Source organism: Eretmochelys imbricata, chromosome 19 (assembly GCF_965152235.1).
Source record: "Eretmochelys imbricata isolate rEreImb1 chromosome 19, rEreImb1.hap1, whole genome shotgun sequence".
NCBI classification, from domain to species: domain Eukaryota; kingdom Metazoa; phylum Chordata; order Testudines; family Cheloniidae; genus Eretmochelys; species Eretmochelys imbricata.
In genome coordinates this window covers 9,661,866-9,787,294 of record NC_135590.1, presented here as the reverse complement: position 1 = coordinate 9,787,294, position 125,429 = coordinate 9,661,866, and the positions used below count along the sequence as shown (strand labels likewise).

The 125,429-nt window shown below is 51.1% G+C and overlaps 7 protein-coding genes across 7 annotated transcripts; 3 read left to right on the top strand and 4 right to left on the bottom strand.

Moving 5' to 3' along the window:
- The first annotated feature begins 7,454 nt into the window (after positions 1–7,454).
- Positions 7,455–29,927, top strand: UBXN11 (UBX domain protein 11). Its single transcript, XM_077837892.1, has 13 exons — positions 7,455–7,525; positions 8,252–8,362; positions 8,790–8,890; positions 9,782–9,836; positions 11,425–11,501; positions 12,993–13,107; positions 16,082–16,299; positions 16,593–16,670; positions 24,231–24,351; positions 25,405–25,508; positions 26,567–26,637; positions 27,852–27,998; positions 28,832–29,927. The coding sequence occupies exons 1-13, from the start codon at positions 7,480–7,482 to the stop codon at positions 28,989–28,991; spliced, it is 1,404 nt and encodes a 467-aa protein (XP_077694018.1). The 5' UTR covers positions 7,455–7,479; the 3' UTR covers positions 28,992–29,927.
- Positions 29,928–31,917: 1,990 nt separating this feature from the next.
- On the bottom strand, positions 31,918–36,263 carry SH3BGRL3 (SH3 domain binding glutamate rich protein like 3). Its single transcript, XM_077838075.1, has 3 exons — positions 36,108–36,263; positions 33,621–33,788; positions 31,918–32,865 (listed from the first exon to the last, which is right to left on the bottom strand). The coding sequence occupies exons 1-3, from the start codon at positions 36,153–36,155 to the stop codon at positions 32,800–32,802; spliced, it is 282 nt and encodes a 93-aa protein (XP_077694201.1). The 5' UTR covers positions 36,156–36,263; the 3' UTR covers positions 31,918–32,799.
- A 5,401-nt stretch (positions 36,264–41,664) lies between these two features.
- On the bottom strand, positions 41,665–60,975 carry CEP85 (centrosomal protein 85). The gene is made up of 14 exons (XM_077838008.1): positions 60,894–60,975; positions 58,849–58,921; positions 57,218–57,370; positions 53,458–54,185; positions 51,755–51,888; positions 50,782–50,899; positions 50,168–50,353; positions 48,615–48,767; positions 48,205–48,359; positions 47,461–47,581; positions 46,928–46,978; positions 46,730–46,837; positions 45,170–45,395; positions 41,665–44,566 (listed from the first exon to the last, which is right to left on the bottom strand). The coding sequence occupies exons 2-14, from the start codon at positions 58,901–58,903 to the stop codon at positions 44,403–44,405; spliced, it is 2,352 nt and encodes a 783-aa protein (XP_077694134.1). The 5' UTR covers positions 58,904–58,921; positions 60,894–60,975; the 3' UTR covers positions 41,665–44,402.
- A 3,668-nt stretch (positions 60,976–64,643) lies between these two features.
- Positions 64,644–65,243, top strand: LOC144277397 (claudin-7-like). The gene has a single exon (XM_077838157.1). It carries the CDS (start codon positions 64,644–64,646, stop codon positions 65,241–65,243), a length of 600 nt encoding a protein of 199 aa, XP_077694283.1.
- Positions 65,244–68,360: 3,117 nt separating this feature from the next.
- CNKSR1 (connector enhancer of kinase suppressor of Ras 1) lies at positions 68,361–89,844 on the bottom strand. Its single transcript, XM_077837943.1, has 21 exons — positions 89,793–89,844; positions 88,573–88,730; positions 88,087–88,289; positions 87,201–87,285; positions 83,146–83,187; positions 82,890–83,009; positions 82,752–82,811; positions 82,126–82,194; positions 79,943–80,071; positions 79,411–79,496; positions 77,149–77,276; positions 75,790–75,971; positions 75,085–75,115; positions 73,200–73,372; positions 72,349–72,422; positions 71,666–71,737; positions 71,061–71,134; positions 69,765–69,829; positions 69,400–69,529; positions 68,659–68,840; positions 68,361–68,570 (listed from the first exon to the last, which is right to left on the bottom strand). Exons 1-21 carry the CDS (start codon positions 89,842–89,844, stop codon positions 68,361–68,363), a joined length of 2,325 nt encoding a protein of 774 aa, XP_077694069.1.
- Positions 89,845–104,379: 14,535 nt separating this feature from the next.
- ZNF593 (zinc finger protein 593) lies at positions 104,380–106,209 on the bottom strand. The gene is made up of 3 exons (XM_077837913.1): positions 105,951–106,209; positions 105,400–105,462; positions 104,380–104,940 (listed from the first exon to the last, which is right to left on the bottom strand). The coding sequence occupies exons 1-3, from the start codon at positions 106,145–106,147 to the stop codon at positions 104,811–104,813; spliced, it is 390 nt and encodes a 129-aa protein (XP_077694039.1). The 5' UTR covers positions 106,148–106,209; the 3' UTR covers positions 104,380–104,810.
- A 6,888-nt stretch (positions 106,210–113,097) lies between these two features.
- On the top strand, positions 113,098–119,565 carry C19H1orf232 (chromosome 19 C1orf232 homolog). Its single transcript, XM_077838156.1, has 4 exons — positions 113,098–113,184; positions 115,399–115,590; positions 117,746–117,843; positions 119,265–119,565. Exons 1-4 carry the CDS (start codon positions 113,098–113,100, stop codon positions 119,563–119,565), a joined length of 678 nt encoding a protein of 225 aa, XP_077694282.1.
- Positions 119,566–125,429: the final 5,864 nt, after the last annotated feature.

Below are 125,429 nucleotides of genomic sequence, written 5' to 3'. Positions count from 1 at the left end.
GAACTTGCACATCTGGATTTGGAGAGGCGACTGGCAGCTAGTTGGGTTTGTTTCTGTGGAGCATGGTGGTGGTGCTTATCAGGGGGCTGGTTAAGAGGCTTTGGGCATCTGGAGGGCTTGGGTTGACTCTCTTGCAGATATGCCAAACCCTTGAAAAAACGGCAGAAATTGGGCTTGTTTTTGGCTTAATTGGCTTGTGAGTTGCTTGTTGGCTAGTTTTCGGCTTGTAGCTTTTTGCTTGTTTGGCCTGTAGCTTGTTGTAGCATGTTGTAGCTTGTTGCTTCTTTTTTCTGATCGGCTCCCAGCAAGCAGAGGCAAGGGACGGCAAGCCAGGGATAAGGGGGGAAGAGAGTTGGGGTGCACAGTGGGCCCACCACAGTCCCAGATTGCACGCTGCGGGGATCTAGACACATAGAGTGTTGGGGTTCTTAGGGATTGGCTTGTTTTGGCCTTGTTTTGAAATGGGATTAGCTTGATTTTTGGCTTATTATGAAAGTCAGGGTGCTTATTTACTGCATGAAAGTTGGTAACTGTGTTCTCTTGATACTGCAAGAAGGAGCAACAGAAGAGTTTCGCATCTGGGACGGGGGTTCTGCAGGAATCCCAGATCACAAGGCTCTTCAGGCCAGTTTGTCAGTCTTTTCTTTTCCCTACATTTCAGGAAGTGCATGGCTCCCAAAGCACAGGGCCACACGGGGCTGACAATGGCTTGGAGAGGATGGGGGTGAATCTATACTTAAGTGTTGATTCCCCCACTCTCATGCTCAAATTTTTCTAGAAACCTCAAAACATTCAAAACTGCCACCTATCTCCTAGGCCTCAGGTGACAAAATCAGAGTTTTGCCGTTTTCTCCTAAAATCATAAATCAGCTCAGGCTCACTGGGATGTTTGCAAACATCAGCCAAACTTTCAGCTAAACTGGCCTGAATTTCCGGTTTGTTAACTAAGCCTCTTATTCTTCAACTGAAAAGTAGAAATAGATTCAACTGGAAAATTCAGATCTAAACTGCGAGCCCACAACGTTCAGTGGTGCTTTGATCTGGGGTGAGGGATAGTTCAGCCCCATCTCTCTTAAAAACATTTAAAAGTATATTTTGAAGCTTGCTCATGATGAAAAGCATTTCCTAACTCATGAATTTGGACTGTTGTACTGAGCTACAGATACCACGGGAAGGAGCATCATTATCTAGAAAGATGATAGATGAGATTAGACAGAGCATAATAACATTTCCTTTTAAATGTCAGTAATATCTATTCAAAGCCAATAAGCTTCATCCTGAGTTTACACCAGTTTCACCAGTTTTACACCAGGGTAACTCCACTGACTTAGATGGATTTACTCCCAATTCACACTTGTCCAAGAAAGAAGAATTAGGCCCAGCCTGTTTTGTGCCTTTTTAAGGCAGCTTGAAAAAAGTAATTGACCAAAATATTTCAGATAAAACGCACCCACTGGATTTCTTTGTGCGTATGAAATGTATCAGATTCTGGAAAGGGAAAGATTTAACATACAATATCTGAAAGAAACAGAAAATGCAGAAGCTTGTGCTTTAGCTCTTTTAGATCTTTGTTGACGGTTTCCGTCAGCAGAAGAGTTGAAATGAAAGTCTGTTGGTGGAGGTTACCAGACCGTGAAAGGGTAATTCTCAGCACATGTTTCAAATTCAGCAGGCCAGATCCTGAGCTGTTGTCAATTGTTGGCATAGCTTCAATGGAAGATCTTTTCCCAAAAAATACGTCAGAGAAGTGTTCCCCAGAAATGGCATGATGACAACCAAACAGCTGTCTTGGATATTTCAAAGATTTTGTTTATAGAAAAAAGAAAAGGAGCACTTGTGGCACCTTAGAGACTAACAAATTTATTTGAGCATAAGCTTTCGTGAGCTACAGCTCACTTCATCGGATGCATCCCTTTTCTTTTTGTGAATACAGACGAACACGGCTGCTACTCCGAAACCTTTGTTTATAGAGTTTTTCAAATGTTACACAGACAAAACAAGCTGTGTGGATCAGAGAAGGAACACAGGAAGAAAGAAACAGTCAAAAAAAAAAAGTGAGAGGGAGAAAAAACTATGAAAATACAACTAAAAAGGTATCTTCATGACCCCCACGGATCTGTTTGTGGATAAGGGAGGGAGTGCAAATCCATTGACATAAACCTTGAATGATCAGTTCATAAAGTTGAAAACTGTCAGCAGTGGGGTTTTTTTTAACAGATTCTAAAAAAGAATAATTTCTAAGTTAAAGCTCATGAGTAAAATCTGACACTTACTGGTGGGAGATGTGGGGAAATGGAACAATAGCAACAAAAAAGCATTGCCAACCCCTACATTCATAAATCATGAGTCAGGCCACCCAAAATCATGAGACTGACTTAAAAATCATGGGAGTTTTAGAACAATAAATTTTGCATCCTTTTTATTTGCATTCTGGTTTTGTAGCTTTTTAGGGTTCATCTTTTCTCCACAATCACGAGGGCTGGAATCTCTGTATTTTGTTTAAAAAAAATACCGAAATTGTGAGACTTTCAAGAACACTGCAAGAGTTGGCAATTCTTAATGCTTAAAGCACAGGACCAGACCAGAGGTGATCTGGGTTCTGGTGTGCGGCATGACCTTGGGCAAGTTGCTTTCCCTCTGTGTGCCTCAGTGTTATCATCTGTACAGTGGGGAAAGTATTGCTTCCCTGGGGTGGGTTGTGAAGATTAACCCTCTGACATACCTGAGGCTCAGAAAAGCCTATACACAGAACAGCATGCAGCTGTCCCATGAGCCATCCTGTGGGCACAGGGTGAGTGTCGAGCTGGGGAGGAATGCCTGCTGGAGCAGTGCATCTCCTAGGATGGCACACAGACTCATAGGACCTCAGGGTTGGAAGAGACCTCAGGAGGTCATCTCGTCCAACCCCCTGCTCAAAGCAGGGCCAATCCCCAATTTTTGCCCCCGATCCCTAAACGGCCCCCTCAAGGACTGAGCTCACAACCCTGGGTTTAGCAGGCCAATGCTCAAACCCCTGAGCTATCCCTCCCCCCCTGCTGCAGTACACAGGGCGACGAGGGAATTAGCCAGGAGCCCTGGCCAGCTGTGGGGGGTCACAGCAGGCTCACAAGTGGGGGCCCTGCCACAGTCCTTGGGCATGGGGATCCCTGGGCTTGGCCCCATTAACATGGGCGGGGGGGGGTTAATGCCTCCTCCATGCCCCTATATCCCATCAGGGGGAGGCGTCAATGCCCTGCCCCTCTCCCCAGCTCCTGCTCAGACCCATGAGCATGGGGGGGGGATTTGCAGGACACCCGAGCGTTGCATGCTGGGACTAGTGGTCGACCCACGGGACCTTCGCGGAGCCAATCATCTGGCCCGGCCGTAACCGGGGCAACCGCGGCAAACAAGATGGCGTCGCGTGGGCCGAGCCCGACGTGGGGAGAGTGAGTCCGTTAAAAGCCCGCGCCCCTCGGGGCTGGGAGCCGCGGGAGGAGGCTCCTCGGGCCGGGCTGGGCCGACCACGGCGGCTCCGCGGGGCCCTCAGTGCGGGGGGGCCGCGACGACGGGCCCAGGGATGCCCAAAGCCGTTGGGTTGCGTGGTGACACCTTATGAGGCCATTGGGTGGCACGTTGTGAGGTCACTGTGTTGCGCGGGGACGCTGCCTGAAGTCATCGCCTTGCACGGTGGCCGTTGGTGATGTCATAGTGATGTCATAGCCTTGCATGAGGATCTCCCCCTCCCCCCCTGCCCCGGGTCACTGCATTGCCGGTATCAAGTGGAGTGCCCCAAGGGTCGGTCCTGGAGCCAGTTTTGTTCAATATCTTCATAAATGATCTGGAGGATGGTGTGGATTGCACTCTCAGCAAATTTGCGGACGATACTAAACTGGGAGGAGTGGTTGATATGCTGGAGGGCAGGGATAGGATACAGAAGGACCTAGACAAATTGGAGGATTGGGCCAAAAGAAATCTGATGAGGTTCAATAAGGATAAGTGCAGGGTCCTGCACTTAGGACGGAAGAATCCAATGCACCGCTACAGACTAGGGACCGAATGGCTCGGCAGCAGTTCTGCGGAAAAGGACCTAGGGGTGACAGTGGACGAGAAGCTGGATATGAGTCAGCAGTGTGCCCTTGTTGCCAAGAAGGCCAATGGCATTTTGGGATGTATAAGTAGGGGCATAGCGAGCAGATCGAGGGACGTGATCGTTCCCCTCTATTCGACATTGGTGAGGCCTCATCTGGAGTACTGTGTCCAGTTTTGGGCCCCACACTACAAGAAGGATGTGGATAAATTGGAGAGAGTCCAGCGAAGGGCAACAAAAATGATTAGGGGTCTGGAACACATGACTTATGAGGAGAGGCTGAGGGAGCTGGGATTGTTTAGCCTGCAGAAGAGAAGAATGAGGGGGGATTTGATAGTTGCTTTCAACTACCTGAAAGGGGGTTCCAAAGAGGATGGCTCTAGACTGTTCTCAATGGTAGCAGATGACAGACCGAGGAGTAATGGTCTCAAGTTGCAGTGGGGGAGGTTTAGATTGGATATTAGGAAAAACTTTTTCACTAAGAGGGTGGTGAAACACTGGAATGTGTTACCTAGGGAGGTGGTAGAATCTCCTTCCTTAGAGGTTTTTAAGGTCAGGCTTGACAAAGCCCTGGCTGGGATGATTTAACTGGGAATTGGTCCTGCTTCGAGCAGGGGGTTGGACTAGATGACCTTCAGGGGTCCCTTCCAACCCTGATATTCTATGATTCTATGATTGCGCTGTGGTGACTTGTGAAGTTATCGCGGTGCGCACTGGTGACATGCGGGGGGCTTGACCCGGTGAGCTGACTTTTTGAGGCACAATCAGTAGGTCCGCGCTGGTGCGGTGACGGAAGGTCACGATGCTTGAGTTGGTCCCTCCACAGCAACCCCAGGGAAAGTGGCAGCCTTCGCCTGAGGGCTGCACCCAGCTGGCATGAAACGGAGCAGATTGTGGGGCAGATTGTGAAGCAGATTGTGGTTTTTCACCTGGAGGCTGCAGCTGGTGTGAAGACCACAGGGCCCACAATGAAGTGCTTGACGTCATTTCTACGGGTCTGTCTAAGCAGCAAAGAAAAACCTGCCACTGGCCAGCCAACTTGGGCTTGCAGGGCTGTTTCATTGCTGTGTAGATTTCTGGACTTGGGCTGGAGCCTGGGCTGTACGACCCTGCGGGGTGGGAGGGTCCCAGAGCTCGGCCTCCAACCTGAGGTCATAAGTCTACACAGCAATGAAAAAGCCCCGCAGCCCCATCTTCATGAGCCAGAGTCAACTGGTACAGGCCAGCAGCGGGTTTTTCTTTGCTGTGTAGACATATCCTATGGGACCCCACAGGCAAAAGAGACCCCAGCATGAAATGCACCCTTTGCTCCAAGCAGCATGGCTGGACCTGAATCCTCTGCGAGGCTCCCTGCTCTGAATGAAAGACGAAGGGTCAGGCTTTTAACTCCGTGGTCTGCCCTAAGACCAACCTGCTCTGAGGGAAACCTCTACAATGTGTGATGATAAAATACATCCTGGGGTCATCAGTGTGCCTCAATCTTGTGTTCCAAGGCATTTCACTCTCAGTTTCATCTTGCAGCCTGGAATTGTAACACTGTCTTTGTTCCCTAGGATCTAGAGCTGTCTAAGGTATAAACCATGAGTTCTCCTCTTTCCTCCCTGGGGAAGCACCGCAGAGTCCCGCTGCAGAGTCCAGGGTAAATGAGACATGAGGACTCTTCCTTGCGTTGTCTTGTTGCCATCTTTGCTTATTTGTGAAATTTTGATATCAGCTGCTTCTCCTAACACTATAATCAAGGCATAAATGACAAATGCCTCAAGACCAGCAAACTCTCACCCCACACTATATACTTCACAGCTGTGTATGCTGCCTGGTATAAACTGGGAGGGTTCTTCTTTGGTCTTGATCTTTCAAGATGCTGGGTCCCTTCAGCTCCCATTGAAGTCAGTAGGATTTAAGGGTGGTCAGAACCACATTCTGCAGTCACTCAGCACCTTGCAGAATTGGGCCCTAAAAACCAGTATTTTGCCATCCCAAATCCAGCTGTGAGCCACCGTTCCGTGGTAGGGCCCTATATGAATCAGAATAGTCTGTGCAGTTATACTAGCAAGAATAACCTTGCTGGCGCTCTTGGTTCTATGGCAGGGGTGGGCAAACTATGGCCCATGGGATTGCCAGCCCTGGCTAAGGCAGGCTCCCTGCCTGCCCTGGCCCTGTGCTGCTCCCGAAAGTAGCCAGCACCATGTCCCTGCAGCCCCTGGGAGAGGGGAGTGGGAGCAGAGGGCTCTCTGCGCTGCCCTCGCTTGCAGGCACCGCCCTCCACAGCTCCCATTGGCCAAGAACGGGGAACTGCAACCAATGAGAGCTTTGGGGGAGGTCCGCGCAGGCAGGGGCCGCGTGTGGAGACCCCCGCGCCCAGGGGCCGCAGGGACGTGGTGCCGGCCACTTCCAGGAGTGGCGCGGGGCCAGGGCAGGCAGGGAACCTGCCTTAGCCCTGCTGCGCACCACTGCCTCCACAGAGCCGCTCAAGGTAAGTGGCGCCGGGCTGGAGCCCGCACTCAGAACCCCTCCTGCACCCCTGCCCTGAGCCCCCTCCTGCAGCCATCCTGCACCCCAACCCCTTGCCCTGAGCCTCCTCCTGCACACTGCACCCCCTCCCATACCCCACACTTCCTCCCACATCCCAAACCCCTGACTTGAGCCCCGTGCCACACCCCTCCTGCACCGCAACCCCCTGCCCTGAGCCCCCTGTTGTGCCCTGAGCCCCCTCCTGCATCCCAACCCCCTGTCCAGAGCCCCCTCCTGCACTCCGCACCCCCTCCTGCACCCCAATCCCCTGCCCGGAGCCCCCTCTCCCACCCCTCCTGCACCCCAACCCCCTGCCCTGAGCCCTCTCCCGCACTCCACACCCCTCCCCGCACCCCAACCCCCTGCTCTGAGCTCCCTTCCGCACTCTGCACCCCCTCCTGCACACCGCACTCCTTCCCGCACCTCAACCCCCTGCCCCAGCCCTACATTCATGGCCCTGCATGCAATTTCCCCACCCAGATGTAGCCCTCGGGCCAAAAAGTTTGCCCACCCCTGTTCTATGGCCTTGTGGTGCAAGCTGATCCCTAGCTGGGATCAGGAGGAATATTGTACAATTCTGCATAGCACGGTTGACCAGGTTTGTTGTTTGTCTTTCTTTTGCTTGTCCCTAGTGCAAAGCAGCTAAAGTTAGTTGCGGCTTCCTGTGATCTTAATTGCTGCTAGGCTGCTCTGAATTTGTTGTTTGTGTGTGAGCTCACTCAGCACACAAAGCAAGAGGGGGCTTGTTTGATTTGTTTCTGTGTAGTGAACTGGTGAGAAAGTATAGGTGGTTGCATTTTAAGAACATTTTTGATGTAATTTAGAAGTCTGTTATCCCTCAAACAAATTACCCAGCCGATAATTAATCTGTCTGCTGTTTGTTTTCTGTATTCCCTATTCTTATGTGCAGGAAAAGGACAGTGCCATTTAAACTGAGTGCTTACAATGGTGAGTAAGGCCTTTCTCTTCCCTTTATGCATTTTTTACATTAAAGTGTTACGTGCTTAGTTCATTTTCTTGTCCTTGGTTTCTCTCTCCTTCCCACATCTGTCTTATATCAGATTAGTACGAATTAGTTTTCCCATCCCCAGGATTCGTTGGAACATGGTTAACTCTCTAAAATAATTTACAGTTCCAAATCAAGCTGCTTCCCTCATTTGTCCATGCTGTCACCTATGCTCAGAACACCCTCCCTAATGCAGAGCAAATTGCGTCTTCCAAATCTCTCTTTGAAACTCCCTTCTTCTGTGAGGCTCACAGACACTAATCCTGGACAGTATTATGCTGTCATCACCATTGTTCTAATGCGCAAACAGTCCCACCACTCACCTCTCTCACCCTCAGAAAAACATACTCTAAATTAGCACCATGGTCTGCTTCCCAGTATAGTTGTGTGTCCGATCATTGTCTGTCTGTTTAAAGTGTAAGCTCCTCAAGTTATGGACTGTATTGTCCTTTGAGTGTCATACTGTGCCGAGCACACTCTTGAAGCTTAATAATCATCACTTCGGAAGCCTTTGGGTGGGCGAGTGGGATTGTGCAACACCCTTTCCCCAACCCTCTCCTTCCCTGATGATACACCCCAGCATATTCCTCACAAGATTTTGGTGAGGCATCATCTAAAATGTGGACCTGGCCCTGCCTCTAATGCTTCTTTGCCTCTTTGATTCACAGAGGATGAAGCTGCGCTACTGAATGACATCCTGTCTCCTAGAACAAAGTTTCCAGTGCAAGACATTTCCCCTTCCTGCTCAAAGGGAACAGCAACAAAAACAAGTACCCATGGTAATGTCTCTGAAAGGACATTTGCTGCTGAGCCAGACACAGTGCTGGCATCAGGGTCTATAACCTTAATGGTCCATAGATGGTGCTTGATAAGTGAATCCAGCTACAGATTCTGGTGCTCATTTCACATCCCTGAACACTTACTTTTACCCAGTGTGCCAGTTGGTGATCTAGGGATGCATGCACAGTGTCTGCTGTAAGGTCCATATCTACCTCTGTTACTTTGGCCAGGGACTTGCAGGATTTATACACGGTGCCCACAGGACATCCATTCATGCTGTCTGCGAGGGCTAATCCAGGATTCCTGCACTATGCTTTCAGGCCATGTAATGTGGCACTGGATGATCATAAGGGTTCCCCTTGGTCAATTTAAAATTATAATTCTGAAGGTGCTTTTTTGGGTGATGTGTTGTACTTGTGCTTATAGGGGCAGCTCCGACTGACATGGAGCTCATGTCCTCCATGATGCAAAAAATTGCTTTGTTGGAACAAAAAGCAAAGAGCCAAGCACAAGAAATCCAGCTGAAGGTAAAAATGCCAGCCTCATTTGGGCCCTGTCTGAACAGTTCTAGCCATGTTAGCCAGAACCAGATCACACCTAGTTTGGGCTAAAATGGTGTAATTATTCTTTAGACAAGGCAACAGCTAGGCCTGTATCTTACTAATTACAGAAACCACCCACTGTAGAGGCCCAGTTGCTGTTACCACACTGCAGTAAGGAACAGTCCCTGTAGTGATCCTAGGAAAAAATGAGCCCTAACACCTAATGTCATTGACTCTTCTGCTTTGGATGTTTCTTTTCTTCCTTCCATTTTATAATGTTTGAGTTGATAAGAAGGCCAGAGGTCTCACTGAAGCAGACACACCCGATAGAAATGGGAATGGATAGTACCCTGTTGGTGTTATAGACACTTTAGGGTAAATAGTGTTTCTAGTGGCTAGAAGATCAGGACTCCTGAGTTCTAACCCCAGATTTGCCATGTACTTACTACTGACTTAACTTTGAGCCACACCCTCAATGGGGGGTAAGAAAGCATGAGCGCAACCTGCATAACTGGACTGTGTGTGAGAGGAGGAGCAACGATCATAGCGTCACTACTCCCCATCTCATGCAGGTGGGCAATGGATGGGCAGGCAGGGTGACTTGGTCCCTAGCCTACTTCTGGGACTGCGCAGTTATGTGCTATTCCCTTACTCGGGGCCTGTGGTAACTCCACAGTCCAGCCCTATGTGATCTTGGGACAGGCCGCACCCTTTCTAGACCTTACTTTGCCCATCCATAAAACAAGTGTAGTTAACCTACCTGGCTTCTGGGAGCAGAGTGGCTAAATCAGTCGGTATGTGAAAAGTGCTTTGAGATCCTCAGAGGAAAGGAACCAAGTGCAATCATTATTTTTGCCTTTTTTCTTGGATCTTCAGGCTAGAAAGGTTGCTGAACTTGAGAAGCAGGTGAAGATCCTTCAGAAAGGAAAAGGTAAATTGTTCTGTTCTTGGCACCCTCCTGTTTCCTGTGTGTGACTTACATTCTCTTCAGGTGCGTTTACACTACCCACGTTATAGCGAGGCTGCTGCAGCGCCAAACGAGGGGCGGTAGCTTTTTCACTGTGCGTGCGGCTCCTGGCGATAAAGCACTGTCTCTACTGGCACTTTTAAGCCTAAAACTTTTGTCACTCGGGAGGGGGGTGTTTTTTCACACCCCTGAACGACTGAAGTTTTAGAACTGAAAGTGGCAGTGTAGACACAGCCTTAGGCTCAGACCGTGCTCTTTTCCAGTACTGGGAGGTGCTGCTGTGGACCTCAGTACAGTCCTTTCCTTGGGGAAGCCCAGTTCCAGTACCCCGCCAAGGACAACTGTGAATTACAAACTCACTGCTTCATTTGCCAGCAGGTTTTCAGTTCATGCATACACCTGCTGCTGACTTTTAAGCTGCTGGTTTCTGGTGCAGCGCTCAGATGTCACAGTGACCTGCTTTCACTACGGTAAAGTGTTCCCACAAGACTGAGAACCTGAGCAGAAGATGGCCACGTAACCACTTGGTGTGTAGGAGTGGTCAGAAGAAACAAGGCTGGGAAGAGAGCAAACAAACCAGCGTTCAGATTTAAGCCGATTGAAGAAATAGGCCTTTTCCCAGCTAAATAAATCAAAAAGGCCTCTTACAGCCAAGGTTTACTGTGTGACTCAAAGGACTCTCACAGCCAAGGTTTCCCCTTGTCCCACATGTGATCTAGTTCCAAATTTCATCCAGCCTTGAGTGAATCTCTCCCTACAGTTGACTTCCCTCAAAGTCCCTTGGAATTCAGTAGTTCCCTCAAGCTGAGCCATGACACATTGGGTGGGATCAACAAAGGTACTTAGGTGATTAAACTCCAGATGTGGATGCCTTCATTTGGGGTTTATGTGCCTAAGTCCTGGTTTTGCTCCACTGTAATTCCCAAAATTCCTGATGAACCCTGTAGGGGCCTAAACTCACTCGGCACCTAAGTTTTTCAGAGTAAAAGTTCCCTAGGCGTCTGTGTTCCTGCCTATGGGCATGTGTACTGCTGCCTTCCCCCAGTCACTATGATGATTTCTTTACTCAGGGAGTAGGGTGTATCCACCTTGTCAAACTACAGACAGGGTTCATATACCCCATCATGTGGTGGTCACTCTATTCAGCACAGCAGAGTAGATCCAAATTCACCGGGTTGCTGACTTTTGAATAGATTCATAGATATGAACTGGGTAAGTCAAGTCACGCCCACTGTATTACTGCAAACAGCACCATTTACACATGAGCTCCTTCTGTGCAGCATAGAAGCTCACCAGTGTTGCCCATAAATAACTGCCAAATGTGTCTTTTCATCCATCCACATCTTTTTGGAGGTGACCCTGGTTGAACAGTCAGGGGACAGTTGGCAAAGAGTTGTGTTTTCAGCTTCTGTGCCTTGCCGACTCAAGTGCAGTTATTTATAGACAGGGGGCTGAGGATCCTTGTACTCCCTGACACTGATTATCTCAGCTCTTGTCTGAAGCTTTTTAGAGCAAAAATAAAACACCTCAGGTCTCTGTCTTTCCTCTGCAGATTCCCCAGAGTCAAGCGGAATAGAGGAACTGGAGGTGAAGTGTCTTCAGCTGCAGAATCAGGTCTGGGAAATGGAGGTGAGATTCATGGATGGACCCCCCTGGCCTCACCCTGTGCTCCCCTGGAATTGGCTTCCTGTTTCTTCAGTCCATAAATGTTTGGTTCTTACTAAGCTGCCAGTTTCAATATCACTGCCTGTTATTACAGCCTCTGTACAGAAGGAACAGGTTAAATGGAAGATGAGGGACATTCCCTAATCCCCTTCCCACTCCTTTTCCTTTGTCCCCTTTTGAATCTGTTTTGATATATGATGTAACACTCAATAATAATTAGCAGCTTGCTAATCGTAGCACCGCTCATTCTGAAGAAACCCAGGGAATTGTACATAGATTCTTAGACTGTAAGGCCAGAAGGGACCATTAGATCATCTACTCTTTCTGACCTCCTGTAAAGCATCAGCCATTACATTTTACCCAGTTATTCGTGTAAGGAGCTCAATAATTTGTTTAGCTAAAGCATATCTTGCAGAAAGATATCTAGTCTTGATCTGAAGACATCAAGAGTTGGAGAATCCATCACCCTGGGGAGCACTTCACTCACCTGTGATATGCAGTCATCTCTAGGGTGGAACACAGTAGCCTTTGAACAGCTCACAGCAACACTACACAAGATTGTAGGACAGAAAGTGAAGAATTATTTATCCAAATTGCAGTGTGGGGAACATTTATTAATACTATTACTACTTTGCATTTTAACTCATTTCATCCAAGGATCCCAAATCTGCTCTATTACTATCCCCATTTTACAGACAGGAAAGCTGTGTCACAGAGAGTCAGTGGCTCTTGATACATGCTCAGCTGTTTGATATGGAACCACAACACTTTCCTCTATAATACAAAATTGATGTCTGACTGAAACTTTAACCTGGTGATTAGAGCAGAGAACTGGGAGTCAGGACTTCTGGGTTCTTCTTCCAGTGCTGCCACTAATTTCACTGTGTGGCCTTGAACAAGTTTTCTAACCTCTCTGTCGTTCTGTTTTCCAGTGTGTAAAATGCAGGTAATTGTCCTGACTTAACTCACATTTAGTTGTGGGGTTTAAAAAATTAATGTTTGTGATGTACTTTGAGATCCTTGGGAGATAGGTGCTAAGTAAATATAGCACATCATTATTATTGACACCTGGCTAGATTGCATGCATTTTTAATAGTGTTTATATGCAAACACTTATGCCTCCTCCTTTTGATCTGTATGGCTTTAGTTTTGTTTCAGTCCCTTCTTTTGCTGTTCCAAGTTAACTGGCTGACTCAGTAGAACTGAAAACTCTTTGCAGTGATCAAAGACATGATAGACTGAGTACTGAATGATTGATCACTGTGGATAGATTCATACAACTTTTGGAGTCCATGACATGCTACTCTTCCTGCCCAGTGAGTTTTCTCACCCCCGCACCTTATAACAAGGTCAAACTTGTTCAAGGCAACACTCATTTTACAGCTCCCATTCCTGGCCTTTGATAGTCCCATGCTTCTCAAGCTAGTTCATCCTCTTCTCACCTTCCCCATGCAGCGGTTTCTGAATGATTATGGATTGATTTGGGTTGGAGAGAGGAATGAACAGCTGGAAGAGTTGAAATCATTGAAGAAGCAGGAAAATCTGCCATCAAGGGGTCTCTGGAAACCAGGTAAAGTAGCAATGCCCTTTGCTGAGGCAGACAGCCTGTCCCTCATGGGGTATTTAAAAAAGGCATAATATTCTCCAGATTGGAAAAACAGATAATTTGGGATTTATTAATCAATCAGATTCATGGCACGATAGGCCTTTGTGACTCCTCTTGAACTGCTTCATCGTGCCAAGACTTGTGCAGAGAGCTCTTAGCCCGTAGGTCATTCATTCAATTCTTATTATTTACGTAACATCTTAGCTGGGTGTGACCCTGGAAAGATGCACCTTTCTATCTGAAATGCCTGGTCCAAAAACCTGTTCGATTCATGTGTTTGGCTTTTTAGTTTGTGTTTAGAGATGAATTTTTAGTGCCCTTTATATAAACTTTATTAACATCTCTGGACACAACGGAGGAGGTTTTCAAAGGCGCTAATGAGAGATAGGTACCTAACACCCTTTGACTTCAGTCACCTAACTGCCCTTTGAAAACCTCCCCTCTGTTATCTGTAGAACAGGCACTATGTGGGCAGTAGCAGGTCAGGCTTCCCCCTTACTGCACTCCCCTCCCAATATGCTTCAACTCTAACCCGGAGAGACCTCCCCTAGGTCTAAGAGGGGAGCTTGGTGTCAATGACATCCAGCCTTTGGCTTCTCTGCTGAGGCTGTTGAGAAGGGGGCATGGGTGGTGGGTATCATAGGCTGGAAGAGGCTGAGCCTCCCCAAACAGCCAGGAGTGTCCCCACCCATGCTCTGCCCCCCGGCTCCCTCCTGCCAGTTCCTCTGTCCCGGTGCTGTAGCCCTGGCTCAGGTTGGGGCTGGGGCTGTGCTTCCCACATGGTGCTCCAGGGCTGGGGACGCTAGCCTGGGACAGGGGCCGGGGGCTGCAGTGGGGGGAGGAGGGGCTCTGGTGGGGGGCACAAGAGGGGACTTTGCCCGGAAGGGGCAGAGCTGAGGGCTAGCCAACCTTAGCCAGCGGTTCACACGCTGCCCATGGAAGGGGGCCTGTTAGGAATGATGGCTTCTGGGATCTGAACCCCCAAATCAACCTCTTTGCTTTAGGGAAAGACAAAAAACGGTCGTGTGGGATTTTCCAAAGCTTGTAAGTGTCGTAGGTGCACAGGTATCATTGCAAATCAGTGGGACTGGAAAATCCTACCCTTAAATGACAGAAAATGCAGTGAGGGGAAGGATTTTGTATGGCCAGAGCACAGTGTGGAAACAGCTTACAGCAGAGGTGAAGATACCCAGTGAAAATTAGTACAGCTTGATGCGGGGATGAAAGGGTCTAATGTTTTGCAGATAGCTCTGGATGCAGGTTGGGTACAGGGCCGTCCTTACCCATATGCAAAGTACACAGCTGCGTAGGGCACCAGGAAATTTTGGGCAGGAAGTGGAGCGACTCGGCCCCAACCTGCTCCGCGCCGCCAGCAAGTGCTGGGAGGCGGTTCCCCCCTGGCCCCCAAGCCTGCTCCTCCCCCCAGTCTGGAGGCCCCGTCTGGAGGCCACATGCACACACACCCTGTGGGGGGCTGTGTAGGGCACCAAAATGGCTAGGGATGGCCCTGGTTGGGTATGATAGGTCCCACAGACTTTCAAATGCTAAGGTCCTTCCCTGTTATGATTTCCTCATGATGATCCTGGGGTCTACATCCTAACCCATTTCAGTAGAAAGAAGACTTGCAATATAACACAAGCGGCACCAGGAACATAGTTTAGTAGCTGCGGATATTTTATAAAGCCCATTTCTTTTGTGGAGCTAATGGGTCAGCTATCAGGAAGAAAATCTTCAGAAGCAGTCCCCACACTTTGAATGTTTGGAGCCTGATTCCAATCTTAGGCAACGCAGACATGAAATGGGTGTGAGATCAAAATCTGGCCCTTTCTGTATGTATTAGGTGCATTGATTTGCCCCGATTGCCTGACCCCATCAAAGCACACTATTGTTCCCTTCCTCCAGCAGCCACGTGAGTGGTTTTGTTGGGAGCCGGTTGCATTGTGTTGAATCCTATAGTATTTAGTGATGGCTTTCTGATAAGTGGTAAGAGAGAATTATGAGAATATACTTGGGACTTGTAGCAGCCTCACCTTCAGAGTGCTGTGAAAAGCCCCCGCTACTTAACTTTCATAACTCCTTGAAGTAGGTAAGGGAGATGATCTCTGAATAGCAGTGGGCGTAAAGCACAGAGGCTATCATGTCAGTTCACTTGGCCTTACTTGCAGATTGATGCATTTACAGAGATTGTTTCCGCTTATTGATGCCATTTTTATCCTTTGAAGGATGTGTCAAAAGCAGAATTGAAAATATCAGAGGCCTCATCCCAGTCAACATCTCTGCACTCACTTCCTCTTCTCATATACTTCTCCCACTGTCATCTGCACATCTCTCCTGCTCTACCCCATAAACCTGGCATCCCTTTCTGAAGCACCCAAAAGACCTCCCTCTCGCCAATAATCCACCAGCAGGAGAAGGGATTGTCTAGAAAGAGCAATCTGCCTGAGATCAGTCAGTCAGCTGGTGTCCCATCTGTGTTCCCTGCAGCAGCCTGTGCTGAAGTTAACTGCTGGTCTAACCTAGGTTGTAAGCTCTTTGGGACAGGCACCTCACCTCCCTCTTTGTATTGTACAGCACCAAGCAAGGAACGATGCTAAGTACATTATAACCATCAAAATAATCAGGGCCTCCAAGGAGTGCAGGCTGTGGTATTGGCCGATGATGCAGTTTCATAAGTTGATAACAAGGGGACTGGTTCTCCACTGTGGTGTTATATACACCTGTGCAGTGTGGAAGCGAAACACTGCCATTCTGATGTGATAGCATTTCACACTCCCTTCCCAAAGGAGTAAATGACACAAAGTGGAGGCAGGTGGGAGCCAGGCCCAAAACCGTAGGGTTTGGGCAGCACCTTTAACATGCCCATGCAGGGATACGCGTGGATTCAACACTCCTGTCTGCAGGCTCCTCCCTGACGATAACTCTGTTTTCCTTGCTGTAGGTCACTCAACTGTTTCCAACTACCCAATCGATTTTGATTTAATTTTTGAAAACCTGAAAGATTTAAACATGCTGGCTGGGGAAGGTGTGTCTCAAATCGAACGTACAGCAGGAGGTGCGAGACTGAGGCAGCCCCAATCGATATCCCTCACTTTTTATCAGAATGGGATAGTCATGTTCAACGGACCCTTCCGGTCGTATGAGGAGCCGTCCACACAGGTATGGACCAATTCCTGGAGGAAGTCAAGTTATTGCCATCTAACTATTCCCTCAGCAAAGGCTGAGGGTGGGAGTGGGGAAAGGCTGAGGCTTGTGGGGGTCACTCTAGTCCCATCTGCCCCCCACAGGGCTTCGTGAGGAATGATGGTTGTTAGAGGATCTGCTAGTCTTTCCCAGTCAGAGATCCTGTGATGCCTTTGTAGGTCTCCAGGTCTGATGCAGGTGGAATGTATCAGCAGCGAGGTACTATGGAGTCTGAGGCCTGATTTTTAAGCATTCATGCTTTGTTTCAGCAATGTCTTCAGGATATCATGGATGGCTATTTTCCCTCAGAGCTACAGACGCGCTACCCGGATGGTGTTCCTTTTCAGGTAAGCAATGCAAAGCCCCTGCCATCTTCCTTTTAGGAGAAATCCCTCTCTCCATGCAAACTGCTTCTATCGTATTGTTTGCACCAGTCTGCAGGCCTTTCTCAACACGAAAAGCAGTTTGATGTTTCTAAACCCAGCCCACGTGCAGCTAGACTTTTGAGGTGGGGCATGCACCTGCTACAGCCGTTACAGGAAAGGGCTAGGCCTTTGTGCACTAGAACTGAACGGTTTGTCTGCTTCAATTAATCATGGGTTAGAAAGAGACAGTGAGGGCAAAATTTCTGAGTCACTAGAAAGCAGTCAAAGGCGGGAGGTGTGACGGGTTGAACCCCCTGGGGTGTCACTTGGTGTGCTGGGACACCACTGAGTCAAACTATTCTGCCAGCCTGGGCCCCTTTTTACCTGGTCTTGCTGGACTGGGCTCCCCAGCCTTTTCCAGCCAAGCGCACAGGCAGGGCCACACCCAGCTGCACAGAAAGACAGAGATCTGCACTGAGAAGGCTCAGCTTACGGGGCTTGCCACAGCACCCACATGTCTACCCCCACTCCTTTGGAGTACAAACCGAAAATTATATAAAATTCACCTCTTCCCTCAATGTGGAGGAGGGTGTATGCAACTTCTTCCCCCCCCCCCCCAGTTATTAGTCACATAAACTGGGTTGTATTATAAACCAGAAATAAATGTATTAGCTATAAAAGGTGTATTTTAAGTAGTTAAGGAGGTAGCAGACAGAACAAGGCAGGATTACTAAGAAAATAAAACACAGCACACAAACTAAGCTTAATACACTAAAGAAACTGGTTATATGTAAGTTCTCACCCTAAATGTGGTTCTAATAATCTTCACAGGTCAGACACCCTTGCAACCAGGGTCCAGTTCTTTCCCCCAGTTCAGTCTTAGGGTACATCTACAGTACGAAATTATTTCGAAATTATTCTGTTCGAATGTTCGGAAGCTATTTTTATACGTTTGGTCTTCTGTGTCCCCACTAAAGTGCGTGAATTCGGTGGAGTGCGTCCACAGTACCAAGGCTAGCATCGAATGTTGGAGCGGTGCATTGTGGGTAGCTATCCCGCAGTCCCTGCCGCCCATTGGAATTCTGGGTTAAGCTCCCAGTGCATGATGGGGCAAAAACATTCTTGTGGGTGTTTCTGGGTTTGTGTCGTCAGTCGCTCCTCCCTTCGTGAAAGCTACGGCAGACAATCGTTTCGCCCCTTTTTGGCGTGCAGACGCCATACTGCTTTCAGCAGACGGTGCACTGCTGCTTTCCTGCTACTATGAATCCACCTCTCATTTTCTCTCATCTTCCTATGTAATCTCTACTATCTACTCTTTCTCTTCCTCATCGAACGCTTCCGCCGCCAGCTCTGCTCTCCCGCTATTGTCGCGCTTCTGAGCTTCTCCATGTTGTCTGTCCTGGCCCCCGGCTCCGTAAAAGCTACAGAAGACAACCATTTCCCGCCTTTTTTCGGCTACCGTGAACGGAACAGCACCTCTTCCGCTGCCACTCTGCTCTCCTACGTTTTGCGCCCTTTTTCCAGGATTACCCTTGCAGGCGCCATAGCCATGGAGCCCGATCAGATCTCTGCTACAGTTTTGACCATTGTAAATACCTCGCACATTATCCAGCAGTATGTGCAGTACTTGCAAAACCAGGCAAGGAAGCAACGACAGCGTAATTATGGTAGTGATGAGGACATGGACACAGATGTTCCTAGAAGCACGGCATGTGGCAATTGGGAGATCATGGTGGTATTGGGCCAAGTTCATGCCATGGAATGCTGATTCTGGGCACGGGAAACGAGCACAGACTGGTGGGACCGCATAGTGTTGCAGGTATGGGATGATTCCCAGGGGCTGAGAAACTTTCGTATGTGTAGGGCCACTTTTGTGGAACTTTGTGACTTGCTGTCCTCTGCTCTGAAGCGCAAAGACACCAAAATGAGAGCAGCCCTCACAGTTGAGAAGCGAGTGGCCATAGCCCTGTGGAAGCTTGCAATGCCTGACAGCTACCGGTCAGTCAGGAATCGGTTTGGAGTGGGCAAATCTACTGTGGGGACTGCTGTGCTGCAAGTAGCCAATGCAGTCATTGACCAGCTGCTATCAAGGGTAGTGACTTTGGGAAATGTGCAGACCATTGTGGATGGCTTTAATGCGCTGGGGTTCTCTAACTGCAGCGGGGCGATAGATGGAACGCATATCGCTATCTTGGCCCCGGAACACCGGGACGGCCAGTACATAAAGCTCAGAGGGTACTTTTCCATGATGCTGCAAGCACTGGTGGATCACAAGGGACGTTTCACTGACATCAGTGTGGGATGGCCGGGAAAGGTGCATGACACTCGCATCTTTAGGAACTCTGGTCTGTTTGAACAGCTGCAGGAAGGAACTTACTTCCCAGACCAGAAAATTACTGTTGGAGATGTTGAAATGCCTATAGTTATCCTCGGGGACCCAGCCTACCCCTTAATGCCAGCCTCATGAAGCCATACACAAGCACCCTGGACAGTAGTTAGGAGCAGTTCAACTATAGGCTAAGCAAGTGCAGAATGGTGGTAGAATGTGCATTTGGATGTTTGAAAGTGCACTGGTGCAGTTTACTGACTCGGTTAGATCTCAGCACAACCAATATTCCAATTGTAATTGCTGCTTGTTGTGTGCTCTACAGTATCTGTGAGAGTAAGGGGGAGACATTTATGGCGGGGTTGGAGGTTGAGGCCACTTGTCTGGTGGCCAGTTTCTCACAGCCAGACAACAGGGCGATTAGAAGAGAGCAGCAGGGCGCGCTGCCCATCAGAGAAGCTTTGAAAGCCAGTTTCATGACTGGCCAGGGCACAGTAAGACAGTTGTGTTTGTTTCTCTTAGTTACCCGCCCCCTATATATATGAAAGGAAATAAAGTCACAATTGTTTAAAAACCATTCTTTATTATTTGTTGCACAAAACATTGAGAGAAATCAGAAGCTAGACGGGGGAGAGGTGGGATATTGGGTTAGGGGGATGGAGGAGGAGGGAAGGACAAGTCCAGAAACCAAATAAAAATTTAGGGTATACCCGCTTTCTGCTGCTTGTGCAATCCTCTGGGGTTGACTGTGCGGGTCCCCGTAGCCTCCCCACCCCCCACCGGTGTTCTTGGGCATCTGGGTGAGGAGGCTATAGAACTTGGGGAGGAGGGAGGGCGGTTATACAGGGGCTGCAGCGGCAGTCTGTAGTCTTTCTGCCTTTCCCGCATTAGATCCACCAGACAGCGGAGCGTGTCAGTTTGCTCCCCTATGAGCTTGACCATAACATCCTGCCTGCTCTCATCGCGCACATCCCTCCTCTCTTCGTATTCATGTAACGCTTTACGCGACTCCACAATTGTTTGCCTCCACGCATTCAGCTGGGCCCTATCAGTGCGGGAGGACTGCATGAGCTCCGCAAACATGTCGTCCCGAATTTGTTTTTTCCACCTTCTAATCTGGACCAGCCTCTGGGATGGAGTAGATAGGGGCCACGTTGAAACATTTGCATCTGCTGCGGGAGGAGAAAAAGGGAGGGTAGTATTTTAAAAGAGACATTTTAGAGAACAAAGGGGACACTCTTTCTCAGTGAAACAGGCAATTCATAGTACACAGCACATGTTCTTTCTGTACAAGGTCTCATTTTGCCTCTTATACTGAAGTGCCTGCCGCTTTGGTGTGAATAAGCCCCCACATGCAGCCGGGCAACAGAATTCAGCTTGCAGGCAGCCATGGTAAGCCCTAGGGGCACATGGGGTTCTGCTTCTTCCGCATTCATTTCAGTGTTTTCAAACTGCCGGGCCCCCTTTACCGTAGCAAGCAATGCCTGGTGGGTTTGCATATAAAAGGAGGGCCTGCGGGCTCTCTGGGATGATCGCTTCACACAGCACTCTACCCCCCACACCGCGTGGCTCTGAGCAGGGATGAGCCCTTTAAACTAAATGCAAACAACCCAGCGCAGCTGGGTTTCCCCCCACCCCTCACTGTGTGGCTCTGATCAAGCTCTCACTCACCAGAAGTGCCTTCTCCAGGATCACGGTCTGGGAGCATGCCTTGGGAATGGGGGGAGGCTATTGGCTCCAGCATTAAGAACAGTTCCTGGCTAGGGGGGGAAACAGATTCCCCATTTGCCGTCTGTGCACTGTCCTCCTCCTCCTCCTCCTCCTCCTCTTCGTCCTCCAAAAACTCATCCTCCTCGCTCCGTGCTACTCCCCCCTTGCAGGTGTCCATGGTCAGTGGTGGGGTAGTGGTGGCGTCCCCCCCATAACTGCATGCAGCTCATGGTAGAAACGGCATGTATGGGGCTGTGACCCAGAGCGCCCTTTCGCCTCCAGGCTTTTTCTATACTTGCCTGAGCTCCTTGATTTTTGTACGACACTGCTCTGTGTCCCTGGAGTAGCCTCTTTCCGTCATGGCCCTGGAGACTTTAGCGTACGTATTTGCGTTTCTTTTTTTGGAACGTAGTTCTGCCATAACAGATTCATCTCCCCAAAATGCAATGAGATCCAGTACCTCCTGGTCGGGCCATGCTGGAGCTCGTCTGCGAATCCAGGACTGCGTGGTCGCCTGTGATGGTGGACTGTGTTGATGGTCACCTGTGCTGATGGTGACCAAACAGGAAATTCAAAAGTTCCTGGGGCTTTTACTGCCTACCTGGCTAGTGCATCAGAGTTGAGAGTGTTGTCCAGAGCGGTCACAAGGGAGCATTCTGGGATAGCTCCCGGAAGCCAATAATGTAGAATTGCGTCCACAGTACCTGTAACCTGTAACTGCGATCTCAATTTTAGCGCTACTCCACTTGCCGAGGTTGAGTACAGAAATCGGATTAAAGAGCCCTTTAAATCGAAAAAACTGGTTGGTCGTGTGGATGGATTCAGTTTTATTTCGAAGTAACTTGGCTAATTGTGAAATAACCGCGTACTGTAGACCAGGCCTAAGTTGTTTCCAGCAGTCATCTTGGGTGGGATAGCAGGGGAGAACTGAGGACCTGGATTATCTCACTCCCCACCCTTAAATAGGATTTGCATAAAGCAGGAATCCTTTGTTTCCTAGTTTGACACTCCTCCCACACACCAGCTTCTTGTGGAAAAGTACAGAATTCAAGATGGGTTCCAGTATCAGGTGACATGGTCACATGCCTCTGTAGGGCCCTTGTAGCCATTCTTCACAGGCTGACCCACAGATTCACAGGAAGGCCATCCGCCTGGTTTGGCTTTTCCATTGTTCTACCTGAAGTGTTAGCAGTGGGCGTCACTCAAAGTAGCTTAGCTGAAATACAGATACATAGTCAATATTCCTAATTTCAGATACAGAAATGATGCATGCCTACAAATAGGATAATCGCTGTTAGGGGGCTTATTCCTTCACCCACTTACTTCCCTGGTCCTTCTCGCATGAACAGAGAGCAACAATACCCGAAGTCCAAAGGTGCAAACAATTCGATGTTTATTGGGGTGAACTTCCAGCAAGCATGATTCCAGTTTCCTTCCTTAGTATCCTCCTTCCCAGCTCTGACACCACAGAGCCTTACACCTGAGTCCCTGTTCCCATTCCTACCCTTAGCCAAACATGATTCCAACTTCCTTACTCCCATTCCCTGTTCCCATTTCCCCCTTTAGCAAAACATGATTCCAATTTTCTTACCCCCATTCCCTGTTCCCATCTCCCTCACCCGCATGCCCACCCCCACCCCCCTACTTCCTGATTGACTGCAGACTATATAGTAAAACTTGAGTTCTGCTTTGCTATACCTTAACCAATCATTTTCCTGAAATTTAACTAACCAATCCTAACATATTGTAACATGATTATGTACCCAATTATATCCCACCACCTTAATTAGTTTACACCCAGCAAAATTAATTATACAGCAGACAGAAACAATCACAGAACCAGACAGAGATTATACAGACAAACAAAGCAAAGTGGGAACTATAATGTCAAAACAATACAGAAGTGAGGATTCCACATCCCAGCTATTGATAAGTGAGTTCTTGCCAGACAGGATGCTATCAAACTAAGTTTCCTTTTACATTTTCTAGGCACTTCCCTTTCTCTGGAGGTGATAGGGACTATCAGAACAGGATTGTATTCCTAACAGCCCAATAGCACCTTATTTCAATGTGACTAGTTTGGAATGTGAGGATGTGACCATTCACTTCCCAGTTTATGGCTGCCTCTGTTGCTTAGCCAAAGGCCTTAGCCTAAGAACAGGGCCTCAGACTGTCACAGTAAGAGAAGGCCCTTACACTGGCAAACAGTGGTTTTGATTCTTTCTTTTATACCTCTATAACTAGCCAAGTGATAAGAATACACCTAAATTCTTAGAGTATAGGCCTTTACAGACAGACCTGAATATCTATATCCTAACAATCGCATTCAGTAAATCGTAACCTTTCCAATGATACCTCACATGAGCCATCTTGCATAACGTATATCTCAGCTATGTCATATTCATATCATAAGCATATTTTCATAAAGAATATGGAATGACACGTCAGCGGAGGCAGCTGCAGAGGATATTATAATCCAGACCTTCACATATAAAATTAGGAAAACACATCCCATGGAGCTGTATGTGCTCAGCCCCCCTGGGAAATCAGGCCACTTCCGTGTAGGTGCCTAACTTTAGACACCCGATTTGAAAATGTTGGGCCTGCCACTGTGGAGGTTAGAGAGTCATGAGGGAATGGAAGATGCCCAGTGGGGACTTAGAGTACATCTACGCTGCAGTAAAACACCTGCGGCTGGCCTGTGTCCGCTCACTTGGGCTCGCAGGCCTTGGGTTGTGGTGCAGACGTTCAGGCTTGGGCTGAAGCCTTAGCTCTGGGACCCTCCCCCCTCACATGGTCCTAGAGCCTGGGCCCCAAGCCAAGTCCAAACAGCTACACAGCAATTGTATAGCCCTGCAGCCTGAGGCCGATGAGCCACAGGGGTTTTATTGCAGTGTGGACGTACCCAAAGTGGCCTTGTGCTTCTCTGACAGTTGTGTTTTGCTGAACTGGGTGGGACTGGGGACCATGGGGGGGCTGAATATGGTGCTTTTGCTTCTTTGGGTTCAGAGAGACATCTGGTGGTCCTGGCTGCTTGCACATCCCTTCTTCTGTTAGCACAGATCAAGGCAAACGCCTGGGTGAGCCTATCGATAAAAAATAATACTTTACAATTTCACATCACCTTTTATCTGAGGATCAATTTTCATAGATGGGAAAACTGAGGCACAAAGCAGGATCAAATCACTGTACAAATGTGTGCAAGGCTGGAGTGATCATCTGCCTTAGGGTCTGGATGTGATATTGAACTGCTAACTAGAAGGGTTTTAGACTTGAAGGGACACAGGTGTGGGTTTATTTTTCTGGAGGGTCTAAAAGGATCTGCAGACAGCTTCCTTTATAGGGGTTCTATGTTAGAACCACCCTCAGGAGGAATTAACTGTCTCTGTTAGTTGTTTGTTCTTGTTTTGTTCTTGCTGCTTACCCTTTAGTGTGCTCTGATGCAGTGAGAGCTGGGTCCTGGAGGCAGACAGGCTTGCTAATGACAGCTAGCGTTAATTTAACAGGTAACTGACAGAAGAGACGTTTTCTTTCGGGAGAGGCAGCTACCAGAGAACTTTCCTGGCCAGGGGCAGGTAGTTGGCCATTTGAAGTCAACTGAGGTAAAGGAAACCAGTGAGATCCCAGGTGAGTCTTTTGCCATTCCCACTAATCCCTGGAGATCCCCTACTTAGCCCCAAAAGAAAGAATAAATAAAGCCCTGGTGAAGCCTGGCAACAGGCATCCAGTTACTAAGGAGTTAATTCTGAGAGTCTCTGAGTTGCATGGTGACGTTCTGAGAGGAGTGTTATGTGTGTGCTTCCATGTGCTGCTGCAGGAGCTGAGAGCTGCCCCAACAGTCAGTTTCACGGAGATCACAGCAGCAAACAGTCCTGAGACTTGCCATTCATAAAATACCACAGTTTGGGCAGTTTTCCCAGACTGTGCATGAAACCCACCCACTTTCTGCATGAAACCCAGAGCTCATTCTCAGCAGAGGTCTTTCCAACATCGCCCACTTGAGACATTCAGAAGAATAGCGTGGGTGACGGCCTTCAGGGACTGGGCCTTCAAACAAACAATTGTTCTATTGCAAGTTACTTATTTAAGTGGACATCTTCCCCCCTCAAGATGCCAACCTCGTCTTCTCCATCTCCGATATGTCACAGCACATCTCCAAGCCCTGGGGGAAAGACATATTATTTAGGACGATCTCACAGGTCCCTTGTTTTCCTTCTGCATTCCAGAAATCTGCTCCAACAGTTGCCAAAAATGACTCTCTCAGACTGAAAATTAAACTGCTCTGGCTAGATCTTGGAAGGTCTGGTGACATATGTTCTGACATGTAGTTGTATAGTGGGAGTAGTCATGGTTATGGTTATGTATGTTCCTGGACAGCCATATATGGCAATATATAATAATCTATGCATATGCATTTCCCATCAGCAATTGTATATCGCCCTGTTATTTATTAGCTGTGAAGAGCTGCTCATATACTGTGGAATTTGGATCACATGCCTTATGGGTGATTCTAATAACACATTCCCAAAAGGGAACTGTCCAAAGTGTAATTCTGATGAGCCCAAGACGTGGAACATTTTAGTATTCGTTTAATTGCTTGGTGTGATGTGATACATATAGGATTCCCCTTCCTGCTTCCCCTCCCTGTCTCTCCCCCCTGTTCCCCCCCTCTCGTGGCAGGTCCCAAGCTCTCATCGGAGCAGTTTCTGAACAAACTTCCAAAATCCTTGATCCGGGAGGGACAAGTGATTGATATCCGAGGGCCAATCAAAGAAACTCTGCAGGTATGACAGAGCCCCTGCATGCACTGAGTCTTAATGACTAGGCTATGCTTAAAATTAAGGTTGACCTAACTATATCTCTTAGGGGTGTGAAAAACACCTCTGAGCTCAGAAGTTAAGCTGATCTCACCCCTGGCGTAGACACAGTTTGGTCAATGGAAGAACACGGCTCGGGCAGTGGATTACCTACAGTGATGGGGAAAACTCTTTCCGTCGCTGTAGGAAGGGTCTACACTATGATGCTACGAGTGGAATAGCTACAGTGCTGTAGTGGAGCTGCTGGTAGTATAGACGTTTTCTGAGTCTGCAGTTACGCTGGCGTGAATCAACAGTAACTCTACGGAAGCTAACAACCTTACGTAGGTGCAAATAGAATCAGAACTGGGCCCTTTCTCTTGAAAAATCTTCAACCTCCTGAAAAGACTCCAGCAGAAAGCATGAGATGTATTTTCACCAGGCCCTTTCATCCCTTTCTGGAACTGTATCGTTTCTACCTGAGGGGGGGGGAAATCATTCGTAACCCATCTGATGATTGAGTAAACATTTCAGTGAAGTTACTGTCTCGGGTGTTCGATCTAGATCCTGTCATTTTGCTTGAAGGGGAGCAAGTAGTTTCCTCAGATCAGTGTAATTATGATAATTAAACTTGGTGCCCATACAGAACATTTAGAAGGAAATAGACCAATCTAGCTTTATTGGATTAAAACGGACGAATCAATTAATGGGGGAGTTAGTTGTTAGATTAGAAGAAGCCCCAGCCAGCACCAGGACCAGGCCAGGCAGATTTTTTAAAAATAAATAGTTTAACTAGGTACAAAGTGTAGAAGCCATATTGACCATTTGCTGGAGAAACCTGCCTGCCTGGCGCTGTGCAAGCCTGCTGCATCCTGTTGGGAGCAGCAGGGGAGAGGGAGCATGGAGAAGCCATTGGCCTTGTAGCTGGTGGGCTCAGGAGGAGGGCACATTCTCCACCTGTGGTCAGAAAACGGGGGACTAGCCCCCATGTATTAATCCAGGAAAGCTGGGCCAATAGTATCTGAGGTTTCCCTGGTTGGTTTCAGGGCTCTGATGGGACAAGTAGCAATGAAGTGATCCTAGTGGAGACGCCCAGCCTTGCAGCAATGAAGGAGAGGTAAAGGGCAGTGGTTCCCTCAGCAAATGCACGGTCAGTCTCTCCTGTCCATCCACTAGCCATCAGAGGCAACCTGCAAAGATTTGTTTTAATGGTTTTTCCCATTTTTGCTGCTTTCTGATGGATAAAGAGGGCCTGGAAAGGGAGGGTTCGTTTGTGTGGTTTAAAGCAAAAATTCAAGAGTTTTTTCTGCTTGGTTTTTACTTCAGAAATAGCAGGAAGGCCAGGTTTGATCTTTCCTAGTTTTGGGAGGCGTCTGAGATTTTTATGATGAATCCCGACATCTTCAGCAAAGGCTTCCTTCATTCAAAATGTTAGCTAGCCCTTGGTATTGAAAGGGTGTTCACAAGAACAAGCAAAACCCAAGGAGTTTGAACCAGTCTGGCTATAAATTCTTCCTTCTCTCAATTTTCACCCTCTGAATGGGAAAGTGCCTCCAGAGAAGAGATGAGCAAATGGGGTCACCATTTCACTAGTTCTCCCGTAGTCAGCGAGTCTTCCAGGCTAGACAAGACTTAATTTCTAATGTCACCATAAACCAAGCAGAACTTTGTATTTTAAAAGGCAAATAAACAACCCTACCAAGCAGCCTTGATCCAGAATAAGGAACAAAAAAAGAGCACCAGCTTATCTCCGAAAGTGAAAGAGCAGCCTTGCATGATCAGATAGGCTACAACCTCTCCCTCACGCAAAGGGGTAGGCGGTTGGGGCTGTCTTTCTACATTCAGCTATTTCAAAGGCATGTAGCACTTTGTAAGCCATTTTGGCCTATTTGCCCACAAGCAATCAGGGTTCAGGGAACTGCTAAGGGTATGTCTACACTGCAGAGCTGAAGCTGCAGCGCTGTAAGGTCTCCCGTATAGCCGCTCTATGCCGACAGGAGGGAGCTCTCCCATCCGTATAATTAAACCACCCCCAACGTGCGGCGGGAGAGCGTCTCTCACCACCACCATAGCACTGTCCACACCGGCGCTTCTGTCTGTGACACTTACGTCAGTCAGGGGGATTTTTTTTTCACACCCCAGACTGACAATAGTTTTACCAGCTAGTGTAGACATTTCTGTAGATTTTTAAGGTACCGTTCTCTATTCCAGCACCTCCCTTTTCCCTTTGGCTCTCTCCTGATGCCCTATCCAGCCTAGGCCACTTAGCATTGCCTGATCAGTCTCTGTAAAATTGCTGTTTCTTGTCTAACCGGCTTTTATGGCTGTCAGGTTGAAGGCAGACGAACAGGACCAGCCTCCAGCCCCCAACATCTCCACTCTCCGAATAAAATCTGAGAATGGGGAGCAGACATACATTGTAAAAATGCTCTTCACAGAGACCATAGGAGACCTGCGCCGGCACCTCGCCCAGAGCAGGTAGGTATAGGGAGAGGAAAGAGGGGTTTTTGCAAGCCAGGTCAACGACTCCACCCCACTGAGTCAGGCCACAGCAAAAACTGGGCCAGTGGCATTTCCAGATCCTGCTTGATCCCTGGAATTGAGCCGCCTGAAGAATACTCTACAGTGTAAGTCCAGCAGGTACAGGATCACAGTGCCTCTGCCTGCCAGATGCTGAGCCCCCTCAGCATACAGTGATGTTAGTGGGGGTTGAAGGTGCTTGTCACACTCAGCACCTCCAAAGCGGAATCAGGATCAGGCCCATGGTTTGGGAATTGTGTAGAGATTTCAGATCCTACCTCCTGCAGGGAGCGGACATCTCCATAGTCTTCCATGTTTCTGGCTCTTGTATTTCAGTAGGTCCCAACTCATCCTTACCTCCTGCAGTGGTACCTGGGCATGTCGTTGTTGCCTCTGCTCCCCACACCCACTCCCCAGCAACCCTCACCTTGACTGTTGCCATGCCCTTCTCACAATCCACTTCAAAACTGCCCTGGTTCTTAACATCCTGGAAGCAACTCTGGCCTACCAGAGGCACCTTGCGTCTTCTGTCCCTGCTCCCTTTACAGGACGTAGCCCTGTCTGGCCTAAGCTTTGTGTGCCTGGTGATCTGTAAGAGCTTTCCCCGCTGTAGCTGTTGCTGTCTGGAACAGCCTTCTACGGGCTGGGCTTTCCATCTCAGCTGGAAACACCTCTGTTCCTCATTAAATGCTGTAGCCTTCTGCTCTTGTGTAACCCTGCAACTAGCTTATTCCCAGCTGCTTTGTGGAAGGAACATGGCTCACAGGAAAGATTGTACTGTTCTTTCCTAGGGGTGGAGAATCACAGCTGTATGAGATCATCAGCACCTTTCCCCAGAGAGTGTATGCTGACAACTTCATGACCCTGCAGGAGTGTGGACTGATTCCCAACGCCTCCCTTCTGCTACGGGAAAAGATCCCTTCAGCCAAGGAGGGACAGGGCCACAGATAGTTTAACAGCTTCAGATGAGCCAGCTGGCCTTGCAACTGCTACTTCACATGAAGCAATTTGCTTTCCTCCACCAACATCCCCTTCTCCATCAGGCTCTGTGCTAAGGCAAGAGGACAATCAGATAAGCTACAACCTCTCCCTTACTCAAGGGGGACGGAGGGTGCGGTTATCTTTCCAGATTCAGTTGAACTTCATTGTTACCTGGGCCTACCACCTCCTGTAGGCAAAGCAAGTGGGAGAAATAGCCCTGGAGATCTAGCTCCTACCTGCACTATGGGTGAGAGAACTGTAGTGACTCAAGGCCACACACCCTGCCAGTCTGGATCCTACTAGCCTCTGGGGGCTGCCTTTAGAGGCCTGCTGGGCCTGTGGCCTCATCACATGGCAGCCTACCTGTGTAAATATTATCCTGGGGGACTTCTATCCAAGCTGGGTTTCTCACCACCGTTGCTGAAGGTCACATGATCTTTTTGCCCCTGAGAGGCTGCAGTGAGTTCACTTCAACACCTGTGCCTTCATCTGCAGGTCCCTTATGTCTACACTGCAATAAAAAAACTGGCACCACTCTCAGAGCCCACATCTGTTGAGCTGAGCTCAGGATGGGGGGCTACAACTAGCAGCATAGATGATCAAGTGTAGTCTGGAGCCGGAGCACTGAGACCCACCCCGCTTGCAGAGTTTCAGAGCCCAGGCTCCAGCCCAAGCCTGAATGTCTACACTGCAATCTTTAGCCGGTGAGCCTGAGTCAGCTGAGCCAGGCCAGACATGGCCATACCATGGTCTTTTATTACAGAGTAGACAGAGCCTTCAAGAACTAAGTTTATATATAGTATAGGTGAAATGCTGTGAGGGCCCTCCCAGCTAGGTTACAGTCCTGTTTCCACATGCATCTGCGCTCTTCATTAGGGCTAGATTCCGATCTCACGCTGGTGTACAAATGGGCTTAACTATTAAAGTCAATAGTGTTAAACTGGACTGAGTGGAATCAGGCTGAGTCCTTTGCAGGGCTGAGACACAGCCAGAGCCACTCCAGCGAGGAGGTGCCAATACTTTCATTTCCTCTACATGAAACATTTCTTCCTTTAAACAGACCCCAAGTGTCCAGTGTTAACAGCCTCCCAGTCTGTATGGCTGAGCCTGGTCACCATAGTGCCAACCATCTCTGCCTTCCCATGAGAGACATAGTCCCCCCATTTCTGTCCTGTGCGAGGGCCCAGTTCTCAGGCTTTGTACCGTGTTGTCATTTATCCCCTGGGCAAAGTACTATCAAATCAGCTGAGTGGTGCTGTGCTTCACTTTGCACACGTGGAAATGATCTGGCAAGTACACGATGGGAGGATTTCAGGCCTTGAGAGTTAAGGACCCAAGCCCCCTTCTGCATCAGCCTATTTCACTGCAGGACAGAGTACGATCTCTGTGACTAGCTTAGGGACATAGGATTCAGCTAATAAAGAACATACCCCACCTTTTGCTATGAAGGGAGGGAGCCTTAAGCCATGTTCCTATTCCAGCCTCAACCCCTCCTGTCCCGGAAAGCCTTCAACCCAGTCACTGTGAGAACATGACAAATCTCCAGCTTATTTGTGGCTGAAGATGCTGCACCCTTTGTGCAATGCAGAGAGCCCTTGGGCACCTTCCCCTTTTACTAGGCTCTCCCGAGCACTCTCCTGTGTTCAAACACTTTTAAGCTGTGCAGTTCTTTAGCCACAGTTTCTCATCCGTCAACTTTCACTTGAGCGTTTAGGGAAGTGCTAAGCTGGGGCGGGCAAATGTTTTGACCCGAGGGACACATTGGGTTTCCAAAATTGTATGGAAAGCCAGTTAGGGGAGGCTGTGCCTCCCCAAACAGCCAGGCGTAGCCCAGCCCCTGCCCCTGCCCCTGCCCCCATCCAACCCCCCCATCCCCTGACAGCCCCCCCAGGACCCCTGCCCCATCCACCCCTCCCTATCCCCTGACTTTCCCCAGACTCCCACCCCTGACTGCCCCCCACCACCCCATCCAACCCCTTCTCTCATTCCTGACTGCCCCCCACCCCAGACCCCTGTCCCATCCAACCACCCCTGCTCCTGACTGCCCTCTGCTGTCCCATTCAACCCCCCATTCCCCGCCCTGACCCTTATCCACACCCCCACCCCCGACCACCACCCTGAACTCCCCTGCCCCATTGCTGCACTGTCTGGAGCACCAGCTGTGCGACCCAGAGCACCAGGGCAGGCAGCCGTGCCGTCTGGCTGGAGCCAGTCATGCCCCCGTGCAGCACAGAGCGTCAGGTCAGACCACGGCTCTGCTGCCGCACTGCCTGGCAAGAGCTCACTGAGCTCACCAGGAACAGCAGGGGAGGGGCCAGAGGCTAGCCTCAGGGGCCGGGCAGGACGGTCCCACAGGCCGGATGTGGCCCGTGGGCCATAGTTTGCTCACCTCTGTGCTAAGCCTTGGTCAGACAACAATGCATTAGAAAGGTAAAAGGATGGCGCCAGAGAATCCTGCATCAAAACCCCTCCTCTCAGATGCACTCACCCCAGCTCACCAGCTGATTTCTTGCATGGTCCTGACCTACAGGAAGTTCAGTGAGTGGATGGAAACAGGTCTTCTCCCCGCTGCATAGATAGGAAGGATCCCCTTTTAAGGTCTTTGCTCATCTACTTAGACAAGTGTTCTCCTCACTAGCAGCTTGCCACCCTCCATGCCATGTACATTTCACTTGTGTTTAGAGGGGGACTGGGACTAATTCTGGAATAGACTCCAGAATTGTAAAGGCATTCATGTAAGTTCTTTAAGTTGGCGTTCTAGAGTCAAGATCTTTGTGCCAGGCCATAGCAATGAGCATAACTGACTAAGCTCCTCTGAATTGGTAAGGAGGATGATGCCCAATCTAGCATCAAAATACAGAAACCAATTTAAAAAAACCACACCAAAGCCAGCAAGAAAGGCTTAGTAGCATTTAATAGCATCTCAGAAGACAATAGTGGTTAGACAGATGCTTTTTGGCAGGAAAACAAAATGCACTTGGTCCAGGTTGCAGAAAGGCAGCTCAAAAAGGAAAGACAGGAAGGCTGGAGCGTCAGACATTCTGGAACAGCCCCTGAGCCCTAGGGGCTCCTAAAGGGAGCTTTCACATCACATCAGTACAGGAATGTGCTAATGGAATTGTATGGGTCCCCTAATAGCAGATCTGCCCTCACCACCCACCCCCTCCGAGCCTCTTCCAGAGAGCTCTGCACTCTACTGAAGTCGTTTTATTTGTTTCATCCTCCCCCCTCTGGCTGATGAGGGAATTCAAACCCTATCCTTGTGCAATGCTTCTGCACTGAGTTTAAACAGCAAACCGCCCTCAGCCGCCAGCATTTCTACGCTCAGAATGAGGAAGAAAGCACAAGCTGCTGTGTTTACACAGCCCCGCAGCTGGTGATAGGGCGAAAGAGGAAGCACACAATGCCACACCCTTCCCTTCTAAAGCACAAGACTCATTCAGAGGAGAGGGGCGCAGGAATAGCTAGGCTTTCCAACGGCCTTACTTCAGGTGACCTCCTTTCTATAGAGGCACTGGCAGCTGCATTGTGAGCACGGCCCGGCTGGGTTGGAAGGAATGTGCAGTGATATCAGAGCTGCGTTGGACCCCTGTCAGACAATATCGGGGTGAGGGAGGAAGCAGGCAGCTGCAAAGGGGAGAGGTTTTGGTCATGGGGTTCCCTGTGGCAGGAGATAGATCATGATGCCGGGATGGCACTGAGGGCCTAGGAGTTAAGGTGATCAGAGAGGCAGTTGGTGGGGAATGCAGAGTTAAAGTCCAGGGTGGGAAAGGAATGCTCAGGCTAACTTCAGGAACTCCTGCAGGGTGTTCTGTTCCACGGCCTCCACAAACAACTCATAGTCCTGCAGGTAGAAAACGCAACAAAACTAGCTCAGAACAGGGACGGAAACAAAACCAGGGGCACACAGCTCAGGCGGGGACCCCTGCTCCACAGCAGCCAGGTGCACAAACAGAACAAGTGCTGGGAGGGAGAAAGTCACAGCTCAGTGGCCTTTCCCGTCAGGTTCAGGGCAAGCAAATATAGTGGCTTCCACTCAGTACCCAGCGGAACCAGCTTCACCTCACAAACTCCTATAGAATTTGTTGCGCAATCGCAAATGCATTGGCAGTTTTCAGAACGGACAACTGCAGCCAAAGGTGCGATGACAGGGCAATACGTAGAAGGCTTCCACAATGCAGTGGTAAGGTTCAGCAATCATAGAATCATAGAATATCAGGGTTGGAAGGGACCTCAGGAGGTCATCTAGTCCAACCCCCTGCTCAAAGCAGGACCGATCCCCAACTAAATCATCCCAGCCAGGGCTTTGTCAAGCCTGACCTTAAAAACTTCTAAGGAAGGAGATTCTCCCACCTAATGCCAGGTCCCCTTAGGACAGCCGCACAATGCCGTTTGCGTGTTAGCCTTCTCTCCTGCTCCATGTGGCCTTTAAACTTAAAGGACAAGGGCCTGTAGCGCCATGTCCAGACACCTCTCCCCAGAGAAAGCCTTTCAAATGCCCTTCGTCATTTGCACACCCGGGCTGGGAGTTCAAGGTCAATACCAAACCCCTGGGTTCTGAGGTCCCGAGAGCCCAGCCACCTGGATTCTGAGCCTTACCCCACAGTAATGGTCTCCGTTGAATATCTGGGGTGGAATGGCTTTAGGATTGCCTGACCTGGTCCTCATTTCCTCCCGCAGGGCATTATCCTGGGAGATATCCACCAGTTCATACTTGATATTTTTCCCATCCAGGATCCTGGTCACTTCACTCTGCTGGGACTTGATCTGAAACACAGATTGAGAAGGCAGGTTACACTTTCCCCTGTGGCTGAATTTGGGATTCGGCCACTGTCAGGCTAAAGGTTCGAAGAGTTTTAAGTTTCCAGAAACACATACACAAACCAGGTGTGTGCAGAACAGGGACTCGGGACAGGAATCACGAGTCACAGCCGGATATGGACCAAGTCCCACAGAAAATAGGGCGTGTTGGGGAGAAGTCAGTCACCGCTGGACAGGGATGGCGAAGACAGAGCCCTGTTGGGAGTGGCGGGGCGGGGGGGGTGAATGAATCCCAGCTGGAGAGACACCTGGCCCAGGGCGAATTAGTGAGTTTGGGAGGAGAGAAGCACAGCTGTGTCAGGGAGAAGGACCCAGCCCCAGGGGGAATTAGTACATATAATGGGGTTGCAGAGATCACAGCTGGATCAGGTGAACGGACCCAGCCCCATGGGGAACCACAGCAGAATATGTGGGAGGGACCCAGCCCCATAGGGTGTATAATGGGGTGAGGTGGGGTGCAGCATTTACAGCAGGATCCAGGAGATGGACATGGCCCCATGGGAAGTTTGGGTGCATAATGTGGGGTGCAGTGATCATCGCAGGATGTGGGAGGAAAGGGGGGATTAGGGTGTATAATAGAGAAGGACAGCGATCACAGCAGGATTTGGGACAGGTGCAAGGATCATGGCAGGATCTGGGAGATGGACCCAGCCCCAGAGGGAATTAGGATGTGGGGTGTGGCAATCACAGCAGAATGTGGGAAAGGGGTTAGGGTGTACAATGGGAGGGTGCAGAGTTGGGATTGTATTATGGGGGATGCAGATATCACAGGGGGATGGGGGGGGTTAGGGTGTACAATGGGAGGGGTGTGCAGTTAGGATGTACAATGGGGGGGTGCAGCCATTACAGGGGGATGGGGGGGTTAGGGTGTACAATGGGGAGTGTGCAGAGTTGGGGTGTATTATGGGGGGGAGTTAGGCTGTACGATGGGTGGGTGTGGCAATTACAGTGGGATGTGGGGAGGGGGTTTCGGTTTACAATGGGGGAGTGCGGAGTTAGGGTGTATGACGGGGTATGCAGACATCACAGCAGGATGGGGGGGTTGCAATGGGGGGGTGTAGAGTTGGGGTGTATGATGGGGGATGCAGATATCCCAGTGGGGTGTGCAGGGGTTGAGTTTACAATGGGGGGTGCAGAGTTGGGGGTCTATGATGGGGGGTGCAGATATCACAGTGTGGGGGCGCTAGGGAGTACAATGGGGGTGCAGAGTTGGGGTCTATGATGGAAGGTGCAGATATCACAGCGGGATGGGGGGGTTGGGTTTACAATGGGGGGGTGCAGAGTTGGGGTCTATGATGGGGGGTGCAGATATCACAGCAGGGGGGCGCTAGGGTGTACAATGGGGGGTGCGGAGTTGGGGTCTATGATGGGGGTGCAGATATCACAGCGGCAGGGCGCTAGGGTGTACAATGGTGGGTGCGGAGTTGGGGTCTATGATGGGGGTGTAGATATCACAGCGGGATGGGGGGGCTGGGTTTACAATGGGGGGTGCAGAGTTGGGGTCTATGATGGGGGTGCAGCTATCACAGCGGGGGAGCGCTAGGGTGTACAAGGGGGGGTGCAGAGTTGGTGTCTATGATGGGGGTGCAGATATCACAGCGGGGGGGCGCTAGGGTGTACAATGGGGGGTGCGGAGTTGGGGTCTATGGTGTGGGGTGCAGATATCACAGCGGGATGGGGGGGTTGGGTTTACAATGGGGGGGTACAGAGTTGGGGTCTATGGTGGGGGGTGCAGATATCACAGCGGGATGGGGGGGTTGGGTTTACAATGGGGGGGTGCAGAGTTGGGGTCTATGATGGGGGTGCAGATATCACAGCGGGATGGGGGGGTTGGGTGTACAATGGGGGGGTGCAGAGTTGGGGTCTATGATGGGGGGTGCAGATATCACAGCGGGATGGGGGGGTTGGGTTTACAATGGGGGGGTGCGGAGTTGGGGTCTATGGTGTGGGGTGCAGATATCACAGCGGGATGGGGGGGTTGGGTTTACAATGGGGGGGTGCAGAGTTGGGGTCTATGGTGGGGGGTGCAGATATCACAGCGGGGGGGCGCTAGGGTGTACAATGAGGGGGTGCAGAGTTGGGGTCTATGATGGGGGGGCGGGAGCAGAGCGGTCCCGTCCCCCGGAACAAAAGCAGGACCGTGGCGGCTCCAGGGGAAGGGGAAGGGGAAGGTGCCGCAGCCCCGCCCCGCCCCGCGAGCCCGTCGAGCCGAGGGGCCGGGCAGCCCGTGGGGAGGCGGCGCCGCCGGCCCCGGGCCCCGCTCACCTCCCTGGAGCCGGTCACCGAGGTGCTGTAGACTCGAAGGCCGGACATGGTGCCGGACGCGCGGCCGCTCCCTCCCCGCGTCTCCGCTCCGCCGCTGGAAGCTGCCTCCGCCCAGCGTGTGACTGCGGGGCGCCGATGGGGCGGGCGGCGGCTTTTCCCCGCCCCCGGGCGAGCCGCTCCCGCGGGCGGGCGGGCGGCCGGCCCCCGCCCCGGCACAGGATCCAGCGGAGGGGCCCTGCGGGGCCTGGCCGGGGTGGGCAGAGGCCCCCGCCCCCCCGAGGCTGGTGTGGGTTCCGTGTGCGCGGCGCCCAGTTCCAGCGTCCCGAGCCAAAATCCTGTAGGCGGGGATCTGTGTCGGGTGAAAATGTTTACACCCAGGGGTGTCATCCACTGAATGGGACCGACTGGGGTCCACGTCTAAAGGACTCGCTCCCTGTGAGTGGGGTTCTGAGTGTGGACATGGCAAAGTAAGCCCTCCTTCCCCCCGGGTGCTGCGTCCCTGTGACCATCCCCTTTCTGAAGACTCACAGAAAGGAGGGTCTGGCAAGGACTTGAGGGGTCATCTAATCCATCTCCCCCCTGCTGAGACGGGAGCAAGCCCACCTAGACCATCCCAGACAGGTCTTGGTCTAACCTGTTCTTAAAAACCTCCAATGGCAGAGATTCCACAACCTCCTGGTAACCTAGTCCAGTACTTAACTCGCCTTTCGAAAGTATTTTCTAATATTTAACCGCGAGCTCCCTTGCTGTAGATGGAGCTGGTTACTTCTCATCCTTGTGCTCACCATCCTCTTTCTAACAGCCCTTAATGTATCTGAAGATGTAGCAGGTCCCTGCCCAGTTTTTTTAACCTGTCCTCGTAGATCAGGTTTACTGAACCTTTTATCATGTTTGTTACTCTGGACTCTCTCCCATTTGTCCCCAGCTTTCTTAAAGTGCAGCACCCCGAACTGGACACAGTACGCTAGACGAGGCTTCACCCATACCCTGTGGCAAGTGATAATTACCTCCTATGGCTGACATGCAACACTCCTGTTAATACACCCCAGAACGCTATTTGCCTTTTCTGTAACTGTATCACCTTGTTGGCTCATAATAATTTGTGATCCACTGTAATCCCAGATCCTTTTCTGCACTAGCACCAGCTTGCTAGAAAACTCCCCGTTTTCTAGTTGTGCATTTGGTTTTTCCTTTGTAAGTAACATACTTTGCGCATGTCTTTACTGAATTTTATCTTGTGAAATCCAGACCAATTCTCCAATCTGTCAAGGTCATTTTGAATGTCCTCCAAAAGTACTTGCAACACCTCCCGGTTTGGCCTCATCTGCAAATTTTATGTATGTGCTCTCCACTCCATTAGCCAAGTCATTAATGAAGCGGACCAGCCTCTGAACACGAGCTCCCAGGGCGATCCTGTGGCAACAAGAGCTAACGTAATCCTAGGGGGTATAAACAAGAAAAATGAATAGGAGCAGGGAGGTGATTTTGCCTCTGTTTAAGGCCCTGGTGAGGTGGATTCTGCATCTAGTTCTGGTGTCTAGGTTTTAAAAAGGATGTTGAAACATTGGAGAGGGCACAGAGAAGAGCTCCAAAAACGAGTCAAAGGCTGACAAAAATGCCTTCCCCGTGAAGAGCTCAAGCTGTTTAGCTTATCAAAAAGAACGCCGAGATGGGACTTGACTACGGTGTACAGATACCTTCAAGGGGAGAAACTAGTGGGCATTAAAGGGCTCTTTAAGCTAGTTGAGAAAGGCAGACCAAGAACCAATGGCTGGAATTCAAATTTTGTAAAAAGTGCCTAATGTTTTAACAGTGAAGTTGATTAACCATTGGCCAAGGGAAGTGGCGGATGCTGCTCCTTGTACTGTCTTCAAGTCAAGAGTGGATGCCATTCTAGATGTGTTTTAGTCAAACAAGTTATTACTGGGCTCAGCACGCAGGTAACTGGATGAAATTCTATAGTGGTATAGAGGAAGTCAGGCTACGTGATCCAGTGGTTCCCTCTGAATCTGTGAAACCCTTTTACTGGCTCTTCTACACATACACCTTTATCAAGGTTTCCCCCTCCCCATGGGAATTTGGTGCAGTAGTTGCTTCCATCAAGATTACAGACCATAAAAACCTCCTTGTGGGGAGAGAGACCGCACCAAAATATGCAGCACGTCTATGCAGAAATTCATGAAGAAACTTCCTTTCTGTGCAAAAGCAATACAAATCCTTATGGCTGCTTAAATCTAGGGGTCACCCATGAGCAACAATCGCTCAATTAATATTTTTGTTATGGCAACTTCTCTTACAAGTTCAGAGTCAAAGTGAACAAGGGCAAAGGATCACATCAACTGAATGCCCGTTGTTTCATTCACGGGGACTCTTCCTCACCACACGTGTAGCTAAGTCCGAGCACTGAAAGATTCAAAAATTTGACCCTCGGCTATTTCCGTCAGAGATTTCTGTGCACAACAAGTAATTTGGAAGAAAACAAGATGCATTTTGGTGGATGCATCTCAAAGTGGCGATCTGCGTCTTTTCAAATACCATTCACGGACTATTCAGACAACAATGAAATGCCCCTACCCCAGAAAAGCTGCCCTCTCTATAGAACTTTTCCATGTAACTTGAGTATAGCATTAATATTTAAAATGTTTCAAATATTGATTAGTTCAATAGAAGTCATCAAAATTATTTGCGTAAACAGAAGAGTTTATTAAAGCAAACGTGTTGTCGTTCTAGGTACAAGGCTGTTGGGATACCATACAACCCTGGGAACCATTTGATAGGTTTCCATAACTTGGTCAAAGTGAGAGCTGGCCTTCGGTGATGAAAGTTTGGAATTAAAAGAAGACCGGAGGGGGAGATATCGTAGCCACAGGTAGAATTCTCCAGATTCCCCTGAAGTGCCCAAAGCCATGCTGCTGTTATATGAGTATCCCAGCAGCACTAAAGACACCAGCTAGTTTAACTTAGGCTTGGTCTATGCTACAAACTTATGGCGCCATAACTGTTCTCAAGAATGTGGAAAATCCATGTGACTGAGCACAGAATCATCGAATATCAGGGTTGGAAGGGACCTCAGGAGGTCATCTAGTCCAACCTCCTGCTCAAAGCAGGACCAACTCCAACTAAATCATCCCAGCCAGGGCTTTGTCAAACCAGGTCTTAAAAACCTCTAAGGATGGAGATTCCACCACCTCCCTAAGTAATGTAGTTAAACTGATCTAACCCCGTGTAGACAGAGCCAGGTCAACAGAAGGGCTTCTCCTGCCAACGTAAGTATTCCACCTCCCTGAGAGGCAGTAGCTACCCCACTGTAGGTAGTATCTTCACTAAGCCCTGCAGTGACGCAGGTGCCTGGAAGCGTAGCGTTGTAGTATTCCTTCCAACAGTTAGTAAGCACTCTAGTGGTACACACGGTTTTCTGCAAAGCCATCAGAAACCACTCAGAGCAGCAGAACTAGGCCTTAGATGTTTGCAGCCCGCCACCAGACATGGATTATTTCAGAGCCAACTGTGCCCTTCATCATCGTTTTTGTTGTGCAGCGAGTAAAGGACACAACTCGAATCATAACACACTTTTATATCGAAAACACATTTAGCCCTTTTTTCCTGTTCTTAATTCATCTAACGCCGCAGCAACGTTCCGACAGATTTCTTCCTGTGTAGCTATCCCATGATTCCTGTGGAAACACTGCAGCTGGATTTGCAACAACTTGGCTGGATAGTGCTTTGTGCTGATTTTTACATGCATATTGTATGTTTACTACCAAGGAAAACAAAATAAAAAGGGGGGTAATATAGGTCAGACCAGAAATAGAGGCTCACACCTCCGGGAGCGGCATCTCTTCATCTCAAAACAACTGCCACAGGGATGTGTCATTTGGGGGCGAACTGAGACGTCAGCTACAGCCAGTCACAACCCAGCTCCTTATCAGAGAATCAAGCCCACTGTGGAAGCGGGGTGAGGTGTTACAGTGTAGTGCGCAAAAAGGAAGCTTTGGGTCAGGAAGTGGCATGTCCTAGCTCTTTCAGCAGTCTGGCCATTGCAGGGATGGGGCACTGGGTGATCTGAGACCTATTTGGTCACATACCACCAGTCAAAACCCAGTTCCTTGATTAAGTAGTTACTAATTTAAATTTGTAATCACATGGCAAGATTAATTTATTACATTTTTTGAAATTTTATCTCACTCTGAAGTAATTTTAGCGTTCGAATAGGGAACGGGGAGCCACAGGGAACCTGGAAGAAGGCACCAACTTGTGCCTTCAGCACAGATCACTTGCTCAGTTAGCGCTCACCCTCCCCAAATCCCTATAACCTCCTCTGCTATCCACCATTCCCAATGCTTGTCAAGGGAAAGTATCCTTGAGAGCAACACTGCTTAGCCTAGCCCGTGGGAGGCAGAGGCCCCCAGCTTCAGCTTTCTGTTGTAATCACTCAACCAGGCTCCCTTTAAGGCGTACAGCATTCTGGCCTCATGCCTTGCCCTACATGAAGGTAGCGGGCATCCTGCTATCACAGAAGTGGGCAAACTACGGCCCGCGGGACCCTCCTGCCCAGCCCCTGAGCTCCTGGTCTGGGAGGCTAGGCCCTGGCACTTCCCCTGTTGCTCCCCCTCCCCGGGCACCGGTGCACTGCTTTGGGCGGGGGGGCTGCGAGCTCCTGGGGCACTGCTGCTGCAGAGCCCAGCCTGACCTGGTGCTGGCTCCAGCCGGGCGGCACAGCTGTAGCGCTGCCAGCCACCGGTGCTCCAGGCAGTGTGGTAAGAGGCCAGGGGGTTGAATAGAGGGCAGGGCAGTCAGAGGGCAGGAAACAGGGGGGTGGATGGGGCAGGGGTCCCGGGGGGGCGGATGGGGCGAGAAGCAGGGCTGGGATAGGGGGTGGGGGCTGGGCTACGCCTGGCTGTTTGGGGAGGCACAGCCTCCCCTAACCGGCCCTCCATACAATTTCTGAAACCCGATGCGGCCCTCGGGCCAAAACGTTTGCCCGCCCCTGCGCTATCACCTCACGGCAAAGCTACTGGCATGCACATCTGAGCACTCAGGGGATGCCATTACCTAGCTCCGAATGCCCCAGAAAGGAGGTAGCAAGCGCTGCAGTACTTTAAGGAAAAATACTCGCAGTTCCCATCAGACTCTGCCCTCCTGGAAGCACATGATGAAAAGGAAGGCACAGTTCTGTGCCCAGTCTGAGCTGCTATTTGGATCTTAAAGGCTTCGTGGTCAGCTTGTACTTCCCTGTACAAACAGAGTAGGAACTTTTTATTTTTTTTAAAGTCTTCTGCAACATGTGTGCAGTGAAAAATCCTAGGGCTTGATTCATCCCTGCATGGCAGTGAAACTCCCACTGATTTCAGTAGAGCAACTCTAGTTGCAAGTGGAGTGACACCCTGATGAAGCAGACAGACTATGGGGCTTGATTCAGAAGTCGCAGCGTATAGCCGGGAAGGAAGTGGTTTCTGTTTGACAAAGCACAAGCGTAATTAGGAACAATGCAGAGTCTTATGAAATACTATCAAATCCCACCTCCCTCTGCCACACCTTTGAGAAGGAAAGCCGTACACCGAATTGCTCTGCTCAACAGGAACAAAGCAGCTTTATTTTATAACCAAAATACTCAGTACCATAAACTGCGTAAGACAAATATTCATATAAATATACCTGTGCTTAACTGTACAAGGAAACACCAGGCAGAAGTCAACTATTTAAACACATCCTGCGTAAGCAATGAGACAAACCACACTACATGGTTATTTTGGATACCAGGGTCTCGGGCACTCTGTGAAGAGCCACCGAAACTGGTGGATACCTGCTATAACCGAAGTTACTTTAATAAAAAGGTATGCAAAGAACTTTTTTTTTTTTAAATACAAACTTTTGCAAAAGGATTAAAATGAACCCCCCACCCCTCTCACCGGCACAGTAATATGCTACCAGAGTGCCATGACACATAGGAGCCTATCACCTCTTTCCCCAAGGACAGAAATGCAGCGCCCTGCTCTGTATCAGCTTAAATACATAAGGGTTTCATTTCTTAAGACCTAGATTCTGGTTTTGCACCATAACTCTGTGGGTGCCACTGGGGACATGTAGATATCTCCTCTCTTCCTCCCTGCATGTTTTTTGTGGGTATAAATGGAAAGGTGGGTAAGGCTGCTTTAAAAGTAAGGTGCTAAATGCAGGTTCCCTGGCAGGCTAACAGCATCTTTGTTAAACAACATGGTCACCAAGGTTTCCAGTTACCCAGCAACACTCATGTTTGGTGCTGCTAGCCCCGTCATGCCCATAGTATTTCTCAATAGTCTGGGCAACTGACTTCAAGAAATTGTCTTGGCCCACTGTCTAAGTAACTCAGCAAGGGAGCTGGCTGGAGGCAACACCTGTGGAGAGATGCCATGATCCATATTACACTACCAGGCATCACACCAGATGCTCCAGGAAGGACAGAGTAGCTGCACAGCAGGGAATACACCAGCTAACAAGCCATCCATCAGATACTTTTTGATCTTAGTCATGGGTAGCCTATTAGCCAGGTGGTTTCCAGAACATACATTGTGGTGGCCAGATTTCAAAAACAGATTTTATTGGTCTCAGTGAAATCCGACAAAAGAGCACCAGGAACAGCATCTTCACAGAACTGGGGATCAGCCCCAAAGGAAGGCTGCAAGCCTACAACCACCAAATGTTAACGTATGTCAGCAGGGTTTTCATCTGACTGAACTGACTTCTTAGCTTCTGAACCAAGAGTAAAATGACAGCCAGCGGGTTTCATCATTAGCCCCATGGTGCTTTCCCAGCTAAGCAGACATTTAGTACTTCAGAGTCACCCCTAAGGTTGAGAGCTGACAAAATGTGAGAATGGAAAAGAATTTTCATTTGGGTATTTTGACATCAGATTAAGGTCTGTCTTCACTACACTCACAGGGTGCGGTTGCAGCTCACGTACCCTAAACCAAGCAAGCTTTAATCTAGTTAGTTCAGGAACTGGAGCAATAAATCTGTGACAAGCGCACACGGAATCCTGGGTAATTGCTTGCAGATCTAGCGCCACCCTGCTGCGATTTCACCGCTCTGGTACTGAGCGAGCTTTAATCTAGTGGGTGTGTCTACGTGAGCCGCAATGACTCCCTGTGACTGCACTGCAGACATATAAAGGGGTCACCCTCCTGCAGGACTTTTGGGAAAACCCTGTGCAGATCCCAGACAGCAGAACGTTGATCATACCCCATGCAAAGATTCTGAATGTAGTATGGTCACTTCCCGCACTGAACTTCTACAGGGAGGCCGCAAGGGTGTTTGCGCAAGAACGCTGCTGCAGGCCTGCAAAGGCTCTCTGCTGCTTGCAGGGAGCTGACCTCCCAGGCAGAGTGTATGTATGCCCAAGGCTGCTGCAGGATTGGTTTATGGTTATAAAGGCAGTTAGGAGAAAGACCAGTTCCCCCATCCCACCAGCAGATCCATTAGGGATGAAGTTAAGTAGGCAGGAAATTTCTCTAGAGGATTAAGGCACTTCAGTAGCAATCCACTTGCTACTCTCCACATTCAGATCACCATTAAAGGGATAAAATCCTAAGGCCTCATCAAGACTAGCATTTTCAGAACCCAATTTTAGCATCACCTTTTTTCCAGCCTGTTGGCTACTGAAAGGCTTCAGTTGCCTATACCTGAGCAATGCAGACTTGGTTACCCGAATGACCACACACTATTTATCCGGGCCAGAACCATGTACATGGTTGTTGCAGGTAAGCCTGTAACCGTGTACTTCTAGGTACAATTGAACAGTGCTAGTGGTGTAGCAGCTTGTCTATGAACTCCACAGACTTCCTCTGAACCCTTTTGTGCAATCAGTAAGGCCAGAATATTCAGAAGGAATCTACTTGGTTTGTTCATTATCAGAAAGGACAGAGGCCATGGCATCCACTTCCTTCTCATGTCAGTTTGAATCCTTGTGTTTCCATGTTCAGTATTTGACATACTTGGAAGATAACTAGTAACTCACCCACCAGATCAAATCAGAGACTTCACCAAATCCAGCGTAACACCTTCCAAAGGATCAAAGTCGCTGCAATGTCTGACGAACACCAAAGACCCTGAATAGTTCCAGTTAGCCAGTCAGCATCTAAATGACCTTGCATCAGAATCCCTGATTTCCTCTTGTGGATAAGCACCTGCATCTTGTACCTGAGCATGGAGATGGTAAGGTGCTTGATTGTTTTTTCCATTCCATGGGCTCTAATCTCCTCAGGTTTTCAGGTGTTCATTTCCAGTTGTTCCAATGCTATCCTGGGGAGAGCTTATCCATCACTGCGTGATGCAGTTGTCCCCCATATCCTGAGCATATCTGTCAGATATTGCAGTCCGTAAGTCCTCGATCTCTTTGTGAAGTTGCTTCACCTCCATCAGTTTCTTTGCAAACACGTCTGCGTTCAGCAAGTCATCCTTCTCCTTAACTGAAGATTGCACAGCTGTATAGTTAGAGAATGAAATCACATCAGACATACAGTTCTGAACAGGAGTCCTGCATTAGTGAATACATCACTTTTCACCAGACAAATTATCCACAGCACATGGCATTATTTAACACCCAACAGATACGTACAGGGAATTCAAATCTTTAAAGCCTGTGAATCAGAGGTCTGAATAGAACGACAGAGCATAGAGAAAGGCAGGTTTCTTTGAAGCCTTTTCAGTGTTCTGAAACCCAGGAGGAGAACATTCTATCTAGAGTATAAATCAGACATCCCCAAACTGTGGGGCACTCCCCCAAGGGGGACATGGAGGAATGTTCGGGCGGTGGGGGCTGGGCTCAGGCCAGCCCCCATGGGGGGCAGGGAAGGAGTGCCACCCAGCCCTATTCTGCCCCGGCCCTCGCCAGAACTCCGCTCCCGGCCCCGCCCCACAGAGCCACAGCCCTGCTTTCTGCCCCAGCTCAGGGGGAGCGTGACCCTGAAAAAAGTTTGGGGACCACTGATATAAACTAATTATTCTGTTCCACCCAGCCCATGAACCAAAGCCCGCCCGCCCCCCCGACTCCGAGATTCCATCACTCTAGTCCCTTGTGTACTTACAGTGAATGCCCAGGAGCAGGGAAAGGTTGGGATCCTTGCCCTGCGCTCTTTGAGTCACAATGCTGTAGACAGACTGCAAATCCTGTAGGCAGCTGGCCAGTTCACTATGTAACTCATGGGCGAGATGAGCTGTCCCAGCAGGAAGCGGTTGGTCCATCTCTACCTGCTGGAGGTGCTCCTGTAGGGTCAAATTCTTCTCAATCAGATCCTGGTTCTGCACTGAAAGCTGAAGAAACAAAGTAACATTAGCTAAGTCTTAACTATGTCAGATAAGACAGCTGATTCTAATGGCCCCTCAGTGTGGAGCAGGCATTACAGACTTTCGTTGCATTAAAATGTTTGGGTACTGTCCAGAATCTATTCTCTGAATCAGGATGTTTTCTTTTCACAGGATTGGAAATTTGTGTCTTGCCAGCAGAGGGATATACTTTTAGCAGTGTAGATACTGGTGGTGGTGGTGGTGACGACCAAAAGGGTGGGTTTATATTAAGAATGGCCTCTGGATTCAAACCCAACTAGAACAGTTTAAAGTCAAATGTTGGGCCTGACCACCACAACACGAGGGTTTCTTAAATAGGAGCCAGCTTCTCTCAAAAGGTAAGAATATAAAAATCAACAGGACAGGAAGTACCTTATCCCACTATCTCCCTGGCGGCCTCAGTCTGGATAATAATGCAGAGGCTTCCAAGGGATGCCTGTGCTCTTTCTCCCTTCTCTTCGCCCAACTCGATGCAGGCTGAATTCTCCCTCAGGAGACACACTCAGTGCTTGGGTCACGTTCAGGCGACAGATGGAATTCAACCTAGACTCTTTCACTCATGGCTCATGAGGCTCTGGCACAGGGGTCGGCAACCTGCGGCAGGCATGCCAAAGGTGGCACACAAGCTGATTTTTAGTGGCACTCTGCTACCAGCCAGGGTCCCCGCTGCCAGCCCCGCTCAGCGTGCTGCCTGCCTGGATGGATGGAACCAAGGGCCGGCAGCAGGCTGAGCGGGGCCGGCGACCAGGACCCCACCTAGCAGGGGCCAGTGGACGGAACCCCAGACCGGCAGTGGGCTGAGCAGCTCAGCCCGCTGCCGGCCCAGGGTCCCAGCCGCCAACCCCTGTAAATGTAAAATGTATTACTGGCACGCAAAACCTTAAATTACAGTAAATAAATGAAGAATTGGCACACCACTTCTCAAAGTGCCGACCCCTGCTCTGGTACATAGTTGTGGTGAATAAGACTTCTTTACTGCACCCTGGTGGCCAAGTCAGTAACTACAACTACAATCCACACAGCTGGGAGCTAGGGAGACAAGCTGCTGCATGGGTGCCACACACAGCCAGATCTCAGGCATTACAAAAGCAACACCTGGGTGGAGAGAGGGATGAAAGAGAGAAATTATGGTTCTAAAATAGAGACAAGGGAACCCCTTTCTGGAGCACTGTCAGGGCAGCTAGCAGACTCTGACAAGGTGCAGTGAAGGAGGAACCAGCAACGGCACCTTAAATCCCCCGCTACAAGACAGTTTATTGTTCATTCAGCTACTGTGTTCATACACAAAGTCCAGTTCTAACCTCTTTCACTGCAGTGCGCAGCTGCTGCAGTGCGTTTTCTCTTTGCATTGCTTCCTCCTTCAGAGCCTGACTTGTCCCCTCTTCCTGAGACACCTGTTCTTCCAGGCTCTGGAGCAGACCCAGGGAGAGAAGTTAGTCCAACATATCTTATAATCGATGCTCGAGAGTTCCCAGACCTTCAGCATTCACACCTCTCACCTTTATTCGGGAAGACAACTGCTCCATCTTCTTCTGCTGTTTGTCCACAATCTGAAATCAAAAGCAGTTGCGTCTAAGAGATGCCCAAACTTACTCAGTAATACCACTTGGGATTTGCCCTACAAATCCGTTTTTAATCACTTTAAATTACAGCCTGGTTTGTGAAGTGCTTTCAGATTCCCTGGTGGAAGGCGCTAGTAGGAATAGCAATTATGTACTGAGACTGGAGAGGCTGCATTCTTGGGGTTTCCCCTCCCCACTTGCTTCCTTTTCTGGATTCTTCAGTTTCTCGTCACTTTGATGTTTAAGCGAACACTACAGAATTGTACAGTTATTGCACCAAGAATGGCTATTAGACCCCTCCAGACTTGGCATGCTGAGAACGGCTAGCGCTTGTATAAGTTCGTAAGAGTTTGAATGTTAAACTTGAACCCCTGTTTTAACGCCTGATGTGGAACAGTCGAAGGAAGGAGACAAATCTGAGTTAGTGTGGGGCAGTCTCACCCATGTCTGAGTCGTATATTCAGAGTTACCTTCCTGAGACAATCACAGTCTTTCTGCAGAGAATCATTTTCTGATTTCTGTTTCTCCACCTCCTGGACAGGTGACCCTCTGCCTGCACTCTTCACACATTGCTGAATCCTATCCTGCAAGCTGAGATAAACAGCTCATCAAAGGAACTGGCAAATATAAGAAATTTCAACATAATTTGGCAGTGGTTCTCTTAAAAGAGACAACAGGAGAAACGGACATCCTCTGCCACAGAATGGATACAGAAGGGAAAAGCTTTTTCCACTGCCCTGTCAATGTTCTTCCATGTGACTTGAAGTGATTTACTTCTAAGGAATAGAGGGGGGAAGATCAGCCCCCATGACCCAGTCAACCGTTGCCCTCTTTGCTGAGGCTGTCACAATGGGATGCTCAATTGTAGCATTTGTGATATAGACACACATTCAATGGCAACTGGTCCAAGTCCACAAGCTAGTTTCACATAGCTCCATGAATATGAACCAAGGGATCTGGAGCAGAAAGGCTTCATGCATTTCCCTGAGCCATACTTCTGCTTTGGAACAGCCGGAAGTTATGGTAATTCAATTTTATCTAGTAGTTACATTTGAGCACAATATCCAGAGACTCAATACAAGCCCAGTTCATAACTACGCTGCAGTAGAAAGATGCACTCTCGTGTATTCCACTTCTCTGTTCTCAGGATTCTAGAGCTACTGGCCTTCACTACTAGGCAGAGGTCCGGCTCACTGTCATCTTTGGAGCTTTACCTGTGCACAGTGGAAAGCAACTCCAGTTCTTTGCGTTTTTGTGTTTCTAGCTGCATCTCCTGCTCTCTGCAGGCAGCCCGGACATCTCCAAGCTCTCTTTTCAGCACCGTCACGGTTTCCTGCAGAGCAGAACTCTTCAGTTCTGATTCCTTTAACTGGAACAGAGAACATTGCTCAGCACTAACAAGTCTACAGATCCTCTGCCATACGCCACATTAGGGCTACCCTAGCAGTTGACAGGGACTTCTACTATTGATGTGGCAATTTACAGCCATAGCTCAGAACATTTCCCTTTCAGAGGGACAGATTGCAATTCTACTCAGCCTAGTGTATGCATAACCGGCAGCAGTAAATTGTGGCATCCAGGCTAATGCCTCAAACGCAACACTATACAGAGGATGTCATTTTACCTGCTGATTCTGTTTCTGATGATCCTCTAGTGTTGGCAGATCAGCCAGGTAGCGCTCCAGGGTCTCAATTCTCTGCTGTCTCTCCCGGTTTTGCTCAGACTCCTTTTGGCATTTCTTTTTCAGACTGTTAATATGTTTGTCTCTTCCCTTTATCTGCATGAAGAGACATTTGAAGGTTTGATTTGCTTAGGTTATAATTTCCGTGTGTGTGTGTGTGTGTCTCTCTCTCTCTCTCTCCAGCTTGTCTATCAAAGCATTTTTGCAGCACCCATCACCAAGATATCAAACTGCTTTATCTCAGCAGCTTTTCTTTTCACTGGTATCTGAAAAATAACTTCATCCATTGGAAGTTATATGCTAGTTATCTGGTCAGCACAGAAGCTCCTAAGCTGCCCTCTGTAACTGCAGGTTTTTATTTTTGCTGGTGAGCCCAAGCAAGGAGTGGTTTCTGTACTCAAAGGAAGGATGAGCAAATACTCTTGGAATTTAAAAGAGTTACCAAGTGCCACACACACACTTATAAGAGGCTGCACACAATTAAAAATACGGTTAAAATTCTGAAATATAAAAATAATTAAAGCCGAGCAATGTGATGTCATTAAATACATACAATTTAACACAGCCCTCAGACTCTTCGCAAGTTGCAAATAAGGGTCTTAGTGTTGCAATGTGTGGGTGCTCCTGTTTTATACCTACCTCTGAGCCCTCTGCAAATAATCAGAGGAACTTGAGAAAATGCGAGCCCAATAGTTTCCCTGAACCCACTCACCACAAACTGCAGATTTACGTATCATTTGTTTTTAGAACTGTAAAAATAGGATCACTACGTTACAGGGAACAAGGACTAATAGGGCTGAGAAGAGTGTCTCCAAATGGAGCACTCTTACTAGTACCAGGCAAGAATGGAACAGGCAGTTCTACTCAGGGTGTGACATTTATATAACAGAATGCCCAAGAAAAATAAGTAATGGCTTAGTCTCAAAACACAACATTTTATTAATTAAGCCAAGAATCATTCCTCATTGAATAGACAATTTCAGCGTGTTTAAGTACTGAGTGTGATCCATGTGACACAGAAACGTGGATCCATAAGTCAGACTTTACCTCGAGCAAGGGAAGGACTTATGTCAAGAGAGGGAGTCCAACCTATTTCTTGTACTAACCCTTACATTCGCTTCACAATAAAGCCTTAATTATATTGATTACTAATGATGATTTGCTAATTATAATTAAGAGTGGGTCTAGACAAGTCACTGATGTTACAGTGATACATACTGAAGAAAATTAAAGGGCAAAAGAAAGGCCACTTCAGAGGTTTTTCTTTGCTTCTTTTTGAAAGCAAGTTGCTCACAACTACAGCCTGATAGCGGCTGAGGTTTCTCTTTGCTTGGGGGCTGCAAGAGAAGAGAGCAGTCCCAATGGCTCCACGTAACAGGTGGTGGTGCCAGGAATGGCTTCTTGAGCCAATGCCCATCACTGTGCCAACTCCCCCCTGGAGGAAAAAAATAAATAAAAAAGGCATTGCCACAGTTCTAGAGCACCGACAGTCATACCCTCTCCTCTTGTTTCTTCAATTCCTCTACATGCTTCTGCACTGTCTCCTTCAGTGTCTCCTGAATCAGTTTCACATCCACCTCGGAAGCAGCCAGCTTCTTCTCCAGTTCAATCTTTTCCTTACTGAGGGATTCGGTCTTCTCAGTAAACTGTGCTCGCAGGAACGAGTTCTCCCGCTGCAGCTCCTGCCAACAAAGACACCCAGCAACCAGCGTAAGGGTTCCCATTGTCCACTAAACCCACCTGTTAAACATAACAGACCTATTGTCCAGAACAGCAGTTACAACGTTGATGCATTATCCACCCTTCACCGCTCCCAAAGATCTTCACAGCACCTCTTATGCACCTGCAGTATCAGCTCGCATACCGCTTGGCTGGTGCTGTTAGCCACTGGCATCAATAGCGTGACCACTGCAGTTTGTTCAGAAATCGAAGGATCTAAATGTCAAGAGCCACAGAAAAACCCAGATGGATTGGCACCAGCACACAGCAGGAATGGACTTTTACCTTGTCCACCCCTCCTACGTGGAAAGGACCTGCTAAAACAAGCACACTGCAGCCAGTGGGTTTAGTGCATGCTATTTTCAATGGACTTCTTGCTGTTCCTACTTACCTGCATTCTCAACATGCAAATATCTCCATAGGGGGCAGCAGACCTAAGAAGAGCACTGTGAACCTGCAGCTCACTCTCACGCACCTTCTGCTCCAACTGGGAGATGTGCTGCCTCTGCCTGCCCAAAAACAAAAGACAGATCAGACAATACATCCTTCTCAAACGTACCCCTTAGTTGTTGCTCTAGCCAAGAGGACAATACACTCTGCCAGCTATGTAAACCCAGTACCGTCAAAAACACACAGCTCCTCAGTCACTGCCCTACATCGTGACAAAAAACGCAGCTACATATTTTAAAAATAGCCTGCAAAGGAATAGCAATTTTTAAAGACTTGAAAGCGTTTTTGTCAAAAACATGCTTGTTTTTAGCATTAAAAATTTGAGGTCTCATCTGCCCTGCAAGTCTCTATGGTGACTGGAGAATTTACTGGTGAAATTGCATATGTCAGAAGAGTTAAGCTGAGCAAATGACAGGGGTAGGGATTTTTAGTCCAAATATTTAAAACTTCATGTGTGTTAACACCTGACATCAACAGTCAATAAGCACTTTGGAGACAGGACAGATTTGTTAAAGATTCACCAGCCCAAAATAAACATCCCCGAGATCCCAAAGAGCAAAATGAGGAAGAGCAGACGTGGCATTCCAAATGTTTCTCATGTAAACAAACAGGAGAACACATTTTAAAAGCTTTTAGCTCTTCTTTCTCCGTCACAAAGCAGGAAAAAAGCACAAACGCAGTTTTTAAAAATCCTTTGCAGATCCTCTAAGTTAGCCAATGCTGCTAAGGAATCACCTGTCTCACTTCCTCACTATTCGCTTCCATGGGAATCACTCTGAAATCTCATGGAAGAAAAGGGCATTTCTTCAGATGTTTTCTTACAATTACTATGTTATTTGTTAGTTTCAATAAAAACCCACAGGATCTAGCATTTGTGTTTTTTTCTTACTGCTCTCTCCTGAAATACTTCCTACCTGTCAATGAGGATCTCTTTTTCCTTAAGTAGATTCTCACTGGTGTTCAGGATACTGACCCACTGGGCTGGATCAGAGGAGTGCAGTGAAGTAGCATACATTGAAGGTTGGTGGCAAGCAGCTCCATTTTGTAACTGGGGAAAAAAAAAAAAGAATAGGAAGGAGTGGCTTAAGTTTCACAGAAAGTAACAGCAACATTGCTGAGGCTATTTCTGTGCACTGTGTGCTCATCTGGCACACAAGCAAGCAGAAAGTTCATCTGGTACGGAGCTATTTCAGCCTGTGTCTGGGCTCTGGGAACAAGTCATTTTGGCTGAGCTCGGGCAATGAGTTTATTGAATAATTTTAGACCACTGTGCTGTCTCATTGGAAGCCATTCGTTTCTAATATTGCTACCGACCAACTGCTCACTAAACAAAATTGCTCCCCTCCAGTGAAAGACTGATATTTTCATAAAAATCAACTTAAAATTGTTCCAAAAGTCTAGATACGGAGCGAGGTTAGTCTGCTAGTTGAAATACTGATATCCACCATCTTCTATCTACATACGTTTCCCCTGTACTTTCCGTTGGAAAGGGTAATCACCACCTGATTTAAACTATTGTGTAGCATTGCTGTGTTACGTTACATCGGGGTGGGGAATCTACAGGCCAAATCCGGCCTGCTGCTTCATTCCATCCGGCCCGCAGCAAGTGTCCACAATGCAGGCTGGAAGTCCTGAGCCTCAGTGCCCCTCTGCAGGGCTGGAGCCACAAGCGCTAGCTTGCTGGGTTACCAGAAGTCCAGTCGGCTCCATGCAGCTCCCGGCATGTCTCTGCAGCCCATAGGAGCAGGGGCAATCAGGGAAGCTCTGCGCACTGCCCCCACCCCCAATGCCAGCTCCGCAGCTCCCATTGGCTGGGAACCGCAGCCAATGGGAGCTGCGGGGGTGGCGCCTGTGGGCAGCAGGCACCACACAGAGCCCCCTGGCTCCTCCGCCTAGGGGCCAGAATGGAGCCCTGGCAGGCAGGGACCCTGCCTTAGCCCCGCTGTGCCACCGCCCAGGAGCCGCCTGAAGTGAGCACCGCCCGGCTGGAGTCTGTACCCCGAACCCACTGCCCCAGGTCGGAACCCCCTCCTGCACCCTAACTTCCTCCTAGACTCTGCGCCCCCACTGCAAACCTCTTGGCCCCAGCCTGGAGCCCGCTCCTGCACCCCCAGCCGGAGCACTCACCTCCTCCCACACCCCAACCCTCTACCCCCCCCTGGAGCCCCCTCCTGGCACCCTGAATGCCTCATTTCTGGTCCCACCCGGGAGCCTAGGGGAAGCCCCGAGCCTCTGCGCCCTTCCCTGTCCTCCCAAAGGGCTGGAGCCACAAGTGCCGGCTTGCCCCCTGCAGGGGGGAAGCCCAGAGCCTCCGCACTCCCCCATGGGGCTGTGTGTGTGGCATGCCAATGATTTTTTCTGTGGGTCAGTGGCCCGATAGAAAAAAGGTTCCCCACCCCTGCGTTACATGGTTGCCGCATTTCAGTGATGTGAGGAATGACACATGTATATGTAGATAGTTTTGAGATAATTTGTATAAAAATGTGTAATAGAAGCACGAGACATTCCCCCCCTTACTGCATTAGTCAGGAATTGTGGTTACATTACATATAACTGCAAGAGAGATGGAGAGGGAAGGAGAAAGCAATTTCAAAGAGTTGTTTTTTAAAATTTCTACCTGCATCTGTTCTACTTGCAACCGTATGTTGTCCAGCTGCTGCCTCCAAGCACTGAGTTCACAGACCCTCTGATGTGGATGCGAAGTGCAAGGCTCCTGCCTCCACACCCGAGACTGCGCCGCTGTTGGTTTCAAAAAGACATTATTGGACTGAAATCCTAATGGCACCAGTCTGCTCCCAGTGGGCCAAGTACCACCTCGTGGCTCACAGGCTTCACTGGCTCCTGCTGCTGGTTTAGTCTCTGGCAGCACTTTGTAAGGCTCCTTTCCTCTGTAGGTGGAAATCAAGCTTGGATCCTGGAACTTGTGGGCAGGGTCAGCGTACAGCGTATCCAGCAAAACAGACTGATTAAGGGTAGGCTCAATGGCAGGAGTGTCAAATTTTCGAGTGTCTTCTGCTCTCAGGTGATCCGAAATGGGAAACCAGGACTGCTCAAAACCATTTTCCCCAGAAGTCCCGTAGAGATGCAAGAGATCCATGGGCAGCACTTGAGAGGATTTCACAGCAGTAAGATCTCCACTTCTTGTCAGCCCTACATTTTCAGTAGACGATCTTGGTACCGCTGGTTTTGATGAAACTGGTGCATTCTGCAAAGAGCTTGGCTCACCTGTTGAGTAGAGTGTGGAGTGTGAAGTATCCAATGTAGAAGGCATGACATGGGCTGTAGGGATGGTCACTTGGGTTTTGATGGGCTGAAACGAGGAACTGCTACTGGAATTGCAAAATTCTAGGGAAAGGATTTTTGAGAGTTAGAATTAAAGCAACACTTTTCAATTACAAGACAATTGCCACCTTTTCTTATCCTGCTAGGAACATTTCCCATGGTCGAGGGGCTGGGGGAGATCATACACAGTAGCAGTGCAAGGGCACATTTGCACATTGCTTTTTCCTTTATTAAAAGTTCCAGGAGCCCCATGATATTTATGGGGCCGGAGTAAACTGTAAAAGTGCAACAACTGCTATCATTCATCCTAAATCATTACATTTTGGCATTAAAATTCTGTAATCAAAATTTATTGATAAACTTATCTGTCTAGTCACTTATAAATAAATCCGGAAATTGAGTAAAAAGGCTGAAACTTACTCAAGAACTGAAAACTGAGGCCTTGATTACATTCTGCTCATCCCACAGCACAGCGACTCTGCACTGTAACCAAAAGCAATAGGAGCCTTTGCTAAGCCCATGATAAGCTGCAAACATAGCTGAACACACATCACAGAGCACTTGACCTTAGAACTCCCCTGGTACATGGCAACAAAATCAGCCATTCCTAGAACTAAAAGTAACGGCTCTGTCCCACAGTCACAGGAAATGGGACAAAGCAGAGCACACAAGAGTGCAGATCCGTCATCTCACGCAGCCACCAAACCTGACTACATGGAAGTCTGAAGTTATTCTTAGTAACTCTCAGGTTTCAATAGAGCAACAACAGGAGCTCAACTGGGCAAACACCAAAGAGCCTTCTTTTCCAATGTGTAGATTTTTCCTCTTCCCCATATATTCGGGCACCAATGCACCAATTTCATGTTTCCTCAGGCTAGCCTGTTTTCTCAATGCATTGGCATAAGGCCCATCCCGACGTGCTATTTCTCCAGCCCAGTTTTGGGACAGCGAGCTCGCATTCCCACATGTTTTTAACATCAGAGTGTTCTTATGAGAAGGAACGAAGTCACAATTTTAAAGTAACTGGAATGAGGAACTATGCAGGACCCTGTCAAATGTCTCAAGCTACATAAAAATTGTTAATATGAAGGAACATCATCTCTCAACGTTAACAAACGGGGCGGGAAGAATCCCTGCAGGTATCATCTCCCCCTAGGACTCCTTCAAAGAGGAAACAGCCCTCCAAATAGACAAAAATACATGTTTCAAACAGACTGAGGAGAGTCGGTGCCGATTTCTTCACTCAAGTCCCCTAAACTTAGATTGTAGCATCCTGGTCAGGAGCTATTGAGTTCTATCCATGAGCAATGGAATCCACTGGAAATGAATCAGTCCCTTGAAGAGTGGGAATGGTCACCACAGTCAGTGGCATCTTATAACAAGTGCACTGATTTTAAAAGTCAAAATATGATTCTAACAATTATCAGTAATGCAAGCTCAATCGGAGCTCTTCAGAGAAGGGACATTGTCTTGCTGTATGTTTGTGGTGTTATCGACAACAACACCCAACTTTGAGTGCAGCTGGAAATTTTCTTGTGCTGAGAAAGACTAGATGGGGAACCTCAAGGTGCAGGCATACAATACTTTGAAAAAATTATTTAAGAACACCTAGATTTTGAATCTTGCATTGTTAGAAAATATGGCAAGTTTCAAATGGTACCATACACCTGAGGAAGAATGGGGAAGTGAACAAGAAGTGTTCCTTCTAAAGAGCAATACAAGTAAACCCTCCTTATTTGTGACTGAAAGGCGCTTTAGGTTAACAAGCAATGTCCTACGCCAGTGGTTCTCAACCTTTCCAGGCTACTGTACCCCTTGCAGGAGTCTGATTTGTCTTGCATACCCCAAGTTTCATCTCCACTTAAAAACTATCTGCTTACAAAATCAGACATAAAAAATACAAATGTATCACAGCACACTATTACTGAAAAATTGCTTACTTTTTCATTCTGTCTGTATGAAATTTTAGTTTGTACTGACTTCGCTAGTGCTTTTTATGTTGCCTAGTTTTACAACAGGCTAAGATCCAAATGTGTTGATGTATCCCCTGGAAGAGCTCTGCATAACCCTGATTGAGAACCACTGTCCTACGCAAGCCTCATTACTGCCTCAGACCACACATACACAAGAGTTTGTCTCATCTAGCACGAGGTAAGGTGCAGTTTCCTATACTGCTGTAGAGTACATTACTTGCACACAATTAAAAAAGCCAACATGATGCGGTGGAAGTGTAGAAGCCTGAATTCAAGCAACAGAAGGACAAGAAGTGGATCCACACATAGTTATAAGTCAATGACCACAGTTTCTCTCCCCCGCTAAAAAGCAAAAATATGATTATTTCCCATTGATATCAGTGTCAGTTCCCCATGCATTTAAAGTCATGGCCTTCTTGGGAAGCTTTGTGCTGCAAGGAGAACTCCAAACTAACAATCCCCTGATTAGGACTGGATACAATATGAAAAGTGACCTTGAAGAATGCATCTCACTACACAATCAAAATAGTCAAGTCTAGGTATCATTGAGAACTATTACACAAAAATTCCCTTGTTCTGTTTGCAGCTCAAGTCAAAGTATACCAACATATACCAGTCTCTATCCAGTTTAATAAACTGACCATAATTCATACAAAATACAGGTAAAGAGAAATATTGAGGAAATAGTTTTGTCAGGGAAATTGTATAGAGATCCTCACACACACTATTGGAAAGTACATTAATATGAACCAGAGGCTGAAGATCAGTAGCTCTTTGTGCATTTTAAAGATTATTAATCTACCTCTGCCAAAAGTCATTTTAATTGACAAACTTGTAACTACAGTTGAAGCTAGAAATTGTAATGCAGTTTGGCTAATCACCTTTTAAGCTTTAGGTAAGATAATGAGTCTCTCAACCAATATAGATTTGTTTACATTTTAGGTTATAAAACTAATGGCTAAGTGTATAATATTCTCATTACAGAATATGTCCTCTTCCCCTCTGTTTCATAATGCTAGGGCTGTTTCTGTATCAGGAGGTTCTTGACGCTTGGTTTATGTTGTAAGAAGAACTAGAAAAAATTCTGCAGTTTTACTGCAACGATCAGACATTCAGACTCACCCTCTGTGCTGTCTGAGCAGGAAGTCCCGATTGCTGTATCCCCACTGTCAGCCATACTTAAACAGTGACCAAAACGACTCTGGAACTTCACAGACAGAGTTGGGGTTTTCCAGTCGGTCTCCAAAGAACAGCTCTTTTGACCTGTATTAGAGTCTGGAAAAGAGTCACACCATGGGCATATAATTCAGAGCACTACCTATCAGTATTACACCAAGAGTGTGTTCCCCAAAGATCAACCTTTAGAACCTACACTGAGGGGAAAATATCCCCAGCCTGTTCCACCTGCTCAGAGATATTTGCCAGTGAAGGAGACCGAAAGGCAATAAATGAAGATGACTTTGCAGCTGATTTCAAAGAAATAAAGCTTCAGACGGCGAATGGAAGAGACTTATTAAACCCATCCTTGCCCTTGCTGGGGTGAACGGAGGAAATATTAGAAATTAATTTTACCAAGGAGACCAACAAGCCAATTTAATTTATCAAATGGAATTTGAACTTTTGGTTACAAAATAATTTTTCCAATTTAATTCAAGTTCATTAAAAAAAGTGAATCTCTCCAGAATGATTAGCAAGTCAATTTCTTGAGAATCAGCATTAAGCTGTAGTCACACATTTCCGCACTGTGTGGATATTAATTGTTCTTTGTTTGATTGCTCTGAAATACTGCTGCTTGAGAAATCTCTTTCCTAATGGCAAATCTTCTCGTAAGAGGCACAGAGGACTTAAAGCAAGTCAGCAAGAGATGAAAGGACACCACTATGGAAGATAAGAATGCAATGCATCTCTCACCGGTATCACTGTGCATGTGCTCTGATGTGGCAGAGTGACAGTGTTTGCATACAGAGATAATACTAAAAAAAAACAAAAACAAAAACAAGGAGTACTTGTGGCATCTTAGAGACTAAAACTGATTTAGGCATAAGCTTTTGTGGGCTAAAACCCACTACATCAGATGCATGCAGTGGAAAATACAGTAGAAAGATATATATACACAGAGAACATGAAAAAATGTTTTTCCAATTCCCCCCCCACCACACTGTTACTCACACCTTCTTGTCAACTGTTTGAAATGGGCCATCCTGATTATCACTACAAAAGGGTTTTTTTCTCCTGCTTATAATAGCCCACATTAATTGGTCTTGTTACAGTTGGTATGGCAACACTCATTTTTTCATGTTCTGTGTATATATATCTTCCTACTGTATTTTCCACTGCATGCATCCAATGAAGTGGGTTTTAGCCCACGAAAGCTTATGCCCAAATAAATTTGTTAGTCTCTAAGGTGCCAAAGTACTCCTCGGTTTTTTTTGCTGATACAGACTAACACAGCTACCACTCTGAAACCAGAGATAATATTGGTGATGGTAAAGATGCACTGCAATATTATCATGTTATGAACTCCTCCTTTGCTGGATTTTAAGAGAGGTTGGTTGTATGTGTGACGATCTGTCCCTGGACACTCATGCAATTGTTTTGCAGACACAGGATACTAACAGATCAAGTAAATGTTTTAAGATTTTATTTTTAATAAAAAGCTTTTGGTAAATAAGCCACCTCCTGGGTTTCCTAAGGAATCTCCTACAAGGATATGGAAGGAGTATGACTTAAGGAAAACAATTCACAATTCAAACCTGTTGGACTGGTGTGCTGGAACCTCAGGTCTGGGCATTTCTCGAGAGTGGCCATCACAGCTAGTCCAGTCAACTATAAAATTAAAGAAATAGAACCATATTTTAAATCAGCGTAATCCAATCCATTTTTGCCACTGGCCAAGCAAGAAGGATACAAAGCCTGCACTGACATAAATACTACAGCTACTCTTCACTAAAGGAAACATTTCTCTTCATTACCACATTTCACATTTAATTAGCACCTCCCTTCCAGGGCAGCGCTACTTTTCCAGTATAGAACAGCAGTTAACACTTCAAGAAGGGCAATTAGTCTGGATTACCACACTTTTCAGAAATGGAAAATGTTCTGGTTTGTAACACTTTTAAAGTGCTCAGCATAAAACCTGGCCATATGTTATACTATCTTAGCTATTTATAGGGCATCAGCCACCATCATATCCAGGTATTCATTCTATAATTATTCAAAATTTCCTTTTACAAACCTCAGCACTTGGCCAGTTCATTTCTGCCCTCCAAAGATTACTTCATACAACTACACCCAGAAACCTGGTCAGTCAGTCATAAGTGATGTTACACCATCAGCTATGATCATTGCTCTATGCAGAGCTTTGGTTGACTTTATTGTATATGAAACCATCTCACACATATGAACCTCCTGCCCAGAGTACACCTATAATATCTAGCACTTGCAAACATCTTAATTATCAAATGCAAGCTCTCAGTTCCTTCAATCCTGTGAAATACTAACTGCCTATTATCCTGTTCGTGCAGGCCCCACTTTAATGAAGTATATTTTGCCATCCAAAGTCCTCATGGAAAATATTTCTATTTTGAAAACAAAGAGCTAATGATTTGGCACGAGTCACATGGTGAGACAGTAGGGAATGCAATGAGATATGGGGAGAAGAAAAGAAGTGGAGTTCCAGTTTGAGCAAAGAGAAACAAAACTTGGCCGGATAGCTCAGGTTAATGATTATGTGCAGGGCCCTACCAAATTCAAGGTCCATTCTGGTCCAATTTCACAGTCATAGGATTTGAAAATTAGTCAATTTCATCTTTTCAACTGATATTTCACAGTGTTGTGAAACCATGGGGGTACTGACCCAAAAGGGGGTCATGGAGGGGTCACAAATCTGTTGTGTGTGTGTGGGGGTCATGGGCTTGCTACCCTCACTTCTGCGCTGTCAGCAGCCCCAGAACGTCCCACAGCCAGCTCCCAGAAATGGAGATGGGTCTGATCTCCTCTGTGCTGCTGGGAACACCCCAGCTGGGGGCTCCTAGCTATGAGTTGGGGCTGGGCTGGGGAGGGACAGGACTTGCTCTTCCCCTGCACAGCTGCTCTGGGAGCAAGGCGGGTGATCAGACCCACCTCAGGGAATTCCCCCCCCCCCCGCAGGGCACTCCCAGCAGCACAGGGGAGATCAGACCTATCTCCACTTCTGGCAATCTCTTGCAGCTGCAGGAAGCCCTGGGGCTGCTACCCAGGCCAGGTACCCAGAAGTGGGTCTGATCCCCCCTCTCCCCCGACAGTGGCTATGCAGGGGGAAAGTACATCCATCCCCTCTGGGCTGGGGAGGGGCGGGATGCAGAGTAGCTGGAGACGTGGTAGGAGCCCCGGCTGGGACACCCCAGCCCTGCCCCTCCAATTTCACAGAGGAAGTCTGGTTTCACGGTCTGTGACACGTGGCGGGGGGGGGGCGCTGAGTGGCGGGGGGGGGCAGGATGCGAGGGCAGGGCGGCTAGGAGCTGACCCAAGGCGCGGGGGTGTCTGGGGACCCGAGGGACTTGGGCGCCCGTGGGGGGAGGAGAGGGACGGGTCGGAGGGCTGGGGGGGGGGCGGTGTGTATCCGCTGGAGTGGGGCAATGGGGGAGGGGAGAGCGGCAGGGACCGGGGGTATATCTGGGGGCAGGGGCTTAGCGGGGCCGCGGAGGGTCAGAGCCGGGGGGTCCCGCGTCGGGCTGCGCCCCCAGGGCGAGGACCGGCGGGAGGCCGTTCCCGGGCGGACGGGGGAGGGAGAACAGAGGGACTTTACCCGCCCCCTCACCTGGCTCCACTCGGCTCTCGAGCTCCCCCCGCCTCCTCGCTCTCTCGCGACGCAAGCGCGCGCGGAGCCGGCGACCGTTACAGCCGTGCCGGGGGGGAGTGGGCACCACGCTAGCGAGCCACGCCCCCGCGCTGCGCCGCGCCTATCCGGAGCGACGGGTGCGCCTCGTGCCCCCCGCCATTGGCTCGCAGGATCCGATCCCGGCCGAAGAGACACGAGCTCCGCCTTCCGGCTGAATAGCGGCAGCGCATCAGGGAGAAATGTCTGCCACCGCGACCCGTAAGGAGAGGAGGCGGGGCCTGGGGCTGTGACGTGATTGCCCCGCCCCCTTTCCAGCCCTCGTCTCCCAGCCCCTAGCCCGCCCCTGATCCGTCCCCTCTCAAATCCCAGGTCCCGCCCCGAGCCTCTGCCCCTCCCCCCTCAGAACCCCCCCCCCCGCCCCACATGGCATTGCCTGGGCTAGCCCAGCCCCTGCCCTGCCCCCTGCCCTGGGGGCCATGCCCAGTTGCAGGCCCAGCTGCAGATTTTGCACCCGGTGTTGGCGGCTCCTCAACATCTGTTCCCAGCCCCCCTCCCCTGGCCCCCCAACCCCCCTCCCCCGACGTAGAACATCTGCACTGCTCGGTCCGCATCGCCCAGTGCAGGGGTGGATCCCCCCACAAACGGAGTCACCCAGTCGTGCCGTGCACCCCAGGGCTCCTCTGCACTCGAACCGCTACCGCAGTGCCGCTGCGTGACCACCCCCCGCGTCCACGGGAGCGGGTCTCCGGGCCGGAGGGCGACCAGACAGCGAGTGTGAAAAATCCAGACGGGGGTGGGGGGTAGTAGGAGCCTATATAAGAAAAAGACCCAAAATTCGGGACTGTCCCTATAAAATCGGGACATCTGGTCACCCTACCCGTCTGTCCCCGGAGAGGCCATACCTCGTCTATTGACCTAGTGCTGTCTACACCATGGCTCTGGTCAGCTTAACTACAGCGCTCAGGGGTGTGGACTTTTCACACCGCTGAGCGATGCAGCTGGGTCGACCTCACGTTTTAGTGTAGAGGAGGCCTATATCTCTACAAATACACTGGAGATAGCTGCAATGGAGAGCTACACTGGACCCCCCTGAGCCCGATTAGGGCCTGTGGGCACTACCCAGTACAATTAACCAATACCAATTATATGTTTCAGAGTAGCAGCCGTGTTAGTCTGTATTCGCAAAAAAGAAAAGGAGTACTTGTGGCACCTTAGAGACTAACCAATACTCCTTTTCTTTTCTGAGAATACAGACTAACACGGCTGCTACTCTGAAACATATAATTGGTATTGGTTAATTGTACTGGGTACAGCCCAAAGGCCCTAATTGGGCTCAGGGGGGGTCCAGTGTAGCTCTCCAGTGTATTTGTAGAGATATAGGCCTCATCTACCTAAAACGTGAGGATGACCCAGCTGCATCGCTCAGCGGTGTGAAAAGTCCACACCCCTGAGCGCTGTAGTTAAGCTGACCAGAGCCATGGTGTAGACAGCACTAGGTCAATAGACGAGGTATGGCCTCTCCGGGGACAGACGGGTAGGGTGACCAGATGTCCCGATTTTATAGGGACAGTCCCAAATTTTGGGTCTTTTTCTTATATAGGCTCCTATTACCCCCCACCCCCGTCTGGATTTTTCACACTTGCTGTCTGGTCGCCCTCCGGACCGGAGACCCGCTCCTGTGGTCTCTAAGGTGCCACAAGTACTCCTTTTCTTTTTTGCCAATACCAATTATATGTTATCCTGAGAAAGAAACTGTAACCTTGTTAATAACCCCATTACAGCAAGCTGGTGGACTCGCCTGAGATGAATAGCCAGCCCCTGGAGCATGCTTCTGTTCCAGAGCCCTAAGGACCGGAGCAGTTTCATAGCTAACAAAATTAACCATAGAAATGTAGGGCTGCAAGGGATTTTTAGAGGTCATCAAGTCCAGCCTCCTGCAGTGGGGCAGGACTAAGCCAGCCTAGCCCACCACCCTGACAGGCGGATGCACAGCTATAGTTTGCTTTACCCTTAGCACTAAGCACCATTTTTTAAAAGGCCATTTAGGCACCTAACTACCATTGCAGTAGTTGTACCGAACAGCAGGCCAACCCCATATGACAAAATACTTCAGTGACCTGTCAGCTTTCCTTGGGCTTCAATGACACCACTCCCACCTTGAAGGTAACTGATCAAACAAGATCCACCCCTGAGAACTTTCTCCCACGGTGATGTTCAAGAAACAGAAAAGTGGGAGTGCTTGGAGTCCTTTTTGTAACCTATGCAGGTGTTGCTGGCTGAAAGGGGCTATAGCAGGGCAAAGTATTTCTACCAAGCAAACCTGTACAGGGAGTGGAGGAAAGCTCGAAGCATTTTCAGCTACCAACTGTGAGAAAGATGCCAGAGTTGTTGTGTAGGTTTAGAGCTGCTGTTTATGCCACAGAGCACCGGGTGGGGGTGGGGGGGGGAATGCTACCCTCTGCTCAGCATGCCTTTCCACACCTGGCAGCATTTGAGAAGTAGAAATATGGACACTTGGGAAGACAAACATTGGCACCTTGCTCCTTTAAATACATCAGGCTAGAAGAGCAGAGTGTGGGGAAAAGGTCCACAGCAGAGACAGGACTAGAACCCACCTGGGCTATTCCCTTTCTTTTGCACCAACCACTGAATCCCCTGGCCCAACTTCTGTCACGTGGGGCAAATCTAGAGTAACGGCCGTGACCTCTCTGGAGTTACGCTAGGTTCATGCTGGGGTAACTGAGAAAGAATGTTAGCCCACTGCCTAGACACAGTGTAAAGTGCAGTGTGTGCAGTATATTGTGTACAGCACAGTGCACACGATGGAGGCACCTGGCATCTTTAATAAGGCATGTTTCCATGGCAATGAGAACCTGGAGCCTGCAGCCGCCAATTCACTCGCAGCTGCCCAGCGATCCTAGTCTCCCCGCCCACCATGTCCCTCAGTCTTCCAGAGCTCCCCTTCCTGTACACTCCCAGCCAAGCCGACCCACCCAAAGCCCCTGTCCCACCCACCCAAGCTCTCCCAGGTCCCCTTTCCCCAAGACCCATCCTCCACCCAGACACATACCCTCTTGCACAATGCAAATGCTGGTGTTCATCACCCTTCTCCATTTCTCTCTCACACCCTTCCCCCACCCCAATCCTCCAACCTCTTTGCCCTTCATGAAGCTATTGGGCCAAGTTCAGCCCTGGTACAGGCAGAGGCGTCATGTTGGGGCTGATGCGATCCAAGCAGCATAAACGGTCTAACAGAAGGCACTCTCCCCGCAGTTACCTCGGGTGGGGGTCAATAGAGCATTGCTCACTGGGGCCCCTTCCTGGTGCATATTCATGATTAGAGCCTTTTGTTATGTCTGGCCACGATCTAGGCCCAGAGCGGAACGTGGGGCAATGTTAATGTGTAACATGGGGGCATGGAGGGAGGGTCACTTAACGTTTAATCAACAGGCTTGAAATGTTAGGAAGGAAACGTGTTCACGACAGAGGATTTACAAAGTCAAGGTGATGTGGACAGTAGAACCATAACCAACATCTTCACCTGGGTTCCAGCAGCCTCCAGCCCGGCCTGAGAGCACCCTGGAGACGAGCGACGACTTTCTCCTTTCCACTCCGTGCATCCCAGAAAACGCCTTCCCGATTGCACAGCGTCTCTGCCCGACTCTTCATCCCAGCCCGAGGGAGCCCCCTTGAAGAGGCTAAGAGACCTGGGCCCTTTCTCATCAGACCATGGCAACTGGCTCCGTGGCCCTTGGACTGGTGCTGGCTCCCATGGGATGGGTCTTGCTGCTGGCAGCCACGGTGACCCCGCAGTGGAGAGAATTCTCCAGGCGGCCCGGCTTCCCACGGGACGTTTCCTTCAGCGATGGTCTGTGGGAAAGCTGCGTGGAGGTGATCGGTGTGCCGGGCAGGGCGTGCCAACCCATCCCCCAGGAGACTGCCATCTCCTGGCCCATGCAGATGCTGAGAGCACTCACTGTCATCTCAGTGCTTACAGGGGTCCTGAGCTACTCTCTAGCCCATGTTGGGGTGCGCTGGTGGACAGACCAGCCCAACCCCAAGCTTACGGGAACTGCTGGACTCCTGCTGGTTCTCTCTGGAGCCATGTATCTATGCGCCACATCTTACATGGCTTACGAAGTCCTAGAGAACATGGCCAACCCCCAGACCCCCGCAGGGGACAAGTTCCGGCTCGGGACCTGTCTCTACCTTGGCTGGAGCGGCGGAGTAGCTGAGATCATGGCTGGCATCTGTCTGGCTGTCAATTTCCAAAGGAAGGAGGAAAGCAGCTCAGGGAATGTGGCGGCTCCTTATGAGGTGGATTACTGAGGGGGGGGCTACCAGGAAGCTGGAAGAGGAAACTGAGGGGGTTGGGGACTGTTCTCTGGGGGATTACAACTGTCTTTTCCTTGTGCACTGAGTCCATGTGGGTCTCCTGCTGTAGCTGCTTGAGCATGACTGTGCCTTTACCCTGCTGCGCTAGGATCAAGCTGCACATATTCAGACCCGCAGGACTGGCATTGCTGGTAACAGGAATGTACAGGCTGGCCAGGCAGGGAAAATCAACACCCTCAATCAAGCTGATTTTAAAGATGGGCTGATGATCGTCTCCCTAATGAGGTGTCTCAGGGGCCGTGCCAACTTTGGGGTTTTACTAGCCTGTAGGTTTGTCTCCCTGATGCTACTTGAAAACTGCCCCCCCCCCACAACCAGGGGGAAGGGGCTGAGGGAGGGTGCAGCAGAAGGGGAGTGCACACTTCCAGCTGTGTCACATCTGTAAGGGGCAGGGGAAGCACAGTGAGGGCAGCTTTGGGGGGAGCTGGGGTGTAGAACTGGCAGTGGGGGCTGACCCAGAGGTAATCCAGCCGAAGCAAATTGATAAGGGAGGAGCATAGCTGGCAGCAGAGTCGGGACTCTCCAAGCACAGATTTGATAGGGGTGGGATGGTGCCTGCTGCTGCTGGTGGAGGGTGGGAAGGAGGCATGCAAATGCTTCTGGTCCTCAAGCAGAGGCCAGCGGTGTTCAGCTGCTCTCCCTGGGCCCGGCCCTAGCTGGGCTCTGGTCTGGTCTGAGGCCCTGGAAGTGCTCAGGTAACACAACACATGATGACATCACCCACCTCCAGAGCACCCTAGCATAGTCCCTCTCTTTGAGGGTCATCTTATTTCCTCTTGAGAGGGGCTGAATATCCCTCCAGGCAGGAGAGGCCAGCCCCTGAAGCGAGATGAAAGCAAGGAAAGAGGGGTAGAGAGAGACTATTGCACAGAGGGGTTTGGGATCCTGTCTCTGTGGAGCCAGCTACTCCCTGCATTGTAGAGACAGGCTGCTATTCCAAAACTTAAAATAAGAAAAGGAGGCAAAGCTGGACCTGTCATCAACGCAGTTTTATTCATGGCCTAAGAAAACAAACCTTGCCTGGTTCAGGCAACCCCTGTCTATTCCAGCTATAAGTGGCCAAATGCAGAGAAGTTAAGGATGGAACAGAGAAGTGGTTGGATCATACATAAAACCGAACCTCTGCAGTATATAAATCTGGCAGGGGAGAGTGCTTAGAAAAAAGAAAACAGCTTTGACAATAGAAAAATAGAACAATGGCTGCTTTCCTTTCTCAGAAGCTCGCAAGGGATGGAGGGATCTTCCCCATCCCAACAGGAACAAGCCCAGAGCCTAGCTGAGACTGGAGGTACTGAATTAGAGCGAGGTGGCGAGCAAGGGAACAGCTTAATGCCCTGGTGAGCCAGTTCCGGCTGTCCGGAAAGCTGGGGCAGCAGAACCAAGCAGCGAGGGTGGTAACTTTAGGGTGAAGGCACGCTCAGGCAACAAAGCCTATTGAAAGCAAGAGGAAGACTCTCCCTGAGCTTCCAAGTGGACTCCAGTCCTGGCAGCTGCTGAAGATAATGAGATGATGGAGGCTCAACCGTCTCCTGCCCTAAGCAGCCAAGGAAATGCCTGTTAGAGGCAGCTTCTGGTTCACATGTAGGGGGACAGGGTGGGTGCATTTCAGTAGCTCAAACCTGGGTCCCTGTAAGAGTTGACGTTAGCTAGAACAGGCCCTGAACTGATTTGCCAGCAAAGGAAAGGGACTTGGGGTCAGGCACTTGATTAACAAAAAATAAAAATGGCAAAGTTAAAATACTAGAACACCGCTGGATCTTTTACTTCAAATTACTGGCAGGGCTGTAGCGAGCCAGCTGCTGTCAGCCTGTCGACGCTGCGTCAGGAGAGAGCCTCCCAGCCCGTCTCCTCAGACTTGTCTACACAGCTGTTTTTACAGCACTAGCCCTCTGCGGCTCAGGCTGGTGCTTGGGCTCTGACAACTGGGGGATGAAGGGGAAGCAATGTTAAAGTGACATCTACACAGCTCATTTTAGAGCCGTAACGGGAACCCTGACAGCACACGTCTCGTGGGGGGGGGAATGTCGGCTCGCTTCCCAATGCACGGTAGACTGGTCCAGGATGTTTAAACAGAACAAAGCAGAGCTCACTCAACAGCAAACACATCCCTCGCCTTCGAGGGGAGCTGGATCAGATCTTTATTCGGGCTCAGACTGCCAGCCTACATCTGTAACAAGGCCTTGCGGCAGGGGAGCTCAAAGAGCTTTGGCCACATGAATAAATGAAAGTATACAGCAGCTTTGTGAGGCAGATTTGTCTTATCCCCTTTTACATATAGGGAAACTAAGGCAATCGCCCAAGGTCACACTTGGAGTTAGTAGCAGAGCACAGAATGGCACTTAAAGAGTCTGACTTTGTCCACTCACAAATACTGTTACACAGAATTATTTGTACATATATGAAAACCAGCCTTTCTTTATCAAATGAATATTTACCGCCGCAAGCAGAGCCAGAGGGGGCCAGGCAGCACTTCTCTGATCCTTCTATCCGTAAAAGATCTTCCATCACACGGGCTCTTGGTTCTGATCGGGCTCTGGATGGATGTCGAGTGATGAGAAATGCCAAGGCATCAACATGTTGAATACCCCAGTCTCAGAATTATACCCAGAGGGACTGTTCTGGCCTCACAGAGCTGGGGTCAGTTAGTCAGTGAAGTATATGGATGCAGATTAATTAAACATCACTGGGAAATGGAAACAGCAGTTCTTTTAAAACAAGCAATTCTCTTTAGACCCAACCGAGGATCCATTCCAAGAATTCCTCCCTCAGTCCTCGGAATTACAAGGCTTTGTCAAAAGTGGTTCCCTACATAAAATCCTGCTCTAAGGTGTCTTAAACGGGGTCTTTAAAATGCATCCCACTTTCCAGTTACATTGACACACTGCGTGTTGTGAGCAAGCAGCATTCCTCCTTGCTCTCAGAGCACCATGTTTCTTCATGGGACAGAGATGACAGGACTCTCTCTCTGGAATGAGAGGAGGACGTATTATTCCCTGCACTGAGGTTCATGAAGGGAACGTTATTGCCCGGGATCTGCCTTGTTTCCATGTGTTACGGCCTCGCACCGGCAGCTTCCTGTGGACTGGATTCAGCGCCAAGTTCTGCTTCTAGACCTTCAGCCTGGCCTGGCTGGTGCACCCACCACTGGTGGATTTCCTGATATAACTCCTGATGCTCTTCTTTCCAGTGTCTGAATTTCTCCGAGGTCAGTTCCGAGTCGTTCAGGAGCTGATTGAGGATCTGGAGCTCAGCCAACTTCGCCTGCAAAAGGAAAAGAACATTCCCCACGGCTCAGTGCTTGTGCGTCAGAGGGCATTACACGGCGAGGGGGCTTGAACGTTTCACCTACTTTGAGCGTGCTTTGCAGGGCCCGGACCAGGTGAACCCTCTCGTTGATCTGGGGGTTTTTGTTGCGCTTGATGAAGGATTTGCGGTACTGCTCGTGGGTCACGAGCTGGCACGTGCCGATGAGAGACACCCCGCCTTGCTTCAGACACTTAATTAGGGACTCCAGTTCTTCGCCAGGGGAGTCTGCATAAGGCGGGGGGGAGGAAGGGGGCGGGGGAAGAGAGCCACAGCAGATAGAGTTAGAGTGGGGCTGGAACAGCCTCTGTGCCAGGGTGATGGACTTGTGGGGAGCAGGTGATGCCTGCTGCGAGGATGGCCCCAAGCAGATCAGGCTTCGGCACGACAGCCCGTTCAGGACCCTGGTTCTCCGTGGTCAAGAGGGTTACAAGAACGTCCACAGATGGCGCTGGAGAAATACGACATTCCCCAGACACAGCGGCTAGCTCATGGAACGGCATAGGAGATTCTCCACAACAAAGGAGAAGCCCTGACAACCCCTCCCCCGCCCTCCATTCAGCACCCTCCCGCCGACCTGCCCCAGAAAGGACCCACTTGTGTAACACCCCCCACCCACCCCCCGCCCCCCGGAGCCCGCTCTGCTTGAGCGAAAGAACCAACTTTGTGAGCAGAGTCTGCCGTGGATTCACTAACTGCTTTACCTGGATCAGTCACCAGGGGGCCACACTGAGCACAGGTGACGCACAGCGGCCCTAAACCCAGGCTTGATCTCACTAGCACTTACCCAGGGGCGAGCAGGGCCTGCCACTGCCAGGGACGGGGCTCCCCACTGGGCCGGTGGAGTCAGGGCTCCCCATTGCAGCACTGGGCTGGGCTCTCTCCAGCGTGGTGAGCAGCTCCCTTCTCCTTGGCAGCTGGGGAAGAACATTTCTGTTTAAAGACCCGCCCCGCCCCCCAACAGCAAGAAAGGTTGGGAAGAGCCACCGTCCTCTCGCCCTTTGCCGAGCCGCGTTTGACACCCGCGACGCAGCCCCGCCCGCCAGCATCCGCAAAGGGAGGGCCAACAGCTGATCCCATGTCCCATCACACAGGGCCAGGGCTCTCCCCGGCTGGACGGTAGAGTCCACCCCCGTCCCCGGTGACGCTCACCAGATCAGAGCCAGGCTTGGGAGAGTCGTCGTCAAGATCCTCAGCTTCCGTCTCACTGTAGCAGTCTGGCGGGAGACGCGCAGAGGGGACTATCAGCGGGAAAGCCTGGACCAGCCACCACCCTTTGCTCCTGCCCAGCACAAGCTGCCCTTCTCCAGCGCCTTCTATCCAAGGATCTCACCGCACTTTAGCGAGAAGAAGGGGCCCAGCCTGCCAGCTGGGGATGATCCCCACGGAGTGGGAAGGTGGGGCAAGGCCTCTTGGTCCCCAAGCTGGCCATCTAACCATTAGGCCGCACTGCGTCTTGTCACCCAACATCGCTCCAGCCCTGCTGCCCCTTGTTGACTGGAGGATTCATGGCTCAGCAATAGGATTCTCGTCTTCACCTCCTCCCCAACGTAAGGTGCAGCAAGCTGCTCCCAGGCCAGGAAAGGAAAGACTGGGAGCTGGAACAGAGCCTGGCTCGCCCACATCTTTGGATTCTTGGTCTCAAAGCGGGGAGGAGTGGGGGGTGCCAGCAGTCAATGCAGAGCAGGACCCTTTCCCCTGACTCCTGTACCCCAAACTCACCACCTTTTTCAGGGGTGTCCCTCTTTAGTCTCAAAGGTCCTACCCTGCACACAAAGTTGGGGTCCCCCACAAAGTTGGGGTCCCCTCGCTTTTGTCAAAAGGCCCATGAATCAGCAATCACTGCACGGAGGTTACAAAAGTCCCAATGCCAGCGGGATGGATCCCGCCACATTGCAGGTCTCCCACGCGAATCGCTCGTGTGTGATCCTCCTTTCGGATCTCGGTCACCGTGCATTTGGGCCTTCACCAGCTGAGCACAGAACTCTGGAGAAGAGACCAGACCCTAGGGTGCCACAGGGCCCACGCTGACCCCCAAGCCAGAGGCAGTGAGGACTGACTGGTCTCCAAGATCCAAGAGCTTTGGTTCCCCACCAGTACTTAAAATGTCTGTGTGCACCCGTGCGGGGGTGGGGGGAATAGTGGGGGTTACAGACCCAGCCAATTGAAAACAGAGCAGTGTCCTGAGGGGTGCACTTTAAGCATTGTCTTCCCGAAGCAGCTGCTCCCAGATTACGAGAGAGACCCTCTGCCCCACACACGCTTCAGACCACTTGCAGCACTGCTGCCCCCCCCCCCCCCCAGCTCACGTAGATACGGGAGTGGAGCCCACTGGAGTCAGGAGGATTCTGGGAGGGGCTCATCCAGTCACCCTGTAGGGACATGGCATGTAATAGCTGGTTCACATGTGGGGTTCCAGCCCTGTTCAGCAAGGTGCCTGGTTCCTACCTTCTTCTCTATGCGGGAGCGATTCCTGGGCCAGCTTGTATTTGGTTTTTGCGGTGATCAAACCACTCACCCACCTGGGAAGACGAACAGATCACGGACAGTCACCAAAGAGACCCCCTCCCAGGTTCCCAGGCACTTCCCCTTCCATCACATGCACCCCCTCACGTGTGGCGAAAGCCATCTCAGACCAATGCGTCTCCAGCCTTTTCCTTCTGCAACCCGTTGGGAATGAGAGATCCGGCCCTCTTCCACAGCCACCTCCCTTCCCGGCAGCCCAAACCCTCCAAAGCATGGTCCCCACAGCATTTTAGTCTGTGGCCCGTTGGGGCGGGTTCCACAAATCACAGCCTGAGAACCACGGCCCTCACTGAATCGTACCGGCCATTTGGACACAGCCTCCAGTGACCACAGGAACTGTGGATTCAGGCTGGTTCAGTCCCTCCCGAGAATGCTGGAGTTTAACTGCATCCGGGTATTTTAGCAAGCAAGGAGAGGGGTTTTGTGGCCAGTCATGGTTTGCATGGATCACCGCAGGGTGTTTACTTAGCGATGTCAAATTCATGCAGGGACAGCCTGGCCTGCCCCAACCCGGCCCGGCTACTTACATGCTCAGATCAGCCAGAGTCTCTGCTGCGAAGACGAAAGGTTTGTACTTCTCATGGCAGAGCTGGAAGACACTGAAAGAAGAACAAGGATGCGGCTGCATTTTCCACAAATTCCTCCCGTATTAGCGGGCAGCTGTAACTACCCCCTAGTTAAGAGTGAAACAGGTGTCCCATTCTTAGCCCCATTTCCAGCCTCCCCCGGGGCTAGCTGGGCTCTGCTGAAACACATGTTTGCCCTTAACTTTCAACAGACCCTTTTATTTGGGATTTTTAAATTCCCCCCTCCCGACAGTCATCAAATCCAAACCCATCCGCAAGGAGCAGTCTGGAGAGCGCCTTCCCCTCTAGGCAGTTCTCTACAGCTCCATCTCGCAGATGGCTCTCCTGCACTGTGCCCTACAGCGCCTGCTGCTGGGAGGGGGCTGCTTGTTTCCCCTACAGCACTGTTACTCAGCGCCTCCTGCTGGAGAGGCGGGGACTGGAGCAGCTGGGAGCTTCTCCCCACACAGAGCTCCTGCACTGTTGCGTACGGCTAATCGGCTTGGCACCAAGCGCTCCGACGGATGTGCTGCCCTACGGAGAGCGCTCCCACGCCATCCGTGCTTCAGGGTCCTCCTCTCCCAGGTTAAATTCGCCCTCCTCTCCCGAAGCTGAGGTCTCTGCTCAGCATCTCCCGTACTCACTATTTCTTCTTCTGCTCCCGGGTGCTTTCCAGGTCGTAGGTCGACACGTTGATCAGGCCTACGGCTTTCTCGTCCTGGGCGGTGAAACAAGGGGCACGTCACACACAGGGGGCTTTGCTGCCGTTGGCGTTTAGAAGCAAGATTCATTTGGTTTTGGGGCATCATGTGGGACTCTGTGGCCAGGAGAGCCACTGTACCAAGAAGGTAAATCAATAACGTCATGCTGTCCTTGGGTATTATAACAATGAAGAATAATCCCCAGCTCTTCTTATCTGGCCTTTCAGTACATAGACCTGAATGCGCTTTCCAGAAGAGATCAGGCTTCTCCTTAGAAATGGGGTTGGTGGAGTCAGAGAGTGGGGAAAAAGCCCACAAAGCTGGTGCAGGATCCACCTTCTTCCAGCCCTCTCTGTGGGGCTGTTACACCCACCCATCCCTCTTACTGATCACCTCTGAATTTGGCTCACTGAGTTATCGGAGCGTAGAGGAGTCTCATTTGGGGACATGCACCAACTGGGCCAGGAGAGAAGGTGCCGCTAACGGGAGGGAGAGGCACAGAAATCTCTCCCCCCTTCTCTGAACTTCTGATTCCTCGGCACACCTGCAAAGACTCCCTAACCCAACAGTGGCTGGGCTGACCTAGGCCTGGGGCAGTCCAATGGGCTCTGAGCATAGCGAACTCTAACTTGTCTCACTTTACATGGTCCCTGTAGATTTGTCTCAGGATCTCTGGAGTCCAGCAGCCAACGCCCTCTTCCCTCCCGCCCTAAGCCCCCTGAGGACACGGCACCTCTGTATACCCCCCGACCTGCCCCTTTCCACTAATCCCCACCGTTGAGGGACACACTCACACTGGGCTGGTTGTACCAGTAGAGAACGTGGCCCTTCAGCACAAACCAGCAGCGTTTCCATTTCTGGGACATGAATCCCACGTGGTCTTTCTTCTTCAGGAGCCAGCCGTCGCAGTCCACCTTGCCCAGCTCCCGACAGGACACCCGCCGGCGGCTCAGCCTGGTAGCCACTCCTGCAAGGACGGAGGAGAGGGGGGCAGTGGGAGTGAGGCACAGCGAGGGGAGCTCTCTCCAAAAGAGGAGCCACCCGCTTCCCATGAATCCTGCCCCAGCCCTGCCCCGACAGCTGTCTCATAGTGGCTTCTCTGCAAGGCTCCCCCACCCCCTGCGCCCTCTCACCGCTAGGGGATAGCAGAGACACAGAGGAGCCCTGTAGGGCAGTGGGGAAAGTCCCATGCTTTTTGGTGCAGGACAATGGTGAGCCTGGGCCCTAGCTGCTCCCGCCCGTAAATGCGCCGGCCATTCATCCCAGTCTGCCTCTGGTCACAAAGGAAATAAGCTTGGTGGTTCTCAGCCAAGCCCCTGGAGGGACTCTCTCCATCCCCCAAAACCACTATGGACTGCAGCAGCTGGCAGCCAGCTGCGAGGAGATGGGGAAGGAGCTGCACTGGCGGGGGAGGAGAGGGGACTGGAACAGCACAGCCGGCCGGCACTAGGCCTGGCTCGGCCCAGTGCTGAGCCCCTTGCTTCCGCGGCAGAAGCTCACCAAGGAGCAGAGGACGGAGGGAGGAAGGGTGGGGCGGGGAAGAGAAAGGATCAGAGCAGGTTCTCCCAGCCCCAGGCTCAGAACAGAAACACCCGGATTCTGCTCCGCAGCCAAGAGAAGCGGCACCAGACGGACACCACTTCTGCAGCCCCAAGCACCACGTCTGGCCCTTCCTTCCGGGGCTCTGCAGCCTGAGTGCGTTCTGCATCTCACGGCCAAGCTGCACAGAACGCCGGGTAGCCACATCCCACGGGACCCCTCTTCCCTCTGGGCTGTGTGGCCAAGCAGGGCCGGCCTTAGGGAAATCGCACCCTGGGCAAATGTGCATTTTGGTGCCCTTGGCCCCCGTGGGTATGGTGCCCTCCCCCTCATTGCCCCTGGCCCTCAAGCGCTTCCGGGGATCCCCACTCTCCCTTCACTCCTAACCTCTGCACTGTGTCCCCTTCACCCCTAACACCCCTGCATCCCCCCTCCGGCGCTCCCCTGCTGGACTGCTGCTCCTCTGCCCCACGCACCCCTAGGGGGCTGGGGAGGGGGGGCAGAGGGGGCTGGGGGGGGCGGAGGGAGCGAGGAGAGACAGCATGCGTGTGCGCGCCTGAGTGAGTAGGAGCGTGCTGTCTCTTTAAGAAAGCCCTCAGGATCAGGAGCCTGAAGGCTTGTTCAGACACAGGCAGCTGCCAGACCCAGAGAGGCAGCAGCATGGACAGATTCCCCCCCCACCCCGCCCCGTCCTGTCACCCCAGCTCAGAGCAGACCGGGTGCCTGGGTGGGGGGAGGGGGACACCCCGACATCAGCCTCGCCCCCATCTCTCTGCACAGCAAACAGGACGCTCCCAGTGCCGAGCAGCAGGAGGGAGGAGGGGCAGCCCTGATCAGGAGGAGTCACCTGGCTGGTTGTCCAACTGCCCCCCTGCAGCTCAGGTCCCCCCCGCCCCCTCCAGACGCTGCTGCTCACCCGGTCAGCCCCCAGGACTCAGGCAAACCCTGTGCACGGCACCCTCCTTGGCGGGCTGCCCTGGGCCACCGGCCCTGTGGCCAAGTTAATGTGCAACCTAAGAATGCGCCTTGGGCCTGGGGAAAAACAATCCTTTGTGAAAGGGGAGGAAATGCTCCAATCCCCTGGTTAACATGGAGCTCAAGATTGTCAAACCCACAAGGGGACGGGAGGAGGCCACTCACCTTTCTGCCTGGAGCAACTCTTGGTGCTGCTCTGAAAGGGATGGAGAGGACACAGATACATGTGGTTACAAAGATCCTGGCCATGCAAGCAACTCACTAGGCTTTTGGGAGGCAGACGATAAAGTGAAGGAGACACCGTTGTCTATGGCACTGGCCTGCCAGTGGAGAGCAGACAATGCACTCGCTGGCTGGCCGTTGTATGTGGGAAACGGCTGGGCGATCATAGCTTTCTTGCTTAGAGCACCCGGGGCTATAGCTGGTTCAGCATGCAGCTGCCTGCCCACCAGGTGACATTAACTGCAGGGTAGGGTATACTCCCAGTGACTTCATTGGGAACAGAAGTAGGCCAGCCCTGAGCACATTTGAAAATCCCAATCATTTTTAAGGATGAAGATGAGGGTCCTGTTAAGTTATTTGCCTCAGACATCCTGCAGCAGTGAGTTCCACAAGTTCACCACACACAAAGTTAAAGATTTTTTCCCTCTCATCTCAGTTTTATATTTGTTGCCTTTTAAATTTCTAATGGAGTTCCTTCTGGTCTAACAGGGGAGGGACATTAGGAGCCCATGTGGCCTTCTCAACCCCATCCATGTTTATCTTAGTCGTGTGTGCTGCATTAGTGCCTAGAGGCCTCAGGCCCAGGGGGTTGTCACTGTACAGACACACAGGAAGAGACTGGCCTAGGCTCGTTCGCTCTCCTCTCACCTTGTTTGGAAGAGCGGGAGATTCTGGTCCCCGACTTCTGCTCCCAATTCCGTTCTCCGGGGACTCCTTAGATCTGAGTTCCAAGGTGCTGGGTCTGGCTGGAGCGACAGCAACGGGGGAGCTGCGCCCTTCAAATCCTGCCCCCAAAGCTTGGATCTCCAACGTAGGGGCTGCTGAAGCGCCTGCAAAGATCAAACTGGTAAGGGGGACTCCAACACCTCTGAGCCACATAGAGATTTGTATTTCACTCGCACGGAGAGGTCAGACAGCTGGTTAAAAATTTAGGGCCAGATCCCCAGCTGGCCCCACTAAAGCCTCTATTCTGTAACATGAGCGCCATTCCAGTTGCTCAAGCCCTGAGGTTTGCAAGGGGCCTACCCTTTAAGGCTTGAAGCGCAGTATCGTCCATGCCACATTTTACCCGAACACTGTAGTCTCAACTCACTTCCCCCACCCCATGGCCATGTAAACCAAACAAGCTCTGTGGGGAAGCTGGCCCTCCAGAACCAATGTTACCACATGCTCTGCATGCGCCCTACATGGAGCACCTTTGCACATATCACACAATGGATAATCTCTCAGGAGATCTCCGGGAATCTTAGTTGATGAAAGTTTCAGAAGAGCCCTGCAAGGAGGGTACTATCAGTATTGTTTTACACATGGGGAAACTGAGGCACAGCATTGTTAAGGGACTTGCTTAAAGTTGCACAGTGAGTCAGCAGCCAAGCCAGGAAGAGACGCCGGATACCCAGGCCTCCGCTCCAAGCAGTCGGCAGCACTCTTTAGACCTGCCCTGACTCCAGTCGGCTTGGTCCCTTTCCTGACTTACTTATATCACAGCAGCACAAAGAGGAGCAGATAGGGCCTCAAATGTGCACGGCGCTGTACGGGAGGCAGACAGAGTGTCCGGGGCGGGCGCCATTTATAACAGGAGTCCCAGTCACAGGTGCTGACATTTTTCCTTGGTGGGTGCTCCATCCCCGCTCTGGCCTGAGGCCCTGCCCCCTCTCCATCCCTTCCCCCACGGCGCCCCTTCCCTCCCCCAGCACCTTCTGCCAGTTGCTCCCTGCTCTGCTGGCAGCACTGGGGCCCTGCCGAACAGCTGTGGCTGGTGGGTGCTGAGGACCCCCTATTCCCCCCCCCCTCCCCCACGGGTGCTCAAGCCCCAGAGCACCCACGGAGTTGGCACCTATGGTCCCAGTGTTGCTCTGCACAGGGCACAGGACTCTCAGCCAAGTATCTGCCCACAATCCAGTCCCACTAACCTGCAACAATCAGAGCTCGCACCAGTGTGGAAAGCCTTTCAGAGGAGGGCTTGCTGCTTTCCACAGGATGCAGAGGGCATCTGCTCTCTCCTACCTTCAGCGGGGAGTTGCCGTAGGAAGTCCCTGGTCTCCTCTCTGGGGTGGCTTGAGACAAACTCCTCCTCTTCGTCAGTGGCGAGATCCAGCGCAGAGTCCAGCCCCGATTCCAACCTGGCGATCACGCTTCAGGAGAGGAGAAACCTTTAGCTAGCACTTGACAGCAAACTAACCCTGTGGTATGTTTGCTATTCAGCAGGATCGCGCCACCCTGCAAGCCCCAACGGTGTGTGGGTGGGAGCGTTTCATCAGAGTTCAGTTCAGCAAAGCAATGCCGGTCGGTGCTGGTCACGTGGGCCGTTTTTACCTTTGGCACCATACGTGCGATCTAGGAGCTGATGCTGCATCATTTTCCTCTCCCACACAAAATGTTACTTAATGGAAAAGTCAGTGGGGCAAAACAAGTGCGAGGCTCCAGATAAAAACAACATAAAATAAATAAATAAATACTGCCTAGATCTTCTGTGGTGCTTTTCAGCCCTAGATCTCCAAGCACTTCATAAATTATCCCCATTTTCCAGATGGGGAAACTGAGGGACAGACTTTTTTTTTTTTTTTTTTAAATTTAAAGTGATTTGTCCAAGGTCACCTGGCAGGCCAGCGGCCAAGCCAGGAATAAAACTCAAGTCTCCGGAGTTGAAGTCCAGGGCCCTATCCATGAGGCAAACACTGCCTAGCAAGGCCACAACACCCCTGTGAGGAAGGGACATCTCCTCCTCCTTTTCCAGATGGGGAAACTGAGGCATGGAGGTGCTGTGACTTGTTCAGGTCACACAGCAAATTATGACAGAACTGGGAATGGAACCCAGAGTCCCAACTCCCAGTGTCTGATCCAAAAGCTCGACCACATTTCCTCCCTGGAAACAGGAACCTTTGCATTTGGGGAAGGATGGGATGCGGAGGAGAGAGGAGGGTTGTTTTAATCGTTTCTACCTCCCCACCCCTTCCCCCAAAAGATCCTTAAGGAAACAAATAGTTTTGCTTATTAATTCACAACAACATTACAAATTTCCCTGGCATGCGAGCCTGAAAACAGGAACCTTGCTCTGGTGACGGTGATCTTATCAGATCTACCCTCTACCTGAGCAAACCTACAGAAGCAGGGTCTTTGACTTACACCACCAACCGAGAAAAGGTTGGAAGAATTGAGCCTGTTTAGTCTAGAGAAGAGAAGGCTGACAGGGGACAAGATAACAGACTTCAAACACCTAAAAGGTTGTGATAAACAGGACTGTGATCAATTGTTTTCCTGAGTCCACTGAGAGTAGGACAAGAAGTAATTGGCTTTGGTTTGCAGCCGGGGAGATTTAGGATTTTTAGGTTAGATATTAGGAAAAGCTTTCTACCTTGGAGGGTGGTGAAGCACTGGAACAGGTTACCTAGGGAGGTTGTGGGAGCCCCATCATCAGAGGCTTTTAAGAACAGGTCAGACAAACACATGTCAAGAATAGTCTAGGACAGGGGTTCTCAGGACAAATTTTTTGATGGCCCAGAGTGCAGCTCCCAACTCTTGCTGGTGGCCACTCTCACACTTTTTCCTAAAATACTTAATTAGCTTTAGGAGAAACAAAGAAAGAGGCACATAGACACGTCCAAATCATCATACCTGATTTCTGCTAGCCAATAAGTCTGTTGTGAAAAGTGAAATTAACAAACATACAGGTATCACTTTTCACAGCAGACTTACTCAGCCCTGCCAAGATTGGGGACAGATGAAGCCCTGGATGAGGGGCTGCGGGGGGGCAGCAGGGGGCCAGAGCCTGGGACTGGAGCCCAAAGCCGCCCTGCCAGTGCCTGCCAGCCCACCACCCCAGGGCTGAAGCCAAAAGCCTGAGCACCACCGCCCCAGGGAAGGTGGGGAACTCACCAGCTGCCTGCTCCTCCAGCATTGTGCCCCAGGTGTCTCCAGAGGAGGGCAGGGCCCAACCCCTGCTGGCCGCCCCAGCAGATAACACCAGGGCGGTGCATCCAGGAGCAACAGGGAGAGGGAGGGGCTATTACTCCCCCCCGCCCCCCATGGCTGCAAGAAAAGCCCCTAGTGGTCACATCTGAGAGATGCTGATTCTAGGTTTACTGACTTCTGCCTCAGCGCAGGGGGCTCGACTAGACCTCTGAGGTCCCTGCCCGCCCCACCTTTCTGTGATGAACAGACAATGACTCGTCACTCCTCCCAACACAGCCACAGGGCAGAGCCGCTAGAGAGGCCTAGGGAAAGATTAGCAACAGGAAGTCACTTTGGATTAAGGTTCTGGGCTCTTACCTGGAAGGCAGGGAGACCAAGCTTACTGGAGAGTCATTGCTTTCCAAGCCAGGAGATTCTGCAGCACCCAAGAAGCTGCCAGGTGCCTATAAAACAGTCAGCGAATTTCCATCCTGCGCACCACTGGAGCTCAATAGACGCACAGCAAAGCGGGGTCATCACACTAGTGCTCTTCTGTGTTGCTGGGACAAAGCCTTCAGCACTGAGTCAGAGGAAACTCGGGGCACTTCACAAAAGCATTGACCCGAGATAGGGCCTGGAATGAAAGGGTAGCTGCAGAACTGCTAAGCCCCAGGAAGGAGCCTCCAGCCAGCACAATGAGGCACGCTGGGTGGGGATGGGAGCTGGTGCCCCCTCCAAAAAGACAGCAATGCAGCAACAGCTAGCCCTGGGGACCAGGCAAAGAGGGCCCTGCGATCCACCTCCGAATGCCCAGCACCACTGGGTTCCTAGCCGGTCACTGCCTATCCAGCACAGCAAGTAAAGGTTCAGTCCTCATGCTGGGGGTGTGGGGGTACCGGGTCGGGCTCACCTGATGGCACGGAGACCTGGGGGAACACGGGGACCCCACAGAGGTTAGTGGAATCTTCTTCAGCACCAACGTCACCTGGTTTGGCTTTTCGAGTATTTTCTTTACCAGATTCACTCGAGTCCAACCCACCTACACATGGGATTAGCAGGTCAGTGCTCATCGCCAGCACAGGCCGAATCACACTGAATGGGCTGTTTGAAACAGGCAACTCTGCAAGTCATTCTACTCTGTTACATGGGCTCTGTCAGCTGGTGAGACCATCAGTTTGATCTCGTGTCTGGTAACTATTACTCTGGACCACGAGCACCACGAGCCACTGGATTTCAGAAAGGGGATGTTTCTCTCCCTAGGCACCTGGTACAAGCAGTGGTCAGGGTTTAGACACCTGCATCTATTACAGCTCCATGGTGCAGACAAGGGAATCTATAGTCGCGTGATTCAGCAACCACGCACTTCACAAGACATCCAGCTAGCCAGCAGCAATCCCACCATGCCCACCAGGGATTCCAAACGACGTGACAACCCAGTTAAACACCTAGCTATCAAAGCAGTTTCGTAAGCTAGTCATCCATGCCCTTCTCATTTCACTGTCCATTTCCGCAGCACCACCGGCCAAGTCAGAGACATTCAGCTAATAGCCTGCAGCCAGCCAGCCGGTCCTCCCTGTCAGAGGGTCAGCAGGAGGGCCGGTTGAAAATTCTCCATGAAAACTGGTTTTCAATGGAACAATTTTTTCCATTTTTCTAAGTATCTGATTTCTGTGGAAATTGATTTTATTGTTGCTGCAAACCTGAATGCCCATAAAGAGGTTCAGGTTTTGTTCAAATACTGAAACATTTCATTTTGGATAGATCTTTTGTGGTGCCTCATGGGAGCTGTAGTCCAGCTGCTTCATGTCCCCAGTCTCCTCTATATGCTGGGCTTTCCAGCCTGACTACATATCCCATGCTGCATCACAGCCAGAGATGCTGTCATGCACCATCTGCTTTCCCCAAGAGGTGAGACTGGTGCATCATGGGAGATATAGTCCAACTAGGGAGCCCAGGTATAGAGGAGATGGGAGCATGAGCACTCAAACGACAACTCCCAGGGGGTACCGCAGCACCATTGCTGAACCCAGTTGTTTCAGATTTTGATTTTTTGCTGAAAAGTCAACTTTTCTTCCCACAGGAAAAGACCCGTTTTCTGACCAGCTCAAGCAGACAGTCACCCACCTAACCAGATGCTTCACGGTCAAATGGAGAGAACGATTCTGACCCCACTCAAGTGGGCAGTAGAGATTTACGAAGCTAAATTAACTGATGCTTGTAAGCGTGGAGAGCTCAGCCAAGTGCTGGGTGTTGGCCTCTCCCAGCACTGAGCCTGAAACCCTCCTTTCCTCCCCCTCTCTCATCTGGTTTCAGTCTGTTGAGCATGTGGTTTGCCAGAGAGTCAGGGTAGAAACACTGGGTTCCTTACAGCGATTCTACCTGTTTCCTGGGTGTGCCCAAGCACTTGTGTTTAGAATGGAGGAGGGGGAGGGGAAAGCCAGGCTTTGGTGGCATTTGCTTCTCCTCCATGCAGCATGTGAGTCAGAGAGTGAAGAGGGGATGGAGGAAAGAAAAAAAAGCTAGCACCAGGCTTTCTAATAAAGGAAACTAGCCATTCTAGCATCCCAGTGGCATCTGACTCCTACAGTCAAGAGGGTCCAGGGCAATTAAGTGGGAACCAACCAGTCTTAGTAAACATGAGTAGGGATACATTGCATTGTCATCCAAGGACCTCAGAGCCCTTTATAAAGAGGGAGCCAGCACAATCCCCTTGCCAGGAGGGGGTCCGCGAGGCCCAGAGTTGAAGTGAGTTTTAGCCTGATCCCTTCGGGGCTGGGATCACACCTTCCGTTGGGAAAGAGTCTCGCACGTGGGGAGCCCCACCAGACTCAGAGAGAACGAAAGTGACTTGCCAAAGGTGACACAGCGAGTCAGGACTAGAACCCAAAGCCCCCCACTCTAACCAGAGGCCAGGCTGCACCCCCTACCGAGTGTGAGGTTCTTCCCCGCTTTAACACAGATGAGGATCAGCCAGGGCAGACTATACACATCAGCCATGATCGCAGCTACACTCAGAGACCCCCTTTCCTAGTAGGATTTTGGCTGTCCCAAGAGACCAGCAAGCTAACGGAGCGAGGACAGGGACATACTTACCACCACCTGCCCGTTGACTTGAACGATCTCATCCCCCGGCAGGATCTGGCTGCAGTCGTCAGCTGGAGACTAGGAGGAGAGGCAAGGAAAAGACCCGAGCGGTGTCAGAACCGTGCTCGTTGGGAAGCGGAGACAAGCTCTCAAGCCACTTACACTGCGGCCTAATCAGAGTTAAGCAGCTCTCTGGCTGATGTAAGTCAGAGGGGCTCAGGAAAGGGGGATTAACCATTAACTCGCAGGCCTGATCTTTTGGGCGATTCCCCTTCAATCACAGGCGTGAGCGCAGGAGGAGACGACTGAACCAAGGCGCCAGCTGAAGCCTTGGCCAAGGCTAGCGTGACACATAGCCACAAGGCAGCTGAGTAGGAAGGACTCAGCCAAGTCCTGTCCAGTGCAGCCCATGTCCTAGAGCTGGTTCAGGAAGAGGGTTTGGTGCCTTAACAAGCCCAGGGGGTTCTGATACCCAGGGGGAAAATGGATTTTGCTCATTATGGGCCAGTGTAGGCAGGTTTAAGAAGGGGGCTATGTTGGGACACCAGTTCTGAGCCGTCTCCCTGCACCTGCAGGCTGGAAAGACCAAATCAGAAGCCATCTCCCCGCCCCCCAGGCCCCGACAAATCTCTCACCTTAGTGGCGGTTCCCGCTATGAAGTGGAGGCAGGAGTTAGTGGATTTGATCTCGATGCCCTGCAAAGAGGGACAGACAGAGTTTGGAAACGTCAAACGAGTCCCCAGCGTGAGCCAGTGGCGGAGGAGTGGACTCACCAGACTGTCCTCTGGCTCGGTGGGCACGAGGTCGACGCTCTCCAAGATGGCAGTCTGGTTCAGCAGGGCTGCCGGGCTGCAGCTCGAGATGTTCTCACAGATCCCCGCGAGGTGCCTGCACTGAAGGACAGCAGGAGAGACTCATTCCTCCGGAAACCCGCCAGGACCTCACGGCCTCTACAGAAGGGCAGCAGCGACCTCAAGGGTTGCGGAATACACACACACACACACACGGCAGCTGCACAGCCATACTTACAATCAGCAGGATCTGGTTCTCTCTCTCAGACACTCCGCAGTCCTAGAAGAACGAGAGACACGCAATAAGTTAGGTCGATCCAGCTTTTATATGTTGTAACTCCCCGAGATTCTTCCAAGCCAGGAGCAGATCATGACGGCCCTGCTTGGGATGATGGTGGGGATCACAACACAGCTGGTGCCAGGTGCTGGTGGCTCCTCTCCCAATGCCCCCGCCCTGTCCCAGAGGGTGCCGTGCCGCTGGCCTCCAGGCGAGACGTAAGGCTGTGTGGTCACGAAAGACTTCTCAGCACTGGTTTTTAAGAGCGGCAGCAGGATTAACCCCAGCATCCTGGCCCGCTTCCAGGGCAGGTTGTTACATTCCACCAGCCTCGACTCCTCCAGCGGTCTCCAACGGAGACGCCATTCTTCACACACTCCCGTCAGTGCCGCCTGGCTCCTCCCAGATAGTGGCTGCGTGTTGCGAGAAAGCCCGTGTTTGGGGGAGGGAAAGCCTGGCCGATCACATGTAGGCCTAAGGAGCACACTGGGATCCTCGAGGACAGGCGATTGGTCGATGATACTCATGCTCCTAGAGACGGGTACTCTGCCAAGAGGTCATTTTAGTCTCTGCCATTTAGCCCAGATGGGGGCGGACAGCGCACAGCCGCCCACGCAGCGCCCGACTCCCCGACAATCTGGCTGGGGAGTCACTGGGCGATTGCGCTGAGCCTTCACACGACTCCGTATAGCAACGGAAAGAGGATCCAGGATCCCAATTGCTGTCGGAGGTACTCCTCGCTCTAAGGACAGACCTTTGAGAGTCTCCTTTTGAGAGTCTCCCGAGGCCCCACCTCCAGCTTGTTCTTGGGAATTTCACTGGAAGATCAGAGTGACTAAGACAAGAGGAGATTGCTGGAGGGCAGGAGTGGGGAAAACACCCTGGAGATGGGAAATAAGAATGAACTGGCCAACCGAGGCAGCGCACGTGGCGAGAATGTGGGGCAGCCGCTGGGCTAGACACAGAGGGGTGTCTGTCCAGAGGGCAGTCGGTGTTTGGAAGGCTCCGTCCCCTCCCCAAGGGAGAAGAGTCCATTGTTATGGGATGGGGGACAGGGGGTAATGGGTGAGAGATGCCTTACTGAGGCCATTCTTGCTCAGACACAGTTACACCAACCTCCGGATCTGGGAGCAGAAAGGAATCCCCACCCCGCAGGGCACAATGGCAGGGACCTCCTGGCTTAGCATGGCAGAGGAAGGTGTGAACCACAGCAAGGTAGAGCAGGCAAGGCATTGAGCGCCCTTCTGTTGCACGGGTGGATTTTGGCTCTAACCCTAAAATATCCCAGCAGGCTCTACTTTTAGGTTATTAGTAGGGTCAGTTTCTTCCTGCCTCACAGCCCTAAACCCACCACCTCCTGCCCCTGCCCCCCCAGACCCCGTCCCCTAGCCCTCCACCCCCTCTCCTGCCCCCCAGACCCTGTCCCCTTGCCCTCCATCCCTCTCCCACTCATTTACAAGCCATTAAGGTTTCTCTGAGTCTCCTTTTCCATCTCTCTCCATGTCACAATCTCCCCTCCCCCACCTCACAGCTACACGTCCCTTCCACGCTTCCAGGCCCTGTTTCCAAAGCCAGAGAAGCCCAGAGCCCATTCCTGACACGCCCTCTCCTGCGGGTGCCCCGGACTCTGCATTCCACCCTGAGCAGGCCAGGATCTTTAGGAGAATTATTAGCTCCCAGTACCTGTGGCTCAGCAGAACAGCGTCCCCTGAATCTCTGGTTCGGCCCGTTAGTCTCTCTCCTCCCTTTCGCTCAGCTGAGTCTTACGGACAACTGAGCTCCCCCCAGCCCGGAACCTGATCTCAAAGGGTGAATCACAGGGTTATATAAAGAACAGTTCCCCACCCCCACTTTGATGTTGTTTATCTCCTTGTCCCTTCCCTGCTCACACTCTGGTCATTTTCTCTTTCCTTCCTTGCAGCTGACTGAGCTGTGGCAGGCCAGGGGTCCGACTGCGGATACACCCATGGCTCTCTCATCCCCTATATCCCACGTTCCCCTGGGCAGCACCTCAGAGGCACCGAGCCTTCCCCGGGCATCTCAGGGACACGCATTCCTTTGGCCAGCTGTGAATCACTGCCATAACCTTTCTATAAAGCAAGGCCATTCCCAAGATAGATACCGACGAGGGCTCAGGTGACCAGATGGCATACACCCCAGGCAAAGCACGGTCTCTCCACTTGGCACGGATGCTCCACTTCCAGACCTCTCTCCAGGAAGCATTCACAGCATGTTTGCAACACTAAAACCTACTGTCCCTCCCTGATCCTTCCTTGATGGGCTCCCCAGGTACCCATGGACTTGCCCCTAAAGTGGGTTCTTGAAGGAAAGGCGCATGCCTAGGATTTGAACTACCAGCACTGCTGTCGGTGGGTACCTCTTCCTGCTAACCTTCTACTCTAGCTGGAGAGCCCTGCTGGGGTCCAAGAAGTTGTTAGAAGAGTCAGAACATACTTGGGATCCCATTGGGCCCTGTGGACTACAAAGGCATTGCTGGCTAGAAGGCATGCCGAGACCCGAGTCTGCTTTTACCATCTCGCAGCCTGTGAATGCAAGATGAAGGAGCACTGCAGAAGACGCGTGAACAGAGGAGAAGTGGAGGATGAAGGTAGTTAACAGCACTCCTTCCTATTACCCAAATACCACCACTCCGACATACACCCCTTCAGCAGCGACTTGCTTATAGACATGAGTCTAGTGGTTCGAGCAGGAGATGAGGAGCCAGGATTCAGGCATTTTAGTCCTGACACATTGAGCAAATCAGTTCATCTCTGTGCCTCAGTTTCCCTATCTACACATGTGCATGACCCTGACTTATTTAATAGGGCTTCATTCATGTTTGTAAATCAGTTTGAGAACTTGTAGGGAAAGGGAACTATTGAAAGGCAGGGTATGGTTATCTGTTCCATCAGCTGACAGTTTATAATCTCCAGTCAGATTCCTTCTTTTAACACGCTCCATCCTTCCACCAATATCCATTCATCTAACTCAGCTACCGCTAACCCATCCCTGACAGAGGGGACGGCGCCCCGTGTCCGATAAAAACACTTTGGAAGGACAAATTGTTTGCCTACGAAATGAACCAGATTTCACGGATAAAAATCATAATGCAGAAGAATATGGCTGGGTTCCTCTATAAGCGACAAGCTCCAAATTGGACATTGGGCTAGTCTATCAACACACGCGGCTTTATCCCTGAAAAATATACTATTGAACCGGTGCAAGGTTCACTTGTCTGTTCAGAAGTGGCCCAACATTTAGATGTATGGACACACTAAGAGCAACAGGAAGGTCTCCAGTACAGATTTAAATTGTAATGAAAACACACATTATTAAACAACATCTACCTGAAGCATTAGTAACCCAAACACTGCAGCAGGGGACAGCCCAAAAGTGAAATGGACTTTGAAACAAACATGAAACAGACATGAGCAATTTTCATTCTCTGAGCTGAGGGAGATGCACAGACAAAGCATGACGAGGGACAAATTAGAGGATGGGAAAGAAGCTTTAAAATCCCAGGGGCTAGTAACACAGTGGTTAAATTGACAGTGTCCAGAATATTTGCTGGTCAAGCAGTGTTGCCGAGACTAAGAGAAAATGTTTTGAATTGAAATAAGAACAAATAAATAGATTCCCCAGTCCCGCTAGGAGTTCACGCTGTCTTGGGAAAGGGGGTATTTATCAGCCAAGGAGGAACATTTTGGAGGGGAGATCCTGATGAAGTTTTGGGAAACATCTCACTGATCGTTTGCTAGTGAGAAAAGTGTGTGCGGTGTGTGTGACTGTCAGTCCTTACACTGTGCCCATCACCATGATATTTGGGCCACCCTCCTTTTCTGCCCCTCCTACTCTCACTTCCTAGGTCATGAGACACCCCGGCACGACACGAGTACTGAAGAGACGTCACCCATATCCACAGGCCCCCTGCACATCTCAGGGGTAACACACAAACACGCCAACCCCGACACAGTCTGGCTTTGGTTTCTTGGGATTTTTAAACCCTCGTTACTGACCTTCTGCAGGATCTGGGCCAGTTCTCCGCAAAGCGAGACAATGTCCCGGCTGGCTGAGTAATCATTCAGGTGAGAGGAGAGATACCTGTGAGGTGCATGAGTGAGACGGAGTCATTAGATAAACGAAGGCAGGAAAGGAGAGGGCCCAACGAGCTTCAAGTTAATTGAGGCACCGTCCTCCCCTCGGGCCAGGGGTTTAAACACAGTCTTCCAGGATTTTATGGAGCTTTCTGAAGGGGCCCCAGTTGGCACAAGCAGCCGGCGATAGAACACAGAGCTCATCGCCTGCAGTGGGCAGCTGCCGGGAGCTCAGTGGAACAAGCTGGGAGTCTCAGTCTTGTTTCTACCACGCAGGTGTCCACACCCCATAGAGCCACTTCTGCTGTGGGGAGGCTCAGCAAAGGAGTGAGCAGGCTGTGGAGACGAAACTCCCCTCTGGCCCCAAGAGGGGGTCCCTCCAGGGCAGAAGCACACGGGCAGAGGACCCTTGTCCAGCCACTGCCCATGCTGTGCCCTTTCTCTGCACAGAAGGCTCCAGGCTGGCCTGCTGCTGTTTTCACCATCACCAAAAATAGCGTGGTCACAGCCCTCCCCTCCCCAGTCACTGAGCGGAGCCTTGTCCCTCTGTGCTAACAGACCATCCTCCTCTGGCCAGGGAGACACTGGCTGCCACGCAACCAGTCCTGACAGCACTGGTCTGGCATCCCTTTCCACCTCTGGAAAGACAGTGTATGCAAACCCCACAGAAACAGAAGGCCTGTAGCTTGCACCCCGTGCCATTCAGCGATCCCCTTCCTTATCATGTGGGATCCCTCCTTACGTGGCCCTGGCCTTCCAGTCTCTCCATACTCTTTTCCTGGCCTCTGCAGACTGGGGAAGCAAGTACCTGCTGAGCCAGGTGAAGAGCCCCTTGGCCGCCGTGATCAGCTCAGCGATGCAGGCCAGGAGGTCCGGGGAGGGCGTCTCGATGGCCTCGCCATCATATGCGGTCACCTTCCTGCGGCTCAGGATGAGGGTCTGGGTGGTCCAAGCGACTTGCTGCAGCTTCTCCGTCAGCGTCCCCAGGCTGGTGGTCTCCAGCTCGTAGTTCTGGGGGAACAATCCAAACTAGCTCAGCAGAGGAGAGAGGAGCCAGCCCTGGAGCAGCTCAGAACGAAGACTGAGGGTGGCAGACACCTCACAACTCTGCACTGCTCCCCGAAACTGCTGGGGGGGGTGAAATCCACCCATCCCCTGAATCCCAGAGCTCCCTCCCTCTGGGAAGCAAGGCCGCAGGTGATTCCTGGGAGGGAACCCTCTCACCGTCGCTCACCGCAGGCGGTGCTGGAGATCGGGAGCGGGCCTCGCTCCAGACTCACGGTCGCTCACTCACCAGCACGCACAGCTGCTCCACAGCTTCCAGAATGAGCTCCTGATGGCCAACACGCCTCAGGCCCAGCTCCTCCAAGCGCCGATAGGACAGCTGCAGCAAATCGTTCCCGGTCAGGGACCACGTCTCAAAGGGATACTGCTGCAGCACCTTGTCCAGGCCTGAAAGGGGCAAACGCAGTCACTACCCAGCTGCTCCCAGATTGCCCACATCCAGACATCTGCCACCACCACCTCAGCCTGGATTCCCCCTCTGCTGACAGCTCTGCCAGGCCTTCCTGTCCGCTCGCCTTCACCACCGCCGCTCCCTCAGGGGCACAGGAACTGCCAGGCTCGATCAGAAACCACCTAGGCCAACCTTGGAGAGAGACCAGCACCCGCTGCTTCAGAGCACGGTGAAGGAACCCTCCTAACCCCAGGAGTTAGAGGCTGGCTTAAGCCCTGAAGCATGCACTTCCAGAATAGCATTAACTCGTCTAACTCCAGACATTCTTGTTATCCACCAAACACATCCAAACCCCTTTGGAGTCTTGCGGAGGTTTTGGCCTCAGACGCATCCTGTGGCAGTGAGTTCCACCGTCTCGCTGCGCACTGTGGGGAAAAAATATTTCCTTGTGTCGGTTTTGAGTTTGTCCCCTTTCTGTTTCACTGACGGGCCCCTCGTCCTCGTGCCAGGAGACTGGGAGAACAGAACCTCCGATCTACCTTCTCCCCCATCCCACCAAGTGTGTAACACCAGTTGCCTTCCCTGGCTGCCAGATCTGTTTCCTCCCTACTGGCAGGTCCCCAGAGAGCTGCATATCCACCCACCCCAGCATGTGCACCTTCCTGCATTGGACTGTATATCCTCCCCTAGGAATGCCTCTCCTCCCCCAGGGCAGGGATCCGAGCCGTGCCCAGCCACGCCATGCCCGCATGAGTCTCACCCGCCTCTGCCAGGGCCCCCCAGAAGGTTTCAGCCACTCCTGCTCCCAGCAGGTCTTGCACAGCTCCTCCTGCCAGCGCAGACTCTGCCGTGGGAGCAGGCAGCCGCCTGCCCGCCCTAGGGGCTGGAGTGCACCCCCTGGCCACAGCTGCTGGAACGAGGGGTGCTACCACGCCTGCTGGCTTGAAGTGGTTTCCATCACACACAGGGTTTACAGTTTGGTTCAATGGCTCTCAGCACCCCCCACCAGACAAACTGTTCCAGCCCCTGGCCAGCCCTGAAACCTCCACCGCACTCACCTCTCAGCCACTGCGCCACCTTCACAGGGCTCCAGGCACCGATGGGCTCCATGCCCAGCTCCCTTCCCGGAAAGTCTGTCCAGGGGCAGGACTCCCGGACACACCTGAGCGGAGGCAGCCCCACCAGGTAAGTCCCAGCCAGCTCTGTGGTTGGTGCAGCTGCCTGCCGCTCAGCAGGGTGAGGCCCGCCCCCCCTCTGGAGGTCCCTTGCTCCCCTCCCCATGGGGAATTCCAAGCTCTTAGCAACCCAGCTCAGAACTATTGTCCAGCCTCCAACCTCCTCCAGTCTCACTGATTCAACAAGGTTACACCCAGTCCCCCCCAGGCTGCCTCCTGACTCTCTTAAAGGCACAGACCCACAGTAGGTTGTTTACCTCAGCCCTGGCCGGTGAGGGAGCGTGCCCTAGTGGGCAGAGGGCAGGACTGGGTGCCAGGAGCTCCATCTTCCATCAGAGTCCTCATCTGATCGTGGCCGAGTCACTTACACAACACCTGCTATCTTGGCTGACGTGCCTGGAACCAAAAGGAGGTCTTGTGAAGCTACAGCTTGAGCTAAAGAAGCAAGGTCCCCGAGCAGGGGCTGTCACAGGTAGCCTCTGCAGATCCGGCACCTGTAACACATGCTCACCACTGACATTCTGTGTCTCAGTTTCCCCACCTGTAAAATGGGAATAAGTATAGCTGGCCTACCAGCTCATCGCAGGGGAATCATGAGAGTTTAAGTCTGTAAAGTGCTTTAAGATCCTTACAGGAAATGTGTTGTAAAAGTACAAAGTATTATTACTAACAGAGTGTGGCTAAACGTCACATCCTCACTCTAAATATTAAAGCAAACACCAGCCTTGATGACTGCATGTCATCCGGGAGCATGTCCTACTGGTTCATGCAGAGGCTGGCAATTAGAAACTCCTGGATTTTATACCCAGCCACTGCCCCAGTGCATGACCATGGGCAAGTCACTTAGCCTCAGCTTCCCTCTCTGTAAAATGGATTCACCTTGGTAGATACTTGGAGAAATACAGAATCTTAGAAATGTAGGACTGGAAGGGTCCTCGACTGATCATCTAGTCCTGTCCCCTGCACTGAGGCAGGACTAAGTATCACCTAGACCATCCCTGGCAGGTGTTTGTCTAACCCAGTCATACTCAGACTGAGGCTCGCAAGATGCAGGTGGCTCTTTAATGGGTCTCCGGTGGCTCTTTGCAGCATGTGATATCAAAACACTGTGTGATTTAATTATTAACCAATCTAAGTCCTTAACCAATCAGGGGGCTTTTACTATGTTATTACCCAATTGTAGTTGATAAAATAATAACACCGAGTCAGTCATTTTGCTGTGAGAATCATATACAGTATATATAAATAGTAAATGAACCACGGAATTCACACTACTGTGACTCTGAGGTTTGATTATCACTGGTCTAACCGGTTCTTAAAAACCCCCAGTGACGGAGATTCCACAACCTCCCTAGGCAATTTGTTCCAGTGCTTCACCACCCTGTCGGAAAAGAAGTTTTTCCTGATGCCCCAACCTAAACCGCCCTTGCTGCAATTTAAGCCCATTGCTTCTTGTCCCGTCCTCGGTAGATAAGGAGAAAAATTCGTCACCCTCCGCTTTATAACAATCTTTTACATACATGGAGACTGTTATCATAGGTGCCATCTCCGTGGGTGCTCCGGGGCTGGAGCACCCGTGGGGAAAAATTAGGGGGTGCCCCCCCACCTCTCCACCTCCTCCCCTGAGCGCGCACCTAGTCCCCGCTCCTTCCCCCTCCCTCCCAGCGCTTGCCGCTGCCAAACAGCTGTAGCAAACTCCGGGAGCGAGGGGGAGGAGCGGGAACGTGGCGCGCTCAGGGGAGGAGGCGGGGCCGGGGCGGGGATTTGGGGAAGGAGTCCAATAGGGGCAGGGAGGGGGCGGAGTTGGGGTGGGAACTTTGGGGAAGGGGTTGGAATGAGGGCTGGGCAGGGTGGAGTCGGGGCGGGGCCGGAGGCAGAGGGGGCTCGAGCACCCACGGGTACCATTAGAAGTCGGCGCCTATGACTGTTGTCATGTCCCCCGCCTCAGTCTTCTCTTCTCCAGACTAAACAATTTTTTCAATATTTCCATGTAGATCATGTTTTCTAGACCTTTCATAATTTGTGTTGCTCTCCTCTGCACTTTCTCCAATTTGCGCACCTCTTTCCTGAAGTGCAGTGCCCAGAGCGGGACACAAGACTCCAGCTGAGGCCTTATCAGTGCTGAGTAGAAAGGAAGCAGTACTTCGCGTGTCTTGCTCACAGCACTCCGGCTCATACAGCCCGGAATGATGTTTGCTTTTTTTGCAACAGTGTTGACTCATATTTAGTTTGTGATCCACTATAATCTCCAGATCCTTTTCTGCAGTACTCCTCCCTAGAGAGTCATTTCCCATTTTGTATCTGTGCAATTGATTACTCCGTCCCAAGTGTAATACTTTGCATTTGTCCTTATTGACGTTCAGCCTGTTTATTTCAGACCATTTCTCCAGTTTGTCAAGATCATCAAAAGACCTGTCACAAGAGTTAGCAGTGCACATCCCAGATCTTAGCAGAGTCAGTGTCCTTGTTTTCAGATCCTGTTGGATTATTGCACATCAAGGGGGTGTTGTTAACATCCACAGATATTTCCTGGACATTAATCAGGGTCTCATTTACTATCTATTTACCTTAGGGTTTTATACTGTTGCCCAACATCATAGTATCTGAGCTTCTTCCACGTAAAATCAATAGCAACTTCATGGAGTCTTTAGCATTTCTCCCTCTTTGGGGTCTAAACTCTGCTTGGGTTAGGGTTTGGTTTTTTGTGGGAGTTGGTAGGTGATCGGGACCAAAAGGGGTGTCTGAATTGTAAGTGTCACTTATGGTGGTATGCCTTTAGGGATGTATATTTAGGAAGCCACAACACTTCCTAAATATACATCCCTAAAGATGGTCAGATTCCGAGTTCACCTAATCTTCTCTGGAAGGCTTTACCCTAACCGGATCCCCTCTGACTAACAACCCCAGGAACGGCTAAGCATGATCCCTCACGTTGTTGCACACACCCTCACTACGGCTCTTCAGAAGCTGGTGAGATCTCCAGAAAAACCGTCCTCAGTCTCTTCTCAGACTCTGCAGTATCTTGGAGCCTCATAAATAGAGCTGGAATCCAAGTTGCTAAATACAGCTTCTCCTTCATTACACATTGCACAGTTCAACTCTCCAGGACCTCTGGAGGGGAAGCAAATAAGCGTTTCACAGAGGAGCATCTGTAATCATGCATATAAACCCTCTCCATTTAGTGTTAAGTGCTTTCTAGTGAAGTCTAAGGTTTTTTGCACCAAGGTAGTTGGGCCAGTGCAAACCCTCAGAGGAGATGTGCCAGCCAGCGCAAGCCCCACTTTATATCTGTGCTACACTTCTACACCAGGGGGTTGTTTTACTTGTCCAGCCAACGCTCCACACATGGCTAGGGTCAGCTCTCTGTAGAGTTTGCAGCCGTTGCTTGTGCATTGCCCCATTTCCATCAGCCGTGCGAAAGGGGCCCAGACCTTCCCCACCAGCACAGTCCTGCTCCGAGGCAAAGCTGCTCTCATACCCTGCGGTCACTGCAGCCAGCCCCGCAACAGGCTTCCCCTGCCCCACCTGGGCACAACTACCCCCCCCCCTTCTCTTCTCAGTGCAGTAGCTTCCCAGAGCTACCTCCTCTCTTAGGTCTGCACTACAATCAGCGATAATAAAGGATTCCCCTTCTAATATAGACCTGCCTCCTCCACACCTGCTCAGTGCAGTTATCCAGGTAACAAGGTCCCAGACTTTCTGCTGGGGTTACTCATGACATCCCCTGCAACAAATTACTTTCCCCCTCCCAGTCCTGCTCTCCCCTCCCCTCCTCACTATGGGAACATCAGGCATGAGGTGTCTCACGTCGGGCGTCCAAAATCAGAGGCCACTTCCGAGAACTTTGGCCCAAATCTTCCTGTCACAAAAGAAACTCGTTGCTCAAGGGACAAAAGGCCAATGAAATTCTGCCTCTAACACAAAGCTGCCATGAGGTAGCTGCTGAGAAGAGCAGGCTTGAGTTGGACAATCCCAAGGATGACCCAGAGCCAAGGATCCTTGCTCAGACTTAGAGTGACCGTTCCGGATTCCCCTTTGTGGGAGACAGCTCTGACGGGCCTGGCTTGCAGACTCTTTGCTCACACTTCCAGGTCAAAACCTTGATTCTAAAGGAAACAAATGTAACCGGTTTGCTGCTGCTATTCCCTTCTCAGGAGCACTAAGGGGCCCCTGTAAGGATCCAGGAGCCGGTGCATTTTAAAATATAAGGTTATCTAAAACCAGAAAAACCAGTGAGGAAAGGGGAGGTAGCCTTATCTAGTAGTTAGGGCAGTAGGCCTGGTCAGTCACGAGATATGGATTCTGTTCCTGGCACCAAAATGAATTTGGCCAACTCACCGCACTGTGCCTCAGTTTCCCCATCTATACAAGAGGGATAATGATGCTTGCCCACCTCACGTGGCGTTGTGAGGAGATGTTCATATCTGCTTGGAAAGTGTTTTGCAATCCTAGTGAAGCATGACAGCGGAGGACAAAGCACATGGTAAATTCACGCTCTAGCTAAAGTATTGGGAAAGACCTGAATCATTTCTCTGGATGTTGTTTGGTTCTGTGGAAGCAGCGCACCCTGGAGTCCAATTCTCCTAATTGCATTGGGAGTTCCAATTGAAGGGCTGCATTGACACTGTAACACTTGGACTAGCCTCCTCTCTGCAGCAAAGATTTGAAGGAGTGGCGTGTTACCTCTTTCCCAGTCCCCTGTATGCTGTGCATCCCCCCCCCCCCCCTCCAAACACACACACACACACACACCTACCTCGGCACTGCACGTAGCTGCCACGTTAATCCCCCCTCCCCGGATCCTCACTGGGTTCTTTGTTCTCCCGTCCCATCAGAGGCAGGATCTCCACTGAGGAAAGCGGCGTGGTCTGAGCATAGGACTGGGTGTCAGGGCCTCTAATCCCTGCTCTGACAACGATTTCCTCTTTGACCTTGGGAAAATCACTCACCCTCTCTGTGCCTCAGTTTCCCCCTCTGTAAATGGAGATAATACTTGCCTGTTTCCCAGGCCTACAGGCTTCATCCATGTTAGGTCTGGCTGTGCCAGTCAATGACAGTCCCGAGATAATATCCACAAAATACTCAACTCTGTTCTCCATCTTCTCCCTCACCCCCACAGTACTTTCTCCCATGCAAGAACACCCCTTCTCTGTTCGGTCTTGTCAAGCCCTCTCCCACATGCACACACCCTCCCAGTGAGTTTCCTGCCCCCAGGACTGCCTCACTCCCACCCACTCACTCTGCTCTTTGCCCGGGCAGTCTCCAGATCTCTTAGTTACACGGGGGGGAACTTTTCCCCTTAGCAGCTCCACAGCCCCGCTCAGGGCTCTGCAGGCCAGCCCGGGAGTCCCACACAGGAAGGTCGAGTTGCCCACTTTTTCTGTCCTTTTTCCCTTTGGAAAACATTGCTGCTCTGCTGAGCGAAGGGGCAGGTCAGCTTGCGAGATGCACCAACAGAGATGACCCTGACCCTGCAAAGCCTCTCCCAGGCAAGTCGGCCTTCCTCACCTGAGCTGGCCCCACTGAAGTCAGCTCAGCTCCCGAAAAGTTTTGCAAGATCTGGCTGTTGCAGCCAGCTCCAGTCGCTCACTGGATCCAGGCTGGAAGAGCCACAAGACTCCTCTAGGAAGTCATCTATAGACCCCTTGAGCACTCACCCAGCAGTATCTTCCCTCCTGTGTGGTCAGTGGTGCTGCAGATACTGGTCACCGTGCCGGGCAGACTGTTTGTAGCATGCACTTGGGGTGTTCGGCATCTGAGATCTGCAGGGGGAGGAGGAGAGGTTTGTCTGTAGTCCAGCAAGGAACAGAGGAGGGGGCAAAATCACTGTCCTGTGGTGGGGGTTCCTCATGAGTAGAGGGCAGCAGTTCCCCAGAACAGAAGGATGATCTTGTAGGTAAGGTCCTGGGCTGGGATTCCGGTTCCCAGCTCTACCATGGACTCCCCTGCATGATCTTGTCACCTCATCCCGCCGTGCCTCGGTCCCCCCGTCAAATGGGGCTCACGACACTTTCTTCTGCTCTTTGTCTATTTCAGTGGCAAGCTCTTCGGTGCAGGACGGTCTCTTCCTCCAGGTTGTAGCACAAGCAAGCCACCATCTTGGCCGATGCTGCTAGGCTCCACTAATACAAACCATGGCAAAGGGAACCAATTCCACAGACGCTTTAGAACTGCGGCTCTTAGTCCCTTAGGGCCTGATCTTTACGCACCTAAATACCTTTAACAATCTAGCTCCCTAGGAACTAGCCCCAGGACAGGAAAGCCCGACATCCCATCATTACAGGGCATCACACCCTAGGAGCCTCCTGAGGATATACCGACAGGCGATTTGCTTTCAGGCACTTCAGTTGACACATTCCTTGCCTTGTTATAGGGAGACACCTGCATTTCTCGCCATGCTGACTCCAGTAGGGAGCTTTACCCCACCCACTCCACTGCAGGCTAGGAGCCCTATCTGAGAACTGGCCTAGAGCAATTGTTCTGAGCTCAGGTTTTGCATCGGTAGGTGCTTTATTCTGCTTTTGTAAATACAAAGGGAGGATCAGACAGGGATAGAAGGGGCTGGGCGTCTGGCTGATTGTCCAGCTCCATGCTCCAATATCTGCAGAGGCGTTTTCCAAACCTGTCTAATCAGAGAGGCGGCTTTGGCTGTATTCTTTAGGTTTCTCTTCAGAGTAGCAGCAGCTAAAGCATTAGCCTGGGACTCTGGAGAGGTGAGTTCTATGCCGAGCTCCGTTGCTGGGTGAATTTGGGCCACTTTCTGTGCCTCAGTTTCCCCTTCTGTAAAATGGGGCTCATTACACTGACCTCCTTTGATGGGAAGCACTAGATTTTATGATTAGAAGTTGCCCTCAAGTGAAGGGAATGCGGGTGGAAGGTGCAGGACGGACAGGGACGGGTGGCTGATATTGCCTATGATTGATCGACACTGAAACCTTATACGAGCATAGCTCTGTCAGCCAGGGGGAGTGAAAACCCATACTCCTGACCGACGTAGCTAAAAAACCCCAGTGTAGATGCTGCTATGTTAACAGAAGAGGGTTTTTGACGCCACAGCTAAGGGCGTTCGGGGAGGTGGTGTTCCGACACCAGCCAAAACCTCCTTCTGTCAGAGCACGCTGAGCCTGTGCTGCGCTCGGGGGCTATGCCGGCAGAGGCTCTGTGTGTAGACACAGACCGTATAGAGCAGGGACACCGGCACTGTCAGCTTCTCCCACCCTGCCCTGCTGGAGTGCCTGGGGCCTGCTCAGGAGCGCCCCCCTCACGCGTTGAAAGGGGAGTTCAGTCAGCCCTTGGCCTTTCTGCTGCCCGGACTCACAGGGAGCCGCTAGCACTGGGTGTGTCGTGATTTTTGTGAAGCAGACACCTACGGAGCAGGGTCTGGTGTCACGGCTCGCTCTGCGAGGAAGGCTCATGGCATTACCATGCATGCTCTGGAGATCGAGTGACTCACCCACGGTCACACAGGAAGTTTGGGTCGGGTGTCCAGTCCATTAGACCACACTTCCTTTCACCCACCACGGCTCCTACTGTCCTCCTCACCCTTTCCCAGAGCCCTTGGAGCCGTTTGATGGTCTCTCCTTCACGCCCCACGTTCTTTCAATTCTGCTCCTCTTTCGGAAGTCATCCCCCCATTGGAAGGACGCAGCTGTCATGGGATGGACAAGGAATTCAGTCTTCAGCTGCTTCCCCCTTCACTGACAAAGGGGAATTCATTCTTGATGCTCACCCAGTTCTGGACATGCACTTCCCACCCAACACATCACCAATGAGCTCTCACCTTGATCTGGAGGCTCCAGCCTCTCCTGGGCCTGGAGGGCAAGATGCTCCCTCCATGTTCCTTCAACCCAGGGCTTCCATACACAGCTCCTCCTGTCCTGCAGCAATTGTCTGCCCATCCTCCCCAGGGAGCGAGGCCGGATTATCAGCATCTGTCACTGTGCTTCTGGATTTCCCATGCTGACTCAGATTAAGGCTGCTGCTGTCGTGAATTTGACCCCCGTCTACTGCTGGGATTGTTTAATGAGATAATCTCCAGCCGTCTAAACTGCTTGGGAAAGCAGCTGGGGGTTGGCGTGGGGCGGAAAGTGAGTTTCAGCTTTGGTGATGTGATTAGAAAGTTTCCATGCACTGGGGCCTGGACAGGCACAACCCATCCCAACGGCTCACCGTGAGGTTCAGACTTCATGCTGGATCCCTGTTCCCAAGTCCCAGCCCAGTGCTTTAACCACAGCACCATTCCATCCGGCATCTCACACCTGCAGCTAAGTAGGCACCTTTCCCACAAGGCAGCTGGATCCCAGCCAGGCAAGGGCGCCCCCTGTTGGTACTTGTAAGACGTTTCCATCCTCATCTCTCCAGATCCGTAACCTTCAAGCGAAGCCCCCAGCCGTTCTCTCATGCCCGGTGTGATTCTTTGCTTCCCTCCTGCTTGGCCCCTCTTTAGCGGGCACTGGAGGAGATTCCAGAACGATATATTCAGTACGAAATGCTTTCTTGCCCGGCAGATGCCTCTCCCTCTCAGTGTCTCTCTCACATGCGCTCGGCGAAGCAGCGAGCGCTGATCTCTTGTGACAGCTGCTCCCGGGGCTGGCTGTGGTTGGGATCGTCATCAGGGCGGGGGGGTGTGTGGGTAATATTTAAAAGCGCCACAACACAGCTGCCTGCCAGTCCTGCTGCCTGGCACTCAGGGACTGGAGTCCAACACAGGTAAGCGATCAACAATGAAACCCATCCCCATTGCATTGAGAGGAAATTGTTTCTATTGGGGGAAGGACAGGCTGGGGTCCAGGAATTGGTTCAGAGCGAAGGTGAATTTAGATAGGGATTCCCATCACAAAATGGGGTGTGGAGAAAACACATGCTCCTCTCCCCCCAAGCCTGGGGAAAGGCCATTAGCGGCAGCCTGGGGTATAAGTGCCAATGCTGGGAACTGGGAAGGAGCATCTAAGGGGAAACACTAATTACATGATTCTAATCCTGGCCTAACGATGGAGCGCTCAGCCATTGGGCTGGGGGTGCATTTTGGAAACGCTGGTTTGGAGCAGGTTGGGGGAGCGAGGGGGGCAGGCTGTTTCCCAGTGATTTCCGTGGGCCAAAGAACACGTCTTTATGGCTGTTAATCTGGGTGGAGACTGTTTTCTGCTTCCTCTGGTTTCTGAACAGCCTCCCTGATCTTCAACTCTACCCATCTTCCTCCTACAGCCGGAGGCAGTCGAGGCAAGTCTGTGAAGCTGCCTGACTACAAGCAGAAGACGGCACCCAACATCCACCCTTCCTCCTTCTGGGAGCCATGATCATCCGCCTCAGGCACTTAACCCCGGGGTACTTCCGCTTGCTCCAGGTAACACCCCTCCCCCCCACACACACCCCCTCCAGTAGGGCTGTTGGTTTGCTTGGATATTCCGGCCAGTCCATGATCCTTTATTGATGCCTCTGTTCCCCCTATTCCTCATTGATCTTCCTGGGATCCAGTTCCAGGCCTGAACCCTCTCTTGTCCAGTGAGCAGAGCAATCCCGGGGCCTGAGGCGCTTTGGGAATTGTAGCTCCGATAGGGTCGATCCCTTTGCCTCTCTCCTCCTGTCTGTCTTGGTGTTTTCGACCCGAAACCGAGAGTTAGTTCCCATCGAGTGCACCAGGCCTCCCTGTTTTGTCGAGAATCAGTATCTGGCACTTCCGTAGCCCCTGCCCGTACCTCAGTGCTTCGAGGAATCCCTGGAGCCTCTTCTGGGGGAGAGGGAGGCAGCCAACTGCCACACCGTTAGGAGAGGGGACATTTTAATCAAGGATGTTGGAGCAACTGCCCGCTCTTCTGAACAGAGCCTGAGTCCACGCGGAATAGCCAGGACTTGGTGGGCCCACACCCACTAAACTACCTCCAACTCCTCTGATTGACTTCACAGTGCGTTGAGCCTGCTGTGATTTGCGCCCATGGGTCCCAGGCATTTTGCACATCTCAGCCCTGCTGAGCCATCCCCGGCCCCCAGCTTATAGCTCTGTGAGCAGCTGCACTTACAGGTACGGGGCCCATAGCTGTGCCAAGGCCGCTTTGCCTCAATCACCCAGTTGCAGTGGCAATCGCTGCCCAGCTCCGACAGATCAAAATTTGAGGTGCTAATGCCTCCCCCCACCCTCACGGGGCTGCCCTGCCCCTGCCTCATCAGCTCGTCCTCAGGCAGGCCTGAGCCTGCCCACGCTGGCTCCATGGGTGCCAGGCACGCTCTGTGCCACCTGAGCGGCGATGCCCTACTTAGGACACTGCGTAGACACACGTGAGCGGAGAGCAAATGTCCCTGCAGCACTGATCATGCAGCATCACGCAGGAGAAGGAACTGCTCTCTGCTGTCCATAGCAGTGGCCGGGATAAGGCCAGTTTGCCGATTCCTCCTTCAACCCATCCCAAGCACACAGCCTTATGCAGACAGGCAGGCACAGTCACGGTCCTGCCCCGGCTAGTCACCGCTCCAGCAAGAGAATAAGACTCAGAGCAGCTTAAAGAACGTGGGCTAGTGGTTAGAGCAAGGGACTGGGAACCAGCATTCCTGGGCTCCATTCCCATTTCCGCCAGCGACTGGCTGTAGGATGCAGCGGCAGACTCCCTCTCCCTCTCCCTATGGAGCTAATAGCTCAGAGTGGAGTTGCAACTGAACTTTCCGCTTTTAAGCAGCCATGCTGCTGATGGGGGCATAGTGGGACCAGGGGCATCATCAGTGGCGCTGAGATCTAACTGCACCTGCTCTACGGGGGGCATAGTGTGTATGATGGCAAGCCCTGCCTTGGGAGGCCATGAGCGTGAGTGGGGAGGAAAGTGGCAATCACCCACCCACCAGGTGTATGCAGGTTTCAGATTGCTAGCTTCAGGCTAGGAGCTCTGCTCACAGGAGCAGAACGGAGGGGCATTTGCCTAAAGGGCTCCACGTAAGGAACGGGGCTGGCTCTAACAAGTCAGCATTTCAGCTGGTAAAGTGCAGGGTAACGCCTTCCCCATAGGGCATTATTATGGCTTCACTGGCAGCACCTGCAGAGCAGATGGTTATTGTTCCTGAAATCCCCACTTTGAAAGGGACAGAACCATTCCTGTGAAAACTGTTGTAGGCTTTGTCTGTCTGTTCTCCTCCACCTTGCCACTTAGGACACTGCACCACAGAAAATCTCTCTTTTGGAAGAGCTGGTTATCAAAATGGGCAGGCTGCATTTCAGACCCAGATTCTGATCTCAGGGCCACAGGGGCCTGGATTCCCCATCCCAAATGAGAACACAGCTGAGAAACAGACACCTTTCACTGTAGCATAAGAGAAACCCTGATCTGCTCTTAATTTGGAGCACAGTCACTAGGGCTGAGATAATGGTTCCACACAGAAGGGCAGCGATGCCTAGATATATTCAGCAACAGGGTTCACTCCGCTAGAGCATAGAGTTGAAGAATTTACAGACAGCCTCTTGGTCAGAAGTGACAGCACCTGCCACTCGCATATTAAATCCCATCATCCAGGGAGCCGTGCATGGAGAACACTTTCTAAGATTTCCTGGGGCGGCTTTGAATGGACATGATTGCGTATTAGCCAGGAATGGTCAGCTGGTGTTCCTTGCTGTCTGCATACCAGGAAAGGTGTCCCCTGTGGCAGGCCCCTAGCTAAAGGAAAGCCTGCACTGCAGATATAACTGCAGCCATTTCTAATTGGTGCAGATCACTGGATACAGACTCCTGCCATCCACAAGGAATATGGGGTTTCTTCAAGTTCACAACCCACAGGGGTTGATGGGAGACAGGCTTCCCTTGTCCTTCAAGCATTGAGACGATCAAGTTCCTCTCCCCTCAATCTGCTGGGACCATCTGCCTCACCTGTTCTAAAAAGCTGCCTTTCTCCTCTCATAGATGCAGCTGGCCAAGGGGCTGGAGTCCAAACCTAAAGACCGTCTGGTGAATCACTTGGCTCTATTCCTGGCCATCATGGGGCTAAGTCTGTCCTACTACAGTGTCCGCCAAATGACTGACCCAGTTAGAACCCCACCAGAACCATGAGGCTCAGCTGCGTGGATGGAGTGCTCCAGAGCGAAGGAGATTCCTGCAGCTCTGAGATGGTGGTGGGGACCAGGTCTTGGGCACTGGCATTCACTCTGGGGCACAGGGGACATCCATTAGGTACAAACAGCATCACTCTCCAGTCCTGCTCTCACACTAGGGCCAGCTACATTCTCCTTCCTTGGTCTGTAATGGAAGGTTAGTCACAGGCTTCCCTCACGCTGCTCTCCTGGACCCATGCTAAAAGGGTAGCAAGAAGCATCTCCTAACTTGCTTTGTGCTGGCTTGAAAGGGATCGCTCGGTACATGCTCTCTGGCCTGTCTTGCTTTTCCTAGCCTCTCACTGTAGTTGCTGTCCAGAGACCTTGAGTAGGTGAAGCTGTCACACCCCTTCCAGAGTTTCTCATGGAGTTATACCAGTTTGGGCCAATGGATTTTAATTGGGAAGTCCTACCCCGTCCACTGACCACCCCAGCACCTGTCCTTGCTCCACCCTTCCAGTACATGCAACTAAGCTACTAAATGAAAGGCTAGAACTTCTCCCTGCAGCTCTACCAGAGCTCATGACAGAAGGCTGGGGAACCTACTTCCATACGGGAGGCTGGAATCTAAACTTCAGTGGGATGTCTCCCACTTTACACAGAAGTGAGATCATAAAGTAGGATCTGCAGGAACTGAGGCTGAAAGGCTAGAAGGCATCCTCCCAGGCCAGGAGTAGAATCCAACTTGGTAGCTTACTAGTCACCCTGGCTTATGAGATTTCCAACAAGAGGTTTCCAGACAGCAATTTCCACATCACTGGCTGCACTTGTGTCCCCCTCTCTAAACCAATGTGATGGGGTATGACAGGCGGAATGCGCTGCATTGACAGCGAGAGAGGATGTTACACATGGTTGACTGAGCCCTTTTATCATCATCTCCCCCCGCCCAGCTCAGCTAGGAGCGGTGCATCATAGGATAGCAAAACAAGCTGGAACAAGGTCATTGCCGATTGCTGTTATATAACAATGCGCACAATGAGATGGCTGGGACCTAAATCATGCTGTTCAAGTACAGATTAGAAAGGGGGATTTTTCAAGAAGTCCAGACTGGCTGACATTAAATACTTAATTGCAGCAATTGTGCGAGGACACTGTCATGGAGAGATTAGTACATGTCTCCTCCCACCCACCAGGGACAGGTACACTTCACCTTCTCAGACAGCATCAGGCTAATCTTCACACCCATCACCTCTCTGAACATTTCTACAGCTGCGACCTGCTTGCTAGGTTTATGCTGCTAACAGGGAAGGCTAGATGTTAATACAAGGCATTTCTAAATTTTGATATCTATCTCACCCTCCTTTATACCTGGGGAGGAGAGAACAGAGGAAATCATTTGGTGTTTGTCAAATAAATCCCTTTATATTAAGTGACCTGCTTGTCTCATCCTTTTGCCACCCCACATCCATGTGGCCAATAGAGTATATACGGTCAGGTGAGAAAAATATTACAAAGGCCTGGGGTGGGAGAGATGGTCTCCCCACCCTTGGGGGGGGGGGGAGGGGAAGAGAAGTGAAGTGAAGATGTTTAATTTCCACTGATGCACTGCAGTGCCCAGCATTAGCTGAACTTGCTTTGCAGGGACTTACAGCAGATAGTGGCATTCCCCACATTCCACCCTGCAGATCCAGAGATTATCCTAACACAGACTATGTGTTTTCTAGAAAGTGCCTCACTGTTTGAGGGGCTCAAGCCAAGTACCCCACTATGCTGTGGCAGCATATTGGCACATGCCGACCAGTAGTATCCTACATCTGGTGGAACAGGGCTGAATTTATTAGTCCCCTACTTGTAAAGTGGGTCAATGTGGACTCTGCCTACAATCTGCATGTCCCTCCTCTTAGGTTATTGATCTCATCAAAAACAGCTCCCTGGCTGGAAGGAGATCTCCTGCAATCAAATGACTGTCAGTGGGTTTTAAACAGTTTCATATGCAATTTGTATCCATCCCTAACAATGTGATGAGGTTGGGATCAGCTGGGTTGGGGATGTCTTTCAGCAGACTCCTCTTGATAGAAGAGAAGGGAAGGAGCTTAGTAAGTCATCCTCCCATACCAGGGAAGAGTTAACTAGACACTCGAAGAGGGCAGAAAGGAAATTGTTTGAGATGTTAGAACATCTGCCAAAGGAAATATATTAAGAATAAATATAGCAGTGAATTTAGCAGTGACCAAGCTGGAGGCTGCTCAGACCTCTTATCTAGGTGCCCCACAAATGAAAGGATAGGCTACTTCAACCAATTAAATTCAAACAGTCATAATGAACAATCAAGCTGGTGGGATTAGCCCCGTCCAGGTAGCTGGATGGTGAAAGGGATGTTTTTGCTAACAATTCAGCTCAGCTCATTTTCCAAACTGAGTCCCTACAACTCAATCAGGATCAAACTGGCAAGGAATGTTCTATGGCTCATTTAGCAGCTGCCAGCTTGTTTATTAAAATAGTTTGATGGATGATTACAGAGGTCACACTCCTCAAGAGCTGCATCCACTGCTTAAAATACTAACACAAAGAGAAAAGACTGTAACAATCAGGTCAGTATCACCAGGACGCTGGTCATCCTTTCTCTGGACCTCTAGCTGCACTGTATGTCCATGTTGCCAATGAGAACATAACGCACAATATCTGCCAAACCAAGAGGGTCCAAAGGTCTCCACTGGCCAGCGCTCTACTCCTTGCTGAAGAATTAATGAGAACAGCTGAGTTAATTTTTATGCCTTGTTGCAAGGGGAGTGTTTATAAAGACACTTGTTGAACTCAGAAAATAAGCTGCCACGAAGTGGGGCTTTAAACAAGGGCGCTTTCTAATGGATCGGAGAACAATTGCTGGTCCTCCCTATTCAGCTGGATTCCTCCATCTCAAGCGGTTGAGTCTGTACTTCTATCTTCTTTGGAGGAATGTAGGATCCCATCCCAGCTGCTCTCTCTGCCTCCTGCTGGGTATAAGGCTCCTCACTCAACTGCTTCAGTCTAAAAAAGAAAAAAGAAACCCAAGAGAGGCACATGGGTTGTGATCTTTATTGTTCCCCCTGTAAGTCTAGCACTTTAAAAACTACCACAAACTGAAACCAGTTAAAGCTGCACTTGACATTGCCAGGTACATCTAGACTAAATCTCAGGTACTCAAATTTCAGAGTGGGATTGAAAAACAGCAGTGGCAAAGCTATCATTGCTGCACCACCTGTTCTGTGACTAAATGGACACTTTCAGCCACTAGCGGAATTACACTATCTTTAGAAGACTTAAGAAGCCATGAAGACTGGTGGGGTGGGGAGAAGAGATGGGAAAAGAGATTTTTCAAGTAACTTTTTGAAAGGAAAAGGGAGTGGGGGATTTCTTATTCATAAGAACCCCAAATAAATCAGATTTTTTTCTTCATGCTAACAGGCTTCTAAGAAAAATATGCCCTCACAACAGAATTTACATTACCTTCTTTTGTGAACTTTAGATTTGAAATGTTCCTTCATGCTATTCAAATCGACAAAGTATCGCCTGTCGGGAGAGAAGAAAGACGTTCAGGCAGTTGAAAACAATCCTGCCCTTTCCGTGAAAGCGTCAAGCTAAGAACTAAACAGGAGGCTTTGCAGGCTCAGACCGAAGACAGAGCTGAAGGCTCAGGATACCAAAGGTCATTACTGACCAATCACTGTTTCTATCAGAAGGTGGGGAAAGGGGCCTGATGAAGTTAAGTATTCGGCCCCGGGGCCCCGCTGTACAAACATGGGGGAAGGCAGGCAGGCAGGCCCGGGAGCCTCTTCCCGGTTAGCCCAGGGGACTGGGCCCTGGGAACACGCCCCTCACACCCCGCAGGCCACGGGCAGCCCCGGGGCCCCACGGCAGTTGGGCTCCCCCCGCGGAGGCAGGAGCACGAGCCCGGGTAGCGGGAGGGGCAGACAGACCGGGGGGGCGGGAGGGGCCATTTGGACGCCGCAGCCGCCCCCCCCCCCTCACACGCAATGCCCCCCCCCACTCTCACGCACGCGCAGTGCAGGCAGTAGTGCTGCGCGCTCCCGGGCATGTCGGGGTCCGGCTCCTGGTGCAGCAGCCTGGCCGCGTTGTCCGGCCGCAGGTCCCCGTGGATCTGGTCCAGGTCCCGGCGCCGCCGCTTCGCTTTCCACTGGCGGGCCAGGGAGTGCGCCTTGTGCGAGCCCGTGTGACGTGAGCTCCGCGGCGCCATGGCGCGGCTGGGAGAGAAAACGGAGCCGCCGCTTCCTCCCCTACTTCCGCTTCCGGCCGGCGCCGGCTTGTGACCTCATCACAGAGCGACCCCCCCCTCCCGCGCCTGTCAGGGGAGCGAGCCTAGCGCGCATGCGGGAAAGGCACAGGGCCAGGGTGGGAGCAGAACTCAGGGCAGGCGGGGGCGGGGCTGGGCCACGCCCCCCTTGGCTCCCGGCAATGACCCCCTCCCCCATCAAAATCCAAAATGGCTCCCCGGGGTCGCGACCACAATTCCCCCTCAGCTGCTGGGGGCGGGGGTATATTTCCCGCCTCTCTTGGGGAAGCCTCCTCTGATTGGCTGCTTTATCCTTGGCCGCCAATCAGGGCTGCTGTGGGAAACGGGCTCTGCTCGCCCCCCTGCCCCAGCAGGCCCCATTCCAGGTAGGAGAAGGCACAGAGTTTGGTGGCTTGCGGCAGATTCGCGCTTCCCTGTCCTCCGCTCCTGCGACAAGGGGAGGGCTCTTGGGCCTGCTCCTCTCCCTCCCTGCAGCCCCTCTCCCGGGCCTGTGTGTGTGGGGGGGTGAACTGCAGGAGGAGCAAAGGTGAGCCAAGGTCGTCCCACCTCCAGCCCTTTTCACACCTGTGTTTACACATGGCAGCAAAGAAAAGGAAAGTTGACACCGAGAACCGTTCGTTTGAAGCAAAGTGGATCGACGCTTATTGTTTTGTTTTACCACCACGTCCAAGGGGTCGACCAGTATGTTTAATTTGTACAGAGACTGTGGCTGTTGTTAAATGTGGGCACCTCAAACGGCACTACGAAATGAAGCACATCGATTTTGACCACAAATATCCACTGGGCTCCCAATGAAGATCAGACAAGATCGCTTCATTGAAGGATACATATTGAAGGCAAGTGATGCTTCAGTTGCCTTTTCCTGAGCACTGATACTATTTCAAAGGCTACTTGTGCTTAGGAAAAGGCAACTGGAGCATCACTGCGGTGGGTGTGGATAATGGCAAAACACAGAAAACCTTTTGCAGATGCAGACGTTATTAAGCAGTGCATGGTTACTACAGCTGAAATCCTTTTTTGCAGAGAAGAAAGACATTGTTGACGCCTTCAGACAACTGCCGCTCTCAGACACAACAGCTATTAGGCACGCTGAGTTGATGGCACAAGACTTTTTCAAGCAATTGTGTATGAAACAGCAAATGGGAAAATTTTCCGTGGCCGTTGAAGTGTCCCATATCATCAGGGACACAGCGCACCTAGCACTGTATGCCCATTTTTTTGATGGAGAGAATTTTGGGGAGGAGTTGTTGACCTTTATACTGCATAACTGTTGCACGCTAGGCAAAGATTTGTTTAATTCTGTTCAAACTGTTTTGTCTAATGAAGGTCTTGACGTAACTCAGATTGTGTCAGTTGCAACAGATGGCGCTCCTGCCATGATGGGCACTTGCAGAGGACTTGTGAAACACCTGCAAGATCTGAACCCCAATTTGATTTGCTATCACTGTGTAATTCACCAAACCGAACTTTGAGCGAAGCTTAGCAATGAGTATGCAACTGTATTGTCAATGGTGATTAAACTTGTCAACTTCCTTCGGTCCAAGTCATCACTGCAACAAAGACAGTTCAAAAGCTTTCTTTCAGAAGTATCTGCCAATTATGATGACCTGTTGGTTCATAATGACATCTGCTGGCTGAGCAGAGGGCAACTACTAAGAAGGCTGTGGGAAATTCGAGTTCATGTGGAAGAATATCTACATAACATTCCAGGGAAAAAGGCAGAAGAGTTACATGTGGTTTTGAGGGATGCCGCAAGCATGAGCATTCTGGCCTTCCTTGTTGATTTGACAGGCCACTTAAATGATTTCAACTTAAAGCTACAAGGGTAAAATCACAACATAATGGATCTCCACAGTAGTGTCCCCTCATTTCAAAACAAACTGAGTCTCTTCAAAAGTGATTTGGAACCTGGAGAGATGCTGCATTTCCCTACCCTGCTGAGCTGCTGGGACACTGCAGACGTTACTCGGGTGGCATCATCTCTGGACAGACTTCTTCAAAACTTCCTGCAGAGGGTTCCAGAATCTGAAAGCATTCACAACATCTTCCTGCGTGTCAGGAATCCATTCGTGGTACAAGCAAATGGCACTTAGTCTGATCAAGCAAAAGCATCCATTCCTGATGTTTGAAAAAGCAAAACTAAAGCAGGAGTTTACTGATTTACAAGCCAACGAAGTGCTAAGGGTGCAGCATGCTGAAACTACAGCTGAAACTTTCCACACTTGAGGTAGGTGGCATTTAACATTTGGAAAAAGCGGCAAAGAGTCCTGTGGCACCTTACAGACTAACAGACGTATTGGAGCATAAGCTTTCGTGGGTGAATCCCCACTTCGTCGGATGCATTGTCTAACATTTTGACTATGTTTGGCTCGACCTACGTGTGTGAATCAGCATTCTCAACAACGAACAACATGAAATCCCGTAATCGCTCTGTTCTGACTGATAATCATCTGTGCAATTGCCTTCTCTTGCATTGAGTGAACTCACTCCAGACTTCAAGGCTCTTGTCCAGCAGAGGACCTATCACTTTCCCCACCGATGACGAGCAGTATAATCATACATTATTCACGCATATTTTATTTTAAATTTGTACTGCTGTATAAAATTACATTTTCAATAGTGATACTGCAGTTTTAACAGGTATTTCACAGTAATTATTCATGATTCTTTTTTTTTTAATACATGTAAGTGGATGTGTATTTGTTATTGGAAAGACTTGAATCATAAAAGATAAAGAGTTCATGTGTACTAAGTGTTATTTTCTTTCATACTCTGATACTTATTAAATAAACCACAAAAGGCTTGAAAGTTTCAAATATGTTTTTCTATCTCTCTATATACATATATGCCTACAATAGTCTTATTTGACAAAACACATTCAAAACTTAAAACAGTTGTCTGAAAGTGTTTTAATGCTAATGTTTGCATCGATTTGACATTTTCTCTATGTATAATGACAGGTTTCAGAGTAACAGCCGTGTTAGTCTGTATTCGCAAAAAGAAAAGGAGTACTTGTGGCACCTTAGAGACTAACCAATTTATTTGAGCATAAGCTTTCGTGAGCTACAGCTCACTTCATCGGATGCATACTAAATAAATGCAAATAAATTGGTTAGTCTCTAAGGTGCCACAAGTACTCCTTTTCTTTTTTCTCTATGTATTTTCTCAAAGTCTCAGATGTAATTTATTACATCTTTCTTGGAGGTTATTTTTAGGTTATACAGTGGTTTGATTTTATTTTTCATTTAATGCACTAAAAATATAAGCAATAGGGTATATAACATAGAATTGTATTGTTCGTTGAACAGTGACACTTGGTGTGAAAAATGTTTCTCTGGAGCCCGGACCGGACCTTGACTATACCTTGACCAAGAAACGTGGACCTTGGCAAAAATAATTGACTAACCCAGGTCTAAACACTAAGCACACTTTTATAACTCTGATACCTATTTTAACAATACTAATACACGGGTGAGGCAGACTAATTCCAGCTATGTATTTGTTGGTGTCCACGTGAGGCATGATGACCTGTTCTGTTCATTCTCTCTGAAGCACCTGGCCTTGGCCACTGTCAGAAGACAGGATACTGGGCTAGATGGACCTTTGGTCTGACCCAGTTTGACGGTGCTGCCCGTGGGAGCCAGCTGAGGTCACTCAATTAGGGTGAACAAACAAAACGGGGCAGACAAACCCCAAACGCTGGTGGATATTCCAATACTTAGATTTACCCAGCCAGCCCAAAACAGCTTCTCTAGCACCTCCCTGGGTACTCAGACGTCCAAATAATGCAGTTCCCTTAAAGTACCCAGCCTCAGGCCTCCCTCCAGATACACGTCAAACATAATGATAAATTCTGAAAATCTTATTTCATCAAATAAAAGAAAAGGTTCTCCTGACCCCAAAGGACCAAGCCCCAGACCCAGGCCAAATGATAACTCAGATATTACCCAAAATACACGCTTATAGTCAATTCTTATTAACTAAACTAAAATTTATTAAAAAAGAAAAGAGAGAGAGAGTGTTGGTTAAAAGATCAATATACAGACAGTCCTGAGTTCAATTCTTGAGGTTCAGATACACGGCAGAGATGAGCTTGTAGTTGCCAAAAGTCCTTTTAGAAATAGTCCATAGGTTATAGTCCAATGTCCATATTCAGGGTGACTCCAGTCAGTGACTGGGGATCTCAATCCTTATGGCTTAAGGTTTCCCCCTCTTGAAACCCAAAGCAGATCTGAGCTGAAGAAGGATCGTGTCCCAAGGTTTTTATACATTTCCAGCAGCTTTTTGGCCTGAGAAAACAATAGGCTTAACTTTCCTTCTTCCAAACATCATGGCAATTGGCACAGGGTAATTTATGCATTAAACAGTTCAGATACAGGTTACACACACAACCTTCAAAGAGACATATAGACAATAATACAATTTCCCTCAAGTGTCTTCCTAAATACTAATACTTCTTTTGATCTTTGAATCAAAGCTATAGACAAGACTTGTTGGCTTACATCACAAGACCTGAACAAACATCTACCCTTCTATCTCTAACAATACAGGCTTGCATTTCAAAGCTCTATTCATTTTAGGTATCTTCCTAACGTCTCTCAAGTTTGGCCATGGGTCAGGTCAGTCTGTGAGTTAATTAACTCTTTCTGGCCCTGTCACCTTTCAATGAGATATTATCAAAAAGAAAAGGAGGACTAGTGGCACCTTAGAGACTAACCAATTTATTTGAGCATAAGCTTTCGTGAGCTACAGCTCACTTCATTGAATGCATGAGATACTATATTACACTCATAATATCACACCCAGGATGGCCGTTCTTATGTTCTAATGTACTTCACTTTCTGCTTGAAACCACACTGGGCCCTGCCCCTTGCTGTATATAAACAGCTGTAACCTCCCACCCCAGAGGTGAGCATGCCTGAGTGGTGGATGAATGATCTCTATAAATAAACTCTTTAAGGCAGCTTGGCTGAATGAAAAGTGATACAGACACGTGCAGTTAGTTGCAGTATTGCACCCTTACAGGGAATGATCTGGAAAGCCCGAAGAGAAAGAAAGTTCTTTTTTGCAGATACAGACTAACACGGCTGCTACTCTGAAACCTAAACACACTCAGTGAGTCTGACTTTGGCTTTGCATTTCGATGAAATCAGAAGCAGGCTTTTGTGGGATGGCAGCTTAAAGTGCCATCACCAGGTCCTGTCTGATGTGTTTAAAGCGTTTGGCAGGAAATAACAAACCTAGAAATGTGGTTGTGGGTCTTGATTTTCTGAGGTAATAGCATTTGATTGGGGTGTGTAAATTCGCCTGCAGTGTCTGCAACCTTCCCCTGCAAGGGGAGAATCTGATACTGACTAGAGAACCGGTGATCCACCCTGTTCTGCTCTCTCTGCCCAAGCAGAGTGAGGGTCAAAAGGTAAACAACACAGTGAAGGGGTTTTAACCTGAGGGTGACCTTTGGAACAGGGAGGTGCATGGCTGCCACTTTGGGTGAAGTCACTGGTGCACTGAGCGGGGGAGGTTCTCAGCATGACTAAACTCCACTGTAAGTGGGTGTCTTAATGGCATGAAGGGCAGCAAACATGGAGTCGTGCATGTTAGATACACCTGTCAATCCACAACAAAGAAGCAGCTGTCAGTCAGCTAGCCACCTGTGATCACATTACCTCTCTGCTTAGGAATCAATAATACATACAGTCACGTAGCAATGGCAGACAGGCCTCTTGTCATTAACACAGTGCAGCTCAGGTAGGGTGGCAGAACAAAAGACACCCCCGTACCAGACATCAGGGTTTTGCCACTCCAGAACACCAGTGGCCATCTGCCTCCATGTCCGTTCATCTCATATGTGGCAGGCAAAAAGCCCCTTCCTCGTAGACTGTAGCTAGCTGCCCTGTTTCTACTCCAGCTTCAAGTTCTCCTCCCTTGTTTGCAATTTGCATAGACCCAGCTCCAAAAAGCTTTCAGTCCCTGAACAGAAATTAAATATGTGAATGAGAAGAGATGGGTTTGCAGGGCTGGCGACTCCTAAGGAATAATTTAGCTTCCGGACGCTATTTTCAGCTGGTTGCTGAGATACTGTGTTCCAGGCGCCCCTTCTCAGGGGGGATCTGTTACAGGCCACAAACAATGAAGTGTAACGCAAGAGCTCAGCCAAGCTGGGATGAGACTGTCTGCAGGACCCGGGAGGGGGTGGGGGCCATGCAAGCACCTCACCCTGGGAGCTGGAAGACTCTGCAGGGGCAGGGGAACAGAGAGTAGGCAGGAGACAGACCTTTGTTGCAAAGGGACATAGATGCTGGCTGGCCAGGCACAGACTCAGGGAGTGGGATGGAGAAGGTAGCTGTGGCCCAGGAGAGAGCCCCCTTTGGGAACAAGACAGAGGGGATGGATGAGGGGCTAGAGAGAATCTTTTCCTGGAGGCAAGATATGGGGGGAGCTGAAGGACAGGGAACAGCCCCTCCAGGATCAGGCGGATAGAACTCCCCGCAGGCCCACCGGCCCTATGTCTAGGAGCCCACTGGCATTCTGGGTCAGACCCGGATCGAGTTCCTCTTTGTGGTCTGAACATAGGAGGCCTCTGCAATTTTAATGAAGACACCAGATCCCAGCAGGCACCCGCCTGTACCAGGTGCGAGTTTGCAGCACTCTCCAGCATCCCGTCAAGTCCCCGATTCCCCGCAGAGCCCTCGAAGCAGCTGGGTGTAGCTGTGCAATGGCACCCCACCCCAGCCCTAGGCATGCGGGGCACAGGAGCTGAGCCAAAGGCTGCCAGGCACCAGGCAGACAACACCACCTAAGCCACAAGGAGCCTGCTTGTCTGGGCCTCTCCTGCTACCGGCTGTAGGAGCGCGGCTGCCCTGGGACTCAGGGCCAACGTCCCGGCTGCCACCATGACTCAGGGATTCTGGAAAGTCTACAAGTCCAAAGTGCTGCAGAGTCTGGGCAGAGAGGGGCAGGAGGGGGAGTTCCAGGATGAGGTAGGGATGGCCCTGGCAGGGGCCTCGGGTCTCTATCGCTGCCCACGGGGGCAGGTACCAGGGGTTCCCAGCTTTACTTCCCTGCACCCCCGGGGTCCCCGCCCAGCCCCTGGCTTCATGCTCTGGTACCCTACGCCCCCCGGATCACCACCCAGCCCCCGTCTCCACCCACTCTGGTACCCTGGGCCCTGGGGATCCCCGCCCAGCCCCCGGCTCCCCCTGTCTCCACCCACTCTGATACCTTGAGCCCCCAGGATCCCTGCCCAGCCCCCGGCTCCACCCACTCTGGTACCCTGAGCCCTCGGGATCCCCGCCTAGCCCCTGGCTCCACCCACTCTGGTACCCTGAGCCCCCAGGATCCCCACCCAGCCCCCGTCTCCACCCACTCTGGTACCCTGGGCCCTGGGGATCCCCGCCCAGCCCCCGGCTCCACCCACTCTGGTACCCTGAGCCCTCGGGATCCCCGCCTAGCCCCTGGCTCCACCCACTCTGGTACCTTGAGCCCTGGGGATCCCCGCCCAGCCCCCGGCTCCACCCACTCTGGTACCCTGAGCCCTCGGGATCCCTGCCCAGCCCCCGGCTCCACCCACTCTGGTACCCTGCGCCCCCAGGATCCTACCCAGCCCCCGGCTCCACCCGCTCTGGTACCCTGGGCCCTGGGGATCCCCGCCCAGCCCCCGTCTCCACCCGCTCTGGTACCCTGGGCCCTGGGGATCCCCACCCAGCCCCCGGCTCCACCCACTCTGGTACCCTGAGCCCTGGGGATCCCCACCCAGCCCCCGGCTCCACCCGCTCTGGTACCCTGAGCCCCTGGGATCCCCACCTAGCCCCAGCTCCGCACCCTCTATCCCTTTGGCACAAGCCCCCCCCCAGCCACGTTGGGGTTTATTCATTGATTCCCAGACTCAGAGGGGCACAGTGCAGAACCCAGCTATTGCTGCTGCCACGTCCAGTCTCTGGCAGGACAACTGCCCCCGGGGCCCCTAGTGCTGTGGTCACCACGCTACCTGCTGCTGTTTCTCCTTGTGCTGTTCCTCCCTCTGCTGCTGCTGTTGCAGCCTGTGGCAACCAGGCACTCTCTGGTGCCCCGTGTTCGTGCCCCGGCATCCGCCAGCCGCTTCAGCAGCTCTCCTTGGCTTGCCCGCCCTGCCCCGGTTTTTGGCAGGGATCTGTGTTCTGGGCGCCGACAAATCATCCAGTCAGAAAGGAAAATCAGATCCGAGCACTTTGGAGAGTCTTGGGGTGGGGCAAGAGCGATGGGGTTCGTGCCCTTCAGCGCAGAGAAATACAAACCCAGCCCTGGCCCCGTGAACTCAGCACTGCTTGTTACAGGGCAGGGAGAAGGACCAGTCGGGGTGGAGGGATTGGAGTGAAGGGGTGGGTACAACTCCAGAGCTGGTCAGTGCTATGAAATGAGGGAAACCCATTTCTAGGGGTCACTGAACTCGGAGCAGAGAAGATTCTTGTAGCATGGCAGATGGGGCATGGAGAGACCTCGCCTGGTCACTTTATCTTCAGTGTGGCCAAATCGTGTAAATTTTGGTGTTTTCCTTAAAGCCCCAGCTCCTGGAGTCAGGTGATAACATGAGACTCTCCGCTTCCCATCTAGTCACATAAGGTAGTTTGAAGCAGGCCCAGATTAGCCAATGTGAACTCAGTGCACTTGCACAAGGCCCCCATCTCAGGCAGGCCCCCAACCACTGGGCAAAAAATTGGTTATGGTAGAAGTGGGGGAGGATCAAGCGTCATGCACTCAGGTTTGGCCCAGCACCTAGACAGACCCTGCAGCCCTCGGCAGCTGCCTCGTTTGCCCACAGCTAGTCTCTAGCTAACTGAACTGTCTAGGTGAAGGCAGGTGGGGAGCCCACATTTTCATAGTGTGCAGGGCCCCCAAATTCTTTAATCCCTCCCTGCTTTGAGGGCTTGACCTGATTCGCTGGAGAAGGGGAGCGCAGAAGGGAGTTTCTGTTCAGTAGGGAATAGACAGGACATGCCACAACACTGAGCCTGGGTCAAACACAAGGACAAGGGACTCCGCTGGGACTAGGGCCAAACGACTGAGGAAGTCTGGTGGAAGCTCCTTGCACGGGGAATAGTTAGTGCATGGACCAGACCAAGACCAGAGGCAGCAGCTAGAGGAGGAGGAGAAAAAAGTGAATGGGGTGAGGGGAGTCAAGGGCGTGAGAAATCCCGTTGCTAACTCCACTCCCCCAGGGACAGAGCCAGCCGGTCTTTCCAGGTGCTGCCCCTGCAGCTGTTCACACGGCCCTCCTCTCCCCACGCTGCTGCCCCATGGCTGATACTGTGAGTTTGTTTCAGAGGGATAACCCCGAGCTGGTGGAAACCACAGATGCCCCAGTTCTGATGGAGGAGGGATCGAACCCCATCTCCCAGCTGGCACGAAGGGTAAGGCCTCCCATCTTAGGCGACCCACCTGCGTCCCAGAGCTGCCGTCTCTCTCTTAGCACCATACCTCTGGCACCAGTCACCACACCCAAGCCGAACCGGCCGGGGGGATTTTCTGCTCACTGGGATTGTTTTCAGGAGTTTCCGTGGGTTCCAATCTACCCTGGAGATTCGCCTGGCTTTCTGTCACCCCCCTCGGTGCCACCGCATCTTAGGGTTGCCAACTCTGACTGAAGCTATTCTGGGAGATTTTTTTTTGGCCCCCCAACTTGACGTAACGTTATTTTCTTAAAATATCCCATTAAAATCTCCTGAATGGCTTTCAATAGCCACCGGGAGATCGATGCCGATTCCGGGAGATTCCCGGCCAATCCTTGAGGGCTGGCAACCCTACCGTATCTGTGGCAGCCAAGCACGGTTGCCTTGATGCAGCCTGTAACAGGGGCTTTGTCTTCACTGCCAAAAAAAAAAATCCAGAAGGCGAGCTTGGGCTATGGAACACGCACTGGTGATCTCACCGCAGAGACAAGGGGCAGGCGGGTCCTGCTGCAGTGGAAGGAGGCAAGGCCAAACGCTGGGCGTGGGGGCTCTCGGAGGGACCTCACCTCACCACAGTGTGATACAAAGAGCTTGGGCCTCATCTGGCTCGGATTTCACAGCGGAGAGCTCCACGCTGGGAAGAAGGCCACGGAGCTGTGGCCAGGCCGAGAGGGCAGTGCTCCGAGGGGAAAGCCAGATGCGGGATTTAGTGCACAATAACATGTTGAGGGAGAGCAGGGGAATCAAACCAGGCTATGATAAGGAGGCCGCAAGCCCCCTGGCCCTAATACCAGGCCTCGCCCGGCTGCAGGTTTCTGTAATGAATGTGAATTAGCAGAGACAGGTGCGTTTGATTTGACCGTAGCCTGGTCTTTCTTCCACGTGTCCTTAAAGAAACAGACCCCCTCCAAAGGTAGACAGCAAAGCACCAGTACCTGTCCAGAGCCCGGCCTAAGGCAAAGAGGCCGCAGATAATGGAAAGGGACTGCAGATCTACAACCGCAAGAGGGGAAAAAAGTCACTTGGTTGCCCACATCCCCCTCAGGGCCATTGTGCCTGTCTGCTGGAGGCCCTGATCACACCCTGGCATGGGGGCTGCTTCCCCCAGTCTGCTGTCGGATCAGAGCCTTAGGTGCTCACAGAGCACCGAGCACCCTAGAAATTAGGTGCGGTGGTGTGGCCCTGGGTGCCCAGCTGTATCCAGACACCCATTACTCTGGCTGCATCTTCCCTCCAGAGTCAGCCTTCCCCTCCCTGACCCAGCCGCACTGGCTCTGATCAGTCTCCAGCCAGCCCTGCTCGAGCTGGTCAAACCTTCGCCCCTTTACCACCCTGGTGGGCAGAACTCCCCGTGGGCCGAGACCTCACGCGGCACCAAAAGGCCTTCTTGCTGCAGTGGGTGGCAGATGCCCATAAACAGGTGGAGGGGGTGGTTGAGTGTTGTGGCGGACAGGCAGTGTGAGCGTGGAACCTGGTCATTTGCTGTCATAATGTCTGTGCTGTCCTTATAGTACCGAGGTGGCCCAGTCCTGGACCCGGGCCCCCTTGGCGCCAGGTGCTGTACAAATACAGACCAGAAGGCTGGTTCCTGCTCCAAAGAGCCTACACCCAGGCTAACAAAGACAAAGGGCAAACGCCCCCTCTCCTCTGGGCTCCAGGGGTCTCTGCCAGCTGTTCCTCACCCACTCCTCACCCGCACAACGGCCAGTGAGGTCACTCAAAGGGGGGCATGGAAAACAAGGGGGCAGTGGGCATGCAAGGGCTGAGCGGGGCAGAGACCCCTCTTCTGAATCTGGTGTCCAGCCCCTGCCTAACCTGGGACGAGTGGCTGGCATGGAGACAGTCACTGCTCTTTTGGGAGGAGGGGGGATAATGCTGAGGGTGACAGAGGAGGAGGGTGACGCTTTGTGGGGTGCGTCCGTGAGGCTAGTCTGTGTGTGGTGGAGGAGGAGGCGGAGGAAATAAATTCCTGCTGCGTCAGTCCCATGGAGCAAAGCTCTGGGGCCCGTAGACATTCCCAGGGACCCATGTGAGCTCGGCCGAACCACACAAGCTCCACTCCTGCCTGGACCCGGGCAGCTTCACTGACCAGTGGTTCCCTCCCTCTGCTCTGCAGGTCCAGGGGGCTGGCGCCAGAGGCTGGAGGAGCATGTCGTCTCTGTTCAGTAGGGAGGATGAGCACAAGCTGCTGACCCCCGAGCCCTGTGCTGACCAGTAAGACTGACGCTTGCATCTGCATCGTAGCGTCCCCGTCGGGATCCCGTCCTTCTAGGCAGTGCCCAGCTAGTCATGGCCCAGCTTATGGTAGGGCTGAGGGTCTGCCACAGGCCTGAGGACCAGGACGAGGGGTGGCTTGGGGTGAGACTTCAGGCAGCGAGGTACAAGCGTATCTGGATTTCGCCCCCCCAGAGCAAGGATGAGTGTACGGCCCTGTACACCTGAGCTCTCAGCCAGGCGAGGGATCCTCTCAAGTCCAGTAACTCTGTTGTCATTAACCTGGATTCCAGAGAGGGCTTATGACTAAATTCAGCCCTGCTGTATGTGGACCCCACTCCCATTGAGATCAGTGAGAGCTACACCTGCTTACCCCATGGCTGAGTCTGAACCCAAAACTGTGTCCAACAACAGCGCCCTCGGCTATCTTCCCGCCCCTGCTGCTACTAGCCAGAGGACATGATGCACGGGCCACTCAGATGGCCGCAGGTGAAGGCAAGAGAACCACACCCTGCTGTCTTGTCCTGGTCATGTCCATGTGGAAATCTGTCCCCATGGTTCCAGTGCTGGATGCAAAGTGTTTAGATCGAGAGGCATTTCCTGGCCCCGGAGCCGGCGTAGGAGGAGAGAGAAGAAATGCGCTGGAGATCCACCAGGTGCCTCAGTCACACTGTAGAAAAGTTACCCAGTTCCAATGGGCTCCTTTGCCTGTGTGGAGACCGTTCCAGCCTCCCGCCGGGGCAGCCTTGGCTCAGCCCCAAGAGCCAGCAGCTTTGCAATAAGAAGTTCCCTGTCCCACACCCTGGGGCACAAAGTGCAGATCCTCCTGAGCCAGGAGAGTTCAAAGCCCCCCGTTCAGAGCATCCCCCAGTCACGTGTGCATGGCGATCCTTGAGCCCTGCAGCCAGCTTGTTCACCCCAGTGCCCACATCGCTTCTGCTGTGTCTATAAAATCCAGACCCGGGCTGGTGCCTGTGTTCTGGCCCTGCGCCTGGGAACGGGGGCTAGGGTTTGGGTAGCGCCCCCCCCCCCACACGCCTTCATGAGAAGCCACGCCCTTCTCAACAAGGCTGGTTCAATAACATCTGCTGAAGGGAAGCCTGTGGCTCAGGGATTCTTATTAAATTACAGTCACGTCTGTGCGAATCAGCCTCTCTCGCTTGCACTCTAGCAGCCTGCCAGACACCAGGACTCAGCATCCTGTCTCTGCCCCTCCCTGGATCATTTTGTCTGCCTGTGCCTTTCCTACACAGGCTCAGTCTCTTCCCTGTAGGCTGCAATACTGCCCGACACCCTCTTGCTGCTCATCTCCTTCTCTTTCTCTCCTTGATGCTCTCCCCCTTCCCGTCTCTCCTGTGTGTGTTGGGATCTTTATGCTCAGATGCTCCCCACCCCCTAACCTCCCCCTCTCTTGCTTCCAGCCCCCTGGCACCAAAGCCAGCAGAGTCGCCCTCTGCAGAGAAGACGACTTCAGGGTTCTGGGATGTCTTTGCCGCCAAGTGGCAGCAGGCCTCTGCGCTGGACAAGAAGACGGCCCCGCCGGAGATCAGCGAGCCAGCGGCCGAGTTCAGCGGGGCGCCCGGGGAGCCCCCCGGAGAGAAGGCCTCCTATTCTAACAACGGCAGCGACCTCCGGGAGCCAGAAGAGGGCGCCTTCAAGTGGGGCTTCCTGGTCAGAAAACTGGCTGAGATAAGGAATAAAAATGCCCCCAAGAGTAACTAGAGCGGAAGGACCTTTCCCATCAGCCTCAGCACAGGGCCCCTCACTCGGGAGGAGAACACCCGGTACTGTAACCCTTCCAGTCACTGCAAAGGACCCCCCAGCAGCGCCGTCAGCCTGGAACACCCACAGCGTGGCTGCAGTATCCCACCCCCTCCGCCCCAGAGTCTGTCCCTGTGAGCTAAGGGGCTGGACTGTTCCTTGTCTGACACCCTCTCCCTCTCCCCAGCCTGCCCTGGGGTGGAGAGACTAGAGCGTCTCACATCTCCAAGTTCTGTGGTTCACCCGGGGACCTTGGTCTCCATGGACTTTGCTCACAGTGACGCCCTCTGGGCCTGCGCACGTGGCTGGGCACGGGGAAGCCAGCACTCTGAGGCTGAAGGGAGGGACCTGCAGGGTTCGCCTGCCCTGGAGCCTTGCTCGCCTCGCCTTGGGCCAACAGCGGCACTTGGGTTGGGAGTGCAGGGCTCGGGGTAGCATCTTGGGGACACAGGGGAGGTCCAGCCAGCACCCATCAGGCCCAGGAGACTCAAGTAGGTAAAGCATTGAAACAGCTGAAAACACCCCCCGTGGATCACCCTGGTGCAGCTCTGGCCTCTTTGCAGGGTATGGATGAGGTCCCCACTGCTGGGAAGCACTTGTCAGAGCGAGGTCTCCATTGAGCTCCCCCCTTGTGTTCTGTACCGTTTGCACTGTCGGGGAGAGATTCTGGGACCACTTCAGTGTGTAACGCCTCTCCCAGGGCTAAGCATTCCCTGCCCGTACTGTACAGCCTGCTCGCAGCCTAGCGGTTAGAGCAGGGACCTGGGTTGCCAGGTTCTTGTCCCTGTTCTGCTATTGACTTGAATTGAGTGACTGTGGGCAAGTCCCGTAATCTCTTTGCACGATATCTGAAATCTGAGCAAGAGCCTATCTGCTACCTCCCAGGCATGGCATGAGGTGACTGGGCTGATCCTGCCCATGGACTGAGCAATTAATGGACCTAGAGCGCTTTGTGATCCTTGCATGGCTGGAGTGGTGGAAGCCCATAGCCTGAGGAGCTGCAGTTCTGTGTACTGGGATTTCCCATACCTGGCAAGCTAAGGCTTTCAGAAGTGACCAGAGACTGTGGGTGCCAAGCCTGGGAGACCTTAAGGGGGCCCAGTTTGTTGAAAGAGCAGAGCACCCACCTCAGAAAAGCCAGACCCTCTTTAAAGGTGGCTCCATTTGGATACCCTGAAAATGAAGAACCAAAGATCACTAGGCGCTTTAAAGATCTTGGCCATGGTGGCTTCCTTCGTAACTCGTGTCTGAAAGCCTGGCTGCCCTGGTTACACTTTCTTTGGCCAAAGCCTGGATAAGAAGGAGCAGGTTCTTCGCGCCTCTGGGTTACTTTTTGGCTAAGGAGTGCCAAGAACTCACCCTCCAGCAGGAGGAGTTCTGGAATTAGGTGTTCGTGGTGCTGCCCTGAAGCTTGTGAATTATTGATCCACACAGATCCTTGTAAGGCCTGGATCGCCCAGCCCCAGGGAACTGACCCAGCCAAGCTTCCCTGCATGAAACTCTGTTTCTGGGACTCAGACCCACCATCGCACGTGGATGGGGGCTGCAGTTTGACTGGCTGGGGCATTTGCAGCGTGCACATGAGTGACTCCTGCCGTTTTCCTGCCGCTGTGCCTGTTTAACACTGATGGTGTCATTTGCAGTGAGTTTCAGCTGATCTTTATCATATGTAGAAGTGTCTGAAGTAAAGATCCCTTCCCTCAACCCCCTTTTCCACAATCCGAGGCCATTGCTCGGCCTGGGATTATTTCTTTGTGTCATCTCTACGGCGCTCAGCGTCAAGCTCAGGGCTGCACTGCAAAGGACAGTCACCCCTTTGCAACCAGAAAGGTCCTCACATTTTTACTTAGTGTGGTTGCAGAGTAGCTGAGCCCCAGGGGGAGCATTTAGCAACAGGGCCAAATGTCCCCTTGCTTTACTGAGCAGTCTAGTGGAAAAACAGCCTGGCCAACCAGACAACCTGGGCCAGATCCTCATCTTGTGGAGATTGGCATAGCACTAGTGATGTCAATGGAAGTATGGTTATTTACACCCACTGAGGATCCGCCCCCCGAGTCCGAATGAGATGAGTTTAGCATTCTCCGCTTAGTCCCTGGGGGATAAGCTGCTGCACGCACTAAAGCTCCAGCGGAAACTGGCCCCGAGCCGACCTGAGAGTGACTTACCTGGGAGCCTGGCAGAGGGAGAACGTTCACCAGGTCAAGGGCCAGGTAATTCACAGAGCACGACCTACATCATGCCTGTAGATACACAACCTTGGAGTCCATGGCGGCTGTTTAAGGACAGTGTAGAGCCACCCCTCTCAGATGGGATTAGCAGTGAGATAGGTCCATCGCCCCCAGCTCAGAATGGATAACCTAGAGGGGCAGGTTCCCTCTCCCCTCACCAGGCCCATGCAGCCCCCTCTCCTGAGCTACTTTCCAATGTGGGAACCCAAGAAAGAGAGAGACCAGCATAGTGGGCCGATGGACTGCGAGCCACTCGCCCACCGGGTTCTCTCGGTCTCTGCTCTGGCATCAGAGAGTTGGCCACCAAGAGAAATTTAAGACAGATTCAGTTCCTGCATGGACCGCATGACATCCTTTCAACCATCTCTACAATCGTGCACAGGCCAACCAAACCCTTCTCCTCCTGGGGAAGAGTTCACCTTCCCTGCACCCAGAGATGATTCATAACTGTTGACAGCAGAGGGGGGGGATGGGACACACAATGTAAAGGTTCTGGTGGTATGCAGCAGGGTTCAGGACAGGGTATATAAAACCTGGCAGAAATTGGGGGGGGACATGACCCCCACTTGCACCCCCTGCCCCATGCAGTGCCTCTATCTGCATCTGACCCTGAGATGCAGGTATTTCTTTCTACACAAAGAGCAAGGCTTACAGAGCACACGAGGAAGATCATATGCTCAGGGAAGCCACCTCGCCCATCAGAACCTCTCCGGCCTTCATTTTTCTCACTTCTGTTTTGCCTATGCATAAAAAAAGGGATAAAGACCAGGCAGGAGCTGGGATCTCTGAGGGCTGGACCAGGAGTGGCTTTAACGTAGCATGGTGCCTTGTTAACCTTCTTGCTAGTCCTGGGATAGGGTGGGAATCCTCTATCCCAATAGTGCCCCACCCCTGCAATTTCAGGTTCAGAGGATATGGGATCCCACCCAAACTCCTGGCATCGGAGCTGGCCAATGAGGTTTTACAAAAGCACCTCCACCCCCTCCGTGTTGTCGTATCTCCACTTACAGAGCACGGGCCCAGCCAGCCCCTCGCCTGGCCTCTCAACTCCCACTCCTGGCACCAGCCCAATGGGGATAGATTCCACATGAATCCTGCAGCCTAGCCCTTAGCTCCTGGCCCAATTTTACATCCCTACCCCTCAGTCATTAATTTCTCATTAACAATATAAAGCCTCCCCCAACCTCCCTCCTCCCCCAGTTCTGCGAAAGAGAAAGAACGTCAACGGGGTAAACTTTTATTAAAGTCATCCTGACTCGGTTGTTGTTCCCAGAGCAGCCACTAGGTGTCAGTAAGTCTACAGCATGAGAAAAGAACTGATCAAACTTCTTCAGTTTTCATTCATAGAGTTCAGAGTAGCAGCCGTGTTAGTCTGTATTCGCAAAAAGAAAAGGAGGACTTGTGGCACCTTAGAGACTAACCAATTTATTTGAGCATAAGCTTTCGTGAGCTACAGCTCACTTCATCGGATGCATACTGTGGAAAGTGAAGAAGATCTTTTTATACACACAGAGCATGAAGAAATACCTCCCCCCACCCCACTCTCCTGCTGGTAATAGCTTATCTAAAGTGACCACTCTCCTTACAATGTGTATGATAATCAAGGTGGGCCATTTCCAGCACAAATCCAGGGTTTAACAAGAACGCTGGGGGTGGGGGGGGGGAACACAAGGGGAAATAGGTTACCTTGCATAATGACTTAGCCACTAAAGTGATCACTTTAGATAAGCTATTACCAACAGGAAAGTGGGTTTGTGTGGGGGGGAGGGGAGAGAAAACCTGGATTTGTGCTGGAAATGGCCCAACTTGATTATCATACACATTGTAAGGAGAGTGGTCACTTTAGATAAGCTATTACCAGCAGGAGAGTGGGGTGGGGGGAGGTATTTTTTCATGCTTTGTGTGTATAAAAAGATCTTCTGCACTTTCCACGGAATGCATCAGGTGAAGTGAGCTGTAGCTCATGAAAGCTTATGCTCAAATAAATTGGTTAGTCTCTAAGGTGCCACAAGTCCTCCTTTTCATTCATAGAGTGTAAGGCCAGAAAGGACCGTTGTGGTCACCCAGTCAGACCTACCTAGCCCAGCTTCCAGGAGGCCTTACTAAGTGTAAACGTGTAGAACGCCAGGTACAAGCCCAAGAGTTCAGCAGTTCCAGCTGATTAACTTGAAGCATCATCTGCTCCTCTCGGCTGCAGCAGCGAGGATGTAACTTTCTGAAGGAGATCGGTGGCTAGCTCGAAGATCTCAGATTCAGGGCTGCCAGGCAGCTCCCAAACACAAAGCAGACAGGTGTTAGAATAGACAGGGACTGTCCCAGACAGTTTTTAAGGTGGATAGTGGGGCCCCCAGCTCTTCAGAGGGCCCCCTACACTAGTGAGATACTGAAATCCAGGTGTTATTTGCTAACAGTGCATGCCAGGCAACAGAGGCACCTGGCTGTAAGAAAGGACAACTCAAGCAATACAAAGATTAATTGCTATGACTCTGGGGCATTGTTATGCCCCAATGCCACAGGCATAGAGCCCTGTGGACCGAGGAGTTGGCAGTACTCCCGTACAGTGGGTCACAGGCCAAGCTGTTCAGGAAGCACAGTGCAAAGACAGAAGCGTGGATGGCCAGGGCTGTTGAGTGCTTGGCCTCCCACCCTGGCAATGTTATGGCTGCTATGAGCCAGACTGAGGCCCAACAAACTCATAACCCAAGACACTGAACAGGCTTTGGACTGTTCCAGTTTTCAGTCAATCATAAGAGGGGCTCCTTTCAACCCACCATCCTAGAGGCAGAGGCTCCATCTTGGGTCTCCACCTCTTTCCACTCTGAGGACTGCTCGGTTAAAGAGCCCTCTTGCCTCAACTTCCCACACCCAAGGAGCTCCCCTTCCATGGCCCACCAGAGAGAACCACTCTCCCATTGGCCATTCCTCCAGGCCGGTTACAGGCCTTTCCGCTAGAGCCAGTGGTGGGGCTGGCTGGGAAAGTGCTAGAGGCATGAAGCCCCGTTTGTGTTTTAAGTCAAGCAGAAGGTGTGACCCCAAGAGGCAGCTGCCACTGCCCAGGTGGGGAGGGGGGGAGCAGAGGCCACGAAAGGAGTCGGTTGGTTCAGCACTCCCCTGAGATAACCTGACGACTCTTCCCCTGCAGATTAAAGGGAGCCATTAATCACGGCAGAGCTTCTGGAGCACCTGGAGGAGGAGGGCACAGGTCACGGGGGTAATCGGGGCTCCTGAAAGGAGGAGTAAATCATCCCTCAGAGCGCACTCAGGCAGGTTCCCGTCAGGCTGGAATCTGCACAGGCTGGGAAGGATCATTCTGCTCCTGGGAGCTCAACTCCGCCCTGCGGGGGCTGGGACAAGGAAGCAAGGCTAGGGATGGTGGCCAGCAGAAGTTGCTGAAGGCAAAGCTGATATTGGGGGAGGGAAGGGGCCTCAGGAGGGCAGAGCCTGCTGGAATCTTCCCGCAGCCCCCAGGAGGAAACTGGCCCACCAGCCACAGAGAAGCAGATTCTCCAGAATGATGTTGAACTCTGCCGCTGGGAGAGGGGTGGGAGAACTGGTGATGCCCTGTACCCCACCTGAGCATGGCCATGATCCCAGCAC

What these genes read in the sequence shown, in the direction of transcription:
- UBXN11 (XM_077837892.1), top strand. Translation starts at nt 7,480, where the DNA reads ATGTGCAGGAAAAGGACAGTGCCATTTAAACTGAGTGCTTACAATG. An exon ending in CACAAGAAATCCAGCTGAAG is followed by an intron (nt 8,891 to 9,781) that starts GTAAAAATGCCA and finishes TTGGATCTTCAG; the next exon opens with GCTAGAAAGGTTGCTGAACT. An exon ending in AAGGGGTCTCTGGAAACCAG is followed by an intron (nt 13,108 to 16,081) that starts GTAAAGTAGCAA and finishes TCCTTGCTGTAG; the next exon opens with GTCACTCAACTGTTTCCAAC.
- SH3BGRL3 (XM_077838075.1), bottom strand. Translation starts at nt 36,155, where the DNA reads ATGTCCGGCCTTCGAGTCTACAGCACCTCGGTGACCGGCTCCAGGGAG. An exon ending in CGGTGACCGGCTCCAGGGAG is followed by an intron (nt 33,789 to 36,107) that starts GTGAGCGGGGCC and finishes TCTGTGTTTCAG; the next exon opens with ATCAAGTCCCAGCAGAGTGA. An exon ending in ACGGAGACCATTACTGTGGG is followed by an intron (nt 32,866 to 33,620) that starts GTAAGGCTCAGA and finishes TTCTACCTGCAG; the next exon opens with GACTATGAGTTGTTTGTGGA.
- CEP85 (XM_077838008.1), bottom strand. Translation starts at nt 58,903, where the DNA reads ATGGCCACTCTCGAGAAATGCCCAGACCTGAGGTTCCAGCACACCAGT. An exon ending in TTTGCATGTTGAGAATGCAG is followed by an intron (nt 50,354 to 50,781) that starts GTAAGTAGGAAC and finishes CTTTGTTGGCAG; the next exon opens with GAGCTGCAGCGGGAGAACTC. An exon ending in TTGCTTTCCACTGTGCACAG is followed by an intron (nt 47,582 to 48,204) that starts GTAAAGCTCCAA and finishes TGTTTATCTCAG; the next exon opens with CTTGCAGGATAGGATTCAGC.
- LOC144277397 (XM_077838157.1), top strand. Translation starts at nt 64,644, where the DNA reads ATGGCAACTGGCTCCGTGGCCCTTGGACTGGTGCTGGCTCCCATGGGA.
- CNKSR1 (XM_077837943.1), bottom strand. Translation starts at nt 89,844, where the DNA reads ATGGAGCCCATCGGTGCCTGGAGCCCTGTGAAGGTGGCGCAGTGGCTG. An exon ending in AAGTCAACGGGCAGGTGGTG is followed by an intron (nt 80,072 to 82,125) that starts GTAAGTATGTCC and finishes TCCCATGTGTAG; the next exon opens with GTGGGTTGGACTCGAGTGAA. An exon ending in CCAGGTCTCCGTGCCATCAG is followed by an intron (nt 79,497 to 79,942) that starts GTGAGCCCGACC and finishes ACTGTTTTATAG; the next exon opens with GCACCTGGCAGCTTCTTGGG.
- ZNF593 (XM_077837913.1), bottom strand. Translation starts at nt 106,147, where the DNA reads ATGGCGCCGCGGAGCTCACGTCACACGGGCTCGCACAAGGCGCACTCC. An exon ending in CACTACTGCCTGCACTGCGC is followed by an intron (nt 105,463 to 105,950) that starts GTGCGTGAGAGT and finishes CTCTCCCGACAG; the next exon opens with GCGATACTTTGTCGATTTGA. An exon ending in TCTAAAGTTCACAAAAGAAG is followed by an intron (nt 104,941 to 105,399) that starts GTAATGTAAATT and finishes TTTCTTTTTTAG; the next exon opens with ACTGAAGCAGTTGAGTGAGG.
- C19H1orf232 (XM_077838156.1), top strand. Translation starts at nt 113,098, where the DNA reads ATGACTCAGGGATTCTGGAAAGTCTACAAGTCCAAAGTGCTGCAGAGT. An exon ending in AGGGGGAGTTCCAGGATGAG is followed by an intron (nt 113,185 to 115,398) that starts GTAGGGATGGCC and finishes CCACTCCCCCAG; the next exon opens with GGACAGAGCCAGCCGGTCTT. An exon ending in CCCGAGCCCTGTGCTGACCA is followed by an intron (nt 117,844 to 119,264) that starts GTAAGACTGACG and finishes TCTTGCTTCCAG; the next exon opens with CCCCCTGGCACCAAAGCCAG.